Source organism: Trachurus trachurus, assembly GCF_905171665.1.
Source record: "Trachurus trachurus genome assembly, chromosome: 9".
Classification (NCBI taxonomy): domain Eukaryota; kingdom Metazoa; phylum Chordata; class Actinopteri; order Carangiformes; family Carangidae; genus Trachurus; species Trachurus trachurus.
Window position 1 is genome coordinate 1572169 of NC_139895.1, and position 140880 is coordinate 1713048.

General features: G+C 43.2%; 2 protein-coding genes across 2 annotated transcripts; both read right to left on the reverse strand.

Annotated features, from left to right (window-relative positions):
* Positions 1-6879: 6879 nt before the first annotated feature.
* grin1b (glutamate receptor, ionotropic, N-methyl D-aspartate 1b) lies at positions 6880-77685 on the reverse strand (the record flags this gene model as incomplete). The annotated part of the gene is made up of 22 exons (XM_083979799.1): positions 6880-7770; positions 11585-11683; positions 25035-25180; positions 26285-26394; positions 26478-26639; positions 28067-28224; positions 29557-29705; positions 30307-30419; positions 35716-35834; positions 38171-38335; positions 38982-39109; positions 39289-39424; positions 41298-41384; positions 45536-45686; positions 46323-46497; positions 54091-54212; positions 56634-56731; positions 57625-57687; positions 66836-67012; positions 68677-68811; positions 71279-71535; positions 77658-77685. The coding sequence occupies 22 exons, from the start codon at positions 77683-77685 to the stop codon at positions 7705-7707; spliced, it is 2844 nt and encodes a 947-aa protein (XP_083835925.1). The 3' UTR covers positions 6880-7704.
* A 9451-nt stretch (positions 77686-87136) lies between these two features.
* dok2 (docking protein 2) lies at positions 87137-117417 on the reverse strand (the record flags this gene model as incomplete). The annotated part of the gene is made up of 9 exons (XM_083979800.1): positions 117320-117417; positions 113970-114104; positions 104838-105005; positions 101976-102084; positions 94027-94196; positions 92387-92659; positions 91639-91779; positions 88085-88612; positions 87137-87517 (listed from the first exon to the last, which is right to left on the reverse strand). The coding sequence occupies exons 1-9, from the start codon at positions 117377-117379 to the stop codon at positions 87137-87139; spliced, it is 1965 nt and encodes a 654-aa protein (XP_083835926.1). The 5' UTR covers positions 117380-117417.
* Positions 117418-140880: the final 23463 nt, after the last annotated feature.

Consider the following 140880-nt stretch of genomic DNA (forward strand, 5'->3'; position numbering starts at 1 on the left):
ATCTACATCTAACAACAACGGAGCGGCTGACACTTTTAGTTTGTTTTTTACACTTTCAAGTTACGTCCTAGAAAAATAAATCCAACCTGAGGCGGGTTCACATGGAGCCAGAGACACTCAGACTCAGAGAGGTGGAATACACCTTTAATTCAACCAAAGGGAATGAAAACTGTGTCATGTAAAGGGTGAAACTGGATGTCATCTGGTTCTGGTTCTGGTTCTGGTTAACGAGGCTCTCTAGCTGCGTTTACATGCAGTGTTTTCCTCAGTCTGGTTGTAAACAGTCGTATTAAATGAATCTTATTGGACCTGTTTACATGAACACTAAATAAAGTTATCCACATTCAATTCATCCGCGTTTACATGGACCAGCTGAAGCCGATTGTAGATGAGTCGGCGAGCGAGGGAAACGTCACTTCCAGTTAGAGCCATGGAGGAAAAGGAGCCATTCGCCCATAGACAAACAGTATAACGTTACTGTGTGAAAGACACAGTGTTTTAAAATGCAGATACAAGTGATTCAAACTAAGAATTTACTGTGGACAAGCGTTAGACAGGTTTAAAGGTTTAAAATGCTGCGTTTTCACAAGTATGTCTATGGGGAAACGGTCGTTCCCTCACGGCTCTGACAGGAAGAGTGGCACTTCCGTGTTTACACTTATGAGACTTTCTCCCGTCGAGTCTCTCTATTATTTTTTGTTCTTTTAACGTTTCTATCATAGACTGTAAAAAGAATGGACGTAGCACCCGTGACGTCACCCATTGGTTTGGGGGAGTCTGTTTTGTGCCGCTACTACGGGGGTTTGAACCGCGCCATGTTGGATTCTACTTGCCATATTTGGAGCGGTGCGGCCGTTGGCCGGCCGAGAACCCGCCCACTGGCCTCGAAGCAGCGGTCTCCGGACCTGTCACTCAACGGTTCTGCGCCCTAATTGGCCAGAACTTTAAACCTAATAATAGTAAAACGGTAGAGTTTTAAAAAAATTCACCCCCCTCAGAGTGTGTGCGGGGGTAGAAACTATCGATTGAGACCAAAAAATTAAAATGTACCAGGCTGTAAATATGTTTTTTTAAGCTGTAAAATCGGCTATTTTAACATGGGACTCAATTGGAGTTGCTCCCTTCTGGAGCCAGCCCCCAGCGACAGCCCAGGGGATTGCAGTTTTTTGAACGCGGAAGTGAGCTTCACTTCTCAGACCGACAACTGCCCCCTTGGTTTCTATAAGATAAGATTTGTCTCGACGACGCTGGTCCAATTTTTCTGCTTATTCGCCATGTTTGTTTTAGTTTTGACCGGCTTTGTCTTCCCTATATCCCGCGAACATCAATACGTGACGCGTTACATAGCTACTATGACGCACATGAATCCCTGTTTACACGCGGCATGAAGCTGATTATCAATCGGCGTAGACTTCCTCTTTCAATCCGATCCGGAATTCAATCCGATCCGGGTGAATGGGATTGGGTACAGTGTTTACATGAGACATTCAGAATCTGATTGACTCTTAATCTGATTGTAAATAGGATTTTGGACCCATGTAAACACAGCTAATGAGAACACCAGACCAGACCAGTTCAGACCAGACCACATGTGAACAGTTAAAACCTGAACGACTCATTCAGGATGAACTCAGTCAGAAAGAGGAAACGGTCTCCATGGAAACCCACCTATGGCGTTTATAGTTTTTTCTACCTTCACGCGTTCAGACTGGGATGTTTGATGAGAAACAGCAGAAGCTCCGAGTCGAGCGGCTACATGTGTCCAATCAGCTCGGAGGCCAGAGGGGGGGGCGGGGCTTCAGCTCAATAACTAAACAACGCACGTCTACAGTGATTGGTTGAACGATGTGACCTCTGACCTCACATCAACACGTCTGTACAAGTCAAAAACACCTTTTTTTTTCTTCTTTTCTTTTTTACAAAATAAAAACAAAAACGTTTAATGTTAGAAAAACTGTGACATCATTATAGAAGCGAGCTGCACCACAGACTCACGTTGAACTACACCCATTATTGATTATTGGTCGTCTCCCAAACAGCAATCGATAAATACATGAAGGAGATTTAAAAAAAAAAAAAGAGCAATAACAATAAAAAACAATCGAATCAAAGCTGAACCAGGATCTGTTGGAGATGTGGACCTGGACCCGTATTCCTAAAGATTCTTAGTGCAAAGAGTTAAAGTTGCTCCTCGTGGCCAAATTCTAAGAAAATTCTTAGAATCATGATGTTTTCTTAGAATTTCCCCTAAAAAGTGAAGAGTAGATCCTAGTAAAGATAAAAGCTTTCCCTCATTAATACCAAATCGAGTTGAAATGTTGAAAGTTGAAAGTGCAAAAATGACCAGCATGGCAATTAATATAATATAAGCAAATAAATATAACTATCGCTATGTGAATACTGTGCAAGTGGGCCGAAGTTTTCACACATGTTGTAGGATAATTTTAAAGTATAGCTTAGCTTACTATTCATTTAACAGATATTTTCTTTTATGTGAAATATTACAGTCTTGATAAGATTAGATTCTATGGTTCAGTTTATCGATTTGAGGGTCCATCCTTTGCCCATTATCACCAAAAGTATATTTTTTATCTAGCTTTTAGGATCAACCAATCACAGCTTTTGAAATGATGACTCATCCCTAGCAACGGGGGTCAACCACACCTCCTCACTATACTAATGGTGCGTTCCATTTACCTCGGAAGTCGGAAGTCGGAGCTGGGAATGACGTCACACCCGAGTTATCAGCGTTTCAGTTACAAAGTCGGAAAAAAGCTGAAACTACCAGGCTAACGGTTAGCCGCTGTTAGCACGGTCTGCTTTGTAGTTCGCATATACACATGAAAAATGTAAATTACACTATGACAGCATTTCCATATAGCCTATACACATCCAACAACAGGTAGGCTACTATGTACATGGCTGACTTATTGTGACGACAGATAGTAAAAAGTGTTAATAAAAGGATTGTTACAGGAGCTTTACTACTGTTTACAACCGGGGCAGCCATCTTTAAATGGGGGGGGGGTTGTGTGGATCGTCCAACTTTCCGAGTCGGAAATCCAACCTCGGGGGTCGTTCCAGTTGAAAGTTCCGACTCGGAGCTCCGAAATCCCGACTTCTGAGTGCAACTGGAACGCACCATAAGACAGGAGTTTCTGTCCAATCCCTGCTCAGAGTTCTCTGGGAATGTTCTGGATGGAATCACCCCTAAGCTAATGGTGCGTTCCAGGCTTTTCAACCCGTAAGTCACGACTTCAAGTCACCGGTTACGAGTTTGTAGCGTTCCAGGCAAGTTACGAGTTACTAACTGGGAACTGGGAGTAGCTACATCGATCTAGTACGAGTTCACAGGTGGGAAGTTACAAGTTTGACTGTACGTTCTAACGGGTAACCATGGGAACAGGTCGGAAAAACACGAGTTACGGGTTGCCTGGAACGCACCATAAGACTCCTCGCTGGGAATGTTTAGGTTCAGTTAGGAGCTCTCTAAAGAATCTTTAGGAATATGGGACCTGACTCAAACCTCCTTCCACCAAGATCGGTGTCAACGGGCTCAGAGTTTCTTTCTACAACGCTGCTGACACTCAAACAAACAGATCAATAAATAAATAAATAAACAGTTAACAGGAGCAACAACACACACATAAACATGTTGTTGTTTGTTGTTGTTGTTGTTGTGTAAACACTGAGTCGTGCGGCGGCTCAGTGAGTCGACGTGAGAAACGAGACAAACGTCACTGAGAACAACCGAGAGTCCCAGTTCACCACAGAACCAATAATCAAACTGGAACAGCTGATCGATCAATAGTTAATCGATCAATCGATCAATCAAGAGCATTGATCAGATAAATTAAGTGAAATGCATCAGTGATGACACAGTGATGATGTCATCAGAGTGCGACCGCCTCGGGCCTCGTTGTTCTTCTTGTCACTGTAGGACTTTTATTTTGTACAGTGCACCTCTGGGACTTTTATTTTGTAGCCTACAGTGCACCTCTGGGACTTTTATTTTGTAGCCTACAGTGCACCGTTGGGGCTTTTATTTTGTACAGTGCACCGTCGGGGCTTTTATTTTTTACAGTTCACCGTTGGGAGTTTTATTTTGTAGCCTACAGTGCACCGTTAGGGCTTTTATTTTGTACAGTGCACCATTGGGGCTTTTATTTTGTATAGTGCACCATTGGGGCTTTTATTTTGTACAGTGCACCGTTGGGGCTTTTATTTTGTAGCCTACAGTGCACAGTTGGGACTTTTATTTTGTACAGTGCACCGTTGGGGCTTTTATTTAGTACAGTGCACAGTTGGGACTTTTATTTTGTATAGTGCACCGTTGGGGCTTTTATTTAGTACAGTGCACTGTTCAGACTTTTATTTTGCACAGTGCACTGTTGGGGCTTTTATTTTGGTGAACACGTGCCTCATTCCCCCTGACCGGGTCACGTCCGTCCACGGGCCGAGGGTGAACTAGGATCAATACCAGTAAACACTGGTCGGTCGATCAGACCTTCACCTGCTGAGTTCACCGCTCACTCATGTTCCTCTGTCACACACACGTGACACGTTCAGGGGTCGTCTGTGAAACTGAACTCCATTAAACCGACGAGGTTGTTTATGGGCGACTTGTATTCAAGTTACAGAAATAAACCAGATCCATTTTCTGACTAAAGATCAAATTAACTGATGAATTATTCTGAACTTCAGGTTTTATCTGAGCGGAAAACTGATTTGAGTTTGTGTCGATCAACTCGTCTGTGTGTGAGATAAACACAGAGCACACAACCTCTTAGGTTCAACTCATCAATCAATAATCAGTGGACTGATCAACGAGTTAGTGATCATCCCAACATTGAACATTAGCTTAGCACGAACCATTTCTTTGCTTTGTAGCTTTGGTTAGCCTAGGCTATACAGTAGCTTTAGCATTAGAAGTAACTCTGGTCATATTGATGTTCAGTGACAGTAACAGTTAGCTGAGCTCTATCTATAGCATTAGCATTAGCTTTAGCCACACTGGTCTAATAGCTACACGCTCAGAAACTTTAGCTTAGCAACAGGAAACAGACAGCGGTTTTCCCTCTGTTAGCATTAGCTGCGCCAGTTTTATTCATGTAGTCACAGTTAGCCTAAAGAAGCTTAATAAGCTACACAACAAACGTGGAAACTTCAGCAAGTTCTAGCTCCAATACTAGCTAAAGCTAAAGCTAACAGTTGTTAGCTTTAGCTTTAGCTAGCATTGGAGCTAGGCGTGTTGGTTTTATTACTTGTTTATCCAACTTATATGTTTCCAAACATTAGAAGTAGATTAAATGTTGACTGGGAGTCGTGTCGGAGCAAATATGACGATGATGATGATGATTTAATTGGAGAGATTGTTGTTGTTGTTACGTCCATAGATGTAACGTCTAGAGGTGGCTCAGGTTACAGGTCAGAGCGGTGGGGGGTATGACATCATCTCACTGCAGCGGCCTTTTTTTGATTTTCCCGCTGTTTTTAATACTGTTTTCCCCCCCCAAAAAACACAGTTTCCGTCCGGACGAAACGATAAAATAGCCTAGGCTACTTGTATTCGTCTGAACGGGCTCTCAGGTTGCTGAGGTTATGTAGCGCAGACTGACACTCTAAATACAGAGTGGTTGGACCGATGTGAAATGGTTGAAAAACAGTTTAATACTGAACCTTTAACAAAGGGGAGAAGGAGATGTACATTAGCATCGGTGTTAGCCTGTTCAGACGCTTTAGCTGCTATGTTAGCATTAGCTACCTCTGTTAGTAACAGTTTCTAACGGCTAATGATGCTTCTGTTTTGATTAATTATTAATGTTTGTTTGATTCTTATTTTACTGTTAATGCTACGAAGCTTCTTTCACCTCGTTGTGACAGCTGATGGAGTGAGGTTCTCTTGTTCTCAGTGACGTTGTCGTTCTCCTTCTAGTTGTGTTGTGTTGGCGGTGGCGGGAGGAGCCCGGAGCTTTTCACTGGACATCAGTTCCTGTTAGTGGCAGTGTAGCGGAGGTAGACAGAGACTGACATCATCAGCAGGGGACACAACGGAGCAGCGACTAGCCTACATTACCCAGCATGCACTGGGCCTGTCAGGGTGGAGGGGGCGGAGCCTCTGAGGCGGGAAGTCTTTAAGAACATGGAGGGAAACAATCTGATTCAAGATGTTTGTTCGCGTCTTGAAACTTCCTGTTGCACTTGAACGTCTCACACGGTGACGTGAGGGGAGTTTGATTTATACACCAGGGGAGAAGGAAAAATGACGATTAAATATCAACACCTGGATTTATAGAAGTGACAGAACTGTGTGTGTGTGTGTGTAAATCATCTAACCCAGTGTTTTTCAACCTTGGGGTCGGGACCCCACGTGAGGTCGCCTGAAATTCAAATGGGGTCGTCTGAAAGGTCTAGTAATTGTATGTGTATGTGTTCTACCCTGTGTGGTAGTAGGCTACAATATTTTATTCCATTGTTTCCTTTTCAAGGTCGCCTTGTAGCTACAATCTGGCAGAGGGACAGTCGATGAAAACTAGCTTTTTAAGCTAATTCTGGTGCATTTACATGCGTTTTTCTATACAATGTTTATTAATGTGCATTGTCCCTTTTCAAATAAACTAAACTGAAAAAAAAAAAAAATAATAATAATAATGGGGTCACGAGCCAAAAAAGGTCGGACCCACTGATCTAACCCTTTCCTGTTGTCAAAATAAAAGTCTCAGGATAGAAACGTTTGAATTAATACTATCTTTTTAAATGACATTTATTTGAAAAATGTTACTTTCGACCCTGCTCTCCCCTACTTGCTTTTGAGGGATGGACAATCCATTTTGAGCAAGTGACGCACTTTTGCTGGTCATCCACTAGGTTTTGCTGTTCTTCTTGTCTCTTTGAAACTTTCTACAATAATCTACGTGTGTGTGTGTGTGTGTGTGTGTGTGTGTGTGTGTGTGTGTGTGTGTGTGTGTGTGTGTGTTCATATAAGGAGACGTTAAGTAGATAAACCAAACTGTCGGTTCAGAACCCACAAGTCGGGACAGAACCTCAGTCCGGTTCGTCTGTGGCTCCACGTTACCAAACGACTTCCTGTCCCAGAGGCTCCGCCCACCGACCACTGATCAGGCTCCTGATTGGTCGATACGTTCTGTGGAGCTGTGGAGCTGTGGAGCGAGGCGTCGCCGCCCGGCCGGCAGCCGGACCGGGTCTGAGACCGGGTCAGGATCAGGATCAGGAGGACGATGGATGGATGAATGACATCGGTGCGACAGACAGGAAACAGGAAACCAACTGTGCAACATCACAGACATCTACCAAAATAAAAGCAGTCTGTATAGTAACAGTTCTTTCAAAGTAAAAGACCCTCTGATTGGAGGAGGCTGATGGCTACAAGTGGAGCAAGGCGAGTGTGTGTGTTTGTGTGTGTGTGTATGTGTGTGTTTGCAGTAGGTGGGTGGGGGTGTGTGTGTAGGGGGAGGGGGGGGGGGGTCGGAACAACAGATGGTGTGTGTGTGTGTGTGTGTGTGTGTGTGTTTGTGTCCAAAAGACCAGTGGTGCCATCATATCTCCTTCCTGTCTCAGGGGCTCAGTCCAACAGTGTGTTTACATAATGTGTGTGTGTGTCTATGTGTGTGTGTGTGTGTGTGTGTGTGTGTGTGTGTGTGGCTCAGCAGCAGCAGTGAAGCTCTCTCTCTCTCTCTCTCTCTCTCAGACCACGGTGCTGACGGAGGGATCTGATAGGTTGAGCTGGCCGGTGATGTCAGTCGGGTACGGCTACAGCAGAGGGACAAACAAGGGGGGAGAAAAAAAGAAGCAAACACACATTAATTAGTTCACTGAAGACACACACACACGCACGCACACGTCAGCTGTTCAGGCCGCGACGCACACACACCGTGGAAACCGTGGAAACCAACCTCCCAGTCACAGCCGATTGGTTGATTGATGAACCTGCAGCTGTATTGATCATCGATAATCGTTTAATAATCTGTAGTTGAACCCAAACTCTTTGTTACCATTTGGTTTCTCTGAGTCTTTTATTCTGAAATCTGCTCTGTTTTCTATTGGATCACTTTAGAAAACAGTCAGCCAATCAGAAGAGAGGTTCAGAACCTCCTCCTCCTCCTCTCTTCTGATTGGCTGACACCGGCCTGATGCAACTGGAGCTCCAGAGAGAAGCTGAGAGAGAGAGGGTTTGTTTTTTTAGATTTTCAAAATAAAACACAGGAGAAGAATAAAGTCGGAGCTTTATACTGAAGTCGCTCTAACAGGAAGTAGAAACGACTTGAGAATCCCAGAGACCGAAGCAGTTGTTTGTTTCTCTGCTTCCTGCAGCCAAACAACAACAACAACAGTAACAACCCTCAGACGACCCTTCAGTTTTTACAATCTGGACAAAAATGTTGTTTACCTCCAGTGAGACATTTAACTTTACTCACAAAATATTTGTGATACATATCGGGCTGGGTCTTGACTAAACATGAAAATCACTTTTGACATGAGTTTCAAATGTTTTAACCCCTTCCTGGCCAGTTGTTTTAGCTGCAAAAACACATGGTTTCTCATACTAAGTTTTAAAATTTTTTTTTTTTATTCCTGTCTATATTCTTAAGGGGATTGTTGATATATCATTCATACAACATTTTATTACTAAAAGAAAAAAACAAAAACAGCGAAATTTTATTTTCTTTAGGGCTGGTGACAGTATTTTGTGATAAAAAGAGATATCCAAAATCCTCCTCCTCCTCCAAAACTTCTGACTCTAATGTGTCAACAAAATAAAACAAGAATTTTGAAAGTAGCTTTATCCATTGTTCAGATTTCAGTTCTGGAAAAGTGTGAGAGATTGACAAAAACTCACAATCGCTGAACTCACTGAATTCACCATCACTGAACTCACTATCGGAGAACTCACTGAACTCACTGAATTCACCATCACTGAACTCACTATAACTGAATTCACTATCACAGAATTCACTATCACTGAATTCACCATCGCTGAATTCACAGAATTCACCATCGCTGAATTCACTGAATTCACCATCGCTGAATTCACTGAAATCACCATAGCTGAATTCACTGAATTCACTATCGCCGAATTTACTATCACTAAATTCACCATCGCCGAATTTACTATCACTAAATTCACCATCGCTGAACTCACTATCGCTGAATTCACAGAACTCATTGTAGCTGAATTCACAGAACTCACTATCGCTGAACTCACTATCGCTGAATTCACTGAACTCACTATCGCTGAACTCACTATCACTGAACTCACTATCGCTGAATTCACAGAATTTACTATCACTGAATTCACTATCGCTGAATTCATTGAACTCGCTATCGATTAATTCACTGAATTCACTATCGCTGAATTCACTGAACTCACTATCGCAGAATTCACTATCACTGAATTCACTATCACTGAACTCACTATCGCTGAATTCACTGAACTCAATATCGCTGAATTCACTGAACTCACTATCGCTGAACTCACTATCGCTGAATTCACTGAACTCACTATCGCTGAACTCACTATCACTGAACTCACTATCGCTGAATTCACAGAATTCACTATCACTGAATTCACTATCGCTGAATTCACTGAACTCAATATCGCTGAATTCACTATCGCTGAATTTACAGAACTCATTGTAGCTGAATTCACTGAACTCACTATCGCTGAACTCACTATTGCTGAATTCACTGAATTCACTATCGCTGAATTCATTGAACTCGCTATCGTTGAATTCACTGAATTCACTATCGCCGAATTCACTATAGCTGAATTCACTGAACTCACTATCGCTGAATTCACTATCGCCGAATTCACTATCACTGAATTCACTATCGCTGAATTCATTGAACTCGCTATCATTGAATTCACTGAATTCACTATCGCCGAATTCACTATCGCTGAATTCACTGAACTCACTATCGCTGAATTCACTATCGCCAAATTCACTATCACTAGTGATCACTATCACAAAAATGTCCAGGGGTAACATGAGGGGTCGTGTGTTGTGTTGTCGTTGTTGTTTGGCTCTACAGGTGAGTCGTGCTTGCAGAGGAGGACAGAGGCAGCGTGTGTGTGTGTGTGTGTGTGTGTGTTAGTGTGTGAGTGTGTGTGTGTAGAGTCTGGACACCATTGAAATCCACTGAGAGGAAAAACACTCATATAGAAAATAAAGAGAGATGAGAACAAAGAGAAATGAGTTAGAGCCCCGCCCCCCCCCCCCCCCCCCCACGTTATTATTGTTGGGGCTTTTTTTTTTTTTTTTTTTTTCTTCTTCTTGTTTTTAACATTTTTATTTCATTTGCTTGTCTACTTTATCATTTTCCTTATTCATGTATTTGTTGTAGCCTATGTATTCTGTACTGTTTCCATGTTGTTATTGGATTCATAGAACTGTAAACCTTTGAGTGGGTCGGGATTGTGGGAGGGATAAAAAAAAATGGGGGAAAATGATAGAATGGAAGTCTTCTCTGTCACTTTGTACTGATATGTTGCTACCTGTGGAATTGCTTCCAATAAAGAAAGTCATTAAAAAAAAAAAAGTGATGTCATCTGATCTGTGGAGGCTACAGAGTCAAACTGATGTGATCGTCCCGAGGCGGCAGTGGGCGGAGCCAATCAATCAACAACTGCAGAGTCCTGTATGGGGGGGGGGGGGGGGGGTTGAAGGGTTGAGGAGGGGGGAGGGGAAGGAGGAGTTAACAGGTGAACCTCAGCAGCTCCTGAAAACAAGAGGAGTTAGAGGAGGAGGAGAACTGGTCTCCAGCGGCCGAACGCCGACGTCTGACGGTCTGAAGTCCTGCAGAACTGGTGAAGCATGGACGGTGAGATGGAGGACAGAGACAGGACAGGACAGGGAGGAGAGGACAGACAGTGGACAGACAGGAGAGGACAGACAGGACAGGACAGGACGACAAAGACAAAGACAAAGACAAAGACAGGACATAAAGGAGAGGACAGACAGCGGACAGGAAGGAGACAAAGACAGGACGACGACGACAGCACAACAAGGTCCACGGGAGAAAAGAGACCACACAGTCTGACCCTCCTCACCTCTCCTTTGCAAGAGGACATTGTCATTTATACCAAACACCCCCACCGACCCCCCCACCCCCGCACCCCCCCCACCCCCCCGGTCCTCAACTGATGAACTGAACGTTTTGTGTCTTCAGTCCTTCGTCTGTCTGACTTCACCGGGACAGAGGAGCTGATGGAGAAGATGGCGGACAGACGACTGCTAGGATGAGTCAGCAAGGAGATGATGGAAGAAGAGGAGGAGAGAGGAGGAGGAGGAGGAGAAGAGGAGGTGGAGGAGAGGAGAAGAGGAGGTGGAGGAGAGGGGAAGCGGAGGAGGAGGAGAGGAGAAGAGGAGGAGGAGGAGAGGGGAAGAGGAAGAGGAGGAGGAGGAGGAGGAGAAATGACAAACAAAAACATTGGTAGTGACCAAATAAAAATATGTGACAGACGCAGAGAGGGAGGAGAGAAGAAAAGATAAAAGATGAGGAGGCAGACATGAGGAGGAGGAGGAGGAAGGGAAGGAGGAGGAGGAGGTGCTCTTCATCTCCTTACCGTGGCGTCCCCGGAGGCCCTGAGGCGTTTGAGGTCGGAGGTCGTGGACCTAAAAGAGGTTTTCAGTTTGGACTCGGTCTCTCTACCACTTTTCCTATCCTAAAATAAATCATACGATAGGTGCACACACACGTTAACACCAAGGTCACACTCACTGAACCCACTGAATTAACCATCACTGAACTCAATATCACTGAATTAACTATCACTGAACCCACTGAACTCACTATCACTGAATTAACTATCACTGAACTCACTGAATTAACCATCACTGAACTCACTGAATTAACCATCACTGAACTCACTATCACTGAATTAACTATCACTGAACTAACTGAACTCACTATCAATGAATTCAATATCACTGAACTCACTGAATTAACTATTACTGAACTCACTGAATTAACTATCACTGAATTCGCTATCACTGAATTCAATATCACTGAACTCACTGAATTAACTATTACTGAACTCACTGAATTCACTATCACTGAACTCACTGAATTAACTATCACTGAATTAACTATCACTGAACCCACTGAATTAACTATCACTGAATTCACTTAACTCACATCACTGAATTAACTATCACTGAACCCACTGAATTAACTATCACTGAATTCACTGAACTCACTATCACTGAATTAACCATCACTGAACCCACTGAATTCACTATCACTGAATTCACTATCACTGAATTCACTATCACTGAACTCACTGAATTAACTATCACTGAATTCACTGAACTCACTATCACTGAATTAACTATCACTGAACTCACTGAATTAACTATCACTGAATTAACCATCACTGAACTCACTCTCACTGAATTAACTATCACTGAACTCACTATCACTGAATTAACTATCACTGAACTCACTGAATGAACTATTACTGAACTCACTGAATTAACTATCACTGAATTCGCTATCACTGAACTCACTGAATGAACTATTACTGAACCCACTGAATTAACTATCACTGAATTCACTGAACTCACTATCACTGAATTAACCATCACTGAACCCACTGAATTAACTATCACTGAACTCACTGAATTAACTATCACTGAATTCACTGAACTCACTATCACTGAATTAACTATCACTGAACTCACTGAATTCAATATCACTGAACTCACTGAATTAACTATCACTGAACCCACTGAATTAACTATCACTGAATTCACTGAACTCACCATCACTGAATTAACTATCACTGAACCCACTGAATTAACTATCACTGAATTCATTGAACTCACTATCACTGAATTAACTATCACTGAACTCACTGAATTAACTATCACTGAACTCACTATCACTGAACTCAATATCACTGAACTCACTATCACTGAACTCAATATCACTGAACTCACTATTGCTGAATTCACTGAACTCAATATCACTGAACTCACTATCACTGAACTCAATATCACTGAACTCACTATCGCTGAATTAACTATCACTGAATTCACTGAACTCACTATCACTGAATTAACTATCACTGAACTCACTGAATTAACTATCACTGAATTAACTATCACTGAACTCACTGAATTAACCAGCACTGAACTCAATATCACTGAATTAACTATTACTGAACTCACTGAATTAACTATCACTGAACCCACTGAATTAACCATCACTGAACTCAATATCACTGAATTAACTATCACTGAACTCACTGAATTCACTATTATTGAACTCACTATCACTGAATTAACTATCACTGAACTCACTGAATTCACTATCACTGAACTCACTGAATTAACTATCACTGAACCCACTGAATTCACTATCACTGAATTAACTAGCACTGAACTCACTGAATTAACTATCACTGAACTCACTGAATTAACTATCACTGAACACACTGAACTCACTATCACTGAACACACTGAATTAACTATTACTGAACTCACTATCACTGAATTAACTATTACTGAACTCACTGAATTAACTATCACTGAATTCACTATCACTGAATTAAATATGACTGAACTCACTATCACTGAATTAACTATCAATGAACTCACTATCACTGAATTAACTATCACTTAACCCACTATCGCTGAACTCACTGAATTAACTATTACTGAACTCACTATCACTGAATTAACTATCACTGAACTCACTGAATTAACTATTACTGAACTCACTATTGCTGAATTCACAGAACTCACTATCGCTGAATTCACAGAACTCACTATCACTTAACTCACTATTGCTGAACTCGCTGAACTCACAATCGCTGAACTCACTATTGCTAAATTCACTGAACTCACTATTGCTGAATTCACTGAACTCACTATCGCTAAATTCACTGAACTCACACTCACTGAATTCACTATCGCTGAATTCACTGAACTCATTATCGCTGAATTCACTGAACTCACTATCACCAAATTCACTGAACTCACTATTGCTGAACTCACTATCACTGAACTCACTATCACCAAATTCACTGAACTCACTATTGCTGAACTCACTGAACTCACTATCACCAAATTCACTGAATTCATTATCGCTGAATTCACTGAACTCACAATCGCTGAATTCACTATTGCTGAACTCACTGAACTCACTATCACTGAACTCACTATTGCTGAATTCACTGAACTCACTATCACCAAATTCACTATCGCTGAATTCACTGAACTCACAATCGCTGAATTCACTATCACTGAATCCACTATCGCTGAATTCACTGAACTCACTATCGTTGAATTCGCTGAACTCACTATTGCTGAATTCACTGAACTCACTATCACCAAATTCACTATCGCTGAATTCACTGAATTCACAATCACTGAATTCACTATAGCTGAATTCACTGAACTCACTATCGCTGAATTCACTATCGCTGAACTCACTATCGCCGAATTCACTATCACTGAACTTACTATTGCTGAATTCGCTGAACTCACTATCACTGAATTCACTATCGCTGAATTCACTGAACTCACTATCACTGATGACTGAGTCAGTGTGTGTGTAACAGTGTGTATTTACAGTGAGTTGACCATAGTGCACTTTAACTACTTCATACAGTTTAATGTTGTGTAGCAGCATGGTGTAATACAGTAACAGTCCTATGAGACACCATACAGTACAGTAACATATAGTATATACAGTATATATATGTTATAATAAATGATACTGCTGTACAATATTACTGTGACAGTATGTTGGACTAGTACAGAATAACACTGAATGGACTGGTGCAGTACCACACACAGTAAAGTGTGTGTGTGTGTGTGTGTGTGTGTGTGTGTAGCTTGTGTTTGAGATGAGTTGATGTTTTTATGTTTCAGTAAAACAAAGAGCGTGACTCTGTTTTACCGCCGAACACACAGCAGCAGGTAAATCAATGACACGAGGCTCAAAGACACAAACGTCAAACACAACAGAGGGGACGACACCTGGAGGGGGGGGGGGGTGTTAAACCTGAACACATCAGATCATTATACCAACACTGTGCTGCTATAATGCCAGTGTGTGTGTGTGTATGTGTGAACACAAAACACAGAGGGGAGGGGCTGCAACACATGAATGATGGTGTCATGATGTTCAACTTCAAACATCATAAAAAGAAAACCTCAGTTTGAACCTTTGACCTTCAGTCTCGGGTCCATTCACAACTTTCTTGTTGTTATTAATATTAAACATCTAATACAAGAATCATCACATAATCACATACATGTAGATACTGAGCTTAACGTTGGATTACTCTACACATGATATTGTTCATGAAAAGTCAAAAAGATGTTTCAAATCAGCGAATCTGAAATTAGGTAGAATGTGAACATGTGAAACAGGCAGAGTTTGAGCTTCAGGACCACCGTAGCTCTGTTCTTGGAGGAAGGCCGATCCACTTCACATCAGGTGCATTAACGTTGGAGGATCGTACATGAGGTCAGTGAACACACCAGGGAACAGCAGTCAGAGCGATGGTGAGCTGTCTTCTACACAAATTAAAAACAGTTCCCCAGTGTCTTACAGACATGTCTGTGACCTGCATCGGTCAAAATACCTCAAGGATCAAACATCTCGGCTCTTTTCATCCACTCAAAGCAGCCCTGTTCAGAATTAGTTTAATCTGTTTAAATGCAAATGAGCCTCTACCTGGACCTTATGCAAATCCAGAAACAGCTGGTAAAACCACGTGGATTTTCACATTTTGGGGGCAGAAGGCAACCACCCAAATGTACTATATGTTAAAGAGCCTTCATGAAGTGCTATTTCCATAATATGTCCCCTTTAAATCTCCTTCTGTCTGTGTATTACTGTAAACATGAAACTGTCTGGTGGAAAAACCAGACAATGTGAACCTTTGTGTTGTTGTTACTGACCGTTGGTCTGAGTCTGAACATTTGATGACGAGAGGAAAAATCGAGAATGTGACCAGAGCAGAGTTTTAAAGGCTGAGTCTGGGTCGACACATTGAGTCAATAAAACACATTGATCATGGATTGACAGTGCATTTCCAGCCCTGAGACACAGACTGGGGAGTCAGACAGGAGGAGACCCAGAAACCTACTTCAGGGTCCAATCAGGGCCGAGCTCTTCTCCATCGGTCAAACATCAGAGTCGGTGAGCAGAGAGAATCCAGTGGGAAGAACAAAGCTAACACCGTCCACACTGATCCACTTCCAACCGGCTCTGAGACAACGTGAGCTCAACCTGGACAACTCAGTTACAGTCAATGATGCTCTGCATTAAATCTACTGCACTCTACTGTCTTCTACTCTGCTGCTGCCGCTCATATAGCATCGTAGCCAAGCCCTTATCTCAGCATCACATGATCAACACAATGTTTTCTGGTGGTATAAAGTTGTTAAAGAGATAGTTCAACATTGAAGTTCAAATTGGCCCATTGCCATAATCCCTATAGTCATAGCAGTAGGTTCGTTACCTTTAATTGTCGGTGCAAGCTGTTTTTAGAACGGCGGAGCAGAGCCGTGAGCTGCTCAGAGCTACGCTACGGAGGCTCATTATGGGATTTCTTGGTTTCCCTCATCAAACTCATCAAATACACAATCCAACAACTCCACAACGCTCTGGTGGACAAGTTGTGAGCTGCACATTAACCACGCTATGAGATAATAACACAACGTTACCACACAGAGTTGTTTTAGAGGGAAATACAGAGACTGTTGATGAAAAACTGTCCCTGAAGGCAACGCGCATCAGCGGTTTTGCATGAATTTACCTCTAAAACAACTCCGTCCTGTAGTGTTCCGTTACTCCTAAAACTATAGGGATTATGGCAATGGGCACAATTTGCCAAAATGTTGAACGATCCCTTTAAACCAGCAGCGACTGTCCAATCACAGCTTACGTCTCATCTGCATCACATGATCTAATTCTGACCGGTCCAATCAGAAGAACAATGAAAGAGCTAGCCGCTAACCGGTTAGCGCGTCATGTGTATTTAGCCACATTCAACAAGTTGTTCTTATTGTGGTGGAAGACGGCTTCGTTAGGGTTGACAACTTTTCCGATTTTGTCCGGAACATCCCATATTTTGATTTTGTCCCGTACGAGACAGCTTAGATGCCGTTTTCCCACATTTCTTGCGCCGTACGCGGAGTCCACGCAGTTGTAAATATTGAACTTTGCTTTAAACTGAACGTTTATTTCGAAGTTGAATGATGGTGTTTTTCTGTAAAAGCATAAATGAATATTATGCATTGAGGCTAAAGAGAAGAAAGAATCTTTGCATGAGCTGTTGCCTATTACACAAACATGCAATGTAGCCATGGACCCATGCTATGTGCTTAATGGTTATGTCCCCATTTAAAGGAACGGTGGTCCATTCATAACAAAATGTTGGTGAAATGAACAAGTTTCACAGCAGATAACGTGTTATTTAGAGACTGCATCTTGCTGCCCTGATCACTCCCACTGTATGGATCTACACGGCTCTGGAATGGATCTAAATATCGTCCGAAGGATCCTAATGTATCAGAGACAGGCGTCTACATGGGACAGGCTTTTATTTAATCTAGAACAAATCTTATGTTCTGTTTAACAGAGTCAGAACAGAAGAGTTGGATCCAGAGCAGCTTCATTTACTAGTTTAACCAGCTCACATTCAACTTCTAATCAATAAAAACATGTGTAGCTCCGCCCACAGACTGTATTTAGGCTCCGCCTCTTTCCTCGGCCCAGTCACAGTCCTCATCGGACCGAACAACATGATCGGATGCGGTTTTAATGTTCAGGCCCGTTGAGAACTGTAGCAGGAATGAAGCAGCTTAGAAAGGGAACAGGCGATCGTGGGCTTTGAGAGGTTTTGCACATTCACTTGTAGAAAATAGAAATAGACCCTGTTTCTAACGGAGACTCAGCTTTTATTTTCTCAAACCCGGACCAGCAATCTGCAAAAACTCTAAATCTTTCCAAGGATATTTGTCTTTATTTCTTGTAAAAATGTCTCCTTTCTAGTCAAAACTAAACTCTTTTCACTTAAAATAAGACTCGTCGCATTAAAAAGCAGCTTGTTTTACTTCTTTCAATCAGATTTTCACATGAAATAAGTAGAAAAATCTGATAGTGGAGCAAGTTTTTCTTCCTTATTACAAGCACAAAAACCTTGCTTTCACTGGCAGATTTTTCTACTTATTTCAAGTGAAAATTAGGTTGAAACAAGTGAAAATGATCTAAAAACAAGTTAATTTTTAGGTGATGAGTCTTATTTTAAGTGGAAAGAGATTAGTTTTGACTAGAAATGAGACATTTTGACAAGAAATAAGACAAATATTCTTGGAAAGATTTGGAGTTTTTGCAGTGTACAGGAGACCAGCTACTTCTTTGAGGATTGGAAACAGTTGGTGCTGCAGACTTTAACCACCAGAACACAATCTGTACGTTACCAAAATAAAAGATAAGATAAGAAGATAAGAACGAGGACTTGACACCTTCTGCTGTGTGGACGTTCACAGCTCTGATCTGTCCTCATGTTTCTGTTGATGTGTCTGGATTCATCTCATTTCTGGTTTGAATCATGGTTTCACCGTCGTTGTTTCATGTGCTAATCCGCCGCCGCCGCCGCTGCTAACTCCTCTCCTCAGGACGCAGCCGTTTGAAGTGCTAATCATCCTCCGCTAGCCGTTAGCCTTTAGCAGCTAGTGTTTGAAGTGCTAATCCAGGCAGAGCGGAGAGAGATGATTATTAATGTGAGTCCAGCTGCTGACGAGGAGGAAAAACATCTGGAACAAAGACTTCACACAAACATCTGATCTTCTATTGTAGGAAGCAGAGTGAACTCAGCTTCCTGTCACCGCTCGGCTGCTGCTTTCTTCTCTCTCTTAGTTCCTCTTCCAGGTTTGGATCAATGACATGATGAGATATTTTTAAGATCAGACACAGACGTCCGTCAAGTTCATTAAAGGAAAAAAAACACCAAATTTATACATGGTTTTAGTTTTTAAGAAAAGACGGAGCTCTGAATGAGTTCATTCATGATAATTGTCCTAATTATGGAAACGGTCATTTAGTAATAATGAGATATTCAGATTTATCACCATGAGAAAAGGTTACAGTAACGTGGCTGTTCGTTGTATAAATGTTGTTATCTTTAATATAAATAGAAAAAAAGAAAAAAGAAGAAGGAAGGAAAAGGGGATGAAATGGATGTGGGGAGGGAGGGAGGAGGGTGAAAGAAAGGGAAGGAGAGAAGTACTACAGTAACTGCACAGGTTTTTTGTTTTGCAACATGCCTTTAGCTACAGTGAACAATAAACATTTATTTCTACAGCTTCATGTGCTGAACATTGTGTTTTCTATTTGTCTATGTAGTGTTTAGTGGCTGCTCAGTAGTGGTTTTAGTTTTGATTTGACAACATAGTTCAGTTTTGAGCACCAGATTAAACTGTTTTGAGGTGAAAGTTTGGTTTTGCAAAAGGAGTCTGAGGTTTTGTGAATGGAGCTTGAAAACTGGGGTTTGTGTTCACAGTTTAGAGAAAATGAGAGAAGCTTTAGAGAAATGTGTCTTAGCAATGGAGAAAAACTGTGGTTGTGTCCGAAATCCCTCCCTCCTCCCTACTCACTATATAGTGAATTCAATATAGTGACTATATAGTGACTCACTGGTCAAATAAAAAAACACTTTCTGACACTACTCCGCCGCACAGTTAATGACGTATTACGTCGCGTAATTAAAACGTTCCGACCGCAATTGTAACGGCCGGTGCAGGTACCATGGATACAACCATGGTAACGGCCGGTGTAGAGGAGTAAAGCAATATATTAAGCGGTAATATATATATATATTTAAGCTTCAAAGATGTTCAATCAAACCCACATAGTTTGAAACAACATTCAAAACACACACAGCCAGTGTCACAACTAAGCATAACGTCCGCTAGCTTAATGCTAACGTTAATGTAAAACACCATAGACGGGCTAACAGAAATTAGCCTCGCTATCCAGGGTCTGTGGTCAGTTTATAACGCTTGTTAGGAAATTTGCTCCAACGTTTGTTGTGGGAGTCTGTGGAAGCTGCGACCGGACAACTCTGGCAGCCGGACACATTTATTGAGAGGCTGCTGCACTACTGCATTTATTTGGTAGCTACACCGGTCACTACTGCATTTATTTGGTAGCTACACCGGTCACTACTTCATTTATTTGGTAGCTACACCGGTCACTACTTCATTTATTTGGTAGCTACACCGGTCACTACTTCATTTATTTGGTAGCTACACCGGTCACTACTGCATTTATTTGGTAGCTACACCGGTCGTTCTGGGCCGGTGTGTTAACGGCGTCGATCCGTGACCGCAATGCATGATGGGATATCTTGCTCCGGTTAGTGACCATCGGATGTTCACTACATTTCGTGGTGAATTGTGGGATAGATTCAGTGCACTATATAGTGAACATTAATAATCACTAAACATTCGGACACCACTACAAAATGGCGTGGTCACTATATAGTGAGTAGGGGGGGATTTCGGACACAGCCTGTATGTCCCCAGACCGGTCCCTCACTTTATTGTGTCCCCAGAAACACTTCCTGTTGTGTTGTGAGGTGAAGTAGTTTTCTGACTTCGTAGCTCGTTTGTGTCTCTGTGTGTCTCGTTAAGCTGCAGTGAGCTGAGTCCTCGGGGCCACCGTAGTTTCGTCTTTAAAGGGATAGTATCACTTTTTTTAAAGTGGGGTTGTATGATCTCCAAATAGCCCCTAAGGACTTTAATTGCAGTAGAAGACTCTCTGCACTCCTCCCGTTAGCAACGCCAGCCCATAATAGCCCTGCCCAGAGATTTACAACATACAGTGTTGTGAACAGACCCAAAGAAACGGCCTATTTTCACGGCCTAAAAGAGGTTTTACCTGAAAAAAAAAAAACACAGTTCCATTGTTCGCTATAATATAATTTATGGGCTATGGGCTGGCGTTGCTAACGGGAGGAGTGCAGAGAGTCATCTGCTGCAATTAAAGTACTTAGGGGCTATTTGGAGATCATACAACCCCACTTAAAAAAAAAATGATACTATCCCTTTAACACGTGATGTCACAGCCTCAGTCCTTCAGTCTGTGGACGTTGTTGTTGTTGTGAGGTCAGTTCCTCTCAGACTAACAGACAGCTGACCTCAGACCTGCTCTCCCTCGTTGTCCAGAGGAATCAGGGCTGTTAATCTGCCGAGTCGCTCGTTGTGACAGCGACTCGGCAGATTCATCTAACGACTCGGCTCCTCGGCTCCTCGGCCTCGTTCCTGACACCAGCCGAGCCGCACGGCCGGGGAGAAGATCCTCTGACCCGCCGACACAAAGCAGCCATGTGGAAGGACACAACGCCTCGTCTTCATTTTCCCATCATGCCTCAGCGAGCAGCAGCAGCAGCAGCAGCAGCAGCAGCAGCCACAGAGATGAAGCGCAGCCTCGAGCGCCGTGAAGGCACCTCGTCGTCCAGAGGAGGAAACAACCCACTGAGCCACTGGTCCGCATCACTTCACAGCCCCTCGCCCCCCAGCGCTGAGGCCACACAGGACCAGGACGCAGTTCATATTCATACACTGCAAAAAACTCAAAATCTTTCCAAGAATATTTGTCTTATTTCTTGTCAAAATGTCTCATTTCTAGTCAAAACTAATCTCTTTCCACTTAAAATAAGACTCATCACCTAAAAATTAACTTGTTTTTAGATCATTTTCACTTGTTTCAAACAAATTTTTATTTGAAATAAGTAGAAAAATCTGCCAGTGAAAGCAGTTTTTTGGGAAAGAAAAACTTGCTCCACTATCAGATTTTTCTACTTATTTCAAGTGAAAATCTGCTTGAAAGAAGTAAAAAAGTGTCTCAAAACAAGCTACTTTTTATGTGATGAGTCTTATTTTGAGTATAATTTGATTTGTTTTGACTAGAAATAAGACAAATATTCTTGGTAAGATTTGGAGTTTTTGCAGTGTACGATCCAACTACATCGATCTTTGCTCGGCTAGATGGCCTTCCAGGGGACATAGATCAATCTAACGTTGTTTTAAATGGTAAATAATCAATTATATTGATACTAGTAATAATCAATTAACTTGATACACATTGGAATTAAACTCTGCAAACTTTATATGGATGTGTGTGTGTTTTGTTTTATAGCACTTTTAATGATAAAGACACGTTAAACCAGTCATCCCCATTAGAGCCAGATGTCTGACAGATGGGTTTAGAAATGGTGTTGATGATGCGTAGATATAAATAAGTAGAAAAGTGTCTCCTTTCCTGCTGTGTGCCTCTTGCTTTAGTGTTATCAGTAATAATTGTTTTTTGCTGTTCTGAATATCAGAATATATGGGACACACCTGGGAGCTGTTGAACTACTGCTCCTTCTCACTATCTCCAGGTATTTACTTATTTATTTCACAGTCACACTGGTTGAAATTTAGGCTAAAAAGTCACTGATTCGTATCGGATCGTATCGTTCTAAATCAGTGGTTCTCAACTGGTGGGTCGGGACCCAAAAGTGGGTCGCGGACCCGTTCTGGATGGGTCGCGGACAGCTGGTCAAAAAAGTAAATAGCCTAACATTTAATGCACATCTGATGTGTGTGATGTGTGATGTGTGTGTGACATGTGTGAATGCATGTCTTTTATTTTGAAAAATAACTTATTTTGAAAGGCACATGAGACACGTGAACACATGCAGTTGTAATGCTCCTCCTCACTTTCTTATTATTTGCTCCATTTGCTCTGAATGCAAAGATATCAGTTTCTTATTAATGTGGCCTGAATGCAGTGAATCTTGTTTTGTTTTGTGGGTCTTTATTTTGTGCAATTTGATATTTATTCACTTTTGTGAACATGCTCTGAATGCAGAGATGCATTAGAAGTCAAATATATCGTTTTGTTGGTCTCCATTTTGTGCAGTTTGATATTTTATTTTTTATTTTTTTTATTAAGATCGTCCTAGAATCGTACCGGCGACCGCGAATCGAAACGTTGTTAAAAGGAATCAGTCGTCTCGTTTCAGCCACGAGTTCATCCAGACACATCAACAGATCAGATTCACCCGTTCTCCGGTTCACCCGTTCACCAGTTCACCCGTTCACCTGTTCACCAGTTCACCCGTTCACCCGTTCACCCTGAAGCTAAACTACCGACGCGTGAGCTGCTCATGAGGTCAGACAGACGGCGTTCAGTCAGCCAAACAGCTACACAACCACATGTTCCTTCAAAATAAAACACCAAACAGCTACACAACCACATGTTCCTTCAAAATAAAACACCAAACAGCTACACAACCACATGTTCCTTCAAAATAAAACACCAAACAGCTACACAACCACATGTTCCTTCAAAATAAAATGCCAAACAGCTACACAACGACATGTCCCTTCAAAATAAAATGCCAAACAGCTACACAATGACATGTTCCTTCAAAATAAAATGCCAAACAGCTACACAACGGCATGTTCCTTCAAAATAAAATGCCAAACAGCTACACAACGGCATGTTCCTTCAAAATAAAACGCCAAACAGCTACACAACCGCATGTTCCTTCAAAATAAAACGCCGGGGAGCAGAAGACTCAGGTTAAAGCAGCTGACGGTAGAGTAGAGTAGAGTAGAATAGAGTAAAACACAGTAGAGTAGAGCAGAGCAGAGTAGAGTAGAATAGAGTAAAACACAGTAGAGCAGAGCAGAGCAGAGCAGAGTAGAGTAGAGTAAAACACAGTAGAGTAGAGTAAAACACAGTAGAGTAGAGCAGAGTAGAGTAGAGTAAAACACAGTAGAGTAGAGTAAAACACAGTAGAGTAGAGTAAAACACAGTAGAGCAGAGCAGAGTAGAGTAGAGTAAAACACAGTAGAGTAGAGTAAAACACAGTAGAGTAGAGTAAAACACAGTAGAGCAGAGCAGAGTAGAGTAGAGTAGAGTAAAACACAGTAGAGCAGAGCAGAGTAGAGTAAAACACAGTAGAAAACAGTAGAGTAGAGTAGAGCAGAGTAGAGCAGAGTAGAGTAAAACACAGTAGAGCAGAGCAGAGTAGAGCAGAGTAGAGCAGAGTAGAGTAGAGCAGAGTAAAACACAGTAGAGTAGAGTAAAACACAGTAGAGTAGAGTAAAACACAGTAGAGCAGAGCAGAGTAGAGTAAAACACAGTAGAAAACAGTAGAGTAGAGTAGAGCAGAGTAGAGCAGAGTAGAGTAAAACACAGTAGAGCAGAGCAGAGTAGAGCAGAGTAAAACACAGTAGAGTAGAGTAAAACACAGTAGAGTAGAGCAGAGCAGAGTAGAGTAAAACACAGTAGAAAACAGTAGAGTAGAGTAGAGCAGAGTAAAACACAGTAGAGTAGAGCAGAGCAGAGCAGAGGTAAACACAGTAGAGTAGAGTAAAACACAGTAGAGCAGAGCAGAGTAGAGTAGAGCAGAGTAGAGTAGAGCAGAGTAGAGTAGAGCAGAGTAGAGCAGAGTAGAGTAGAGCAGAACACAGTAGAAAACAGTAGAGTAGAGTAGAGCAGAGTAGAGCAGAGTAGAGTAAAACACAGTAGAGCAGAGTAGAGCAGAGCAGAGCAGAGTAGAGTAGAGCAGAGTAGAGTAGAGCAGAGTAGAGTAAAACACAGTAGAGCAGAGTAGAGTAGAGTAAAACACAGTAGAGTAGAGCAGAGCAGAGCAGAGCAGAGTAGAGTAGAGTAGAGTAAAACACAGTAGAGCAGAGCAGAGCAGAGCAGAACACAGTAGAGTAGAGTAGAGTAGAACACAGTAGAAGACAGTAGAAGACAGTAGAACACAGTAGAGTAGAGCAGAGTAGAGTAAAACACAGTAGAGCAGAGTAGAGCAGAGTAGAGCAGAGTAGAGTAAAACACAGTAGAGCAGAGCAGAGTAGAGCAGAGTAGAGTAAAACACAGTAGAGCAGAGCAGAGCAGAGTAGAGCAGAGTAGAGTAAAACACAGTAGAGTAGAGTAGAACACAGTAGAAGACAGTAGAAGACAGTAGAGCAGAGTCCGGTAGCTACCTGCAGGTTCTTCCTCCACACGTTGACAGCAGCGAAGGCCAGCTGCATCTGTTTCCTGCGAGCGTCTTTGTGCCGTTTGTAGGCGATCTCGATGAAGATGAGGAAGATCCCCGCCACGATGCCCCCGGCAACCAGCATGAACACACCTGAGGACGACACGTCATGATGTCACCACCATACAGACCATAATACAGCCACGATGGCTTGGACCAGAGATATCAGGATTTTAGATTTTCTTGGTACCATTATTGTCAGAGAAAAAAATCACGATTATTAAATTTATATAGGACGAATCTCCTTGTTGTTTACCACTACTTCCTGGTAGAAAACCAGCATGAGAACAATAGAGACGGACGATAGTTTCAATATATATCTAATTTTTCATGTTACTATATCACCGTTTAGACTAATCTGATGTTTGTAAAGTCTATAAAACCAATGATTGGACAAACATTACTATTTCTGTGTGCACATTTTTGTAATTAGTCATGGTTATCATAGATTAGCCGGGCTAACGGTTAGCTACCTGTTTAACTTTAATAACTCAGTGACTCAATAAACGCTCCATGAAAAAATATTTTCTCCAGCGGATATCTGAGTTCCAACATGACTGAGCTAACTGGAGTAGTTTCATGTCGTGTCCCACAACGGGAGGGTTTTAACAGCTGACGTCCTGCTGTTAGCTTAGCTACCGCCGTTAGCTTAGCTACCGTTAGCTTAGCTACTGCTGTTAGCTTAGCTACCGTTAGCTTAGCTACTGTTAGCTTAGCTACCGTTAGCTTAGCTACCGTTAGCTGTCCCTGTCAGCTGCAGCCACTGATGCTTTCTAGACACTGTGATTCCCCCAAACTGAATAAATACAACACATAGCAACACAAAACACACACACAGAAATAGTAATGTTTCTTCAATCATTTCAGATTTGTCTAAACGGTGATAGGGCGTGAAAAATATGATATATAGCTAAACTCTCGTTCGTTACTATTGATCTCATTCAAATTACGTGCTGGTTTTCTACCCGTAAGTAGGCCTGTGCATATTCTCATTTGTCCAGGTCATAGTATTTCAAAGGAGGTTAAATCGAACGCAACTGGACTTAGTTATTTGTCTAGGAAGACGTTTCACCTCTCATCCAAGAGGCTTCATCAGTTCATGTAGCATCTGACCAGGCTGGGACTGGTCCAGATTGGTCCATGGACCAGTCTGGACCAGTCTCGTCTCGTCTCCAGCAGCAGTGAGCGGTTTCCTACCTGCCATGTTCTCGAAGGTGAGCGTTGCCGGGGCGTTGCTCCGGGAGTCACACTCCTGGTATCGAACCCATGTCTTGTCTAAATCCTCCATGAAGCCGTTCTCATGAGAGCTGAGGAGACACAAGGAGAGGACGGGGGGTCATGTGACCGTGCTGGATCGTCCAGGTGAGTCATCATCCAGGTGAGTTTTTACCTGAGAATGGCCAGAGATACGTTCTGTTTCCACGGACTGTCTTTCCTCATCCCGATCCCGAAGCCGGAGCGGAAGAAGAGTTCTCCTGTCGTTACCAAGTCGCACTTCTGCGACGCCTCGAACTCCAGCACGGCGCTGTCCCAGATGAAGGCGTGGAGCTTACTGCAGCGGGAAAACATCCATAAATCAATAACTGGAGCGGTGGATAACGTTACATAACATATACGATGTTACGGCGCGTGTGTTTGTGTCGTCTTAAAGGACAATTCTGGCCAAATTCAACTGGGGGCTGTATGTTCCTAACATTTTAGGTCTAAAAGAAGGAATCTGAAGATGTTCAGTTTAATGTCTCCTGTTTTGCGGTAGTTGTGTCTGTCCCCGCATCGCCACGGCAACGATGAATGGGCGCGGATTGAAGTTCTGCTGCTTAGGCTGTTTCCATCCCTCAAAGCCACAGACAGCGTCAGATGGCGACTCAAACATGCACCCAGAAGTTTATTTACTATTCGACGCTGTGAGTCATAGTCGAGTATTCGTCTTTTTTCAAAAGCTGTAATAAAGCAGTGGAACGGCGTCTGCATTAATGCTCTACAGAATGCATTGTGGTGAAGCCAAAGCAGCTAAAAACTGTTTTGATTCCCGTGGTAGCACTGTTAATATGTCACTTTATTAAGTTTTAATATTTTTTCATGAGAGGAAGTAACCGTTTTGATGCTTAATGTGCGGTTAGTTTATCCAAATGACGCCTGTTTGGACATTTTCCGGATCAGTGAAGCTCCGCCTGTGTGAGCAGCGAGTCCCCTTTCCCAGACTGCAGAGCTGCTCGGCCGGCCAACCTCCGTCGTCATCCCGGGGGAGAAAACGATCGCTAATTAACTTACCCGCAGGATTTAGAGGGTTACCGCCGGCTCGTTAAATTATTTTTTAGGAGCAAATGTTGTTCTCATTGATGAAATCTAACAACTGTATCAGCAATATTAGTTTGAATGTAAAGTGAAGCTTCAGGTTTGTAACGTTATTGGACAGAACAGCTGCGCTACCCAGGGCTCTGTATGTACAAAAATCACCACATTTACATCAATAAATAAATGTTTTACAATGAACCGATCAGTCAACATGACATTTTATTTTATTTCTAAGTTCTATAGCATGTAACAACGACCGAAGGTGATAACTTAAGTCAGGCTAAAGGCTATATGGCTATTTAGAGCGGAGGAGTGTCTGACAGCTCTGCTTATGACTGACAGATTAAAAAAAATACTTATTTTAGAACGTATTGAAATGAATAGCAAATAATAGTGAGACTTCCTAATGTATGAAAGATTTAATACATGTAAATGCTTATCCACAATGGATGACAGCAAATACATTGTGTATTTATAACAAAAGCAAACTCAGTGTAGGTTTATGGCTGGCAGCTGAGGTGCTGCATGGATTTAGAAAAAAATAATCTGGCGAATATTCGACTATTCGTCGACTATTATTAAGTGTTCGGCGAATACTAAAAAAGTATACATCATCCACGAGTGTGTGTGGGCGGGGCCAGTGTATGAGTGGGCGGGGCCTGACTGAGAGTGGGCGGGGCCTACTTGTCTCTGACGGCCTGGATGGCCTCGGCAGCGCTCTCGTAGTTGTGCTTCTCCATGTGTCGGTACATGGTGCTCAGCTCCACCTGCCGTCTGAAGTAGATATCCACCGAGCTCTGCTTCACTGTGGCGTAGATGAACTTATCTGATGGGTTACGCAGCTGGAACACACACACACACACACACACACACACACTGGGTCACACACTGCACAACCACAGCCTCTGATTGACAGGTGACCTCATCACTGTGGGACACCACCATCATCACTACCATTTAGTGGTGTTGTTGTCGTCCTGTTTTAATTACAGTTTTTCTCCATTGCTAAGACACATTTCTCTAAAGCTTCTCTCCTTTTCTCTAAACTGTGAACACAAACCCCAGTTTTCAAGCTACATTCACAAAACCTCAGACTCTTCTTGCAAAACCAAACTTTCACCTCAAAACAGTTTAATCTGGTGCTCAAAACTGAACTATGTTTTCAAATCAAAATTAAAACCACTACTGAGCCAGTCACTAAACACTACATAGACAAATAGAAAACACAATGCTCCGGACATGAAGGTGTAGAAATAAATGTTTATTGTTCACTGTAGCTAAATGCATGTTGCAAAACAAAAAACCTGTGCATTTAAACGTAGCACTTGTACAGTACAAAAACAAACAGAAATCGTGTGCATTTAGCACTTGTATACAGTATAAGCCTATATAAAAATATGGAAATGAGAAGTGCATCACTCAGCCACAGCATCATTTCTCTGTACTGGGTCAGGCCACAGGACTTCATCCTGAACTGGTTTATATATGTGTTATATGTTTAAGCAATATATCACTCCAGTCCGTGGTCTATGCTCATTATATCACGGCTAAGGGGGGTTGTTCTCCCTTAGAGTGGTAGAATGAGCATAGACCACGGACTGGAGTGATATATTGCTTTTATAAAACGGTTACCAATAATGACAATATGAAAGAGGGATACGCATCAATTTCATGTAGTTTTCTTCAAGCAGAATAAAAAGCTGTTCCCAGCTGTCCAGACGTTAGCTCCAAGTAGCTCTGCATCTGGTCTCAGTCCCCTCTACCATTGTTAACCCTCTGGAGGTCAAAGTTCACCTTCAACATGTCCATTTTTTAACATCGTAAAAACATCAACTGTCTTTTGCTACGGATCGCAGATCAGATCAGATCGCTCACCTTTACGTTTTATAAATATATATACTGTATATATATATATATTTGTTCCCTCACATCATTAGCCACAAGTGTGATCAGTTTTGAGTTGTTGTGTTCAACTGGTGAAACCTGAGCTTTAGTTGTGTTTGACTTTTGCCACCTGTGCTCAGCATTATGCAACACAGGTGCATCACAATGAAAATGTGTTGGTAAGTTGTGTCTAAACAGGCTCTTTAAACCATCAGCACGGTTTAAAGAGCGACTGGTTCAATCAGTGGATTCAGTGTTTTATGAGCTGAGAGGAACTGTAAGGGCCTCACCCTGGGGTCATTGATGCCAGTGATGCGCTCCTCAGGCCGGTCCAGCACCAGGAAGGCTGCCAGGTTGGCTGTGTACGATGCTACGATGATCATAGCAAATCCTGCCCACACCATTCCCAGAATCCTGGCCGAGAAACTCCGGGGAGCTCCTGGAGAGGAGGCACAGAGGAGGAGAAGCACAATCAGAATCAGAAAACCTTTATTGACCCCGGCAGAAAGCAGTGGACAATTTTATTAGACGTGTGTATAAAAGAAACATAAGTTAGGAAAACACAATATAACACAACATAGAGAAGGAAAAGGAGGAAGAAGAGAGGAGAAGGGGAGGAAGAGGAGGAGGTGGAGGAGGAGGAGGAGGAAGAGGAGGAGGTGGAGGAGGAGGAAGAGAAGAGGAGGAGGAGGAGGAAGAGAAGAGGAGGAGGAGGAAGAGGAGGAGGAGGAGGAAGAGAAGAGGAGGAAGAGAAGAGGAGGAGGAGGAGGAAGAGGAGGGAGAGGAGGAGGAGGAAGACTAGGAGGAAGACTAGGAGGAAGAGGAGGAGGAGAGGAGGAGGAGGAAGAGGTTAGAGGAGGAGGAGGAAGAGGAAGAGGAGGAGGAGGAGGAAGAGGAAGAGGAAGAGGAAGAGGAAGAGGAAGAGGAGAGGAGGAGGAGGATGAGGAAGAAGAGGAGGAAGAGGAGGAGAAGAGGAGGAGGAGGAGGAGGAGGAGGAAGAGGAGGAGGAGGAAGAGGAGGAGTAGAGAGGAGGTGCTGACCTTCTCCTATCCCAGAGTTGAGCAGAACTCCCCAGGAGAACCACATGGCCGAGGACAGGGTGAGGGCGTCTTCTTCTTCTTCTTCACTGTTCACTTTAAACCTTCCAAACGGGCTGCACACACAATAAAGTTTTTAAGTTTCAAAATGTTTCACACCCCTATCACCGTTTAGACAGAGATCTGAAATGATTGAAGAAACATTAAGCTACTATTTCTGTGTGCACAAGCAAAGCAGTTTTGTGTTGCTATGTGTTGTATTTATTCAGTTTCGGGGCATCAGGGTGTAGAAAGCATCAGTGGCTCAGTGACAGGGACAGCTAACAGCAGTAGCTAAGCTAACAGCAGTAGCTAAGCTAACAGCAGTAGCAAAGCTAACGGCAGCAGCAAAGCTAACGGTGGCAGCAAAGCTAACGGCGGCAGCTAAGCTAACGGCAGTAGCAAAGCTAACGGCAGTAGCAAAGCTAACGGCAGCAGCTAAGCTAACGGCAGTCGCTAAGCTAACGGCAGCAGCAAAGCTAACGGCAGTCGCTAAGCTAACGGCAGTAGCAAAGCTAACGGCAGTCGCTAAGCTAACGGCAGCAGCAAAGCTAATGGCAGTTGCTAAGCTAACGGCAGCAGCAAAGCTAATGGCAGTTGCTAAGCTAACGGCAGTAGCAAAGCTAACGGCGGCAGCTAAGCTAACTGCAGTAGCAAAGCTAACGGCGGCAGCTAAGCTAACGGCAGCAGCAAAGCTAACGGCGGCAGCTAAGCTAACGGCAGCAGCAAAGCTAACGGCAGTAGCTAAGCTAACGGCGGCAGCTAAGCTAACGGCGGTAGCAAAGCTGAGTTATACATTGTGTAGTTGTAGTTGTTGTAGTTGTGTAGTAGTTGTGTAGTAGTTGTGTAGTTTACCTGAACCGGTCTAATAGGTAAAGTTGTTGTAGTTGTGTAGTTGTAGTTGTGTAGTAGTTGTGTAGTTGTGTAGTTTACCTGAACCGGTCTAATAAGTAAAGTTGTGTAGTAGTTGTGTAGTTGTGTAGTTTACCTGAACCGGTCTAATAGGTAAAGTTGTGTAGTTGTAGTTGTGTAGTTGTGTAGTTTACCTGAACCGTTCTAATAGGTAAAGTTGTTGTAGTTGTGTAGTTGTAGTTGTGTAGTTGTGTAGTTTACCTGAACCGGTCTAATAGGTAAAGTTGTGTAGTAGTTGTGTAGTTGTGTAGTTTACCTGAACCGGTCTAATAGGTAAAGTTGTGTAGTAGTTGTGTAGTTGTGTAGTTTACCTGAACCGGTCTAATAGGTAAAGTTGTTGTGTAGTTGTGTAGTTGTGTAGTTTACCTGAACCGGTCTAATAGGTAAAGTAGTTATAGTTGTGTAGTAGTTGTGTAGTTGTGTAGTTTACCTGAACCGGTCTAATAGGTAAAGTTGTGTAGTTGTAGTTGTGTAGTTTACCTGAACCGGTCTAATAGGTAAAGTAGTTATAGTTGTGTAGTAGTTGTGTAGTTGTGTAGTTTACCTGAACCGGTCTAATAAGTAAAGTTGTGTAGTAGTTGTGTAGTTGTGTAGTTTACCTGAACCGGTCTAATAGGTAAAGTTGTGTAGTTGTAGTTGTGTAGTTGTGTAGTTTACCTGAACCGTTCTAATAGGTAAAGTTGTTGTAGTTGTGTAGTTGTAGTTGTGTAGTTGTGTAGTTTACCTGAACCGGTCTAATAGGTAAAGTAGTTATAGTTGTGTAGTAGTTGTGTAGTTGTGTAGTTTACCTGAACCGGTCTAATAGGTAAAGTAGTTATAGTTGTGTAGTAGTTGTGTAGTTGTGTAGTTTACCTGAACCGGTCTAATAGGTAAAGTAGTTATAGTTGTGTAGTAGTTGTGTAGTTGTGTAGTTTACCTGAACCGGTCTAATAGGTAAAGTTGTGTAGTAGTTGTGTAGTTGTAGTTTACCTGAACCGGTCTAATAGGTAAAGTTGTGTAGTAGTTGTTGTGTAGTTGTAGTTTACCTGAACCGGTCAAATAGGTAAAGTTGTGTAGTTGTTGTGTAGTAGTTGTGTAGTTTACCTGAACCGGTCTAATAGGTAAAGTTGTGTAGTTGTAGTTGTGTAGTTGTAGTTTACCTAAACCGGTCTAATAGGTAAAGTTGTAGTAGTTGTGTAGTAGTTGTGTAGTTGTGTAGTAGTTGTGTAGTTGTGTAGTTGTGTAGTTTACCTGAACCGGTCTGATAGGTAAAGTTGTGTAGTAGTTGTGTAGTAGTTGTGTAGTTTACCTGAACCGGTCTAATAGGTAAAGTTGTTGTAGTTGTGTAGTAGTTGTGTAGTTGTAGTTTACCTGAACCGGTCTAATAGGTAAAGTTGTTGTAGTTGTGTAGTAGTTGTGTAGTTGTAGTTTACCTGAACCGGTCTAATAGGTAAAGTTGTGTAGTAGTAGTTGTAGTTTACCTGAACCGGTCAAATAGGTAAAGTTGTGTAGTAGTTGTGTAGTAGTTGTGTAGTTTACCTGAACCGGTCTAATAGGTAAAGTTGTTGTAGTAGTTGTTGTGTAGTTGTGTAGTTTACCTGAACCGGTCTAATAGGTAAAGTTGTGTAGTAGTTGTGTAGTAGTTGTGTAGTTTACCTGAACCGGTCTAATAGGTAAAGTTGTGTAGTAGTTGTTGTGTAGTTGTAGTTGTGTAGTAGTTGTGTAGTAGTTGTGTAGTTTACCTGAACCGGTCTAATAGGTAAAGTTGTGTAGTTGTTGTGTAGTAGTTGTGTAGTTTACCTGAACCGGTCTAATAGGTAAAGTTGTGTAGTTGTTGTGTAGTAGTTGTGTAGTTTACCTGAACCGGTCTAATAGGTAAAGTTGTGTAGTTGTTGTGTAGTAGTTGTGTAGTTTACCTGAACCGGTCTAATAGGTAAAGTTGTGTAGTAGTTGTGTAGTAGTTGTAGTTTACCTGAACTGGTCTAATAGGTAAAGTTGTGTAGTAGTTGTGTAGTAGTTGTAGTTTACCTGAACCGGTCTAATAGGTAAAGTTGTGTAGTTGTAGTTGTGTAGTTGTGTAGTTTACCTGAACCGGTCTAATAGGTAAAGTTGTGTAGTTGTAGTTGTGTAGTTTACCTGAACCGGTCTAATAGGTAAAGTTGTTGTGTAGTTGTGTAGTTGTGTAGTTTACCTGAACCGGTCTAATAGGTAAAGTTGTTGTAGTTGTGTAGTTGTAGTAGTTGTGTAGTTGTAGTTGTTTACCTGAACCGGTCTAATAGGTAAAGTTGTTGTGTAGTTGTGTAGTTGTAGTTGTTTACCTGAACCGGTCTAATAGGTAAAGTTGTTGTGTAGTTGTGTAGTTGTAGTTGTTTACCTGAACCGGTCTAATAGGTAAAGTTGTGTAGTTGTAGTTGTGTAGTAGTTGTAGTTTACCTGAACCGGTCTAATAGGTAAAGTTGTTGTGTAGTTGTGTAGTTGTGTAGTTTACCTGAACCGGTCTAATAGGTAAAGTTGTTGTAGTTGTGTAGTTGTAGTAGTTGTGTAGTTGTGTAGTTTACCTGAACCGGTCTAATAGGTAAAGTTGTTGTGTAGTTGTGTAGTTGTAGTTGTTTACCTGAACCGGTCTAAAAGGTAAAGTTGTAGTAGTTGTGTAGTACTTGTGTAGTTGTGTAGTTTACCTGAACCGGTTTAATAGGTAAAGTTGTGTAGTTGTGTAGTTTACCTGAACCGGTCTAATAGGTAAAGTTGTGTAGTTGTAGTTGTGTAGTTTACCTGAACCGGTCTAATAGGTAAAGTTGTGTAGTTGTAGTTGTGTAGTTTACCTGAACCGGTCTAATAGGTAAAGTTGTGTAGTTGTAGTTGTGTAGTAGTTGTAGTTTACCTGAACCGGTCTAATAGGTAAAGTTGTGTAGTAGTTGTGTAGTTGTGTAGTTTACCTGAACCGGTCTAATAGGTAAAGTTGTTGTAGTTGTGTAGTTGTAGTAGTTGTGTAGTTGTAGTTGTTTACCTGAACCGGTCTAATAGGTAAAGTTGTTGTGTAGTTGTGTAGTTGTGTAGTTTACCTGAACCGGTCTAATAGGTAAAGTTGTTGTAGTTGTGTAGTTGTAGTAGTTGTGTAGTTGTAGTTGTTTACCTGAACCGGTCTAATAGGTAAAGTTGTTGTGTAGTTGTGTAGTTGTGTAGTTGTAGTAGTTGTGTAGTTGTAGTTGTTTACCTGAACCGGTCTAATAGGTAAAGTTGTGTAGTTGTTGTGTAGTAGTTGTGTAGTTTACCTGAACCGGTCTAATAGGTAAAGTTGTGTAGTAGTTGTGTAGTTGTGTAGTTTACCTGAACCGGTCAAATAGGTAAAGTTGTGTAGTTGTTGTGTAGTAGTTGTGTAGTTTACCTGAACCGGTCTAATAGGTAAAGTTGTGTAGTTGTTGTGTAGTAGTTGTGTAGTTTACCTGAACCGGTCTAATAGGTAAAGTTGTGTAGTAGTTGTGTAGTTGTAGTTGTGTAGTTTACCTGAACCGGTCTAATAGGTAAAGTTGTGTAGTTGTTGTGTAGTAGTTGTGTAGTTTACCTGAACCGGTCTAATAGGTAAAGTTGTTGTGTAGTTGTGTAGTTGTAGTTGTTTACCTGAACCGGTCTAATAGGTAAAGTTGTGTAGTTGTGTAGTACTTGTGTAGTTGTGTAGTTTACCTGAACCGGTTTAATAGGTAAAGTTGTGTAGTTGTGTAGTTTACCTGAACCGGTCTAATAGGTAAAGTTGTGTAGTTGTAGTTGTGTAGTTTACCTGAACCGGTCTAATAGGTAAAGTTGTGTAGTTGTAGTTGTGTAGTTTACCTGAACCGGTCTAATAGGTAAAGTTGTGTAGTTGTAGTTGTGTAGTAGTTGTAGTTTACCTGAACCGGTCTAATAGGTAAAGTTGTGTAGTAGTTGTGTAGTTGTGTAGTTTACCTGAACCGGTCTAATAGGTAAAGTTGTTGTAGTTGTGTAGTTGTAGTAGTTGTGTAGTTGTAGTTGTTTACCTGAACCGGTCTAATAGGTAAAGTTGTTGTGTAGTTGTGTAGTTGTAGTTGTTTACCTGAACCGGTCTAATAGGTAAAGTTGTTGTAGTTGTGTAGTTGTAGTAGTTGTGTAGTTGTAGTTGTTTACCTGAACCGGTCTAATAGGTAAAGTTGTGTAGTAGTTGTGTAGTTGTGTAGTTTACCTGAACCGGTCAAATAGGTAAAGTTGTGTAGTTGTTGTGTAGTAGTTGTGTAGTTTACCTGAACCGGTCTAATAGGTAAAGTTGTGTAGTTGTTGTGTAGTAGTTGTGTAGTTTACCTGAACCGGTCTAATAGGTAAAGTTGTGTAGTAGTTGTGTAGTAGTTGTGTAGTTTACCTGAACCGGTCTAATAGGTAAAGTTGTGTAGTAGTTGTGTAGTAGTTGTGTAGTTTACCTGAACCGGTCTAATAGGTAAAGTTGTGTAGTTGTAGTTGTGTAGTTGTGTAGTTTACCTGAACCGGTCTAATAGGTAAAGCATCACTGCCACCACATGGACCGACAGACCGACTAACAGCCACAGTGTGCTCTGGAACGGCTGCATGAACGAGTCCAGAGTGCTGCGAGGGATTTCCTGCACACACACACACACACACACACACACACACACACACACACACACACACACACACACACACACACACACACACACACACACACACACACACATACAAAAAATAAACTCAGTGAGTGAAAAGCACACAGCAAACATTACACAGAAGAGGTTACAAACATTATAAATATATAGATTATGACAAAGTATTAGGGCCACAATGACAAATAAAAAAATTACAAATTTGAGGATAAAGTCGTATTCTCGTAATGTTATGACTTTTTTTCTCGTAGTAAATGTACGACTTGTTCTCGTAAATTTACAACTTTATTTACGACTACTTCATTTATTTGGTAGTTACACCGGTCACTACTGCATTTATTTGGTAGCTACACCGGTCACTACTTGCATTTATTTGGTAGCTACACCGGTCACTACTTGCATTTATTTGGTAGCTACACCGGTCACTACTCGCATTTATTTGGTAGCTACACCGGTCGCTACTCGCATTTATTTGGTAGCTACACCGGTCACTACTGCATTTATTTGGTAGCCGGTCACTACTTGCATTTATTTGGTAGCTACACCGGTCACTACTGCATTTATTTGGTAGCTACACCGGTCACTACTTGCATTTATTTGGTAGCTACACCGGTCACTACTTCATTTATTTGGTAGCTACACCGGTCACTACTTGCATTTATTTGGTAGCTACACCGGTCACTACTTGCATTTATTTGGTAGCTACACCGGTCACTACTCGCATTTATTTGGTAGCTACACCGGTCGCTATTCGCATTTATTTGGTAGCTACACCGGTCACTACTGCATTTATTTGGTAGCTACACCGGTCACAACTGCATTTATTTGGTAGCTACACCGGTCACTACTGCATTTATTTGGTAGCTACACCGTCACTACTGCATTTATTTGGTAGCTACACCGGTCACTACTGCATTTATTTGGTAGCTACACCGGTCACTACTTGCATTTATTTGGTAGCTACACCGGTCACTACTTGCATTTATTTGGTAGCTACACCGGTCACTACTTGCATTTATTTGGTAGCTACACCGGTCACTACTTGCATTTATTTGGTAGCTACACCGGTCACTACTTGCATTTATTTGGTAGCTACACCGGTCACTACTTGCATTTATTTGGTAGCTACACCGGTCACTACTTGCATTTATTTGGTAGCTACACCGGTCACTACTTCATTTATTTGGTAGCTACACCGGTCACTACTTCATTTATTTGGTAGCTACACCGGTCACTACTGCATTTATTTGGTAGCTACACCGGTCACTACTGCATTTATTTGGTAGCTACACCGGTCACTACTGCATTTATTTGGTAGCTACACCGGTCACTACTTCATTTATTTGGTAGCTACACCGGTCACTACTGCATTTATTTGGTAGCTATACCGGTCACTACTTCATTTATTTGGTAGCTACACCGGTCACTACTTCATTTATTTGGTAGCTACACCGGTCACTACTTGCATTTATTTGGTAGCTACACCGGTCACTACTGCATTTATTTGGTAGCTATACCGGTCACTACTTCATTTATTTGGTAGCTACACCGTCACTACTTCATTTATTTGGTAGCTACACCGGTCACTACTGCATTTATTTGGTAGCTACACCGGTCACTACTTCATTTATTTGGTAGCTACACCGGTCGCTACTTCATTTATTTGGTAGCTACACCGGTCACTACTGCATTTATTTGGTAGCTACACCGGTCACTACTGCATTTATTTGGTAGCTACACCGGTCACTACTGCATTTATTTGGTAGCTACACCGGTCACTACTTGCATTTATTTGGTAGCTACACCGGTCACTACTTCATTTATTTGGTAGCTACACCGGTCACTACTTCATTTATTTGGTAGCTACACCGTCACTACTGCATTTATTTGGTAGCTACACCGGTCACTACTTCATTTATTTGGTAGCTACACCGGTCACTACTTCATTTATTTGGTAGCTACACCGGTCACTACTGCATTTATTTGGTAGCTACACCGGTCACTACTGCATTTATTTGGTAGCTACACCGGTCACTACTGCATTTATTTGGTAGCTACACCGGCGATCCGTGACCGCAATGCATGATGGGATATCTTGCTTCGGTTAGTGACCATCGGATGTTCACTACATTTGGCGGTGAATTGTGGGATAGATTCAGTCACTAGATAGTGAACATTAATAATCACTAAACATTCAGACACCACTACAAAATGGCCTGGTCACTAGATAGAGAGGAGGGGGTTAGGAGGACACAGCCTAAAACTAAAACTAAAACTAAACCAGGCCTCCAACACTAGTCTGACGGCGTCCTGACCTTCTTGACGAGGATGGTGAGGCCCTGGTACTTGAAGGGTTTGGAGAACTCGATGTACTGAGCGCGCTCGTTGTTGATGGTGAGGGGGGCCACGATCATGTCGGCCAGCCCCCCCAGCAGCTCGCCCATCATCCCGTTCCACTCCTTCTTGTTGCTGTTGTTCACCTGGAGGACAGACACACACACAGAGTAGTAACGACTCAACCTCTCTCTGCCACAACAGGGTCAGAGTCGGAGCGCTGGTCTCCATAGCAACAGGCCTCAGTGATGTGATGTGATGTGCTGGCGATGAATCAGTTGAAACCAGGTCAGGAGAGACTCGGTGACATCATCATCACAACATCAAACACTACTACTCATCTACTACGCTCATTAATAATATCGGTGCTCCACACGGTTGTTGTGTAGTTCCTTTACTTCACAGCCTCTACACATACGACTGTGGCCAAACATACAAACACAAGATGACACAACACTAATTGGGCTCATCACAACGTACATACAACGACGAGGGCGTAAGATTTATAAAATTTTCTTTTTTCTTTTTAAGTAAAAAAAATTCTAGAAAGAAGTGTTTTTCTTTAAAATCTAGAAAAAGTGGAGAAAAAAAATAAAAAATAAAAATAATACTAATCATTTCTCAAAAAAGAAGAAATTCTAGAAAAAAGGTTGGTAACATTTCACAAAAACAATTCTAGAAAAGTGGTAAAAATTAAAAAAAAAAAAATTCTCAAAAAAAGTTTAAAATTTTAGAAAAAAGTGATACAATTTCACAATAACAATTCTAGAAAAAAGTGGAAAAATGACTCACTCTCTCTTGTGTGCCAAATTTCCCATCAGCCACCAGGTGAACCTCGTAGGTGAAGTTCATGCTGTAGGCCAGCTTGATGAGCAGGTCGATGCAGAAACCATAGCAACACTGAGGGACGATGGGCTGACCTGCACACACACATTGAGGCACATTGAGTTTTTTTTGAAGCACATTGAGTTTACGCTTGTCGTATGAAATGTGCTATATAAATACATTTGACTTGACTTGACATAGGTAAAACATTTTATTTGTTGAAATAAAAGCTGTGGGCGTGTGTGTGTGTGTGTGTGTGTGTGTGTGTGTGTACCTGGGATGGTCCCGTTGGGGCCGGTACAGATCACCTTCTTGATCCTGACTCCGTTCACCGTGTGCTCCTCCTTACACGTCCCGTCGCTCTTCGTCGGCTTCACGTAAACAAACGGCTCCTGATGGATGGTCACGATCTGCACGCACACGCACACGCACACACACACACACACACACACACACACACACACACACACACACACACACACACACACACACACACACACACACACACACACACAGAGTGCAGGGTGGAGGCGTCACTGGGACCATCTGTCCTGTACAAGCTGCTCCACATGATGACATCCTCTATAAACCTACACACACCATCACACTGAGTTATCATCTATATTATTAGTCTGTTGTTTTACTCTTCACTTCATTTACTGACACTTTTACTATCGAACCGTCTTTCATCCTGAGTTCAGCTGCTTCTATTTTCACTTCTACTAACAGTAGTAGTAACAGTAGTAGTAACAGTAGCTACTATGGTGCAGCGTTTCCGCTAGAAAACAATGTCACCGGACAACGTGACCGGCAGGTTTTCAATTTACCGGATAAATGTTTGAAATTCCAGTCAAATAGGCTATTATCTGAATTTATTGAGCTTAAAATGATAAATGATACGCAGCCAGGTCAGTGTTTCTTACAGGTTTATTGCAAAGACACTGTGGCGGGGGTCGCGATGGGGGGGGGGTTATGTCATGCATGCACGCTGCTCTGTGTGTGTCGACAACAGAGAAAGAGCGCTATGCGGAGATGACTGAACAGAACGATGTTGCGCTGGTTGAAAAATCTATTCATGGGGAACATTTACTGTTAATGCCGTCAATTGACCACGTAAATTCTAAAATAGATATTGCACAAGCCTGCGCTCATAGGACATAAAGCAGCTGAAGGCCTTTTCTCAGATACAATAATTTGCAAACATAAAACACATCTTGGACCGGCTCATTTCATAATAACGCGGCGTGCTGGCAACTTGACATAAAGTCAGTTGCTTTGCAATAAAAACTAACAAACTGAAAAGAAATCCCTTGACAAGTTCTCTTTTTTTCTTTTACTTTTTACGCATTTTCGCGTGTGTGAAATGTGCTGCAGCTGTTTTAAAATCTAATGTGTGCAGTGTCTCGGCGCAGCTTGAAATGCGCATCAGTGGTGTGACTTTGCTCTCTCACTTCATGCTGTTTTGATGTTGTTTTTTAATAAAATTCAAATTGTGCTCGGACTCGGAGGGAATATTTTCCACAGACATTTTGACTGGCAGGGTTAGAAAATTCCGGACTTGGGCAGATTTTACTCCGGACAACGGAAACCCTGCTATAGTAGTAGTAGTAACAGTAGTAACAGTAGTAACTAGGGGTGTAATGGTACATGTATTTGTATTGAACCGGTTCGGTACGGGGCGTTTGGTTCAGTTCGGTACGGCGCTGAGCACGGGTGAGTTTCCAGAACAGAAGTTGTGTGTGTTTACAGTTCGCCTGCAGCTACACGTGCAGCCCGTTTACGTCGTGGCTATCGCTAATGCTAATGCTACCGCTAATGCTAATGCTAATGCTACCGCTAGAAAACAGAGGCTTCATTTATTTATTTATTAGCGGTTGAACGGTTGCATCGTCAGGCAGCCGTTGTGGCATTTGCCCACATTGCCCTATGTTCAGTCCGTCACTGGCTTGAACTGTTAGTGCTGCACTTTACATGTGAAAAAAAAAGTTGTGTGAGAATTTTTTTTTTTTAATCATATTTTATATATTTTGTTTATTTGAGAATAGTTTATTGAACTTATTAGGCAGCACTTTACAACAGTATTCTATCTTTTATTTTATTTTCATATTTTGTGTAATGGTGAAATAATTACATTTGACTAAAAATTCCTAATAAACAACAAGCAAATTTATGTTTTGCATTTGGTTCTCTTACTGAACCGAAAATGAACCTTAATTACACCCCTAGTACTACCAGTAGCCCAGTAGCAGTAACAGTAGTAGTAGCACAGTAGTATAATTGTACCTTCAGTTTGGTGGACATCTGGTATCCAACTGGTTTCTCTGTCTCTCCTCCAGGCCAGATGATCTTCTTCTGAGGATTCATCACAACCTGTAACACACACACACACACACACACACACACACACACACACACACACACACACACACACACACACACACACACACACACACACACACACACACACACAGGTTGTCAGGTTGTCGTGTTGTTGCAGGCAGGTCTCACTGTGACACGATGACTAAATGACAACATCAATACTGCATCTGTACACATACATATTTAAAGAGACAGGAGACTCACACACACTCTCACTGTGTAGCTGTGTGTGTGTAGCTGTGTGTAGCTGTGTGTAGCTGTCTGTGTGTAGTTGTGTGTGTAGCTGTGTGTGTGTGTGTGTGTAGCTGCTGGTTTCATGTGTGTTTCTCTCTATGAAGACACAGCTTCTACATCTCTGTGTGACTGATCCTGTCACTGGATCTAGAGATGACAACAGGTGTGTAGTCAGGTGTCTGTACACACAATGTTATTTCAGTGGTTCTAGTAGTAGCCTATTTACATAATCACAGTTATCCATCACATCTCTTGCAATATCTACACACTCCTGCTTGTGCAACTGTGTGTACGGGCATCGTGCAATACAATCTGGCACTTTAAACCGATGTGCACTTTAGGGCACTGTGCAACACAACTTGGTACCCATGATGCACTGCTGCACTCTAGCACTTGTCACTTTGGCCCAGCACTTTTGCACTTTTGCACTTTATCTCTCAGAAACTCTTTTGGTCCCCCTACCAATGGAAGTGTTGTCAAAATGTCAATGTTTTATTTCGTTAAAGTTGTGTGTTGTCTGCATTACGTTTGTTATAATACTATGTTGTTGTTGTTCTGACACTGTACTGTTTTTATGTTTTGGGACTCTGGATGGAAACTAGCAGTAGCTGCTACAATCTGGCACATTTACATGTTTTTATATGTTCATTAATGTGCATTGTCCCACACAAATAAACCAATACAAATAAATAAATGAAACTCCTGTCTGTCCAATCAGGACACAGACAGGTGAGACAGGTGAGACACTAGGGCTGTCAAAATTGCTCCAAAATGACGTTTGAATATTTGTTCTAAAAATAACACATAATTCGAACATATTCAAACATCTATTTGCACATTCTGCCAACAGGAGGACAAACTAATGCAATACTAACTACTAACTACTTGTATAGGTATTTTTTTTTAAATTTTATTTCAATTTTAACATCTTTAACAATGCTCAGGACATTACAAAATGAACTCGCTCGCGGCTCTCCCGCCTGCCCGCCCCCTCTAACTAACTTGTGTGAGCAATTAAAGGTCCCGACTCTTGTCCGTTTAGACAGGCTTCATTCAGTGATTGAAGCAATTTAAAGCAAATATTATACAGTATACAGAACGAACATTAAACGCTCTGAGCAAGCTGTAATAAACATGGAACAACTTTTCTTTTTTAGCTTACACAGCTTTGCATTTAACTTTATCTCGCTCAGCATTTTTTTCCGTCTACCGTGTCGGCCCAAAATCCGAAGAATTTCCTAACGGAGCTTCTAAAGTTTGATGGAGACCAGACCACTTTCTCCGAACATCCCGCCATCTCTCTCTGCATGTGCCACGGCCCACGGCATAATCAAACTAAGCGCCTGCTTAGGGCCCCGCGGCCACTAGGGGGCCCCAAGAGCAATTACAGTAACAACAAAAACATAATAATACATATTTTTTGCATGTATGAGAATGATTTCTATATGATAAAAGATATATAATTGTACAAAAAAACACAATTGTATGTCAATAGAGTGCTGCTGCTGATGTAGCCTAGGAACTAGGCCTATGTACTGTAAGTCTGCTCGCTGTTCCACTGTTTTGCTAGCAGTCCCTGGCCATGTGCATCTGTTTACAATAAAGCCGCAAAAAATCAATACATGGAGCATGAAATAAGTTTTTTGAAGTGCATCCACCTTATTGTTCCACATCGTTAGCCAAGATAACATTTCTGAAATTCAGTTCACCAACTTTTCAGTCCCCAGCACTAGCGTTAGTGCCCAGAATGAGTGATTTGAGGGCATCCCCCCCAAAATTTTGCGTGCGCTATGCGTGTGATAGGACATTCACATTCACTCGATCCCCTCCAATGTTTGGGTTGCATGTGAATACAGCTATCAAGATAGAGATGAGTATAGTGGTGGAAGAAGAAAGTGTGGCCTGAAAGAGGCGCATGGTGAAGCAGAGGAAGCAACCAACCCTTTGAAAGGCTGGTCCAAGCACAAAACATTAGTTTTGATTTTGCTCAGTAGCACACACAGCCATTCTTGCCACTACAATGATTGGAACGTCAATAGGATAATGCAGCCTAAACGACACTACCAGAGCTGCAATGAGTTTATAATAGGTGTGTGAATGATCAACAACCGATATTATTTGCAAAAATATAGAGGGCCCCAAAATCACATTTAGCTTAGGGCCCCATGGAGGCTCTAGGTGCAGCTCATGTTTTTTTCCCCACTCAGTTTTTTTTGTTAACAGTCCTAGTAGACAATGGGTACGTTTACATGGACAGTTTCAATCGGTTTCAGAAAGGTTTGGGAGACCAAACCGATTGAAAATACTTCATGTAAACACCTCAAACCGTTTCAATTACCCCAAACCGGTTGAAATTCCAACCAGATTGAAGGGGGTGGTTTAAACCTTTTCTAAAGAGATCTGTCTGTCATGTATACACTTGAAACGGGTTGATCCCTGGCTGCGTTCGTTCAGGACTTGACGTACGTACGCACGCACGCACGCACGCACGCTTGAGCATGTACGAGCCGTGCCTGCCTGGCTGTCACTCAAGTGAAAATGTCCGTGTAATATGGGAAAATGTTGAGCAAGAAATTTCATAACGGACTGGCGGGTCATACGGATGTTCTGTTTCCACTTGGTGTCCGAAAATTCATGCAGAGAGAGGAGGAGGAGGAGGAGGAGGAGGAGGAGGAAGCGGTGCGCCGCCGGTGTTGTGCCGAAAAGAGACCGCCTGCCCGGGCAGTCGTTTTTCTGCAGGTAGTCTCTTTTCGGCACAACACCGGCGGCGCACCGCTTCCTCCTCCTCCTCCTCCTCTCTCTGCATGAATTTTCGGACATCAAGTGGAAAGACGCTCTCTCTTCTTTTCCTGCTAAAATTAGGAACATGCCACGCTGCTGTTTAATACAGAGAAATATTATAGCAAAGACTGCGCTCAACAAACGATGTATTTCGGCACAGCTGTAGCACTTCCATAATCAATACTGTTGTAACCATAGTAACGCAATCACTCACGGCTGCGGGCACATTCGAAGCGTTTGTTTCATCGGTGCATGTAAACACCCAACCAGTTTACTTTGTAACCCATGTATACGCTCAAGCTGAAATCTTCAAACAGATTGATTTAAACCAAACCTTTCTGAAACCGTTTGAAACTGTCCATGTAAACGTACCCAATGAGACAATAAGGCCCCATTCACATGGAGCGCCTGAAAACGCGTTTTTCAAAGCGCTTCTGAGCTCCGGTCTATGGTCGCGTCTGCCGTTACTAGGCAACCAAAAGAACCTGTCACATTTTTACATTTAGTGGTGTGCTTCTGTCATTTAACCAGGAATTGAGTAAACACAGAGCTGATCAGATTTCAGGGAGGCAGGCGAGACGTGAACTCCCTACCTTGTGTGTAATAAAAGTTAAAAATGCGGTTAAATGTGCTGGTATCACACTGCTGCTACGGCAGCTACGGAGTAGAGATCCGGGCTGGACCGGGGGAGAACTGAGCTGCCGCTCGCCGAGAGGGAGCTGCTGAAAGCAGCAAGCACTGAGAGCCGAGCTGCTTGTTGCTGCTGGTGAAGCAGGTCCGTGCAGCTGATTCTGATCACATGACACGCGGTGCGCGTGCGGCATTCGAAAAAGTTGAGATATTTTCATCTCGGTGCGCCTCGGACGCGCATGGAAAAAAGGCGCGTCGCACCGCGTGCGCGGCGCGGCGGCGTCGCTTCGGATTTTGCGTGCGCAAGGCGCGCAGTTACATTGAAAACAATGGAAACGCTCGCGCAAAAGACGCTCCATGTGAATGGGCCCTAAGACAGGTGAGACAGACAGACAGACAGACAGACAGACAGGCAGACAGACAGGTAGACAGACAGGTAGACAGACAGGTAGACAGGTAGAGAAAGGTGAGACAGGTAGACAGACAGCTGTCCTTACCTGTGATCCGTTGAAGACCCCGACCTGGACGAGTCGACCTGGTTTCTGCTGGTAGTTCAGGATGCTGTAGGTGGCGAAGCGCCGGTCGCCGTCGTCGTTGAACTCGATCCGTCCAGTCAGACCGTCGGGGTACTTTGATGACATCAGCACCCTGAGGAGCCAATCAGAGGGCAGGGAAGTCAGGGTTGGTTTCTGGTAGCAACAGGTCACATGATGCTGATGAGAGTCAGTGAGGAGGAGGAGGAGGAAGAGGAGGAGGAAGAGGAGGAAGAAGAAGAGGAGGAGGAAAAGGAGATAGAGGAGGAGGAGGAGTGGCAGAGGAAGAGGAGAAGGAAGAAGAGGAGGAGGAAGAAGAGTGGCAGTGGAGGAGGAGGAAGAGGAGGATGAGGAGAGGGAGGAGAAGAAGAAGAGGAGGAGAGGAGAGGGAGATAGAGTAGGAGGAAGAGGAGGAGGAAGAGGAGAAGAAGGACAGGAGGAGGAGGAAGAAGAAGAGGAAGAAGAGAAGGAGGAAGAGGAAGAAGAGGAGGAGGACTGGTAGAAGAGGAGGAGGAGGAGGAGGAAGAGGAAGAAGAGAAGGAGGAAGAGGAGGAGGAGGAGGAAGAGAAGGAGGAGGAGGAGAAGGAAAAGGAAAAGGAGGAGAAGGAGGAGAGGGAGGAGAAGAAGAAGAGGAGAAGAGGAGGAAGAGGAGGAGGAGGAGGAAGAGGAGAAGGAGGAGGAAGAGGAGGAGGAGGAAAAGGAGAAGGAGGAAGAAGAGGAGGAGGAGTGGTCGTCATGGTGATGGTCTGACCGTTTGAAGAGCGGGCCGGTCCTCCAGATGTTGGTGTTGCCGACGCAGCCTCGCGGCGGCTCGGTGATGTTCTCCTTCTCAAACAGCTCCTGCAGCGACTGGGCTACCACGGCAACCGCATCCGTGATGTGAGCCGACTCGTTCTTACCGTTGATCAGCTGGAGGCCCAGCAGGCCTGCAACACACACACACACACACACACACACACACACACACACACACACACACACACACACACACACACACACACACACACACACACACACACACACACACACACACACACACACACACACACACACACACACACCAGAGGGAGTTACCGCGGCTGCAGACTTAACGCTGTCCTCATTCACACACACTCATTAATTAAGAATCTCTCTCACACACTTTAATTTGACTGATGTAATTAAGTGCTTCAGTGTAATTCAAACACACACACACACTCACACGCACACACACACACACACACACTCTCTCGGGCTTCAAGCGTCAGGGCAGTGTTCACTTCTAACCAAAGTGCATGCTGGGAGTTGACTCTGAGAATGGCAGCCGTTTGCCTGCGGGCAGAGGAAGCCGGTCTGAGACACTCTGAGCTGTGTCTGGTGTTTTCCTTCAGCAGAAACTCGTCACACTGCGATGACACGTGTCCACATCTGTCCTCCAGCTGCTGACACAGCTGGCTAACACTGCTAGCCTAGCACTAGCACTAGCACTAGCCTAGCACGACGCCAACCAGGGGCATAACGTTGGGTTAAACATGGCGGGTTATAAGAACTCTGTCCATGTAGGGATTTTTTCTTAAAGGTATAATACGTAGGAATTCCCCCCATCTAGCGGTGCGGTTGCATATCTGAACGTATTCTTGATGTTGCATTCACGTGAAATCGGGCAGATGTCAGACAGACAACAGACGCTGCATGTAACAGGATAAACAATCTACGTCTATGGGTTTTTGTTTTGAATGCAGTGATTATTTTATAGTTTTGCAGCTTTATCTGTCTAATTTGTTTTGTAGACAATTTTAAACTTTAAAGTGAAAACAAACCTGTTTTTTTCTTTTTCGTTTTTTTAATGTATCGGCTATAAAATCTTGTTTAATTATAATGTATTAAGTCAATCCAAAGTTAAGGCTTATTTACATTCATCAAAACAGATTTCTGTCATTTAAACAACTCAGACTTGAAGTTTAAAGGTATAATACGTAGGAATTCCCCCATCTCGCGGTACGGTTGCATATCTGAACGTATTCTTGATGTTGCATTCAGGTGAAATGGGGCAGACGTCAGACAGACAACAGACGCTGCATGTAAAGGGTAAACAAGCGTCTATGTAAACAAGTGGTAATACAGGCCTGACAACATGTTGTCATGGTGATGTGGTATTGTTTTACTTCTCTGGTGGAGTAAAATGACATCCGGTTGGTTTGCCGACGGCCGTCTGCCTGACTGCACCTGAATGCAACACCAGTGCCTTTGTAACGACTTGTAACAACTCATTCTAAGGTACGAGAAAGCTTTCATTTGTATGCGGCTGTGATTCCACTTCAGTGAAGACCACCACTATATTAATGCTCACCCCCTAGCTTTAGCTCTAGCCACTAGCAACTGAGCTAACTTGAGAAAACAATTTGTTGGCCTTGTGGCTCTTTTATTATTAGCAGAATATGGGTTTAACCAAGACTTGACGTTTCCCTCCAAAAGTTTTGGGAGCATTTAGCTTGGACATACGGGGGGAGCTAGTTAACAGTGCTAGCTAACGTTTTCTACCAGAAATACTGTAAACAAACCTGGAACTACTGGAAACAGCTAATTTACAGTCCACAGACTTAACTGGACGTCTCCCTAAAACTAAAGGTAACAACAAGCTAGTTGTCCTTTCTTTACTGCTACACTGAATTCTGACTAATGCAACCATTGAGTGATGTATTGTATTTGTATTCATCATTTGTTTGGTCTTTGTTTAACAGATGGACATTAGCTCTTGAGCTAAATCTGGCATAGGCTATTTACAACAAATTATTATTATTTTGTATGTTCATGAGTCTCATTACAAATAAACTAATAAACGAAATGAAAAAATGAAGTGAGCAAACTGAGCCTACTGGAGCATTCGTGACCAAAATAAAGTGAGAGCTAATAGCTAAGCTATGCTAATGGTTATCGGGCTACTCTCATCTCCAGTGAGGAATGCTAACAATGCTAGCAGGCTGTTGTTCAGTTAGCCAAGGCCCCAAATGCAGAAACATTTTCCTCATAATGTGACAAGTGTCTGGTTGAAGAGAAACAACATCAAAATCCATAATGTCACAGTGCAGCTTCACAGGTTTCTTTTTAGGGACTCGTTTCAGCAACAACCTTTAACTCAGTGGGAGACAGGAACAGGAACACCTGTACGATCTAACACTGTGAAATGATCTTTACGGGAAACAGAAGTGAAACTGAACCTCTGTGTGTTTAGATAAGGACTCTGATGTTTACTGAAGCTGGTGATCGGAGGACAGCCGCCGTGATGTCATGACCTCAGCTCTCTGTTGACCACATGTCCCAGACTGAGTAGGTACAACACCTGTTTAATTAGAAAACAAGTGTAACGGCCGTAAAGTCCACTTCTACGTTGTGTTTAATTTTCTTTTTTGCAGCTGATGAACTGATAACGTTTTGCACATTATGTCATGTTGCTGCTGAATAGTTACAGTGATAAAAATACACTGTCCGTCCTTATTGTCACCTTCATCTGAGGACGTTTGTTCCTCCACCGGCGTCTTGAACAGATCAGACTTGCAGGACCTATGAAGTCTGGACTAACTGGACCATCAACATCTGTGTTGAACCGTTTTCAAGAAGCAAAACACAAACATGAGGATTTAACTTCCTGTTTGGTTTCCTGCGATGTCTGGTTCTCTAATATAATCTAGAGACTCAGGGCAGAAGTGAAGAGTCGGCGCCCTCTAGAGGCTGCAGAGGTCACTACAGCCACGATAAACAAGGACTCAAGGTCAATCTGCCAGGCCTTTCAGGCACATCTCATGGCCTTTATCATAGTTTTTGTTCGGTTAAACCCAGCGAGGGTTTTGATCCTGTGTGTGGCGCTAGAGGAAAGATCATGTAGTCGTTCAGCTCTGTGGGGTTCATCCTCTGCAGCGCGGGGAGAGCAGCGGAGATCAGACTGTCATCTTTCAGCCAGAGGATGAAGCCTGATCCTCTGTGGTGGCTGTTCTCTCTGCACCACAGAGGAGGAGACAGAGATGTGAACGCTAAGACTCATTCATGTCAAAATAAAAAAAAGGCTTTTATCTGAAACAGTTCCCCTAAAAAGAAACCTCAAACGTCCCCCCGACAGAGACAAAACAGCTGAGGGTTATTTTCAGAGTGCACAGTCCTGCTGCGCTTTCAGGACAACGATGGGTCATTTTTGACACATCTGGAGTCTGGGAGACGAGACGTGATGGATGTGTAGAAAAATAACACATCGTTTGTCAGAGTGCAGCAGCTGGTGAGGATGTTTTCTCAAAGAAAAAGCCACAGAGCAGGGAGTCGATTACCCAGCAGCCAGAGGAGCGCTCAGGACGTTCAGGACGTTAAAGGGAAAGTTCAATATTTTGGCAAATTGGCCCATTGCCATAATCCCTATAGTCATAGCAGTAGGTTTGTTACCTTTAATTGTCGGTGCAAGCTGTTTTTAGAACGGCGGAGCAGAGCCGTGAGCTGCTCAGAGCTACGCTACGGAGGCTCATGGGATTTTTTTTGTTTTGTTTATTGTTTGCACTTTAAAATATTACAAACAAGGAGCATATCACATGGAAGAAAGAAAATATACAATAGATAACATATGATAAACTACAGTGAAACAGTGCTGGAGAGGTTAGAAACCCTAGGAGGGCTTCGGGAACCTCACCATAAAATAAATAAGTAAAATTAAATGTATCTTATCAAAATAAAATAACAAGTTAATTAATTAATTCATTAATTAATTTCTTGGTTTCCCTCATCAAACTCATCAAATACACAATCCAACAACTCCACAACGCTCTGGTGGACAAGTTGTTTGATGAGTTTGATGAGGGAAACCAAGAAATCCCATAATGAGCCTCCGTAGCGTAGCTCTGAGCAGCTCACGGCTCTGCTCCGCCGTTCTAAAAATAGCTTGCACCGACAAATAAAGGTAAAGAACCCACTGCTACGACTATAGGGATTATGGCAATGGGCCAATGTGACAAAATGTTGAACTATCCCTTTAAGGACGTCCACCTACTGTCCCCAACATTCATGTGAATGAAGAGGCTCAGCAGTGACGTCATCTCCTGGGCTTTATCACATCTGACTCTACGTACATGAGCTCGTTGAGAACTAACTTCTGGCTGACTGAGTAATCAGTGGCCGACTCCATAAGCTCCGCCCCCACACTCCGAGGTGCAGTGGGCGGGGCCTCTTTGGACCAATGGAAAGGACAGAGCATCAAGCAGGAAACAGGAAAGCAGCGGCGGCGGCATCTTACCAGTGTTTGTTCAGACATACGTCACGGAAACTGCAGCGACACAAGCTGTTTATCAAGCCCCGCCCCCTGACCCCTGACCCCTGGCCCCTCCCCCGCCCGGCGACCCCCACACAAAGCCCCTCCCCCTCCCCCACACAGCAGCACATGTTATTGGCTTGTCTACTGTGAGAACGGGCAGACGGGCAGGCGGACACACACTATAGAAAATGAAACAAACAAAAAAGATGTTAGACACATTTAAGGTCAGACAGAAAACAAAGCGGCGGTTGGAACCTTTAAACACGTCTGTGTGTGTGTGTGTGTTTGTGTGTGTGTGTCTGTGTGTGTGTGTGTGTCTGTGTGTTTGTCGTTTGTGTTTAAACGTTCAACCAGCGTCAGAAGAAACCAGAGAGAGAAACACACCAGGATGCTGAGAAGCTAACTGAACGTAGCACCATTAGCTTCCTGCATCACAGACCTACGGCTCTACCAGAGACAGAGAGAGAGAGAGCAGCCATGTTTCCATCCAATCATTTCATCAGACTGTTGCTACGCCCCAATCACAAGTACTGGTCAATTAGTCCACAGATAGTTTCTTCTTTATTTGAAGTTGTTGTGTTCTTTGTATGTCTATGTTCTGCGGTTACACCTTCGGCCATGATTATCCATAATAATCAGATGTATATACGTCTATCACATGGTATCCTGAGTAGGGATGTCACAATTACTTGTTATCACAATTTATCGCGGTATTAAATGCCACAATTAATTGATCGTAAAGATTCTTAAATACTGTCACTTTACGAAAAAGATTATTTAGTTTAGTTTAGTTTAGTTTAGTTTATTATCACAGGACAGTGTACAATATCATTAATCAATTTTAGAACAATTAAGAGATGGTTGTACCAGATTTAGCCACTAGGGCTAATTTCCATCTGTAGTCCCAACATAAAACTCACAATACAAATCACAAAAAAATACAGATCGCATTATGTCGGAACCATATCGGCAGATGTGCACCAAGGTAAAGGAAGATGCACAGATATAGGTCCATTTATCTTCTAACGTAACACTGAATTGGTGGGAATTTAAAGCCCCGGTACGGAGCTTTTAACTGGATACGCAGAAGTCTCTGGTTTCTGCTGATGTGTCTCAACAGCAAATGAGCCCATCAGTGTGAAGATACGCTATTTCTAAGTAATCTAATTCTAGACCTCTGGAAGGCATGGTCGGGTCGGACCACTGACCAAACCAGACCAATAGATACATTACTACGCACGCTGCAGATAGCTGCTAAAAAAAAATAAAAAAAAGTTTTCAAAGTAAGTCCCGTCTTCTTTCCGACGTTTCCAAACCAAATCTACACGCGCCGGCCAGACAAACGTCTTCATGACGGTGGGAAATGCAGTCTTCATTCCGGCAAAACACCACCGCTTTTGTCCACAGGGGGCCGCCAAAACCAACACTAAATGAAAAGTCTGTACAGGGGCTTTAAATGTTAGCGTGTTATTTGTAATTTTAAAAAATAAATTTTAACAATTGGTATAGATGGCAGTTAATGACTTCAAACACTTCCCACGGGGGATTAATAACTGGTCCTATATTTAGAGATCAGTAATGTAAATATATTTTGATTATATTTGATTTTACACATTCATAGTCTTGTGAAATTTTTTGATGCATAATAATCGTGATAATCGTAATACCGTGATAATTTCTCTGACAATAATCGTATCAAGAAAATCTATAATCGTGACATCCCTAATCCTGAGTTATGACGATCAAACTTTAAAGCACTGTGAGTTGTGTATGTTAGCACTCGCCAAGCTGCAGAAACAAACTCACAGCACGGTCACACCCAGTCACAACCTACTGACACTGAAACCTCTTCAACACTTCACAGCTAACACATCATTTCAACAACACACTGTTTGCTTTTCTTTGGTCTATTTACAGCTGAGCTCAACTGTCAGTCTCAGTGTCGACTCGGCACCAAGCTGGTTTTACACTCGAGTCGTGTGTGAAGTTTGTGTCAGTTTCACAACTTCAAACCTGCTGCTGGTGCTAAAATAGAAACAAAGAAGTGAAATCGACTCCTGAAGACGTTGATCTATTTCTGTCTGCAGGTTTGTTTCCAGATGCAGCAGCTTGTAGTTCGATGCATCCACTGAGACATCACTACGACAAAAACGAAAAACTACGAACTACGAAAAAAAAACACCTAACCCTAAAAAAATTCCCAGAGAGCTCTCTCTCTCCTGAACAATTATGTTGGCTGCAAAATTCCTCCGTATCCACAACCAATCATAAAAGTAGGATTTACATTAACAATCTCTGTAATTTTACAGTCCAAGTCTTTAAAGGGCGTTTTCTCAGAAAGAGTTTTTCCTCAGACTCTGAGCTAGAAATCTCCACTTCAGCAGCACTTACAGACACCAAACCTTCCACTTTGATCCCTTTCTATATTCTGAGAGGGGTTTGTTGATATATCATTCACAGCCTCATTTATACAATGTTTTAGTCCTAAAAACATGGCGATATTTGAATTTTTAGGGCTGGTGACAGTATTTTCTCATTTACAGAGTGATAAAAAGAGATATCCAAAATCCTCCTCTGGAATAACTTCTGACTCTAATATGTCAACAAAATAAAACAAGAATTTTGAAAGTAGCTTTATCCATTGTTAAGTTTTCGGTTCTGGAAATGTATGCAAATGAGTACATATTTAATTAGATATTGCCTCATTTACATATTTAAACATCAAATTTGACAAAACTTATAATACAAAAAATATTTGTCTTAATGTAAGTGATAAACTTAGGAAGTTTCATGGTGATATCGGTTAGTTAAAAATGTTTCCCTATTCACCTGGGGTGTCTCTCCGGGCTTCCAACCCATCTTGGATGCCATCTTGAAAATGACACCTTTCTAGTGGTCAAACTTTGGTCAACTTTTAGTATGTTATTAAGGATATCTAATACTATAAAAAAAAACAGCTGAGAAACCTTTTGTTAGAATTTTTTGGGGGGTCAAGTCATATTTGCACCTGACTATACGACATCACTATGACCTCACTACTACATCTCTACAGCATCGCGGCTCTGCCTGCTGCAGCTACATGTTTTTCTCAGCCTGTTTTCTTCTCTCCAGTGTCACTAATGGAAAAGTAGAGATTTGGATGGAAGCAGAGCTGAGAGACAGAGACAGAGACAGAGACAGGAGCTCCAGAGGGAGCGAGGCAGAAGTGTGAAGAGCGTTAGTGAGGAAGAGGAGGAGGCCGAGGTGGACCTACCGTCTGGAGCTTCGTTCTGGGCTTTGCCCGACAACTCCCTCTCACCGACCAGCCACACGTAGCCCGAGCCCGTCATGTTGAGCTGCCGGGCGGCTTTATACACAGCTGCAGCTTCGTCCTCACTGCACACACACACACACACACAGCCGTGAAGCAACCGTGTCATATCAAAACGTCTATTTTAAAGGGATAGTTCACCCAAAATTCTAATTTCATTTCGACTAAGGGCTGGGAGAAGTTTCAGAGTCCTCCATGCCTTCTCAGAGTTACAGCGGGGCTCCGTTCGCAACCGCACTTTTCTTCGTCCAAAAAGACACACCAAAAAACATCCAAATACCTCCATAGTGCTCGTCTGTAATGTCCCTCTTGTATTGAAGCCCCAACATGAGAAATAGTCCCGAAAAAAATTAAATAAGTCTATGTTTTAAGCTTGTTTGTAGCGGAAGCTCCCAGTGTTGCTCTGCTGGAATCTCGAGCGATTTGTGGAGCCGTGAACTGGGTGTCGTTCCAGGAAGAGCAGTGCTGGGAGCTTCCGCTACAAACAAGCTTAAAACATAGACTTTTTAAATTTTTTTCAGAACAATTTCTCATGTCGGGGCTTCAATACAAGATGGACATTACAGACGAGCACTATGGAGGTATTTGGATGTTTTTTGGTGTGTCTTTTTGGACAAGGAAAAGTGGTATCCATTCACAACCGTCATATGGACATGCAGTGCTGCACGGAGCCCCGCTGTAACTCAGAGAAGCCACGGAGGACTCTGAAACTTCTCCCAGCCCTTAGTCCACATGAGGGGGAGTAGATAATGAGTGAAATTTGAATTTTGGGTGAACTATCCCTTTAAAGTCCATGTTAAGACATTACGTTTGTTGATCTTAGACCAGTGAAAATCACAAGTTTACATGTTAAATTGTTCAAATGTTAAATAAAAGAGGCGATGTTTGGTGATATACGGTTGAGTATCATCAGCATAGTGACGAAGACACAAACACAACTCATTTTACAGAGTTTACAACGTTTAGCAGGTCGTCCTTTGTCCATGTAAGTTTGTCATCTGACCGTCTTTCACGGGGACAACTCTTTTACAAAGTTTGCAAATGGGCTGTGTGGTTGTATCGTGCCTTGCATTTGTGTCACTGTCGGTTTGAAACTAGAGGAGTCTTATTGAAAAGTTGCACTCGCACTTTTGAACAATTTCTTTGTCATCTGCGGGATGAAAAAATCAATTTAAACTGTGAATCTGATTTTTTGTGAAAAATCTGAGATTTTTTTTTTTTTTTAGGCCTTTTCGCCCTAAAAGCCCTAACTCACTCTAAAGCCACATTTCCAGAAACTAGTTCCTGGAATTATGTGCGTTTCGACCGCAGGAACCAGGAACCAGGAACCAAAATGTAGTTCTGGGCTAGAAAAACCCTGGCCCCCAAAAACGGGTAGGTACTCTCTCGTTGTCTGCAGCATTTGTCATTTGGATAATCTCCCCGGGACTTTGGGCCTCGGTGGAAACGCAGACAACAGCAGAAACACCAGAACCATTTAGTTCTGGGTACTAAAAGGTTCAGAAACTAAAGGTTCCTGGAACTTTTGGTGGAAACATGGCTAGTCAACTCGGTGAGCTGTTCAACACCGCAGTTGTCAGGAAGGCCAGACAGATATCTGAGGATGTCACACATCCCTTAAACTCAGAGTTCGAACTGCTTCCATCCGGCCGAAGATTCAGAGTTCCCAGGATGAGCGAGGAAATGTTTAAGAAATCCTTTGATTGAAGTGACTTGACTTGACTTTATTCCACCGGCCATACAAGCTCTGAATATGTTACGATTGTTGACTGCACCTGGCAACCCCCTTAGAGGGCTGTTGTTGTTGTCTATGCCTGTTTTGCACAACATTTCAGTCAGTTTGTTTCTTGTTTCTATGTCTTTTGTGTGTAGCTGTGGAGTGCTCTAATTGTTTTATGCTTTATGCTAGAAGCCGAAGACAAATTTCCAGTACGGTGGACAATAAAGTCTTTCTATCTATCTATCTATCTATCTATCTATCTATCTATCTATCTATCTATCTATCTATCTATCTATCTATCTATCTATCTATTAGGGCTGGGACGATATGCTTTTCTCCCGATTCGATTCTTCTACGATTTTTTGGATGGCGATTCGATTTAAATTGCGATTCTACGATATTGCCGATTCTCTCTATGATTTTTAGTCTTTAGCATTTTTAACATTTATCTGCACACAAATACTGTAGGAGCCTATAAATTAACATACTCCATTATAAAGTGAACTTAAACCCTTTTCAAAACCTGGACTCTCTGGATGTAAAAAAGGCGAACAAATGCACATTGCACAAAATTTTTAAACCCCCCCCCCCCCCCCCCAAAAAAAAAAATTTCTCCCACCCCTACTACTGTATCTATCTAGAGATTACAAGTTTTCCCTAAAAATGGCGGACCGGTGTGGAGTTAAGAGTGGCGGCATCGAAGCTGTTTCTCCGTAGAGGAGGTGTGATGTGGTGGAGGGGGGGAGGGGGGGGGGGGGTCTTTAACCTGGCAGAGAGGATGATGACTCGAGCCTCCAGGTCTTTGGCCTCCAGCAGCAGCGCCGTCAGGTTGGTTTCGGGGCTGAACAGCAGCACCTTCTCCGCCTGAAGGACCGCGACCAGGACGGGACAGCAGAACAAAAACACCACACAACACATGATAGGACAAGCAACATTAGCAACATTAGCTCTTTTTTTTTTTCTTTTTCAACCCCCGACCTCGACCATGCTCCCTCTCACCCACACTACCACGGGAGGAGGAGGAGGAGGAGGAGGAGGGGGGCGGGGCCGCAAGATGGAGGAGACAAAAAGTGTTGAAGATCTGCTGAACTGAAATAAAACTGAAAGTCGAAGCTTGGAGGAGGTGGTGGTGGTGGTGGGGCAGGGGGGCGGGGGGGCAGAAAGTTGTGCGTGGTGGTGTGGCTCATGCAAACTGAGGCGCTTTCAAGACTCCAACCAACCAACCAACCAACCAATCAGGGACGTGCATGTTAGAGAGCGCTGATGCAACCGCAACTTAAAAAATAAGAGAGAGATTCGAGTGAAGAGGAGGAGGAGGAGGAGAGGAGAGGAGAGGAGAGGAGGAGGAGGAGGAGGAGGAGGAGGAGGAGGAGGAGGAGGAGGAGGAGAGCGGCGTTCCTCAGATTCTGCAGACAGAGCCAAGCCTCAGCCTGGCTGCATGCAACCCTTCACATGGAGAAGACTCAGGGTGGGGGAGGTGGGGGGAGGGAGGTGGGGGAGGAGGAAGAGGAAGAGGAAGGGCGTCTCTCCTGCAAAGTGTGAACCCATTCCCGTGTGCAGCAGGACTCATGAAAAATCAAAAGAAAGATGGTGGAGAAAAGACGTGCCACCAGGATAAGAGTCTATCTCTGGAGTTGGGTTGGATTCTGGGTGGGCGGGGCTAATAACCGGTTGCTTGGCTACTACCAGGGGGGGCGAGCGAGCTCAGAGATTGGTTGGGGGGCGGCGTGCATCATTTGACCATGCAAAGTTTCTACCTTGGGCGTTCTCCTGAAGTCATAGTTCTGTTGGTCGAGGTTTTCATAGTTCCTGTTTTTATTCTGATGGTTATGATGTCACAGAGAAAATATGACACAGACACAGAAGAAGATTATAGACAGTCAAGAGGAAGTGATGTCACAACATCCAACACATGATTCAGTCAGGAGGGGGGGGGGGGGGGGGGGGCAAACAACATGGCTGCTGTCTGTCCACCTGTCTGTCTGTCTGTCCACCCGTCTGTCTGTCCACCCGTCTGTCTGTCCACCTGTCTGTCCACCCGTCTGTCCACCTCAACAAATAAATAAATTACAGAGTCATCTTAGTATGTATGTAGTATGGAAGATTTTAAAACTAGGATCAAGGACTATTTGACTACTGAATGCACAAGTTCTCTCACCGAACGCAGCTGGTGATTATAATGTATTGATGTGATTAGGGCCACGGGCCATCGCACCGGGCACTGATCCCTACAGCTATGAAATAGCTGCACCGAAGCCTAAATTCCTACTTTTCTTTCTTCATCTTCCGGCCAGATTTCGGTTCGCTACTAGATCCCGATCAAAACTTGCGGTTTGATCGGGATCGGTGTGCTATTACTTTTCTCAACAGTGTACAACAGAATTTTTCGCGACGCAAAATTTTGCATTGAAGTCAATGGGACGGGCGGAAAAAAAAGAGCGAAAAAGACCAATCATTGGAGTTTAACAAACGTCTACTGCTCAGGCATACTTTCACCTAGAGACTTCATTTAAACTTTAAACAGTAGACACAAGTCTTGTGTATTGTCGTATTACTCCACGTTTTGATAGGTCATATAGTTTTTGATCAATCCCTGTTCAATGACCATGATCATTTTTGGAGAAATTATGAGATTATAATGGGTGTGTATTGGACGGAATGTTCGTGTCAGAGTGGGTGACATCATCGGTTAGAGTGAGAGAGATGCCAGAAAAACTCCAGATTTTTTCTCTTTCCACACTCGGCCCGGCCACAATTTACACTCTACACACATAATTTTTTCAGAATTTGTAATGCCCTGTACACACTGTGCGATTTTGGCCGTCGCAGACGAAAGACGGCGGATCGTAGGAGAATCGTGGCGAAATCTTTGGTCGTAGCTCTAAATCGGCCGTCTTACGTCGCACAGTGAGACAGGCTCTACGACGGCCGTTGTCAGCGTCTTGCGACCAAAGACGACCTGCGATTAAATTCTGACAGTGTCAGAAAACTGCTACGACCTACGTCTACTAATCAGCTGATGGACGTCTATCAGTAGCGCAGGTGACAGGGACGAGCACTGATTTTCGAGTAAATAGTCATTAAATTAAAAAACGAATCCTGTCATGTCTGGAGAGGTGTATATTCCTTTTTACTGTCGCAGAAAGAGGAGGAACATGGACAGACTCATACAGCCATCAGAAAAGTTGTGTGTGAAACTCATGGTGAAACTCTGTCAAAAAAAAAAAAAAAAAAAAACCCATGTGCGGACTATGATGAGAAGCGGTCGCCTACCGGAGAATAGAGGTGACTTCGTCCTCGTTTAGATGTGCTCTCATTACGTGACGGTACTGCTGTGATGTTCTCTACCAATACAGGCCGTGATTTCATTTTTAAATAACGGACAACTGGCGGTACTGCTCCACTGATGCCAGTGACTTGTGTCTGTGTGTGAAGAGGGAGAGAGGGGGGGAGGAGGGGAGGAGGGGGAGCGGGCGACCTGCGATTCAGTAGAACGATCATCGTACAGTCTGCACACGTCAAACTTGACGTCGTAGCAAAGATTGTAAATTCCACGTCGCATAGTGTGTCATGCAACAGTCTTATAAGACTGCTAAAATCGCACAGTGTGTAGAGGGCATAAGACAAACTTGTTATCTCTCTCATCATGTGCTCAAAATATCAGAGAGACAAGCCTCAAGCCTCTGAGTGTGGCCACGTCTGTCTCTGCTCCTCATTGACTCCAATACAAATATTTTCTGAGAGAAGCAGAACGGCCTGATGTTTTAAAACTGCCAGCGTCGCCAAAATATTTACTGTAGAAACACCAAATCGTACCAAATTTTTCAGGAAGTCCTTAGAGCAACGTTGATCTGTGTTTTGTTCTGATAGGAGTTACTGTTTTGTCACAGTAAGCCTAAATGTGAGACCGGTGCAGAGGCAGAAAATGGCTCTTTTTCTCCACGTTTCTGTCTGTCTCAGCCTGCGGGGGGCCCCTATCGCCGTGGTAACCTCTTTGATCCTCAGGCCAGAGCTCGTTAACTTCATAAACAATCCACCTGGCGCTCGTTTAAATGTTTATAAACACAGACACAGCTAAATCAGACTGACACAGGAAGCAGCTCATAGTCACACACACACACACACACACACACACACACACACACACACACACACACACACACACACACACACACACACACACACACACACACAGAGACTCTAGAACCAGCTTCATGTGATTACAGTTACCAGTGTTGGGTAGTAACGCGTTATTAGTAACGCCGTTACTTTTTTCAGTAACTAATAACGTAACGCGTTGTTTTCTTAAAATCAGTTACTCCGTTACGAAACGCTGCGTTACTCCGTTCCTTTTGGTGAGGTTTTACAGCGGCACACACTTCCCATAACATCTTAGCGATCAATAAAGTTTCATTGAATTGAAAGAAAGACAGAGCACTGACACAGAAAAACAAAGCGCTTGGTGGCCGCCCTCTAGCGTCCCACTGCAATCAAACACGCTCCATAAAGAGGACTGGACAGGTCAGAGAAGGGCATGACGGTGAGCTAAGGTAACTTTGCTAACGCAGCATCCGAGACCGAAGCTGTGTGTCAGTTCAGGCTGCAGGCACTGGGACACAGCTCGAGAGTCACAGCGAGACACACAAGCAGCCACTCCAGCGAGCAGCAGCGGTTGGAGCTGCCGTTCGAGTCCGACAGACGGACTCCTGAAACGGTAAACACAGCTGATCGCTCTGGGTAAACACAGCTGATCGATCGAAAAAAATTACCGCTGGAGTGAATTTAGTTCCGTCATGAAAACAGCTTCTTGAATGTAACTCGGTCAAGATTATCCTCAAGATTTTTTTTGCAGTTCTGTTAGGTCAAGCTGCTGCTGACATAATGCAGCATAAAAACACGTGTTTTTTAATCAGCATCAGCACAGAACTGAAATGACGGTTAGAGGGGAATTCAATCAACCTTTATTTAATGGGAGCATTGGGGGGAAAAAACGTTTTAAAGTAACGAAAAAGTTACTTTATCAGTAATTACTTAGATAAATTACTTAAATAGTACGCATTACTTTTTGGTTTAAGTAACTGAGTTACTAACTGAGTTACTTTTTTAATGAAGTAACTAGTAACTGTAACTAGTTACTATTTTTAAGTAACTAGCACAACACTGACAGTTACAGACACACACACACATCAAAACACACAGGTAACATACAAATGTTTGTTTTGTTAAAGTTGTCCAAATGTGTATTTGATGTGGATGTACTGTGCTGCTTTCTTGGCCAGGACCCCCTTGCAAAAGAGATTCTGAATCTCAATGGGATTATTCCTGGTTAAATAAAGGTTAAATAAAAATAAATAAAAAAATAAAAAAACACAGGAACACAAACTCTGTCCGCCAGTTTCGATTTTTGGCTCCCAAACGATTGTGAAAACAAGACTATCCAGATCGAACGATCACCGAGCGGCAACACGTCTCATCAACAGCATCAACGTTTCTACAACAGCAGTGTATAGGCTATAATATATATTTTGGCAGCTTTATCTGTGTTTAATTCTTCAGTGTTATTTATTGATGTTTTCTTTATCTTTTTTCCCTTGACTTCAATCAATCAATCAATCAATCAATAGAAACTTTATTGTCCCCGGAGGGAAATTTGCCTTGGACAATCAATGCCTCAAGCAGCTGCATATAAAAACACAAGACAACATAAGCGTACATTTAAATAACATCAACATTTTCCATTCACTCCTGGTAAATCTACAATAAATTAAAAAATAAATAAATATAAGAGTCTATAAGTGCAGAGTGTCTTGGAGACTTCTAAAAGATCCTAAAAAGCAATAGATAGATGGTCTCCAAAAGGAATAAGTCTATTTAAGATTAAAATTCAGATTTAGGTGGTGGTTTGTTTAAGAGATGGATGGATGTTGGGAGGAATGAGAGCTTATAGCGGTTGTTTTTTGTATCGGCTTGCTCTATATCGTCTCCCCGAGGGCAATAATTCATATTCTCGATGCAGAATATGTGAAGGATCATTTAAAATGTTATATGTACCAGTAACTCTTTTTAACTCAGTCTCACTCCTCTGCACAATAATCCCGATTGTACCCAGCTTGTCTGTGCACAAAATGGCGAAATAAACTTCTTGAATGTTGAATCTTGAATCATCCAGCAGCTACACACAGGTTCTGAGCTCCAGCTGCGTTTTATCTGCTTAGAAACATCAAAACAGTCGTCTATTTTTATCGTCCGTGTTAAAACGTTAAAGATCTTTAAAGCTCCACTTCCTGTGATGATGTTAAAGGGATAGTTCACCCAAAATTGAAATTTCTCGGGGGTCTCGGCGTAGCAGTGCATGTCCATATAACGGTTGCAAATGGATACTAACTGTCTTCGTAACAAAAAGACACACCAAAAAACATCCAAATACCTCCATGCTGCTCGTATGTAATGTCCCTCTTGTATTGAAGCCCCGACATGAGAAATTGTCCCGAAAAAAATTAAATAAGTCTATATTTCAAGCTTGTTTGTAGCGGAAGCTAGAAGCTTGGAGGTATTTGGATGTTTTTTGGTGTGTCTTTTTGTTAGGAAGACAGTTGGTATCCATTTGCAACCGTTATATGGACATGCACTGCTACGCCGAGACCCCCTGTAACTCAGAGAAGCCACGGAGGACTCTGAAACTTCTCCCAGCCCTTAGTCCACATGAGGGGGAGGAGATAATGAGTGAAATTTCAATTTTGGGTGAACTATCCCTTCCTCTGCTGTACTCAAACAGCCCCACCTGTCTTCCTGTCTGTCCTCCTCCTTGTCTTTCCACCTGTCTGTCTGTGATTGTCTATTATTTACAGCGAGCCATACATGGAGATGTCTGACTACACACCAGGTGTCCACTGCGTCTGCTGAGACAGACACACCTGTAGCCAGAGGTCCAGGACAGACAGGTGGACCAGGTGAGACTCAGAGTGAAGTTGAGAGTGAAGCTCCGCCTCCCTCATAAACCAGGTCAGGAAGCTTCCTGTGATGTTGAGGCGATGTGGCGCTGGAGCGTCCCATTAGTCCTCCACTCAATCCGCTCCAAATGTTAATCTCATTAAATTTACATCCAGAGTCTCTGAACACACACACACACACACACACACACACACACACACACACACACACACACACACACACACACACACACACACACACACACACACACACACACACACACGCTTCTTTTATAAAGCTTCTCATGGCTTTGTGCTGTGCCTCAGGATGAAGTCTGGGTTGTCTCGGTGTTAACACTGAGTCTCTGAGCTGAACCTGTGACTGTGAGTTCCTCTCCATGCTGCTCCTTCATCACTTCATCTCTTCATCTCTTCAACACTTCATCTCTTCATCACTTAATCTCTTCTTCAATTCATCTCTTCATCACTTCATCTCTTCTTCAATTCATCTCTTCATCACTTCATCACAGAGTGAAACAACCTCCAGCTTTTTCTCACTGCCTGTTGAATGGACATCATATGGTGCTAAAATACGACAGGGAGATACAAGCTACAAAGCAGCTACAAAGGAGCTACAAAGCTACAATGAAGCTACAAAGATGCTACAAAGAAACTAGAAAGAAGCTACAAAGGAGCTACACAGCTAGAATGAAGCTACAAAGCAGCTACATAGCTACAAAGAAACTACAAAGCTGCTACATAGCTACAAAGAAGCTACAATGCTACAAAGATGCTACAAAGAAACTACAAAGAAGCTACAAAGCTACAAAGATGCTACAAAGAAGCTACAAAGATGCTACAAAGAAGCTACAAAGATGTCACAAAGAAACTACAAAGAAGCTACAAAGATGCTACAAAGAAACTACAAAGATGCTACAAAGAAGCTAAATAGATGTCACAAAGAAACTACAAAGAAGCTACAAAGACGCTACAAAGAAACTACAAAGATGCTACAAAGAAGCTACAAAGATGCTACAAAGAAACTACAAAGAAGCTACAAAGAAACTACAAAGAAGCTACAAAGATGCTACAAAGAAACTACAAAGATGCTACAAAGAAGCTACAAAGATGCTACAAAGAAATTACAAAGATGCTACAAAGAAACTACACAGAAGCTACAAAGCTACAAAGAAACTACAAAGAAGCTACAAAGATGCCACAAAGAAACTACAAAGAAACTACAAAGAAGCTAGAAAGCTGTGCAGCTGGACTCTGGTAACTGAGCTAAACGACGCCCCGGATAACGTTACATTTTAACCTCCAAAGCCTCTGTTACACCACTAGTTCACTGTTAGCAACTGGGCACCTCCGTCACCATGGCAACATGTCAGCGTGTGAGGGTACGAGCTCCGACCTCCGTCACCATGGCAACGTGTTAGCATGAATCCAGGGCATCATAGCGTTTCCAATCACTACGACAGGAAGCAGAAGTAGCTGTTTAAAGGCTTTTATTGTGAAATGAGTCGAGTGTTGCATCTTCACAGAGCGACGAACACGATGCTGCTCTGATATTTATCACACACACACACACACACACACACACACACACACACACACACACACACACACACACACACACACACACACACACACACACTCAGCTCTGTTCACCTACTTTAACTAATGTGCTGTAATATTCATGAGCTGCTTCAAGCTTTAACTTGATCAGAGTCGCTTTTCTTCTTCTTCTTCTTCTTCTGTTTCTATTGCTGTGTCTCAAATCGCACACTTCTCTCAGTACACTGCTTTACAGTACACTGTAAAGCAGTGTACTGCACTCAAATTTCGACAGGTTAGTACCGTCTCAAATCAAACACTGCTGCTGCGCACTGACCGGAAATGACTCGACAGCTGCTTCTTCTATTTTTTAAATTCTGATTGCAACCATAGCAACCGGCCGTTGTAACCCTATCGCCGGCACTTGACAGAGCTTTCTGCCGATCAAAACGAGCTATTAAGTTGTGTTTTATTGTGTTAGTGTTGTTGTTGTGCTGTTATGAGTGTTTTTTAAAGACATTTACGCCGGTGTCAGCTCCGTCGCTGCTCAAAGCAACCGCTGCCGTTTGAAAAAGTAGTGACGTGTTTCCGCTACGTCACCAAGATGGCGGCCGTTAAGTGTGGAAAGTATGCATCGATCCACACTCAATTTTCTGGCCGTTTGAGTGCGCCAATGTAGGGCGCATAGCGCACTACATTTTCGCGCACTGCTCAGTGTGAACGCACTTATGCACTCAAAATATTAAGTGTAAGTGCACAAGTGCGCGATTTGGGACACACCATATGTTTGCACACTGGCAGCCATCTTGTTTTTCAGGTCACATGACGTCTCAGTGACACACATGAGCGTTCACCAGGACCGATGCTCAAAGGTCATCATGACCTTCACACACACACACACACACACACACACACACACACACACACACACACACACACACACACACACACACACACACACACGGTTGATGTTTTCTACAGGAAGTGACTGAGAGTCACCAAAATAAAAGTTTTTACTGAGCTGCCACTTCCTGTTGGAGACGGAGAGACAACACAGACCTGTCTGTCTGTCTGTCTGTCTGTCTACCTGTCTGTCTGTTAGAGGACAAGTGGACAGAGAGAGACAGGGGGAGAGAGAGAGAGACAGAGAGAGGTGGTTTGACAGCTGACATGTGTTTGCACGAGTCCGACTCTCCATCAGTGTCGAGGAGACAGGAAACTAGACGACAGAGGTGAAGAACTGAAGGATGGCATGGATGGAGAGACGAAGACAGAGAAAGACAGACGGACAGAGAGACGGAGAGAGAGAAAGACGGAGAACTCAAAGAATCTCAGCTTTAAACTAAAGGAGGAAGAACAAAAAGAGCAAATCAATAAAAAAAAAATCTGAAAAGCAAAATGAGAAGCTCCACACACACAGGAGAGATGATGGAGAGACGATGGAGAGATGATGGAGAGATGATGGAGAGATGATGGAGAGATGATGGAGAGATGATGCAGAGATGATGGAGAGATGATGGAGAGACGATGGAGAGATGATGGAGAGATGATGGAGAGACGATGGAGAGATGATAGAGAGACGATGGAGAGATGATGGAGAGATGATAGAGAGACGATGGAGAGATGATGGAGAGATGATGGAGAGATGATGGAGAGATGATAGAGAGACGATGGAGAGATGATGGAGAAATGATAGAGAGATTATGGAGCGATGATGGAGAGATGATAGAGAGATGATGGAGAGATGATGGAGAAATGATGGAGAGATGATAGAGAGACGATGGAGAGATGATGGAGAGATGATAGAGAGATTATGGAGAGATGATGGAGAGATGATGGAGAGATGATGGAGAGATGATAGAGAGATGATGGAGAGATGATGGAGAGATGATAGAGAGATGATGGAGAGATGATAGAGAGATGATGGAGAGATGATAGAGAGACGATGGAGAGATGATGGAGAGATGATAGAGAGATGATGGAGAGATGATGGAGAAATGATGGTGAGATGATGGAGAGATGATGGAGAGATGATAGAGAGATTATGGAGAGATGATGGAGAGATGATGGAGAGATGATGGAGAGATGATGGAGAGATGATAGAGAGACGATGGAGAGATGATGGAGAGATGATAGAGAGATGATGGAGAGATGATAGAGAGATGATGGAGAGATGAAGGAGAAATGATGGAGAGACGATGGAGAGATGATTCAGGTCTCTAACGTCCTTTGTTCAGCTCAGACTGTTTAAATAAAGTTGATTCAAACGTCAAAGACGAGCTGATGATGTCAGAGAAGAGGAACTGAGGTGGATGTGATGATGTCACACACACACTTCTGTATTAGAGCAACACACACAATGTTACATGAACACGCACACATGACATGCAGCACACTGTACGGACCGTGTGTGTGTGTGTGTGTGTGTGTGTGTGTATGTAAGTGTGTGTGTGTGTGTGTGTGTGTGTGTGTGCGTGCTGACCTTGGTCTCCCTCTCCTCCAGCAGCGTCTCCAGTCTCTTCTGCGCGGCGCGGCCCTCGTGGTCGTCGCTGACGATCAGGATGATGTGGTTCCACCTGAACTCCCTCATCAGGTCGAACCACACATGAGCCTGGTGCGAGTAGGGAGGCACGGTCCTCAGGAAGGACAGGTGGATGCTCTGTGGTGGTGGTGGTGGTGGGGGGGGGGGGGTAGAGGAGAGAGTTTACTGGTGATACAGATACAGCTGATAAACATGTTAAAGGAAGGACAGGTGGATGCTCTGTAGAGGAGAGAGTGTTTACTGGGACAGATAGGCTACAGCTGATAAACACGGTCCTCAGGAAGGACAGGTGGATGCTCTGTGGGGGGGGGGGGGGGGGGGGGGGGTAGAGGAGAGTGTTTACTGGTGATACAGCTGATAAACACGTTAAAGGAAGGACAGGTGGATGCTCTGTGGTGGTGGTGGTGGGGGGGGGGGGGGGGGGGGGGTAGAGGAGAGAGTTTACTGCCCAAAATATAGATCAACGATGTTCACCGCATTGTGGATGCCCACTCCCCTGCTCCCAAAAGCAAACGAGAGAATGGCTTTCGTCTTTATATATCGAGTTACGTGCACTAGTTAGTAGAAGTTGTTGTTGTTAGCCGACCAGCTAACATTAGCGATGTGCTATTAAATTAATATTAAGATTTGCGTTTGTTTTGTATTAAAGTTTGTTGTTGTACTGACTGTGTTCACTATGAGGGGTGTACTGCGAAGCCAGTTTGGTGAGTTAGCGAGGTGTTGAGTCTAAAGCTTTCAGGCTCTCCTGTACTACGAAGGTGGCTCTCTTTTAACCCAGCTAGATCACCATGGTAACTTATGCTTAGCTCATATCCTGTGGTCAGAGGGCGGGGCTAGTGTTGTCTCAGCAGGGGGCGGGGCTTGTGATGTCTCAGCAGGGGGCGGGGCTAGTGCTGTCTCAGAAGGGGGCGGGGCTAGTGCTGTCTCAGCAGGGGGCGGGGCTAGTGTTGTCTCAGCAGGGGGTGGGGCTAGTGTTGTCTCAGCAGGGGGTGGGGCTAGTGTTAGCTCAGCAGGGGGCGGGGCTAGTGATGTCTCAGCAGGGGGCGGGGCTAGTGTTGTCTCTGCAGGGGGTGGGGCTAGTGTTGTCTCAACAGGGGGCGGGGCTAGTGATGTCTCAGATGGGGTGGGGCTAGTGTTGGCTCAGGGGGCGGGGCTAGTGATGTCTCAACAGGGGGCGTGGCTAGTGATGTCTCAGAAGGGGCGGGGCTATTGCTGTCTCAACAGGGGGCGGGGCTAGTGCTGTCTCAACAGGGGGCGGGGCGAGTGCTGTCTCAGATGGGGTGGGGCTAGTGTTAGCTCAGCAGGGGGCGGGGCTAGTGTTAGCTCAGCAGGGGGCGGGGCTAGTGTTAGCTCAGCAGGGGGCGGGGCTAGTAATGTCTCAGCAGGGGGTGGGGCTAGTGTTAGCTCAGCAGGGGGCGGGGCTTGTGCTGTCTCAACAGGGGGCGGGGCTAGTGCTGTCTCAGAAGGGGGCGGGGCTTGTGTTGTCTCAGCAGGGGGCGGGGCTTGTGCTGTCTCAGCAGGGGGCGGGGCTTGTGCTGTCTCAGCAGGGGGCGGGGCTAGTGCTGTCTCAGAAGGGGTGGGGCTTGTGGAGCGGGGCTAGTGATGTCTCAGAAGGGGGCGGGGCTAGTGTTAGCTCAGAAGGGGGCGGGGCTAGTGATGTCTCCGAAGGGGCGGGGCTAGTGCTGTCTAAAGGGGGCGGGGCTAGTGCTGTATCAGAAGGGGGCGGGGCTAGTGCTGTCTAAAGGGGGCGGGGCTTGTGTTGGTTCAGCTGCAGCACTGACCTTGTCGGAGTAGATGGACATGCGCGTCGTCAGGCCGACCACGGGGATCCTGTAGAAGCCGGCGGTGTAGGAGACCGGCGTCGGGGTCAGGTGGTCGTTGGACTGAGGAGGGTGACTGACCAGGATGGCGTACACCTGGGGAGGGGGGAGAAAGAGTTCAAACAGGAAACCAGCCTGTGTGTGTGTGTGTTGTTGTCTCTATAATCCCTCCATCTCTCCTCTGGGACGACGGAGAGATTAAATAGAGAGAGAGAAACATTAAATTAACCCTCGGATGATCCTTCAATTTACACCACTTCCATGACCCCTGGACAAAATGTAGACATTAGTTACTCCCAAAATATCTGTGATACATAAACAGTAAGGCTGGTCTTGACTAAACATGAAAACCACTTTTGACATGGGTTTCAAACATTTTTAACCCCTTCCTGGCCAGTTGTTTTAGCTGCAAAAACACATGATTTCTATGGGGCTCTATGGGGCTTTATGGCTGGTGACAGTATTTTACTGATAAAAAAGAGATATCCAAAATCCTCCTCTGTAAAAACTTCTGACTATAATATGTCAACAAAATAAAACAAGAAATTTGAAAGGGGCTTCATCCATTGTTCAGATTTCGGTTCTGGAAATTAGCGCATATTTAATTAGATATTGCCTCATTTACATATTTAAACATAAAATTTGACAAAACCTGTAATACAAAAAATATTGGTCTTAATGTGAGTGATAAACTTGGGAAGTTTCATGGTGATGTCTGTTAGTTAACATTTTTACTTTAGAATACATTAAAAACCCATAGGCGGAAGTGGAGATTTTTGTCCACTTGAAGGGTCATGGATGTTGTTAAAATGCATTACGGGTCCAAAAAATAGACTTTCATTCTGAAATTTGGTACATCCAGAGTTTACCCAGAGATACACCTCCTCGCCAAACACCAGCCCCCAGTGACCTTTCATTTGACCGTTAGTCCAGTAATTTTAAGCCAAAGGGGTCAACGTTGAACAAATTGCAACAGAATCAAACTCAACTGGTTTTGTATCCTCAACATGTCCTGAATGAGGGAAAAAAAAGCCCAGAAGAATCCCATTAGGGGAAAGTTTCGAAAAAAGACCCAAATATAGCCTATTCATATGCCTATTACTTATTTTTCTCATGTAAATAGGGTAAAAAATGTTAACCTTTAGATATCTCCATGAAAATTAGCCTACTAAGTTAATTACTTACATTAAAGCAGAAGTGAGTGATCCGGTCGTTTTCGCTAATGCTGCGTTCCAGGCAGGCTTTTGAAATCGTAAATTACAGCTTCAAGTCACAACTTACGACTTTGTAGCGTTCCAGGCAACCCACTCGTGTTTTTCCGACCTGTTTTACCGGTGAAAGTCACTATAACGGCCACTCGTAACTTCCGACCGGTGAACTCGTACCAGATCGAACTGGTACCACTTCACGGTCGGAAAAATACGAGTTTCCTTGAACGCACCATAACAGTCCTCGTCGCTACGTCACCACATTCACGGCGTTCCTTGGCTGCACACACAGCCCTGCATGCCGTTCTCTCTCCTCATTGGATAAAAACTGTAGGATACGATAAATGTTTTCTCTTCGGCTCAGAGCAGAGCAGAGGGACTGACAGACCCGTGTTTCAGTCCAAACACTCTATGTAAGTGATTGCTGTCGGAAGATATAACTATTTAAGACTTATATTAACACAAATATATCACTCACTTCTGCTTTAAGACAAACAAAAAAATGTATTACAAGTTCTTTTGAAATTCTTTGTTAACATGAGAAAATTTGCATAACTTTGCATAAATCCCACCGTTTTGACGGCACATATAAAGGTGCTGTGGTGGTACCAGCATGAAAATTGGAATGAGTTGACTCCATCGGTCAACCGACAAGTTGACCACTTTAAATTTCAAGATGACTGCTATTTTTCAAGAATCTGTCGCTGTGGGAAGCACTCGTTTTACATGGTAGCCTAGCGCCCTCGCTCATTAAAGCTACAGTTGGTAAGCTGACGAAAGTGAAAGTAAACTCCGTGACTTGGTCTGAAATTTCAAGACAATACACAGGTCCCTCTGGAGTCAACTCATTACGATTTTCAAGCTGGTACCACCACAGCACCTTTATATATACATGTGCCATTAAAATGGTGGAATTTATGCAAATTTATGCAAATTTGCTCATGTTAACAAAGAATTAAAAAAAACTTGTAATACATTTTTTGTTTGTCTTAATGTAAGTAATCAACTCAGTAATTTTCATGGAGAAATCTAAAGGTTAAAATTTTTACCCTATTCATGTGAGAAAAATAATGAATAGGCGTAAGAATGGGCTATATTTGGGTATTTTTCTAAACTTTCCCCTAATGGAATTCCTTGGGGCTTTTTTTCCCTCATTCAGGACATGTTGAGGATATAATACAATACCAGTGGAGTTTGCTTCTGTTGCAATTGGTTCAACCTTTTTTCATAAAATGACTGGACTACGTGGGGAGTTGGGGAAGTGTGAGAGGTGGACAAAAATGTCTCATGTTGACCTAATTGATTTTCATTTCTTCACCTTCCTGGTTGGAGATGAGACACACACAGTCCCTCACCTGGTTGGAGATGAGGTCCTCGCACACGGACAGGGCCATCTGGATGGCGTTGGGCTTGTGAGTGACAGAGATGGCGTTCATCTTGAACTTGTCCCTCCCGTACAGAGCGTTGGCCTGGCTCACCGCCTCCTTGAACACCTGCTCGTAGCGCTTGTGGCTCAGCACGGCGCCGATGTTGACCAGCCGAGGCTCGCAGCCGCCGCGCGCCACGGAGCAGCACTGCAGCACGGCCAGCAGCAGCACGCCGCTGGGACGCACTGACGGGACGGGAGGGACGGGAGGGACCGTTAGAGACCACTGCTACCAGGGAGGAGGATGATGATGATGATGATGATGATGATGATGATGATGATGATGATGATGAAGTCTGGACTGGACCAGACTGAGGACCGGTTCACTCCTAAAGCATAGCTGCAGTTTGGTCTGGTTTTCGTTCACAAAGGCCGAATTCAAACGGTCCAAAAACTGTAAACAAAAGCCACGTGGCCACAAACGCCGACAACGACCTCACAATGACATCATCAAGCATCTTCGTCTTCTTTTCATTAGGGCTGGGACGATATGCTTTTCTCCTGATTCGATTCTTCTACGATTTTTTGGATGGCGATTCGATTTAAATTGCGATTCTACGATATTGCCGATTCTCTCGATTTTTAGTCGCATTTTTAACATTTATCTGCACACAAACACTGTAGGAGCCTATAAATTAACATACTCCATTATAAAGTGAACTTAAACCCTTTTCAAAGCCTGTACTCTCTGTATGTAAAAGAGGCTAACAAATGCACATTGCACAATATTTAAAAAAAAAAAAAAAAAAAAAAATATCGATTTTTGACAAAAAAAATAGATTTAAAAATCGTCAAAAAAGATATTGCGATATCTATGTGAATCGATTTTTTCTCCCACCCCTACTTTTCATGTTGTTGCCGATCTAGACTAGTACCATAAAATTCAGTGTATAAGTCGCACTTTTTTTCCTTTTCTTTTCATCTAAAGAGTTGTGTGCGGCTTATACACCGGTGCACCTATAGACCGAGGTAAATGTCAACCCCGTTTAAAACTGGTATAACAGCGTTCTCAGTGATCAGACTGCAGTCACATAGAGCTGGAACACCTGAAAGTAGCTATGGCAACCAGGACGGAGTGTGATCCGATGGGTCAAACCACCTCCCGGAGCAGTCGGGGTCGATGACGCATTGTGACCTCATTGAACACAGGTGTAACACACAGGTGTAAGTGGTAATGCGTCCTGTATCCGCATACGACCACGCGGGCAGAACGGCGTTTCCTGTTACGGTAATTAACGAGACTCATTTGGGCCATAGTCTCCGACAGAAAATAATATTATTGTTATGGGTTTTTTAAACAGTGTTTCACCGTCTCTCATCTCTGTCAGTCAGCCCCTCCTCCTCCTGCTGGACTCGGTCTCTCTCTCGCACACGCGCTCGCAGGCACACACACACACACACACATGCGTATGGAACAATAACAAACGCTATAGAGGGATTATCTGTTTACCAACAAATCAGGATGCGTGCGCAACCTGACTGCAGAAAGAACCGGTTGTCATGGTTACCTCTATGGATCTAGTGTAGTCAAAGCGGTGTTAGCTAGCGATGTTGTCAGCCTACTACAACAGTTTATCACCTACTGATGTAGTGTGTGTTTTATACATAGACGGTTTTATAGTTTTATAACGGCAGGGGGGAAAAAAAACGTCAGGACGGAGGATCGAGTTTGTACCGCGGCAACGGCAACTCAGCCACGGGACAAACCACGGACACTTACAGCACGGCGTCGGTCATCGGTAAAAACAACACTGTCACTGTGCATCCCTGACGTTACCTACAGTTATTTAACAAACAATCATGTTCAGGAAAATACTCACGATTACAGAACTCAGTGTCTGTGAGGACTGAGCTGCTGCCTGGTCAGAGAGGGAAGAGGACGGACCTGTCTAAAGTCTGGAACAACTGCATAACGTAACTGTAACGTTACGTGCATGACTGAGTATGTACCGGTAATTTAAAACAATGTAGTTTAACGTTAATTAATGTCAGCTTGCTTTCCAGTATGTGACCTCGTCTTCAGTCACTGTCGTAGTAAACATTTCACAACTCATTCGCTGCAGTTCTCCAGCTGTGCCTGTGAGCATTTAGCTTTATCACCATTCAAACCAACGTATCTAACACGTTATATTGCTCGAAATTAATCGCCAATGTACTATTTTCTCTCTCGTTTGCCTTGAAAGGGGTGCGAGTTGACGCTATTCTGTAAATTATGCGCGTTTTGTTATTTTTATCAAAACAATTAGTGCAACTTCCAGCACAAAAAGACCTGATCACGGCTCTTGCTGCTCTCTTTCTGCAGGCGACATGCGCAGTAGAACGTCAGTGACGTAGGCTGGTAATCCCTCTATATCGCGCTAAATGTACAGTGTTCAAATTACCCCGCGCTCTCTTTTCTTTTTAGATTTAAAATAACAAGAAACAGCTACACCGCAGCACAGAAACTTGTATAATGTTTTTATTACCAAATAGCAATAGAAAACCTTGTTTTCCCAGTTCGAGGCCCTCAAAAATAGACTGCGGCTTATATACCAGTGCGACTTATATTCCTAATTTTACGGTATATCAGCAGACTTTACTGCACTTTATTACAGGCATCTTGCAATAGAATCCAGCAGTACAGTGCACAATTGAGCATCTGTACAGACTAGGCACGGGCATCTCCAGTAATTTTCTAACTTAACCTGGTCTTACTCGAGTAACCGATTAATAGAAATAGAATGACTCATAAATGCTCTCTGTCCGTCAGACAAAACATCAGGTGGTTAATAAGAGCAGAGATTGAATTCTTCAGTCATTAGCAGTGCTTAGTTATTAGTCCACACTAGATTTCGTCTCAGGAAATAACTGGGAAGGTTTCAGGTTGTTTGTATTTCCTAACAGACTTGATGAGACATGAAATGTTAATGTTTATCTGTATTTGTTTTATCTCTGCTATTTAAAAATGTCTTTACTACTATATATTTAAATACTGTTAACATTACTGGCTCTGGTTATTTTCTGGTTTAGTTTTGCTTCTGTGTTTGTTTTTTCTCTGCTATTTAAAAATGTATTTACTACAACACTGTATATTTAAACACTGGTAACCTTATTGGTTCTGTTTTTTTCTTCTTTTTTTTTTTTATCTGGTTCAGTTTAGTTTAGTTTGTTCGTTTGCTTGTCTGTTTGTTAGTTTTTCATGTTGTAAGAATGCTGGGTAGCTTCATTTGGTATGTAGGACAGGCATTACTGTAATATAAGCATTATGCTTCTGCCTGTGGCCTTTTCACTCACTATTTTGTCGATAATGTTTGTGTCGATAATGTTTGTGTCTATTGTGTGATGTGACTGAATAAAGAATTTCATCATCAAAATCAAGACCTGTCGTCTCCGTCCTGACGGCGTACGGAGAGGGAACCACCACAGATTCTGGTCAAAGGTTTAAAGTTCGAGGCTCGATCCAAAAATGCTTTTACACAGCAGAATCCATGTTTAACCACAATTTTAACACTCTGAAAAACCTGAAACCACGGTGTGATGATGTAGTTTGATCCGACGCTGGACTGTAACTCTAACTGGACATTGTTTTGATCCTCGGTTAACTGGGTAATAATTCATAACCGATTATCAGATTACCTCACCGTGCACATACCTAATATGGGCATTTTGCAATAGAATTTCTACATCTTGCTAATTGATCCTATGTGGTCCATAACTCATAGTTTGTGTTGTTGTGCTTGTTCTCTCCTTCTCTTATTGGTAAAGCTTTGTAATTATTTGCCATATGACTATATAGTTTCATTCATATTTACGTTATAAATGTACGTTAATATGTAGTATACTGTCCCATTTCTTATATAAATAAATTAATTCTAATTCAAAATTCAATGTGCCGTGCATATGAACAGCTGGTGAGACTCCGACCATTTACGAAGTAGTAGGCTACTGCCCGTCCAAAACAGAAGTCACACACTCTTATATTTGGTTATAGACCGTCTGTAGCTTTGATTACAACATTCACTTTGGCATCGTTTCAACAAGCTTCTGCAATGTCACAACAATGATGGTTCTCCACTCTCCTTCCTGCCTTTAATAACGTTTTACGCTTCATTTCATTCATTCACTCAAGGAGATGCATGAACTCTGTGAAGAAGAGCTGCTGTTATGATGAACCAACTATTTTATTTTTGCATGTTTGTTATTATGAACTTATCATTGTCCATTGGTCTCGCTGTACGGCAAAATACTGTAAAACAACTTGTGGTGTTGTCATTACTGCCTGTCGTCTTATCAAACTAAATGCATGTGTTACTGTAATACATTATATATTTATTTTGTTCACATGCTCGGTGTGTTACAGTCTGCTGATATACGGTCTAGATCGCCACCAACATGAAAATAAGACAACGATGCTCCATGAAGCCAGGAAGTCGCTTTACTGGTCTAAACTGTCTGACCAATCACTGGACGGTGTTAGGCCACATGACTTCTGTTTACAGTGTTGGATGGATGGATGGATGGATGGATGGATGGATGGATGGATGGATGGATGGATGGATGGATGGATGGATGGATGGATGGATAGATAGATAGATAGATAGATAGATAGATAGATAGATAGATAGATAGATAGATTTTGTTTGTGAACACAACCAGAAATGAGCCACTTAGCTATAATTCCACATATTTACATGTCAATGTCCATCAACATGTAGCTGCTGTTCACATTAAAAAAATAAAAATGAAATAAATGTGAATGTGAACTGATCCTGGTTCAGATCAGAGGACGGAGCTCTAGATGTGAACTGGTCCAGAGGTCAGAGAGAGAGAAGAGGAGGAGGAGGAAGATGAAGACGAAGATGATGAAGGTGAAGATGAAGATGAAGATGAAAACCTTGATCTTGTACAGAAAATCATTGAGACTCACTGGTTCTGGTCCTGGTCGTTGTTGTTGTTGTTGTTGTGGTCGCAGCAGGTTTTCAAATTAAAAGCCTCTCTCTCTCTCTCTCTCTCTCTCTCTCTCTCTCTCTCTCTCTCTCTCTCTCTCTCTCTCTCTCTCTCTCTCTCTCCGGTAGATTCCTGCAGGTCGCGCGCCGCCTCGGTCTCCTGTTGATTTCAGTCTGTGATTTATTGATTTATTCTGCTCACGCGCCGCCGCCGCCGCCAGTCCGACACCTCCGGTCTGGTCCCGGTTCGATCCCGGTTCGACGTGGACCAGGGTCACACACACACACACACACACACACACACACTGGTGTCTGTTTGTTTGTTGTGTTGTGTTGTTGTGTGTCCCCGGGGGTCGCGCGGCAGCAGCTGGTCCCGGTCCCGGTCCCGGTGACTCTGGTCCGGTCCTGTTGCTCCGCGTCACGCGCCTCAACCAGCTGTTGGACCAGGTCACGCGCCACTGTATTTCCCGCTCGTGGTCCGGTTCGGTCCGGTTGTGTCCTCGAGGCTCCGGCTCCTCGCGGCTCCAGATGACCTGATGCTCGCGAGCCCCGCGGTCTGTCCTTGGATGCTGACGCGCGCTCCCGCTGGCTCCCCGCGCGTTCACGCACTAAGAGGGGAGGAGGAGGAGGAAGAGGAGGGGGCGCGCGGCGACAAGAGCGCGGGCACGAGCGTCATCATCACCCCCCCCCCCCCCCCCCGATGCTGCGCGCGGTCACAGATCACAGGCTGCTGGTGCGCGAGCTCCTCCTTCAGTCCGCCGTGCACGAGACCAGACCGTTTGATTCCTCGTGACACCTGTTAATTATTAATTAATTCATCACGTTTAATTATCACCCTGATGACGTCACACTCATCACGTTAACCCGGTGAAGAGCAGCACGTGCACACGCGCCACACGCACGTCCATATATATGATCACGTGACCTTGAGCTCGTGGAGGATTATTATTCATTAAGGACATGTTGTTACCATGTCAACAGATGGGACAGAGTGTGTGTCCATCTGTGATGCCACCGTGTGTGTGTGTGAGTGTGTGTGAGTGTGTGAGTGTGTGTGTGTGTGTGTGTGTGAGTGTGTGTGTGTGTGTGTGTGTTCGTGTGTGTGTGTGTGTGTGTGTTATTCTTCACATTCTTCTGTGATTCTTTCTGTTTTTCACGTCACATCCATCAGTCTTCTTCTGCTGCTGCTGCTGCTGCTGCTTCTAGCGTGTAAAGTTACCACGGCAACGGAGGAGGAGGATAAAGCTCTGGGTCCTTATTAATGGTTGCCACGGAAACAAGCATCTCCTCCCAGTCCTCAGCAGCAGATATGTAATTATCACACACACACAGTTGAATTCATGTGTGTGACATCATCACGTCTGTGTCTTACAGGTGACCGACCTGGTGCCGTCCGCACGCCGGTCGTCATGGTAACTAACCAGCAGCAGGTAGCCTATAGAAGCTGGCTGACAACAGAAACAAACTAACACTGTTTCCTTGTTGTGATGATTCCTTTACTATAATAAGCGGTGGAGCAGAGCAGTCCGTTTATTAAAACACAGTCATTAGATTTTCTTTTGATGAGTGGGAATTAAAAAGCAAAAAAAACATTGGTTTATTCTATTTTAAAGGGATAGTATCATTATTTTAAAGTGGGGTTGTATGATCTACAAATAGCCCCTAAGTACTTTAATTGCAGTAGAAGACTCTCTGCACTCCTCCCGTTAGCAACGCCAGCCCATAATAGCCTTGCCCAGAGATTCCCCCCCCTGTCCCAAAAATCCTCTGTGCCGACGGCTCTGAACTAGAGTTTGTCTCCAGTTACAAATACCTTGGCCTCTGGTTGGATTCATCACTCTCCTTCACCACCCACATCAAACACCTTCAGTCTAAAGTCAAAGCTCGTCTGAGCTTCCTTTATCGTAATAAGACCTCCTTCACCCGTGCAGCCAAACATACACTCGTCAAAATGACCATCCTGCCCATCTTCGATTACGGTGACTCCATATACAGAATTGCACCTCACTCCACTCTCAGCAAACTGGACCCACTCCACCACTCCGCCATCCGTTTTGCCACTGGGGCTCCATTCACCACTCACCACTGCGACCTCTATAACCTGGTAGACTGGACTTCCCCTCACACCAGACGGCTGCATCACTGGTTTCTGCTCATCTACAAAACCATTCTTGGCATCACACCTCTCTACCTCTCTTCCCTTCTGCACCTCTCTCACCCTGCCCGCAATCTAAGGTCCAGTGCATTCATCAACCTCTCCTCCCCAAAGTCCGCACCGTCTTTGGACGCAGTGCCTTCCGGTTCGCTGCAGCCTTTGACTGGAACACCCTACAAAACACCCTTAAACTCTCTGTCCTCACGTCTCTCTCTGTTTTCAAACAAAATTTACTACAAATCACAGTTGACTCCTGCACTTGCTAACAGGCTTCTTGTCATGCCCCATTGATTAATTGCACTGTATTGTATTGTATTTTATTGATTATATCGTATGTACTGTATTATATAGAATTTTTCTGTGTAATTTATTAACCTTGTTTCACTTTTAGCACTCCCCTCCCCCTTCCCCTTCAGGCTGCACTTGAAAATAAGAATTTTGTTCTTAATTTGCTTGCCTGGTTAAATAAAGGTTAAATAAATAAATAAAATTGTGAACAGACCCAAAGAAACGGCCTATTTTCGCGGCCTAAAAGAGGTTTTACCTGAAAAAAATACACAGTTCCATTGTTCACTATAATATAATTTTTTCCAGCCCTTCAAAGTGCAGGAAAAACACTGTTTTTATTTGGACCTAACCAACTCACGTATCCCTCCGCCCAGGGTTAGCGCCGCCGATCAGCAGTTGGTTAGGTCCAAATAAAAACTGTGTTTTTCCTGCACTTTGAGGGGCTGGAAAAAATTATATTATAGCGAACAATGGAACTGTGTATTTTTTTTCAGGTAAAACCTCTTTTAGGCCGTGAAAATAGGCCGTTTCTTTGGGTCTGTTCACAACACTGTATGTTGTAAATCTCTGGGCAGGGCTATTATGGGCTGGCGTTGCTAACGGGAGGAGTGCAGAGAGTCTTCTACTGCAATTAAAGTACTTAGGGGCTATTTGGAGATCATACAACCCCACTTTAAAAATGCTACTATCCCTTTAATTTAATTTAATTTTGAAATACAAAAAATACAATTGAAACACAAAGCGTTCTTGTTTTTGAGTGTCAAAAAACAATTAACTAAATTTGAAAAAGTTTGAAAGGGGAGTTTAACCCTTTCATGTTCTATTTCACATAACAAAAAATAAAATCAGTTTTTTCCTCCATATTTTGAGGGGGGGGGTGTTGTCGCTATCCCGAGCGCCGGGTAGCCATGGTAACTCCGGTTTGCCCCCCCCAACACTGGTGGGTGACCATCAGGACAACGACTAAAGCTGCGTTCACACCGGACCTTTTGTTTTTAGAACAAGCAACGAGTTTACATGTTACACCCCGTCCTGACAGACAGCGACGCGAGCGAGCGAGGAAAAGTGATTAGAATACGTAGCTACTTTTCAATCAGCCTGTCCTGACGCCGCGAGCGCCGTCGCTCCGTCCAGCGATGTCGCTCAACCCTGAAATTATTGCTCGCTCTGTCTCTATGTGGACGACATTTCACGGCGGCGGTGTCCCGCCCCTCAACACTTCTTATTGGTTGATAAGTCCACGCTACTTTCTGTTGACGAGCTAGTTATCAGAGAGAGGAGAATATGAGAGGAATAAAATTTAAAAAACACTCAAAGATGTGAAAAACGGCAACCAGGAAATGCCAGGAATCTCAAAATAGCGCCGCAAGTTTGTTTACGTCCCTCGATAATTTGATTGGTTTGGATTCTAAACCAATAGAATATACTTGCGACAAAATCGTCACGCTGCAGTATATATATGGCTGCATATCAGGACACCCTCGCGCGAGTTTTCGTTGCCGTTTCGCTTGCTCGCTGCATGTCAGGACGAGGTGTTAAGTGAATGCAAACGAGCGATTGAGCGTTTAATCGCCCAGGTGAAAAATCGCTGGGGCTCGGAGCGACAGTGACGGAGCGTTTTTTCGCTCAAGTCGCTCGAGATGAGAAATCCCAACTCTCCGGCCGTCAGTCGCTCGTCGCTCAGCGCTGATTGGCTGCCGTAATGCCGGTGGTGCCGGTGTAAACACAGACACATGGCAGTGGGCATGATGTCATCAAGTCTGTGGCTCTGTGCCAAAGTGACGAGCGACTGCAGCTGAGCGACGACGGAGCGTTTTTTTTCCGGAGCGACACGAGCGACAGCGACAAAAACAAAAGGTCCGGTGTGAACGCAGCTTTAGGGGTCAAAAATGTCCGGAATTGTCCTTTTCTCTCTGGATGATGTCATGGTCTCCTGGCTGCACGGCGCTGAGCTCAGCTGTGAACAGGAAGTAGGACACGTATGACATCACCGCCACATCTCTCTGGTGTCGGTGGGGGGGGCTTCCTTCAGCTTCCAGGCCACTGGGTACACACACACACACACACACACACACACACACACACACACTGATGCTCTTTCTGTTTCCAGCTGAGTGTGTTGTCAGACGGACAGAGAGGTGCATGCTGGGACGTTGTAGCCTGTTGTGTCCCGGGGGGGTCGGTGGATTTATTAATGTGTGTCATGTCATGTGTGTGTGTCTGTGTGTGTGTGTGTGTGTGTGTGTGTGTGTGTGTGTGTGTGTGTGTGTGTGTGTGTGTGTGTGTGTGTGTGTGTGTGTGTGTGTGTGTGTGTGTGTGTGTGTGTGTGTGTGTGTTAGTGAACAGGCATTATTCAGAGTGTGTTATGTAACAGGTGTGTTCAGGTGCCTCCCAGACTGTGGTAAATTAATCCGTCCCTGGTGGTTTCTACTGGTTTTTAAAGGGATAGTTCAACATTTTGTCAAATTGTTCCCATTGCTATAATCCCTATAGTCATAGCAGTAGGTTCATTACCTTTAATTGTCGGTGCAAGCTGTTTTTAGAACGGCGGAGCAGAGCCGTGAGCTGCTCAGAGCTACGCTACGGAGGCTCATTATGGGATTTCTTGGTTTCCCTCCATCAAACTCATCAAATACACAATCCAACAACTCCACAACGCTCTGGTGGACAAGTTGTGAGCTGCACATTCACCACGCTATGAGATAATAACACAACGTTACCACACAGAGTTGTTTTAGAGGAAATTCATGCAAAACCTCTGATGTACGTTGCCTTCAGGGACAGTTTTTCATCAACAGTCTCCGTATTTCCCTCTACAACAACTCTGTGTGGTAACGTTGTGTTATTATCTCATAGCGTGGTGAATGTGCAGCTCACAACTTGTCCACCAGAGCGTTGTGGAGTTGTTGGATTGTGTATTTGATGAGTTTGATGAGGGAAACCAACAAAGAAATCCCATAATGAGCCTCCGTAGTGTAGCTCTGAGCAGCTCACGGCTCTGCTCCGCCGTTCTAAAAACAGCTTGCACCGACAATTAAAGGTAACGAACCTACTGCTATGACTATAGGGATTATGGCAATGGGAACAATTTGACAAAATGTTGAACTATCCCTTTCATGTATATGAGTTGATTTGTTTCCAGTTGTCGTCCTGGTTAATTATTGATTATAAAACAATATTCCTCCTCATCAATGTTTCATAAAGATGAAGATGCTGCATTTAAAACTGATCATCATCATCATCATCATTTATTGATACCTGGACTAAAACTGACACCATCGCTGACTGAAGACACGTTCACTGACTCGTACACAGAGTGGGAAATCCGGCCGTCGGTGGGTCATCAGGTTAATATATGACCTCTGAACCCAGACTCTGCTGCTAACGCCTGATTGGTTGGCTGCTGGTGGCTGCATGCCGGCCTCTGATTGGTCGATTCCTCGTGTTCTCTCTGTATCCATAATAAATAAAGACGATGGAGTCTGATGAAATAAACATGTGACCGACCTCGTCCTGTCAACAACAAACACCGCTGAACACACCACACACACACACACATAAACACACACATGATATACAGTTTGTCTCAGTGGCTCAAACACTGAAGCCCGTTCTCTCTGAACCAAACTCTCACTTTCTAATTTTGGCCAAAACCTTAAACTCTGTTCAGGTTGAGACACAGTTTACAAAACTCATCAGCTCTTTTTTTTTTTTTTTGCAAAACCTGAAACACGTTCTCGCCAGGGTTATTGTAGTTTACTAAAACTAATAGTGGAAAAATAATCTCACCCTGAGCTTTCTCCTGGTTTTCCCTGTTTAAAGGGTTTTCCATGGAGTTTTTCCCAGGGCCGTTGTATAGGGGAGAAAGGTGACGATAACTCTAGGGGCCCAGCGCCCAGTGGGGCCCATAAAAAACCCCAGTAGTCTAATCTTTGTATGACTGATTTATTCTGTGTAAGACCCTGACTAATACTCATAGTACACTGTAAAAACTCAACATCTTTCCAAGAATATTTGTCTTATTTCTTGTCCAAATGTCTCATTTCTAGTCAAAACTAATCTCTTTCCACTTAAAATAAGACTCATTACCTAAAAAGTAACTTGTTTTTAGATAATTTTCACTTGTTTCAAACAAATTTTCACTTGAAATAAGTACAGAAATCTGCCAGTGAAAGTAAGTTTTTTGTGTTTGTAATAAGAAAGAAAAACTTGTTCCACTATCAGATTTTTTCTACTTATTTCAAGTGAAAATCTGCTTGAAAGGAGTAAAAAGTGTCTAAAAACAAGCTACTTTTAATGTGATGTGTCTTATTAGTGTGACTGCTGAGCAGTCACACTATTGTTCTTCTGTTTGGCCATTTTCTTCCGCCTTTTTACGGTCTTCTTCTAGTCCTTCATACTTTGTGCTATTTCAACAATTCATATATCAAAACGTGCAGCTTTTTCTGGACTTTATTGGCATTACTTTTCTCTTTTTAACTCTTTATACTTTTTAAAATATTTAACTTTTTCTGATTTTTTTCAGCTTTATAATGGGTGTGTATTGCGTCTAACGAGCAGAGCCAGAGTGGTGTCAGAGTGGATAGAGGCAAAAAAACATTCTAGAGTTTTTCTGGCTAAACTGTCAGCACGGCCACAAATTAAACTCTAGACAAATTATTTTCTCCAGTTTTGTAGCCACACTTGTCTTCTGGCTAAAATTCTGGTCAAAAATGCAAAGAGACTTAGATAATAATTTTAAATATTTTTTAAATGCAGCCAGGGAGCTCTCTGCTCTCATTCAGCTCAATGTATTTTTTTCACATCAGCAGGAGAAGGAGCTCAACTTTGTAACTTGCTGTTAAGTGCTTTTTAATTCATTTTAATTCACCAAAAAATAGTCACAGGTCACAAAAAAGTCCTCTTCTTGCTTGGTGTGGCTAATTTATACTAATTTCTCTTTATTTTAAGAATCATTGAAAAATCTCACATTCATCAAAGTCTCAACCTCTCTTCAACAAAACTCCACTGTAGTGTAGGGGATAGGGTGGCTGCTTCCCAACCCCAAGGTCACTGGTTCGAATCCAAGGGAAGAACTCTTTTTATGTTATGTTGAATTCTGCTCTCCTCCACCGCCTTCAATTGGTTACAGGTGTTTGTTATCTCCTTGATTACTCATACCAGTTTGCAGCACATCATCACATTACAATGAATGACAACAGTCTTGAAAGCAGTGTGCTCTCTGTAGCTGAGTGGCAGAGTAAAGGTTTAGTGATCATATGGTCATGGGTTTGATTCCTGCCTCAGTCATTTCACATCATTGCTTGACTTTTGATTCCAATTATTCAGCTGTCATTGGACAGTCTTTGATTCCTCATAGTATAAAGCTCATTGTAACTCAGGTTCTCTGTGGCCATATGGTTAGTGTGTTAGGTGTTGTGCTATTTCAACAATTCATATATCAAAACGTGCAGCTTTTTTTTTTAACTTTATCGGCATTACTTTTCTCTTTTTAACTATTTATACTTTTTAAAATATTTAACTTTTTCTGCCACGATTCCTTACTTTTTTTTTTAAGCAGAAGCCAGTGATCCTCTTATCAAAGGTTTTCTTTACCCCTCACATACTGTCTCTGTCTGTAGCCTAGTGGTTAGCTTGCTGGTCTGGAGACCTGAAGGTTGCTGGTTCAAATCTTGCCTCAACAACAATTATAGTGAATTATTTTCCCAGTTGTCCTCTGTTGACTTCTGATAACTTGCTTCATGTTGAAACTGCTGCTCTCAGCCTGAAATTCACAGAAATTTTCATTCTAAGTCATTCAAGCTTGACTCTCAAGCTTTCTTGGTGTGAACTGTGTGTGCACCGTGGCCTAGAGGCAGAGTGGAAGTCTAATGACAATGAGGTTGTGGGTTCGGTTCCGACCTTGGTCAAACATTTGTATGGTGATCACTGCTTGCACTATTTGCTAATTCTGCAACAGCGTTCAGTTGCTATCAGCAGTCACACCATTTCCATACTTGGAAATGCTTTTTCTAGTTTTAATTATAATGAGATTTGTTTTGACTAGAAATTAGATTTTGACTAGAAATAAGACAAATATTCTTGGTAAGATACTTGAGTTTTAGCTAGCATCAAAACAAAGAAGGCTAAATAAAAAACGATAATACATACGTAATCTAAGAAAGAAAAAACTGGAAAAGTTGGGGGGGGGGGGGGGGGGGGGGACTTTAGTATTCTTTAAGGGGGCCCAGAATTCCTAGCAACGGCCCTGGTTTTTCCTCAGTGGATGTGAGGGTCTATATGGGCAGAAGATGTTGTTATTATGGGATGTGAAGCCCTTTGAGACAAACTGGTGGTAAAAACGGGCTATACAAATAAAATTGCCTTGCCTTGCACACGTTCTCAGTCACTAACCTCACTTCACATTGTGATAAACTCCTCTAAAAAGAGGAGAGGAGAGGAGAGGAGAGGAGAGGAGGGGAAGAGAGGAGAGGGGATGAGAAGGGGGAGGGGAGAGGAGAGGAGGGGAAGAGAGGAGAGGGGAGGAGAAGGGGGAGGGGGAGGGGAGAGGAGAGGAGGGGAAGAGAGGAGAGGGGAGGAGAAGGGGGAGGGGAGAGGAAGAGAGGAGAGGGGAGGAGAGGAGAGGAGAGGAGAGGAGGGGAGAGGGGAAAGGAGAGAGGAGAGGAGAGGAAAGGGGAGAGGAGAAGAGAGGAGAGGAGGGGAGAGGAAAGAAGAGAGGAGAGGAGGAAGAGAGGAGAGGGGAGGAGAGAAGAGAGGAGAGGAGGAAGAGAAGAGAGGAGAGGAGGAAGAGAGGAGAGGAGAGGAGAGAAGGAGAGGGGAGAGGAGAGGAGAGGAGAGGAGGGGAGGAGAAGAGAGGAGAGGAGAGGGTAGAGGAGAAGAGAGGAGAGGAAAGGAGGGGAGAGGAGAGGAGAGGAGAGGAGAGGAGAGGAGAGGAGAGGAGAGGGCTCCATGTAACCAGATGTGTCCCCCAGCAGTCTAAGCCTATCCACCACTTTCAGGAGAACAACGCTGGGTTTCGCCATGACACTCCATTCATTACATTTTAGATTAGCTGGGCTAACCGTTAGCTGTTAGCCGTTAGCAGTGTCTTAAATAACTCAATAAACGGCCCATGAACATTTTTTTTTTTCCAGCGGATATCTGAGTTCCAACATGACTGAGCTAACTGGAGTAGTTTCATGTCGTGTCCCACAACAGGAGGGTTTTAACAGCTGACGTCCTGCTGTTAGCTTAGCTGCTGCTGTTAGCTGTCAGCGGCAGCAAAGCTAACAACTACGACAACCATGACTAATTACAGTAACGTGCACACAGAAATAGTAATGTTTGTTCAATAATTCGTTTTATGGACTCAACAAACATCAGATTTAGTCAAAACGGTTTTGGCAGCCCAGAGCCCCCACATTTGGTGCCTACACCGGTGGCTAACGCTACCAGTTAGCCGCTCGCTAGAATGCTACTAATGCTGCCTTCATGTGCTATGGTACAGATGGTATTTTCCACTTGTGACCTGGTATTTACCAGTGCGTTGTGTTCATGTGCTTTTGTTGTTGTACAGAGAAAATAAAGATGGTGGACACACAGATTCAGACTTGTTGGGTAAAACCATAGATATATGACACGTGTGGCATCTACATGTATATATCTATGGGGTAAAACAATTTTGGATTGCCTAGTTCATCTCTTACAGCAAGAAGATGAATTATCAAAACTCAAACGGTAAATATTAATATTCATGGAGATTTAGCACTGGCTATTTGGCTAGCTTTTTAAAAGCGTTTTTTTTTTTACTGTACATGCACGCATAGCCTACATAAAGTGAATAGCTGCTAAATGTTTTCTAAAGGCTTGCCTTGCTTACCATTAACAAATCTTGCGTTGCTCGCCGCCATGTTGAAAAGGTCAAAGGTTATTCTCATCTCGGCAGCTCGGGCATCAAAAAATTCTACGAGTTGCCCAGTGGAAAATACCACATGAGAGGGTGTTCATGTGCACTTATATACAGTCTATGGTTCATGTGCACTTTTCACGTATTTACCATAATTACCATAGCACATGAAGGCAGCATAAAACCCACTTCCGTTGTGGTGTGACGCAATGGATCATGGGAAAATAAAGTGGTGGATAGCAGCGTAGCTATAAAACACTGTTACCTCTTTATCTTCAACATCATCACCTCACCTCTGTCTTTTTCCCATCAGCCACTTGGTCTGTGAGGCGTCGCCGTCGGTGTTGAAGGTCGAAGACACAACCACCACGCTTTTGTTCACATCTTTATTGTTTACATGTTTAAGTTCTTGTTTACATAGTTATTTTCCTGTTTACATGTTTATTGATTTGTTGAACTCTGAACAGGAATAAAAACCATAAAGAGACGGATTCAGCACTGATTATAGATTATTGATGACAGTCGCCGTGGTCTCTAGGCGATCTTCACCATGACGTTGTTGTAGCCTGAGTCTTCCTCCTCCTCCTGCTCCTCCTCCTCTTCCTCCTCCTCCCCGTCTTCCTCTCCTCCTCCTCCTCCTCCTCCTCCTGCTCCTCCTCCTCCCTCCTCGTGGCTGCCGCCGGCGGGGAACGCCCTCTGAGGCCGTTTGGGGACGGCGTAGTCGTCCACGCGGGGGTTGTACGGGTACTCGTGGCCTTTGGGGTCGGCCGCCGTTCCCCTGACCCTCCAGGCGTCGCCCCTCATCTCCTCGGGGTCATCGTACAGCGAGGGGGGGAGGGCGGATCGCTTCCCTCTGCCGGTGGCGGCGGCGGCGGCGGCGGCGCAGCCCTCGGGCTCGTCGTAGATGTGCTCCACCTTATTACCACAGAGATAAATATATTAAAGTGAAACCTATAGACCGAATCTCCTTGTTGTTTACATTCTACTTCCGGGTAGAAAACCAGCACGTAATGTGAATGAGAACAGTAGTAACGAACGAGAGTTTAGCTATCATATTTTTAACACTACCTATACACTTCCAGCGTTTGAGCTAAGCTAATTAGCGACTTTAGGTGGAGGCAGGCTAACACTACCTATACACTTCCAGCGTTTGAGCTAAGCTAATTAGTGACTTTAGGTGGAGGCAGGCTAACACTACCTATACACTTCCAGCGTTTGAGCTAAGCTAATTAGTGACTTTAGGTGGAGGCAGGCTAACACTACCTATACACTTCCAGCGTTTGAGCTAAGCTAATTACGGGCGATACGGCTCTATCTCCCTTGTTACTGCACGAACAGTGGAAAGGATGGTGTCTATCTGCTGGTCATGGACTCGGGAGTGAGGCAAGACACGAAAAAAAAAAAATGTTTATGCGTATCCCTTTAAATAAAGTTGAAAGAAAACAAACAAACAAACAAACAAACAAAGAAGACATGCTCCACCTTGCTGTAGCCGGGGCCGGGGGCGTCGTCGTCGGCGTCGTTGCTAGGGAACACGTTCCTGATCTTCATCTCGTCGATGCTGTCGTAGAGCGGGTCGGCGCCGGACTCGGAGCCCCGGGGCTGATGGGAGCTCAGCAGGTCGGCCATCACGCTCTTGTTGAGGGTGTCGAAGGGCAGCGAGTACTCGGGGTCCGGGGGCGTGGCGGCAGCGGCGGCGAGCTGAGGGGGCGGAGCCAAGCCGCTGCCTCCTCGCTCCTTCCTCTCCCTCGCCGCGCCTCGCTCGCCAATCGCCATGGTGATCTGCGAGTACATCTGGTCCTGCGGCGTCGGGTTGGAGCTCGGCTTGGGGCTGAGGCGGGCGCCGTGGGCGGGGCCGGCGGCGGCAGCGGGGCCCGGCTCGGCGTGGGGCAGCGGGCAGCTGGAGATCATCTTCACCTGGTTCTTCCGGGGGGCGGGGCCACCGCGGGCGTCCAGGTTCAGACTCTTCACCCCGGTCAGGACTTTATCGCTCGGAGGCTCCAGACGAGTCTGAGGACGGAACAGAGACCGATCAGTGATCAATAACCCTGAACTCCCGTTCGCGATATTTTTTTTCGTAGGATAGGTCCAGGAAAGTCCCTCCTTTCCCACCTCTGATTGGCTAGATGGGCTCCATTTTCGACTCTGATTGGCTAGAAGGGCTCTCGCCTGATTGGTTGTTTGTTTTGGCTGTGAAACGGCTGTGAAACGCAGGCTGTCGGCAAAGTGTGATAAGTGCCTAGATCTACCTGGACTCTCTCTACTTATCTGGCCTGTCTATCCTCTACCTGCTCTTTTTACTAAACTTAACCAACTCTTTTCTTCATTGCCTAAACCCAACCAACGGCACAATTACACTTCTCTCAAACTCAAAATGTAAACTTGGAATATAAATTTAAAAACTAAATTTTTTGGAATGTGAAACCAGCGGGGATCGAACTCGGGTTCACCACATCGCAGGCGAAAACGCAAACCGCTACGCCATGGCGTCAGAATTCACCAGAAATTTCAGTTTGTGTATATTTTAGTTTACTGCAGTACTGTTGTGAGATGACGTTACACGGCCAAATCAAATAACCAATTGTGTGTAATTGGAGAGCTCATCCAGCCAATCAGAGGCGGGGAAGGCGGGACTTTCCCGGACCTATCCTACGAAAAAAAATATTGCCTCCCGTTCCCTCGTCTCAGGCTGCGTTTCCACGGAGACGATCTGGACAGAAAGCGCTAAAGTGGCGTTGCGTTCTCACTTTTTATTAGTTGTTATTGTCCTGTACTGGTGCCTGTGACGTAAACACGTACGTGACGTGAGCAGATCGGAGCAGAGTTTAGACGGGAACGCCACGGTGGAGCGTTTTTAAGATTTCCACTCTGGAGGCTGGTTTCACGTTTTTAAAAGAACAGTTCACCAAATAATGAAATTCAGTCATTATTGCCTCCCCCTAATGCTGATGAATACTCTGGAGTAGTTTTTTATTCCTCAAAGTGCATCTGGAGACCAGGGAGGCCGGTTCCTAGTCCAACCAAAACTTTATATGAAAGTCATAGGGCCCGACACAAAAACGTCCATAAAACTACACAACAACCATTTAATATTCCTCCACACTGCTCGTCCACTGCAACCAAGTGTCCTGAAGGGAGATAGTCCAGAGTTACAGGACTGTTGAGGCTGTAAAAATGTCCTAAATGAGGTAGTTTCCAGTAAACTCTGGACTGTGTTGTGTTGGGCCCTATTACTCTCATATAAAGTTTTGGTTGGACTAGGAACCAGCCTCCCGGGTCTCCAGATGCACTTTGAGGAATAAAAAACTACTCTGGAGAATTCATCAGCATGAGGGGGAGGCAATAATGACTGGATTTCATTTTTTGGTGAACTATTCCCTTAAAAAGGTGAAACCAGCCTCTAGAGTGGAAATCTCAGGCCAGAGTGTCTTATGGAGGTTATCTGATGTTATTTATGGCTCTTCAACAAGTAGAAACAGTTCCATTTCCCCATTAGACAACAATGTTTTTAGCTGAAACCAGTGGAAAGCTTAGTGGTGGTGGTGTAGTCGTCTGTTAAAGCCTAACGTTAGCTTTTTACTTCTGGACGTCGCATTAAGCTTCAGATACGGTAGGAAAAAAAGATACTAAACTCTGAAGGATCAGAAACCTAGTAGGACTAGTGTGTTTTAGTCACAGAGCTGATTTTCTAACTTCATCTACAACACAATCTGTTTGTTTGTTGTGTTTTTTCCTTCTCTTTCCCTTTTCTGCTTCTTCCTCTTTTCTTTTTCTAGTGGTTGTTTCTGTTTCAGTGATTTTGTATTTTATATTCTTCTCCTGCACAGTTATTTGCCTTTGTATCATTAAATATAATTTAAGTTTTTATCGTTGTGCATATGTTTTAATAAAATAAAAATGAATAACGAACATCAGTCCTGTCACCAACAGTACGACTCAGCGTCCAGCAGAGGGAGCTATGACATCACCTCTGACATCATCACGCCTTAACGCTGCAGTGTGTGTTGGGTGGAGGAGAAAGGGGCGGAGCTAAGACACACACACATCATAACGGAGGTGCACACAAACACTGGCTACCAAATAAATGCAAGTAGTGACCGGTGTGGCTACCAAATAAATGCAAGTAGTGACCGGTGTAGCTACCAAATAAATGCAGTAGTGACCGGTGTAGCTACCAAATAAATGCAGTAGTGACCGGTGTAGCTGCCAAATAAATGCAAGTAGTGACCAGTGTAGCTACCAAATAAATGCAAGTAGCGACCGGTGTAGCTACCAAATAAATGCAGTAGTGACCAGTGTAGCTACCAAATAAATGCAAGTAGTGACCGGTGTAGCTGCCAAATAAATGCAGTAGTGACTGACCGGTATAGCTACCAAATAAATGCAGTAGTGATCGGTGTAGCTACCAAATAAATTAAGTAGTGACCGGTGTAGCTGCCAAATAAATGCAGTAGTGACCGGTGTAGCTACCAAATAAATGCAGTAGTGACCGTTGTAGCTACCAAATAAATGCAAGTAGTGACCGGTGTAGCTACCAAATAAATGAAGTAGTGACCGGTGTAGCTACCAAATAAATGCAAGTAGTGACCGGTGTAGCTACCAAATAAATGCCGTAGTGCAGCAGCCTCAATAAATGTGTCCAGCTGCCAGAGTTGTCCGGTCGCGGCTTCCACAGATTCCCACAACAAATGTCAGAGCAAATTTCCTAACAAGCGTTATAAACTGACCACAGACTCTGGATAGCGAGGCTAATTTATGTTAGCCCGTCGATGGTGTTTTACATTAACGTTAGCATTAAGCTAGCAGACTTTATTCTTAGTTGTGACACATTGTTGTGAACGTTGTTTCAAACTATGTGGGTTTGATTGAACATCTTTGATGCTTAAATATATATATTTATAGTATATATACTGACCAGTGAGTCACTATATTGAATTCACTATATAGGGAGGAGGGAGGAGGGAGGGGTTTAGGACACAACCAGTGTTTGACAGATTCGATGGGCAGAGCTAAGACACATCAACACACACACACACCAGAGGGGGGCGCTGCTGCTGCTGCTGCTGTTGTTGTTGCTGTTGTTGCTGCTGTGAGGGGGCGGAGCTCTCTCTGTCTCTGTCTCTGTCTCTCTGCGGCGCCGGGTGGTCCGTCACCATGCTGTACACGCCGTCCGCCGCCTGCAACCAGACAACAGCTGCTCAGTGATGTCAGCAGGAAACCGACCAATCAGAGACCAGGAAACAGCTGCTCAGCTACAGCAGCAGGAAACTGACCAATCAGAGACCAGGAAACCTTCAATGGTTTTTAAACTCGATATACGATTCAATATTGATTCATGTGGAGATATTTCAGTTTTAACACCAGTTTACTTGGTTATGAAAGAGACGTTCACAAAACTAATGTTGTAAATTGTACAAAGATATAACTGTCTAACCTGGTGTTTTATTAAAATACTCATGTTAATTCATGTTAACATTAACCGGAAAGCAGTTACATTAATGTAATTTATCTATCTATCTATCTATCTATCTATCTATCTATCTATCTATCTATCTATCTATCTATCTATCTATCTATCTATCTATCTATCTATCTATCTATCTATCTATCTATCTATCTACACACATTAAAAAATCGATCTAAAGATTTTATGAATCGATGTTTTGGATCTTTTAAATGAAGATCGATATGAATCAGAAAATCTATTTTTTAAACCCAGCCCTATTTTTAAACATTTATTTTGAAAACCCTGACTTGACTGTGCAGTGCTGCCTTTATTCTGACCTCGGCGGCGGCAGCAGGGGGTTGTGGGTAATGTCCGCGGGGCTGTGGCGTGCGGCCCTGGCCGAGCGGCGGCGGCGGCGGCAGGCTCAGGCTGTGATTGGTCTCTGGACTGGCCCCGCCCCCGCCGGACGTCTGGCGCAGCGGCTGCGCGACGCGCTGGCGGTTGATGGCCGCCTCCACCGCCTGGAACAGGAAGTTCCCCTGTTTGGTATCGAACTCAAAACCGCCTTCGCCTGAATCACAGCGGCGGCCCGCCTCGAAGGAGAAGGTGGACTGGAGAGGAGAGAGGAGATAAGGGGACAAGGAGGTAGGAGACAGGAGATAGGAGACAAGGAGACAGGAGGTAGGAGACAAGAGACAGGAGATAAGGAGATAGGAGATAGGAGACAGGGTAAACATTCATACAGCTGTGCCTGTAATTTGTAGTTCAAATAAAGTTATTACAAATAAAGTTATTTGAACTACCATATTCATACTTAACTGACAAGAATACACAAATGTTGGTTTATATATTAATTAAACATAAACCTGAACACTCCCCCCCCCGTATAGTGGTTTATCAAGGAAATGGGGGCAGCTACAAACTTTGGGTGAATTCCAGTCCCCCCTTAGCCCTAGCCCTTGGCCCTAACCCTTCGTTTTGCGCGTTCACGTGAAGTGGTAGGGGTGTCCTGATTCTGGTCCAGACGAGGGTTAGGGGGAAGTGGTAGGGCTATCTCGCCCTCGAAACGGAGATTTTTCAGGGGCACACTACGGACCGAGGGCTATGGCAAGTTTCCCAGAATGCATCTTGCAGCAACCGGCAGCTGTTTTATTTCTCTGTAGCGCTGTTATTACGTCATTTTGTTAAGTTTTAATATTTTTTCACGTGAGAAAGTAGCTGTTTAGATCCCCAATGTGCGGTCGGTTTATCCACATGAGGCTGTTTAGACGTTTGCTCCGATGTTTTTGGGAGAAGTGAAGCTCCACGGTGGAGCCTCCACCTGTGGAGCAGATCAGCGGCTCGTCACGGAGACACCACCCGTCCAGAGAGCTGCTCGGCTGCTCGGCCGGCCAACCTCCATCCATCGATCGAAAAGACGATCGCTAATTAACTTACCCGCAGGGTTTTAAAGGTTTACCGCCGCGTAGTTACATTCTTTTTAGTAGATAAATGTTGGTCTCATTGATGAAATGTAACAATTGTGGCAGTCGCATTCATTTGTTTGAATTAAAAGTGAAGTTTCCTGTGTGTATTGGACAGAGGAGCAGCGCAGCCTGGGGGCTCTGCCTACATAAAGAAATCACCACATTTACATCAATAAATAAATGTTTTACAATGAACCGATCAGTCTTCATTAAATTTTATTTTATTTTATTAAGTTAACGTGGTTTTGAATAGAGGATTTGTGGCTAAAGCTCGTCACGTCTGCTTATGTGAAAGCCAGCAGAGACGACTGATGACGTATGTGATTGTTGAAGTGGTGTCCCAATTCGTAGGGGTTGACTTTCAACCTCTACTCCTTGTAGCTCCGTTTCAAGGGCAAGGGTTAAGGGGTAGGGATGAAAAATAGAATTGGAATTGGGCATTTGTATTTGCTGTTGGCATTCAGAACTCAGACCACTGTGTGTGTGTGTGCGTGTGTGTGTGTGTGTGTCACCTTGTCCCGTCCGAAGCGGCGTAGGAAGCGGTACGGCCAGGTGAACACCACGTCGCCCGTCTTGTCCAGCAGGTGGAGAGCGTCCTCGTCGGCTCGGAGGACCACGTCCCCCTTCAGCCTGCAGCGGTCCGACGCCTCGGTCCTCCTAACACACACCCTGAAGTCACGCACTCACACACACACACACACACACACACACACACACACACACACACACACACACACAATGAAAAAACAGTTAGTTTTTTTCCTGAATAAAGTAGGAATTCCTCCCATCTAGCGTTGTGGTTGTATATCTCAAGCAACTCAGTCGTATTTTTCATGCTGCATTCAGGTGAAATTGGGCAGACGGACGACGGACGACAGCCGCTGCACGTAACGGCATAAGCAAGTAGGGCTGGGGGACGATATGCTTTTCTCCCGATTCGATTCTTCTACGTTTTTTTTGGATGGCGATTCGATTGAAATTGCGATTCTACGATATTGCCGATTCTCTCTATGATTTTTAGTCTTTAGCATTTTTAACATTTATCTGCACACAAACACTGTAGGAGCCTATAAATTAACATAATCCATTATAAAGTGAACTTAAACCCTTTTCAAAACCTGGACTCACTGTATGTAAAAAAGGCGAACAAATGCACATTGCACAATATTAAAAAAAAAATTCAAAAAAAGTAGGGGACTGGAGATAGGAGACAGGAGATAGGAGATAAGGAGATAGGAGGTAGGAGAAAGGAGATATTACTGATGAATGAAAAACAGACTTTTGAACTTTGAAGTCAAAGAATTCAAATTGTTTCCGAGATCACTGAGTCTGTTACTGCAGCAGGAAACCACACACACACACACACACACACGCACACACACACACACACACCGTGTAACATTTCTTTGTATAATTGAGGTCGTGATGTTCGTCTCTAGGAGCTGCTACTGTTTCCCCACATCCTCACACACCTGCTGAGCGTGTGTGTGTGTGTCTATATGTGTGTGTGTGTGTGTGTGTGTGTGTGTGTGTGTGTGTGTGTGTGTGTGTGTGTGTGTGTGGATCAGAACAGTGAATGAGATGTTCATGAATCGTCAACATCTGTGTGTTCTCCAGCAGCTGGATGGGAACGAGGCACACTGACACCGCCCATTTGTAGGAACTGTCTCTTTAAGACGAGCAGATAGCACTTCCTCCTTTCTGTGATGTCACACACAAGGTAACTCCGCCCACCGCGACCAGTTGTGTTTTTTTTTTTTTTTTTCAATTTTTATGAATGCAGCTTAGGTTTCAGTTACTTGCCTGTGATTGGCCCGACCACTTGCCACTCAAAAACAGTGAGCCAATCAGAGGAGAGGTTCTCATTCTCTCTTCTGATTGGCCAAATGACCTGAGCCTGCTAGAGCTCCAGAAAGAGGCAACAGAAAGGGGCAGTAGAAACCATATTAAGCAGATCACAGGTACTCAAAACCAATGATACATCTTGTTAGGGAAATAAACCCAGAGAAAAGAGCACAGCATGGGGCCTTTAAGGTTATAATTAGGTTTAAGTTAGGTTAAGAGTGATAGTTAAGGTTAGGCATTTGTTTTGGATGGTTAAGGTTAGGGTATAAGGGGCTATAGGAAATACATTATGTTAACGAGTGTCCTCACAAAGATAGCATTACAAGAATGTGTGTGTGCGTAGGTGTGTGTGTGTGTGTGTGTGCGTGCGTAGGTGTGTGTGTGTCTGTGTGTGTGTGTTCTTTTTAAAGAGCAGCTCACAGCTCAGACTCTGGTTCACCTCATTACCCAACGGCCACCACAGCTCAGTTTACACTCAATCAGAGCAGCAGCAAACAGCTGCTGTATCTGCTGCTCTTTGAACACACACTCCGTCCTCACACTAGTTGCGTTTCCATCCACCTTTTTTTATTCGCATTTTCAAAAATTGCGAATAAATACTTGGATGGAAACGCCGGAAATTCGAAAAAAGGCAGTAAATGTGCATAAAAGTTTTTACGCTTTGGGGGGGTGGATTTGTCAGCGTATCGATTAAATGAAAATGTGACTTTTTGTTATAGAAACAGATGATGTGAATTGAGGCAGAGTTTGTGGGTGAAGCTGCTGGACTTCACCCAGCGACGCCGCGGTGTCCCAGCTCTCCTCTCTGCACCGCAACACAAACGCTCCGTAACCCGTAATGTTTTGTTTATGACGGTTAAGACGACACAATCACACGCCGTAACATCGTATATGTTATGTAACGTTTTCCACCGCTCATTTATTGATTTTTCGCCGGCTTTGTTGTCAACAGATGCACATGGGCGAGAGGAGCGTCACCAGAACAGACTGTCACAGTTCCCACTGTCTTTATGTGTAAATATCTCATGTTACAACATGAAAACCTGCAGCTTATATTCAAGTGCGGCCTAGATATGTACAGTATTTTCTTTTAAAATGTAGCTGGTGCAGTTTATACAGGTGCGTCTATAGTCCGGAAAGTCCGTAAATTGTCCATGATGTTGAGTGTCAGCTGAGTGTCAACTGTTGGATACATTCACGCTCTCTTATGACGTAATCTCACGGCGCACTCCTCCTAATCGCAAAACAATAATGAATCGAAACGGTCATAAATTCGCATTTGCTTTTTGCGCATTTTCACAAAATCCGCTCTTAAATTCGATCCATTTGGATGGAAACCCAACTACTGAGTCTGATGAGTTTTATCACCGTGAGATTTTATCTTCTGTCCAGGGAGACAAGAGTCGTCTCAGTGAGGACGACTCTGAAGAAACTACTATGTCCATCTGATCCTGAGAGGACGTCAGGAACAAAGAGCTGCATCAGTGAACAGTCTGATGGATTATCAACTCTACTGAAGCCACATTAAAGAGAAGACGACCAATTTCCTTGAAAACATTCTCACGGATGCGAAAAACGCAGAAAATTGAACCTGTTCCTAAAACTTTAAAGGGATAGTTCAACATTTTGTCAAATCGGCCCATTACCATAACCCCTATAGTCATAGCAGTAGGTTCGTTACCTTTAATTGTCGGTGCAAGCTATTTTTAGAACGGCGGAGCAGAGCCGTGAGCTGCTCAGAGCTACGCTACGGAGGCTCATTATGGGATTTCTTGGTTTCCCGACCCTCATCAAACTCATCAAATACACAATCCAACAACTCCACAACGCTCTGGTGGACAAGTTGTGAGCTGCACATTCACCACGCTATGAGATAATAACACAACGTTACCACACAGAGTTGTTTTAGAGGGAAATACAGAGACTGTTGATGAAAAACTGTCCCTGAACGCAACGTGCATCAGAGGTTTTGCATAAATTTCCCTCTAAAACAACTCTATCTACAACAATTTTCTTTCCTGCTTTTGTTTTGTGTTTCTTAAAACCAGAAGGACCAGAACTAAACAACTAAAAATAAACACCCTCCAAGAGCGGTGATTCCATCATTTTTACCAGAGGTTGTAGATTAGCTACACTCAAATGTGAATTAATGCTGTAATCCTTAAGAGAATTATCATCATCAACCTATTAGCTACTTTTTTTTCTCTAACTTTTATTTTTGGGGCTTCCTTTTTTGGGTGTGTGTGAGACTGTGAGTGTGAGACTGTTGATCAATGTGCCTATCTGGTCAACCCTGACTGTGTGAGAGTGTGAGTGGTATTTTTGGGTTTGCCTCACTGTAAAATGTGTTGCTTTATTTTCTCACATTACATTTCCTTTGTGCCTAGCTGGGCCTCTCTCAAAAAGCTCTTTAGCTTCCTACAGCGTCCCATTTCACATCATGTAAATGCAAAATGTAGCCTAATGTTTTTACACTTGGTTCTTTTACAGTAGCCTATGTGAATAGAAATAAATGCCCCTGGCCAAGATGGCCGCCATGTTGACATATCGTTCCAATCTACTTGTATAGGCCTATATCTATGGCTGCTGGTTAGCTACTGGTTAGCTTCTTGTTAGCTGCTGCTAGCTACTGGTCTCTTCTTGTTAGCTGTTGGCTAGCTACTGGTTAGCTGCTTGTTAGCTACTGTTTAGCTTCTTGTTTGCTGAGAATAGAATACAAATGAAGGTCCATGGGCTTCCTTTTTCTCTCTCTTCTCTTTTTTTTTTTTAGAAAACACATCCTCTTGCTGGTCACATTGTGTGAAATGCACTGAATCGGCGCTAACGTCTGCTTTTCTTTTTTTCCTTTACTTGGCCGGTTTCGGGCGGCTTCTCTGCTCCACTTTGTGCCGTCTCTACTGCTGTGGAGCATTAACACATGAGTTGTCCAGTTTCAGTCTGATTAAGGTGAATACATGCTGAAGAAAAACGATTTCCAATCACGTCATCTGGGTGTCTTAATCAGACTAATCTTTTATATCTGACCTGGGGGGACCTCTGCACAAGAATTCCTATTGTAGCCTACCCAGCTTGCTGTGCACAAAATGGCAAAATAAATTTCTTGAATCTAGAATCTTGAATCTAAAGGGATAGTTCACCCAAAATTGATTTTTTTTAAAAATCTACTCCCCCTCATGTGGACTAAGGGCTGGGAGAAGTTTCAGAGTCCTCCGTGGCTTCTCTGAGTTACAGGGGGTCTCGGCGTAGCAGTGCATGTCCATATAACGGTTGCAAATGGATACCAACTGTCTTCATAACAAAAAGACACACCAAAAAACATCCAAATACCTCCATGCTGCTCGTATGTAATGTCCGTCTTGTAGTTCCTCTTCCCTGTTCGTCCAAATTTGACGAACCAGGAAGAGGAGCTTCCGCTACAATAAAGCTTGAAAAATAGACTTATTTAATTTTTTTCGGGACAATTTCGCATTTCGGGGCTTCAATACAAGAGGGACATTACATACGAGCAGCATGGAGGTATCTGGATGTTTTTTGGTGTGTCTTTTTGTTACAAAGACAGTTGGTATCCATTTGCAACCGTCATATGGACATGCACTGCTACGCCGAGACCCCCTGTAACTCAGAGAAGCCACGGAGGACTCTGAAACTCTGTAAACGTAGCTGGTCAGTCAGCTGCTGTAGCCCCGCCCCCTCTGTCAGGCGTCTTCCAGTAACCGTGGCGATGCTAAGAGAACAGACGGTTCTCTGTGGTTAATGAAGTTTAAAGCTTTTCTTCCTCTTCGTCTTCTTCTCCTTCTTCTTCTTCTTGTTGTGCTGCTGCCGCGAGGCGCAGCTTCCTGTTGAGAAGAGGAAGTTTGTCCTGTGCAGATAAAAGCCGAGGTCACTGCAGCGCTGCAACACCCTGCACCGCACACACTCACACACACTCACACACACACTCACACACCGCAGCAGGAACTCACACACTCAAGTTTCCACTACACACACACACACACACACACAACTGGCCCTCGGCATGTGTTAAAATACACAACGTCAAAACCACAATGGAAACTAGTGACGGCTTCGGCCTCGGCTCAGATACCGGATCACTCACATCCAGTAGTGGACAGTAACAGAGTACATTTACTTGAGTAGTAGATTTCTTTGGTACTTATTACTCTTACTTGAATACATTTACTTTTACTGGAGTTAATTAGTAGGAAGGCTGAAAAGTACTGGTTACTTTCAGGTCTTTTTCTTTCTAAAATCCTATTGGACACAAGCTGTGTTTGTCAGAGAAGGAAACCCTAACCCCTAAAAGCAGCACATCAGTGCAGCTGCTTTCAAAGAGTTCATTCTCACTAACAAGAGTTAAAAGCTCCTTACATTCATTTACAAACTATTAGAGTCATTCATTGATGTGGAGAATAAGACATTTACTCTGACTCTGACTTTTACTTAAAGTACATTTAAAAGCATGTACTTTTTTACTCTTACTGGAGTAACATGTGGACTGAGCTACTTTTACTTGTCTAGAACTAGTCTGGTTCTGGTCCCGGTTACTGTGGAGGTCAGAGGTCAGAGGTCAGAGGTCAGAGGTCAGACCTTCACCTGGGTCAGCTAGGATGTGGCTCCAACTTCTTGTTCTCCTTTTTTGTTTAGAAATGTCTAAACGTCCAAACTTCCACTCTGGCTCTTATTTTGAAGCAGCTTCGACTGAGTTTTACTTTTATTTTGAAAACGATTCAGAGCTTAAACCAACAACACTGCAAAAACTCAAACTCTTACCAAGAATATTTGTCTTATTTCCAGTCAAAACTAATCTCATTACACTCAAAATAAGACTCATCACATTAAAAAGTAGCTTGTTTTTAGACACTTTTTACTTCTTTCAAGCTGATTTTCACTTGAAATAAGTAGAAAAATCTTTGAATTCTTTCACTGGCAGATTTTTCTACTTATTACAAGTGAAAATTAGTTTGAAACAAGTGAAAATGATCTAAAAACAAGTTAATTTTTAGGTGATGATCTTGTTTAAAGTGGAAAGATTTTAGTTTTGACTAGAAATGAGACATTTTGACAAGAAATAAGACAAATATTCTTGTAAAGATTTGGGGTTTTTGCAGTGAAGAAGCAGCTCCTGCTCCTGTCTGAACCCGGCAGCGTTTTACTAACACATTAAATAAAGACAGTGAGCTCAGTGTGTGTGTGTGTGTGTGTGTGTGTGTGTGTGTGTGTGTGTGTGTGTGTGTGTGTGTGTGTGTGGCCACAGGCTGCTATATTTAGCAGCAAAAGGAAAAGAGTGAGAAAGAGGAAGTGAAGTCTGGTTGAAGGTGCAACAGAGGAACGTCTGAGTTCACAGTCAAGACTGAGAGAAGAGTTCTATCTGTGATCAGCTGGTAACTAACGGTAACGGTCTCTGTGTTCTGCCGCTGTGTTTGGATGTTTGGACGTCTGAGCTGAAGGAAATACAAACAGATCCTCCGTCAGTTTACAGTAACAGAGTACAATACTTTGTTACTCCACTGTTGTACTGTTCCTCCTCCATGTGAACACTCTCTGTTGTTTCTTCTCTTCACATCGTCACAACAACAACAACTTCGTCACTGTTTCAACCTGCAGTGACGACCAGAGGTCAGAGGTCAGAGGTCAGAGGTCAGACCCAGGCTGGGCTCTGACCCAGTCTTCAGCTCGTACACTTCCTGTTGTTTCAGAGAGCGTCGTGTTTCCATGACGACTGACTGGACAAAGACGCGTCATGTTTCCATGTTTACTCTGGATTGTAAACGTGTAACGTTAAAGGAGAATTCTGGTCATTTTTGACCCCTAAATCGTTGTCCTGATGGTCACCCAGTGTTGGTTAGAGCAAAAAAAAAATGCGACTAAAATTGATGCAGGCAAACCGGAGTTACCATGGCTACCCGGCGCTAACCCATGGGGGCAATTCTTTCAACCACAACAAAGAGTCAGAAAACAATCAGATATCTCTGGTACATGACTGGAATCCTTAGAGACACCACTGAACTCAGATAGTGTAGAGCAGAAACAGTAGAAACTTTGTGTTTCTGCATGTAGCCACTCACCTCAGATAGCCCAACTCTGAAACATCCCAGAAAGACATTACTATCCCATCACAGAGAGAAACTAACACTTTGTCCTTGTTGTGATGATTTCTTTACTAAAATAAACGGTGGAGCAGTGCAGTGGTAATGTCCAAAATATCTCCGACTCTTTATTTTTGTAAAGAAATCATAGTAATGTCTTTCTGGGATGTTTCAGAGTTAAAAACACAAAGTTTATACTCACGTTTTTTGCTCCAGCCAACACTGGGTGACCATCAGGACAACGATTTAGGGGTCAAAAATAACCGGAATTCTCCTTTAATTGGGTGTTTAATGCCACGATTAATTGTGGAAACAAGTCATGGTGACATCCCTTGTTGAAGTCCATTTCAGAGCCTGTACTTTACTACTTTCACCTGAATCAGTACTTCAACCCCAGCAGCACGGTGTTGTTGTGTGTATGTATGTATGTGACCTGTGGTGCGTTCACTGACTCTGAGCACTGAGCAGCACCACCTGCAGCTGAGGCTCAGCTGCAGGCGGACAGAACCAGGTGAGACATGTGGACGTACCTGTCTCTCTGCCGCTGTACAGGGAGTTGTCCTCCATCCCCTCGTCCTCCTCCACTCTGCTGCTTCTGTGCAGGCTGCCGCGCTTCACCGCCACCTCCGTCCAGCTCATCTGCAGCCATGACAACATCTTCATCATCATTTTCACATTTCACACAAGTATAAACTCAGCATCTACAAAAACATCTGAACGCTCCTTCATCTGGTTTCATAAACCTCAGATCTTCTGTCAACAGGGAGACTAGATGATGACAGGTGTGTTGCACTTGTATGAACAATACAAGTGCAACACAGACAGATGGACAAGTGCATTTGTTATTGTGCAACATACTGTGGATTATTTATTTATTATTTTTTAAACCGTATTTAAGCCTTTTTATGCTGCATTTTGATTTGATGTGGTGCTACAAACAACATTTTGTTCTGTTTTTATATGTAATGACGATAAATCTATCTATCTATCTATCTATCTATCTATCTATCTATCTATCTATCTATCTATCTATCTATCTATCTATCTATCTATCTATCTATCTATCTATCTATCTATCTATCTATCTATCTATCTATCTATTTAGAGGTGCAGCAAGGGGACACTGCATCACACCAGTGGAATTCAGTTCCACTCAGTCTCCATCATACGACTCATTTAAAGCACGACGCCAACAAACGGTTTGTTTATGAACAAAAACGCCAACATTGATGCAGATTTTAGTAGTATTTTAGTAGTAAAAGAATGTGGAGCTACTGGGTTGGGACTAACTGAGACTCAGTTCAGTTCAGTAATAATAATGTATGTTATTTATGTTATTTACTGTAAGTGAGCTTTAAGAAATGCTGCTGCACTTTCTGTTTTAAAATAAAACGTATTGCTTCAAGGCATTTCAACTCAGATTTGTGTTTGACTTTGTTTTATTCTAGAAAAAGTTACGGCCTTTTTTTATACACTGTATAAAAAACAAAGGAACAGTTGACTCTTCTCAGTCTGATCCCAGGTCTATTGTTCCAAACGTAACACCAAAATTATAATTTTTTACACCAAATAATTATCGGTTCTAAATATTAGTTCTTGATTACTAATAATTGATATCGGCCCTGAGGAAACCATATTGGTCGATCCCTAAGTCAAAGGAATCCTGTCAGTCAGGTGTGTCTGAGGGGGCGGAGCTAATATTCACATGAAGAGTTGTAATTGTTGACCTCAGCATTAATCAATCACCACCTCCACCTGGAGCAGCTGGGCCTTCAAAATAAAAGCCTGTACGTTGCCGTGGTGTTTTTATTACAGTAAGACACCTTCAGACAGACGCTGCCGTGTGATTGGCTGCTGTGTACTTCCTGTCACACTCAGACAGAAAGAGGAAGTGGAGCTGTGACTCAGGACCGTCGGCTCGGCCGTCTGTCTGTCATCACATGCACCGCTATTTAAAAACTACAGGAACCTGGGTTTTCTGACAGGCACTGAACGCAGCGCCGTTTCTGTTTGTTTCTTACAGTAAACGCACATCACGTTCTTAAAGGTGCATCGCAACACAAAAATACCACAACAAAGAAGAAGGAGAGGGTTCACCTGCACACCTGCTGCTAGCCACAAAAGACTTCTTTATTATTATTACACACAACGTTTCGACCAACTGCTCTCCTTCAGCTGCTACTGTCAAGAACAATAGTAACACATCTATATAAACGTGTGTATCAGAATGTATTTGTCATTGCACAACAGCACAACAAGATTAAAAGCTAAACCTTAAAGTGCAACCGCACATGGAAACAAGACAGACAATAATAACAGTAACGCATCAGTGCAGACATTCAGTTGTTCAACAATCAACAATATGAGCAGCCTATGCATATGGATAAAGTCATAAGTGCAAGTGCATTGTGCTAGCAGGGTAAAATATGAGAGTATATGTATAGAGTATGTATATAAAAGTAAATAAATAAGAGATATTATATAGCCATAGGCACAAGTGCGTGAAGAGAAACACAAATATTTAACGAAAAATATTAATATTCCATTCTATTTTCATTAGATATTTCTATTTCTCCTCAGGCACAAGGAGGCAATCGGACCACACGTCAATACACATGTTTATATAGAAGTATATAGAAAATAAAATTCAACAAAAGCTTCATCCCATCTGCCATAACAGAACTAAATAAGAAAATGAAAAGAACATAATCATGGGGAATGTACATGTAGATGTAGGAAACTAGGTAGTTCTAGTTTCTATGTATTTGTGGGTGTCTGAAATGTGGGAATGTATGTAAATGAATGTAATGTGGTTAAGGACACACTCCTGTGGTCCTTTTCCCTGACTTGTCTGCACTTCTCGAGGCTGTTTGTACGGAATGGTGAAAACAATTTTCCTAGGACAAATAAATGAATCTATCTATATATAGATGTGTTACCATTGTTCCTAATAACAGCACCTGAAGTAAAGGAGACCAGCTGGTTGAACGTTGTGCGTAATAATAAAGAAATCTTGTTCCCACAGCAGGGGAACCTTCCCCGTCCTCACTCCTGACCATGTGACCTCAATGCATTGTGTGTGCGTGTGTGTGTGTGTGTGTTCTTGTACATGCTACGTTGTGAGGACTGGAACAAGTTTTTAACCAACAGACTGAGGACATTTTTGGGAAGTGAGGACATTTTGGCCGGTCCTCACTTTTTCCAAGCGCTGTTTGAGAGTTAAGACTTTGGTTTAGGTTATAATTAGGTTTAGATTAGGTTTAGAGTAATGGTTTAGGCATTTGTTTTGGATGTTTAAGGTTAGGGTAAGGGGCTATAGGAAATACATAATGTCAATGACATGTCCCCACAAAGATAGATTTACAAGGATGTGTGTGTGTGTGTGTGCCTACCGGGAAGGCGATCTCACACAGCTTGTGCGTCCAGTCGTCCACCTGCTGTCTGTCAGCGGCGAACACGTAGATCTTCTCCGTGGTCTCCACCAGGAAGGGGCCGGTGTCCCGGGGACATCCCTCCATCTCCACCTCCGACACCCGGATGCAGTCGGCCAGACGGATCACCTGGGAGACGCACACAAGACCCCGTCACCACGGTAACAGGGCGCGCTCGCCGTCAACTATGGCGACAGAGCCAAGCCAAGACCTGCACACAAAAACCTAAACCTGCAGTTCTCCAGAGGGACAGAGACGGAGCAGGTCAGTAGAGACCCAGTAGAGTCCAATAGAGTCCAGCTGGTTCAGAGGGGACAGTAGAAGACCAAGACTGTAGAAGACCGAGACAGTAGAAGACCGAGACAGTAGAAGACTGAGACAGTAGAAGACCGAGACAGTAGAAGACTGAGACAGCAGAAGACCAAGACTGGAGAGGACCAAGACAGGAGAAGACCGAGACAGTAGAAGATCAAGCCAGTAGAAGACCAAGACTGGAGAAGACCAAGACAGTAGAAGACTGAGACAGCAGAAGACCAAGACTGGAGAGGACCAAGACAGGAGAAGACCGAGACAGTAGAAGACCAAGACAGTAGAAGACCAAGACTGGAGAGGACCAAGACAGTAGAAGACCAAGACAGTAGAAGACCAAGACAGTAGAAGACAGTAGAAGACCGAGACAGTAGAAGACCGAGACAGTAGAAGACCGAGACAGTAGAAGACCAAGACAGTAGAAGACCGAGACAGTAGAAGACCAAGACAGGAGAAGACCGAGACAGTAGAAGACCAAGACTGGAGAGGACCAAGACAGTAGAAGACCAAGACAGTAGAAGACCAAGACTGGAGAGGACCAAGACAGTAGAAGACCAAGACAGGAGAGGACCAAGACAGTAGAAGACCAAGACAGTAGAGGACTGAGACAGTAGAAGACCAAGACAGTAGAAGACCGAGACAGTAGAAGACCAAGACTGGAGAAGACCGAGACAGTAGAAGACTGAGACTGGAGAAGACCAAGACAGTAGAAGACCAAGACAGTAGAAGACCAAGACAGCAGAAGACCAAGACTGGAGAAGACCGAGACAGTAGAAGACTGAGACTGGAGAAGACCAAGACAGTAGAAGACCAAGACAGTAGAAGACCAAGACAGCAGAAGACCAAGACTGGAGAAGACCGAGACAGTAGAAGACTGAGACTGGAGAAGACCAAGACAGTAGAAGATCAAGACAGTAGAAGACTGAGACAGTAGAAGACCAAGACTGGAGAAGACCGAGACAGTAGAAGACTGAGACTGGAGAAGACCAAGACAGTAGAAGACCAAGACAGCAGAAGACCAAGACTGGAGAAGACCGAGACAGTAGAAGACTGAGACTGGAGAAGACCAAGACAGTAGAAGATCAAGACAGTAGAAGACTGAGACAGTAGAAGACCAAGACAGTAGAAGACCAAGACTGGAGAAGACCAAGACAGTAGAAGACCGAGACAGTAGAAGACTGAGACAGTAGAAGACTGAGACAGCAGAAGACCAAGACAGTAGAAGACCAAGGCAGTAGAAGACCAAGACAGTAGAAGACCAAGACAGTAGAAGACCAAGACAGTAGAAGATCAAGCCAGTAGAAGACCAAGACTGGAGAAGACCAAGACAGTAGAAGACCAAGACTGGAGAAGACCAAGACAGTAGAAGACCAAGAAAGTAGAAGACCGAGACAGTAGAAGACCAAGACAGTAGAAGACCGAGACAGTAGAAGACCAAGACTGGAGAAGACCAAGACAGTAGAAGACCAAGACTGGAGAAGACCAAGACAGTAGAAGACCGAGACAGTAGAAGACCAAGACTGGAGAAGACCAAGAATGGAGAAGACCAAGACTGGAGAAGACCAAGACAGTAGAAGACCGAGACAGTAGAAGACCAAGACTGGAGAAGACCAAGACAGTAGAAGACCGAGACAGTAGAAGACCAAGACTGGAGAAGACCAAGACAGTAGAAGACCAAGACAGTAGAAGACCAAGACTGGAGAAGACCAAGACAGTAGAAGACCGAGACAGTAGAAGACCAAGACTGGAGAAGACCAAGAATGGAGAAGACCAAGACAGTAGAAGACCGAGACAGTAGAAGACCAAGACAGTAGAAGACCAAGACTGTAGAAGACCAAGACTGTATAAGACCGAGACAGTAGAAGACCAAGACTGTAGAAGACCGAGACAGTAGAAGACCGAGACAGTAGAAGACCAAGACAGTAGAAGACCGAGACAGTAGAAGACCAAGACTGGAGAAGACCGAGACAGTAGAAGACCGAGACTGGAGAAGACCAAGACAGTAGAAGATCAAGCCAGTAGAAGACCAAGACTGGAGAAGACCAAGACAGTAGAAGACCAAGACTGGAGAAGACCAAGACAGTAGAAGACCGAGACAGTAGAAGACCAAGACAGTAGAAGACCAAGACAGTAGAAGATCAAGCCAGTAGAAGACCAAGACTGGAGAAGACCAAGACAGTAGAAGACCAAGACTTGAGAAGACCAAGACAGTAGAAGACCAAGACTGGAGAAGACCAAGACAGTAGAAGACCAAGACAGTAGAAGACCGAGACAGTAGAAGACCGAGACAGTAGAAGACCGAGACAGTAGAAGACCAAGACAGTAGAAGACCAAGACTGGAGAAGACCAAGACAGTAGAAGATCAAGCCAGTAGAAGACCAAGACTGGAGAAGACCAAGACAGTAGAAGACCAAGACTGGAGAAGACCAAGACAGTAGAAGACCGAGACAGTAGAAGACCAAGACAGTAGAAGACCAAGACTGGAGAAGACCAAGACAGTAGAAGACCAAGACAGTAGAAGACCAAGACTGGAGAAGACCAAGACAGTAGAAGACCAAGACAGTAGAAGATCAAGACAGTAGAAGACCAAGACTGGAGAAGACCAAGACAGTAGAAGACCAAGACTGGAGAAGACCAAGACAGTAGAAGACCGAGACAGTAGAAGACCTAGACAGTAGAAGACCGAGACAGTAGAAGACCGAGACAGTAGAAGACCGAGACTGGAGAGGACCAAGACAGTAGAAGACCAAGACTGGAGAGGACCAAGACAGTAGAAGACCAAGACAGTAGAAGATCAAGCCAGTAGAAGACCAAGACTGGAGAAGACCAAGACAGTAGAAGACCAAGACTGGAGAAGACCAAGACAGTAGAAGACCAAGACAGTAGAAGACCGAGACAGTAGAAGACCAAGACAGTAGAAGACCGAGACAGTAGAAGACCGAGACAGTAGAAGACCGAGACAGTAGAAGACCAAGACAGTAGAAGACCAAGACTGGAGAAGACCAAGACAGTAGAAGATCAAGCCAGTAGAAGACCAAGACTGGAGAAGACCAAGACAGTAGAAGACCAAGACAGTAGAAGACCAAGACTGGAGAAGACCAAGACAGTAGAAGACCGAGACAGTAGAAGACCAAGACAGTAGAAGACCGAGACAGTAGAAGACCGAGACAGTAGAAGACCGAGACTGGAGAGGACCAAGACAGTAGAAGACCAAGACTGGAGAGGACCAAGACAGTAGAAGACCAAGACAGTAGAAGACCAAGACTGGAGAGGACCAAGACAGTAGAAGACCAAGACAGTAGAAGACCAAGACAGTAGAAGATCAAGCCAGTAGAAGACCAAGACTGGAGAAGACCAAGACAGTAGAAGACCAAAGCAGGACTCAGTAGAATACAGTAGAACACAGTAGAGCAATGGTTCTCAAAGTGTGGTCCAGGGTCCCACAGGGGTCCTTGAGAGGGTTAAAGGGGGTCCCTAACATTTTCTTGAAATCGTACCTCTTTTTTGAGACCCCTTTTTTTTTTTTACCACTCTTTCCGAAAAAAGATTTAACTTTTCTTTTTTTTTTCTTTTTTTTCTAGAAATCTCACCACTTCTTTCTATAATTTTTTAAAAACTTTTTTGGGGAGAATTTTTACCACCTTTCTCAAGAAATGTTTGAACTCTTTTGGGAGAAATTTTACCACTTTTTTCTACATTTTATTTGAGAGATTTTACAAGTTTATTCTATAATTTTTTTTTAAACTTTTTTTTTAAACTTTTTTTTTTTTTTTAGGAATTTTACCCCCTTTTTTTCTCGAAAAATCTTTTAACTTTTCTTTTCTTTTTTTTTTTTTTTTTAAATCGTACCACTTTTTTCTATATATATATATTTTTTTTTACTTTTTTCTAGAAATGTTTCAACTTTTTTGGAGAAATTGTACCACTTCTTTCTAGGAATTCCTCTATAATCTTTCCAAAAATTCATGCCTAATAGTAAAGTAAGTAAGTAGCCAACCTAATTTGAATGTACATTGACTAAGTAAATATTTGTGTATTTTCTGGTGTCTGTGGTCTGATTTGTGTCAGGGACACACCCTGAGACGTATTAGACCACAGACCACCGGATCCTTGATGCAGAAAAAAGTTTGAGAACCACTGCAGAAAAGAACAGCAGAACACAGTAGAGAACAATAGAGTGCAGAAGAGAACAATAGAGTACAGTAGAGTAGAGTACAGCAGATTTAATAAAGTGCAGTTAAGTGCAACACAGCTCAGCTCAGTGAGTAAAGCACAGTAAAGAGTAACTAGAAAATTTCCTTGCAGAAATTTTGAGAGGGCCACGGGGGCTGCTGCCGAAGGTGTGACCTCTGTCAACATGGGAATCAAACCCACGACCTTAAGATGATCAGACATATAGCACATATAAAGACTGGCGCGACAGAAACATGGAGAAAAACAGTGATTATCTGCATCTGTGCTGGTCTCACAATTGGGCTGATTCTGACAGAACGGTAGTTCCTCTCAGACCGAGGTCGTCTTAAGGACTTCCTGAACACTTTCATATGATTTTGGTGTTTCTACAGTAAATATTTTAGAAACACTTGCAAGTTAACTTCTCTCAGAAAATCTTTGTATTAGATTCAATGAGAAACAGTGAGAGACATCGCTGCACTGAGAGGCTGACAGTTTAAATTCTGTAAGTCTCTCTGCTTTGATGAACACATTGTTAGAGAGAGGACAAGTTTGTCTACAACTGTGTAAGAAATCATGTGTGTAGAGTGTAAATTGTGGCCGTGAGCAGCGTGGAAAGAGAAAAGTTTCAGACAATTTCAAACAACTTCTCCCACTCTAGCTGATGATGTCACCCAGTCTGACACGAACATTCCGTGCCATACACACCCATTACAGGGTGTTTTCACACCTGTTGAGTGCAGCACCAAAGGTTAAAATGATTCATTGTTTCATTTTTCAGTTAGTGCGGTTGCTTTCACACCTGCTTTTTGTCACTCGGGACCAAACTTGGAGAGTGTCATGTCTCCATGACTACCGGTTGGAATCTGGAAGCGCTGATTGATAAAACTTTCCTGATGGAGACTCCAGTAGGGCCGGTTGTTAGTAGCTCTGCTCATTTATTTCTATATTGTATAACTCTGTTTGGTACTTCCGGCTGGTTTCCGGTTGCGTTCACCCAGCTCGGTCCCGTTAGTTACCGGTTAAACGTTAAACACGGGCGGACCTCTGCTGCTCGGTAACCACGGTAACCAGCTGCTTCGCGGACACAAGGGACGGACCCGCCGACCTGTCGGTGTCTGAGCGACTCAGAGGACACGAACCGACCGACTGCCCCGCTGCTGCTGCTGCTGCTGCTGCCGCTGCTGCTGCCGCTGCTGCTGCTGCTGCTGCTGCTGCTTCGTTTGTGGGGACAGAGCTGCGTCTCCCCGCTGCGTTAACCCGTTGTCAACGACTACGGGAGCCCTTTTAGCTCAAACTTGTTGAGTTCACCTGGCAGTTGGCTCGCACCAGAGTGTGGCTGCTTTCACACATCAACTAGTGCACCAGAGTTCAGCTGGAGCCGAACCGAGACCAGACCACCTCCTCAGGCCGCACTAGTTTTGGTGCATTAGAGTGCGATGTGCTTTCACACCGACCCAAACTGGACCAAATTTAGTGCGATCTAAATTTAGTGCGATCTAACACTGCAGGTATGAAAACACCCTGAATCTCAACAATTCTCCAAATATGGTCATGGTCATTGAGCAGGGATTGAACATGGCCGTTAGAGCAGACGCAGTATTAACTAATATACTATACTATATATACATATATATACTGTATATACTATATATAGTATAACATGGCCGCTGTCTGAGAGACGACTCAGAGCAAAGTACAACACACAAATAGAACAGAAAGTAGTAACAGCAGAGTAGCTACCACACAACACACAACAGACCACACACTAGAGTACAGTAGAGACCAGTAGAGACCAGTAGAGACCAGTAGAGTCCAGTACAGACCAGTAGAGACCAGTAGAGACCAGTAGAGACCAGTAGAGTCCAGTAGAGACCAGTAGAGACCAGTAGAGACCAGTAGAGTCCAGTACAGACCAGTAGAGACTAGTAGAGTCCAGTAGAGACACAGTAGAGACCAGTAGAGACCAGTAGAGACCAGTAGAGTCCAGTACAGACCAGTAGAGACCAGTAGAGACCAGTAGAGACCAGTAGAGTCCAGTACAGACCAGTAGAGACTAGTAGAGTCCAGTAGAGACCAGTAGAGACCAGTAGAGACCAATAGAGACCAGTAGAGACCAGTAGAGTCCAGTAGGGTACAGTAGAGTCCAGTAGAGTCCGGTAGAGACCAGTAGAGTCCAGTAGAGTCCAGTAGAGACCAGTAGAGACCAGTAGAGACCAGTAGAGACCAGTAGAGTCCAGTACAGACCAGTAGAGACCAGTAGAGTCCAGTAGAGACTAGTAGAGTCCAGTAGAGACCAGTAGAGACCAGTAGAGACCAATAGAGACCAGTAGAGACCAGTAGAGTCCAGTAGGGTACAGTAGAGTCCAGTAGAGTCCGGTAGAGACCAGTAGAGTCCAGTAGAGTCCAGTAGAGACCAGTACAGACCAGTAGAGTCCAGTAGAGACCAATAGAGACCGGTAGAGACCAGTAGAGACCAATAGAGACCAATAGAGACCAGTAGAGACCAGTAGAGTACAGTAGAGTCCAGTAGAGACCAGTAGAGTCCAGTAGAGTACAGTAGAGACCAGTAGAGACCAGTAGAGTCCAATAGAGACCAGTAGAGTCCAGTACAGTCCAGTAGGGTACAGTAGAGTCCAGTAGAGTCCGGTAGAGACCAGTAGAGTCCAGTAGAGTCCAGTAGAGACCAGTACAGACCAGTAGAGTCCAGTAGAGACCAATAGAGACCGGTAGAGACCAGTAGAGACCAATAGAGACCAATAGAGACCAGTAGAGACCAATAGAGACCAATAGAGACACAGTAGAGTCCAGTAGAGTCCAGTAGAGACCAGTAGAGTCCAGTAGAGTCCAATAGAGTCCAGTGGAGACCAGTAGAGTCCGGTAGAGACCAGTAGAGTCCAGTAGAGACACAGTAGAGTCCGGTAGAGACCAGTAGAGTCCAGTAGAGACACAGTAGAGTCCGGTAGAGTCCAGTAGAGTCAAGTAGAGACCAGTAGAGTCCGGTAGAGACCAGTAGAGTCCGGTAGAGACCAGTAGAGACCAGTAGAGTCCAGTAGAGACACAGTAGAGTCCAGTAGAGTCTAATAGAGACACAATAGAGTCCAGTAGAGTCACATTAGAGTCCAGTAGAGACCAGTAGAGACCAGTAGAGACACAGTAGAGTCCAGTAGAGTCCAGTAGAGACCAGTAGAGTCCAGTAGAGACCAGTAGAGTCCGGAAGAGACCAGTAGAGACCAGTAGAGTCCAGTTGAGACACAGTAGAGTCCGGTAGAGACCAGTAGAGTCCAGTAGAGACACAGTAGAGTCCAGTAGAGTCCAGTAGAGACCAGTAGAGTCCAGTAGAGACCAGTAGAGACCAGTAGAGACCAGTAGAGACCAGTAGAGACACAGTAGAGTCCAGTAGAGTCCAGTAGAGACCAGTAGAGTCCAGTAGAGACCAGTAGAGTCCGGTAGAGACCAGTAGAGACCAGTAGAGTCCAGTAGAGACACAGTAGAGTCCGGTAGAGTCCAGTAGAGTCCAGTAGAGACAAGTAGAGACCAGTAGAGTCCAGTAGAGTCCAGTAGAGACCAGTAGAGACAAAGTAGAGTCCAGTAGAGACAAAGTAGAGTCCAGTAGAGTCCAGTAGAGTCCAGTAGAGACAAAGTAGAGTCCAGTAGAGTCCAGTAGAGTCCAGTAGAGACAAAGTAGAGTCCAGTAGAGTCCAGTAGAGTCCAGTAGAGTCCAGTAGAGTCCAGTAGAGACCAGTAGAGTCCAGTAGAGACAAGTAGAGTCCGGTAGAGTCCAGTAGAGTCCAGTAGAGACCAGTAGAGTCCAGTAGAGTCCAGTAGAGACAAAGTAGAGTCCAGTAGAGTCCAGTAGAGACCAGTAGAGACCAGTAGAGACAAAGTAGAGTCCAGTAGAGACAAAGTAGAGTCCAGTAGAGTCCAGTAGAGACCAGTAGAGTCCAGTAGAGACCAGTAGAGTCCAGTAAAGTCCAGTAGAGACAAGTAGAGTCCAGTAGAGTCCAGTAGAGACCAGTAGAGTCCAGTAGAGTCCAGTAAAGTCCAGTAGAGACAAGTAGAGTCCAGTAGAGTCCAGTAGAGACCAGTAGAGTCCAGTAGAGTCCAGTAGAGACCAGTAGAGACCAGTAGAGTCCAGTAGAGTCCAGTAGAGTCCAGTAGAGACCAGTAGAGTCCAGTAGAGTCCAGTAGAGACCAGTAGAGTCCAGTAGAGACCAGTAGAGTCCAGTAGAGTCCAGTAGAGTCCAGTAGAGACAAGTAGAGACCAGTAGAGTCCAGTAGAGTCCAATAGAGTCCAGTAGAGTCCAGTAGAGTCCAGTAGAGACCAGTAGAGTCCAGTAGAGACCAGTAGAAACCAGTAGAAACCAGTAGAGACCAGTAGAGACCAGTAGAGTCCAGTAGAGACCAGTAGAGACCAGTAGAAACCAGTAGAGACCAGTAGAGACCAGTAGAGTCCAGTAGAGACCAGTAGAGTCCAGTAGAGACCAGTAGAAACCAGTAGAAACCAGTAGAGACCAGTAGAGACCAGTAGAGTCCAGTAGAGACCAGTAGAGACCAGTAGAAACCAGTAGAAACCAGTAGAAACCAGTAGAAACCAGTAGAGACCAGTACCTTCTTGTGCTCTTGCTGCTTGCGGAGACTCTTGTCGTTCCGCTCCGCTGCTCCGTCTTTACACTCGAAGAACTCCAGTCTGGAGATGGAGCAGGAACTCTCTCTGTACAACACACACCACACACGCTTCCACTTCTACACACACACACACACACACACACACACACACACACACACACACACACACACACACACACACACACACACACACGCACACACACACAGGTCGGCGTTGCTATGGTTACAGCTGGTCGAGGTCATCTGATTGGATCTGAGCCCTGACCCATAGATATAGCCCATATACTGACTAGATGGCGCCTTCTGCTTCTCAGCGTACGTCAACATGGCGGCCATCTTGGTGAGGGGGTTCTGACCATAGACATAAACGTCTGACCAGCAGTCAGACCAGTCAGACCCTTGTAGAACACATTTCAGTGTATTTATGCATGTGGGTGTGTGTCTGAGTATCTAAGTGTATGTTTAATACATAAAAAAAAATGATTGTTGTATCATAAATATGTGTCTGACATTTATAATAAACCAAACGGCTTGAAAATCGGTTGAACATTCGGTGAGTTGTGGTGATGTTAATGGTTGATAGACGCGGTTGCATATCTGAACGTATTCTTGATGTTGCATTCAGGTGAAATGGGGCAGACGTCAGACAGACAACAGACGCTGCATGTAACAGGATAAACAAGCCTCTATGTAAACAAGTGGTGTGACAACATGTTGTCATGGTGATGTGGTATTGTTTTAGTAAAATGACATCCGGTCGGTTTGCCGACGGCCGTCTGCCTGACTGCACCTGAATGCAACACCGGTGCCTCCGTCCTTCCTCACACTACACAGTGGTGACAGTTTTAACAGGCCGTTTCCGTGGTTACCTACGGTCACGATGCAACATGGCCGCCTCGGTTCGGTGCGTCGCCCACTTATGTATTTGTAACAACTTGTAACAACTCATTCTAAGGAACCAGAAAGCTTTACTTTGTAGCAGCTGTGATTCACCTTCAGTGGAATACGGATTTATGAAAGACATGTTTGATTTTTGATAATAAAAAGACAAATAAGTTACAGACTGGGGATTTAAAGAAGGGAACTTCATATTAAACTGTTTTGTTACAGTTGGAGTCGTTAACAGAAGCTGACGACCTCATGAGTTACAGATTACTGATAAAACTTATGTCTCAGATTGTTTAAATAAATAAAGCTTGTTTTTGCACAGACGTCTATTAACATGCGTTTTAACACAATAATGTGTCTTTATATGGACAATGCATTTTGTGTTATATGTGACACAATCACTGTTTGAAACTCTAACACTGCAAAAACTCAAAATCTTACCAAGAATATTTGTCTTATTTCTAGGCAAAACGAATCTCATTCTACTTAAACCAACACTAAGGAACTTTTCAACCTTCATAAAATATTTTCATAACTTTTGTGATGATACATCGACTTACAACAAGTTGAATGACACCTCTGTCATGGCCTGAGGGGGTCTGTATCTCTTTCTCTGGCACTAAGCAGCTTTGAGGAGCATGGTAGGAACCCTGCTCTCACGCTAGTGTTCATGGGAAATGGAGTCTTCCTTCACTTTCACTTTTGCGAGTCACAACAAGGAGGGAACAGGCAAAACAGCACTTTAGCAATGGATTATGTTCGTGTTTTCACTTTGAAATGATCCACTGGAAACAGAAACTTAGTTTTGATGTCTTTTGTTAATTTTAATGCAGGATATTTACAGGGCTTCACGCTAGTGTTCATGGGAAATGGAGTCTTCCTTCAGGCAAAACACTACCGCTTTGGTCCACAGGCGCCGCCAAACTCAACCAAAACTGAAAGTTCTTTAGTACTGCTTTAAAATAAGACTCATCATATTAAATAGCAGCTTGTTTTTAGACACTTTTGACTAATTTCAAGCAGATTTTCACTTGAAATTATTATTATTATTATTATTATTATTATTATTATTATTATTATTATTATTATTATTATTATTATCAACTTTATTTAAAGGAAAAGCCCTTTGAGGTGGATCACCTCGTTTTCAAGGGGGATCCTTCGCATCTCAACAATCAACACTGATACAGACAGAAGCAAAACCGAGGCAAGACAAAAACGAAAAGACAGAATCAGAGGAAAGGAGACAGAGACAAAAAACATAAGGCAATGCACATACAAAACAACAACAAAGCACATGGGGAAAGAAGACGCATACATTGTACATGTACATCAGACACCTCCAAGACCAGGCAGATATCACGCACTAGAAGCAAGAGCATTGTGTTTTTAGGTGGTTAAGTAGCTCAATCTTGAAGGTATGTAAAGAGGATATGGAGCAGGTTGTTCCAGTTAAAAGGTGCTTTGAATTTAAAGGCTCTTCTCCCAATGACTCTGGATGTTCTGGGAACAGTAAAGGAGGGATGTTGTAATTGTCTGAGTTAAGTATGATGATGAGTGTGGAACAAAGTATTGTTTAAGATAGGGTGGACAGGTCAGAAAAATGCATTTAAAGATGAACTGTAACCAGTGAGAGTGCATTCTCACGTTAGGGGGAAGCCAGTCAAGTGTTTGGTATAAGCTACAGTGGTGTGTGCGATATGGACATTGCAGGTTAAAAGTGACATACAGAGGACTTAGGTTTGTATCAGAGGTATTTTGATAAACAATATCAGCATAGTCTATGATTGGAGGTACTAGTTGCAAGATGATTATTTTCCTGACTGGGAGGGTGAAGCAGTTTGCTGACCTGTACAGTGTAGCTACACCTAGAATGCAGTTCACTTTTTTAATAACTAAATAAGTAGAAAAATCTGACAGTGGAGCAAGTTTTTCTTTCTTATTACAAACACCCATAAAACTTCAGAAAAGCAAATCTCCCTGCACAGCCACAGTTCCTCAGGTGCAGGTGGGTAGCAGGAGTGCGTAAAATCAATAGAAAAAGACGGCCACCGCACACTGATAAGACTCTGCTGATATACTTTATTAAAAAAGTATATCAGCAGAGTCTTATCAGTGTGCGGTGGCCGTCTTTTTCTATTGATTTTACCCATAAAACTTCCTTTCACTGGCAGATTTTTCTACTTATTTCAAGTGAAAATTAGTTTGAAACAAGTGAAAATGATCTAAAAACAAGTTCATTTTTAGGTGATGAGTCTTATTTTAAGTGGAAAGAGATTAGTTTTGACTAGAAATAAGACAAATATTCTTGGAAAGATTTTGAGTTTTTGCAGTGCAGGACATTCACTGTGTTGGAAGTAACACAAAACGTGTTCGTCTCTATAAAAGTGTGTGTGTGTGTGTGTGTGTGTGTGTGTGTGTGTGTGTGTGTGTGTGTGTGTTACCTTCCCAAACCTCTGCTGCTGGAGGTAGAGCATCCCCTGCTTCCTGATGTCTCCCTCCATGACACCTGTGCAGCTCCTCCTCCTCCTCCTCTCTTCTCCTCCTCCTCTCTTCCTGCTCCTCTCCTCTACACCTCCTCCTCTCTGCTCCTCTCTGCTCCTCTCCTCTACACCTCCTCCTCTCTGCTCCTCTCCTCTCACCTCCTTTTGTTTCGTCTCTTCTCTACACCTTCCTCGTCCTCCTCTCTGACTTTCTTTCTGCTTCCTCTTCGGTTCGCACTCACACTCTTTCTGCTCTCCTCCTCTTTCCTTCCTGTGCGTCGAGTTTGAATCTTTTTGGGTTTTTTAGTTATAAAGAGCCTCAAACTGCAGCGACTCCTTTACCTCCTCCTCCTCTACTCCTCCTCTCCTCCTGTTGTTTCTCTGTCTCTTTCTCTTCAGTTCCTCTACTCTGCTTCACCTCCTCTCTGTCCCTGTCTTTCTCTCTCTCTCTGTCTGTCTGTGGTATCAGTGTGATGCAGACGAGTGTTGAGTGCGTCATCTGTTTCCTGCCTTCGCGCTCTGTTGCAACGTGTGATGCAGAACTAACCAACCGGCCGTGAGAAACTCCTCTCTCCTCCTCCTCCTCCTCTTCTGGTTCCTCCTCTTCTCTCTTCACCCTCTCTTCTTCTTTTTCACCTGTTCCTCTTCTCTTTAGTAACACAACAGCAGCAGCAGCAGCAGGTGTCTGTCCAGCGACGCCCCCTGCTGGTCAAGGCCGACACTCAGCTGGTTACTACTGCAAAAACTCAAAATCTTTACAAGAATATTTAGTTTTTTTTTTATTTGCACATTATATATATAACCTGCATAAACAATGAAAATAATAAAATTAAACATTGTGCAGTAGAAGCCAAAAAAAGGCTTATACAACAACAACAGCGGTGGTCTTCAAATTAAGAAGATAATATAGAAATTCATAACATAAAACATAGAAAAGAAAGAAAGAGAAATTAACATAGAAAAATGAAAGATACTGAATTAATAAAAAAAACAAAAACTATTTGTCTTATTTCTTGTCAAAATGTCTCATTTCTAGTCAAAACTAATCTCTTTCCATTTAAAATAAGACTCATCACCTAAAAATTAACTTGTTTTTAGATCATTTTTACTTGTTTCAAACACATTTTTTCTTAAAATAAGTAGAAAAATCTGCCAGTGAAAGCAAGTTTTTTGAGCTTGTAATAAGGAAGAAAAACTTGCTCAACTGTCAGATTTTTCTACTTATTTCAAGTGAAAATTTGCTTGAAAGAAGTAAAAAGTGTCTAAAAACAAGCTGCTTTTAATGTGATGAGTCTTATTTTAAGTGAAAAGAGTTTAGTTTTGACTAGAAATAAGACAAATATTCTTGGTAAGAGTTTGAGTTTTTGCAGTGAGCGCTCAGTTTAACCTCAGTCTGAGGTGAGTCTGACAGAAACATCTGGGCAGATTCACACTGAAGTCTGGTCCAGATGTGGAAGCAGCAGCCGACACACCTGCTGCATCAGGACAGAACAACACCTGGATGTGATACAGGTGTTTGTGATGCTGCAGCTACCTGGTTGTGTTGTTGCTGCATGCTGCTGCTGCCCTCTGCTGGTGGCACCACGCCGCTGCAATAACAAAATAACCATAGAGACAAAACCATAGATTTATCTAAAATGGACCATTAACAAGTGGTAACGTAGATTCATCCACATTAATACCAGACTTTTTTATAACCAGATAGAAACTCCTCGTTGTCCCTTTAAAGTATGAATAGAGACTAAACACAGTAGAGATCTGAGATCTGAGATCTACTGCCTCAGGTCAGATAGTGGAGCTCAGAGTTCAGACCAGACATGGTGAAGCAGCTTTTAGCTGTGATGCTGCAACAACTGGAACAAACTACCAGCAGAACTGAGATCAGCCCCAACTAAATCCAGGTTAAAAACATTTCTCTCTTTTTTTTTAACAACTTTAAACTTTATCTGTTTTCTTTATTTTCCAGAATGACGACCAGTCACTGTGTGTGTGTGTGTGTGTGTGTGTGTGTGTGTGTTGCTGTGTTAGGTTGTAATGAGTGTGTGTGTCCAGCAGGTGGAGCTGTTCACCTGCTTTCTTTCTTAATTTCTTTCTTTCTTTCTTTTCTCTCTCTCCCCCTTTCTTTCTTTCCTTCTTCCTTTTCTCTCTCTCCCCCTTTCTTTCTTTTCTCTTTCTTTCTTTCTTTTTTCTCTCTCCCCTTTCTTTCTTTCTTTCTTTCTTTCTTTCTTTCTTTCTTTCTTTCTTTCTTTCTTTCTTTCTTTCTTTCTTTCTTTCTTTCTTCCTTTTCTCTCTCTCCCCCTTCCTTTCTTTCTTTTCTCTCTCTCCCCCTTTCTTTCTTTCTTTCTTTCTTTCTTTCTTTCCTTTCTCTCTCTCCCCCTTTCTTTCTTTCTTTTCTCTCTCTCCCCCTTCTTTCTTTCTTTCTTTCTTTCTTTCTTTCTTTCTTTCTTTCTTTCTTTTCTCTCTCTCCCCCTTCTTTCTTTCTTTCTTTCTTTCTTTCTTTCTTTCTTTCTTTCTTTCTTTCTTTCTTTCCTTTCTCTCCCCCTTTCTTTCTTTCTTTTCTCTCTCTCCCCCTTCTTTCTTTCTTTCTTTCTTTCTTTCTTTCTTTCTTTCTTTTCTCTCTCTCCCCCTTTCTTTCTTCTTTCTTTCTTTCTTTCTTTCCTTTCTCTCTCTCCCCCTTCTTTCTTTCTTTCTTTCTTTCTTTCTTTCTTTCCTTTCTCTCTCTCCCCCTTCTTTCTTTCTTTCTTTCTTTCTTTCTTTCTTTCTTTCTTTCTTTCTTTCTTTCTTTCTTTCCTTTCTCTCTCTCCCCCTTTCTTTCTTTCTTTCTTTCTTTCTTTCTTTCTTTCTTTCTTTCTTTCTTTCTTTTCTCTCTCCCCCTTTCTTTCTTTCTTTCTTTCTTTCTTTTCTCTCTCTCCCCCTTCTTTCTTCTCTCTCTCTTTCTTTTCTCTCTCTCCCCCTTTCTTTCTTTCTTTCTTTCTATGTGTGGCTCATATGCACTTAACAATATAAACAAACAAAACATGTACATATGTACATGTATTTAAAGTATGAATAGAAAATTCAGTGATATAACACAATAATAACTCTGTATAACCAGATTCAGATTCAGATTCAGATTCAGATTCAGATTCAGATTCAGAGCTTCATCAACACGTTTCAGGTACAAAAACAACCTGACAGACACAAACCAGCTTCTAACAGAATAAAAACTACTGCACAAATAAATGAACAAAAAAATACATCAAACATATGAAATGATGTTTTAAAGCCGTTTGTCCCGACCAGGTTCATCTGTAAAGCTGCTGCACACACACACACACACACACACACACACACACACACACACACACACACACACACACACACACACACACACACACACACGTTCAGCAGCTGCTTTTTGAAAAAATCAATAACTCATAATTGCTGTGTGTATGTTTTTATATTTTGTGCATTTGCCCTGTGTGTGTGTGTGTGTGCGTGTGGTGTTCAGGTGCTGCCCTTGGCTGCAGGTTATTACAGCCCTGGACAAAATGCACCGGTCACTAAGTGTTGTGGTTGTTCAGTGTGTGTGTGTGTGTGTGTGTGTGCGTGTGTGTGTGTGTGTGTGTGTGTGTGTGTTGAAGGTCTACCTGCTGCTCTAAGTGAATATTGAACTCTTCTTCTTCATCGTCTTCTCTGGTTTTTACAGCTGCGTGTTTCTGTCTCTGCAGCCGGAGACTAAGACCAGAGACCAGAGACCAGGTCCAGGTCCAGGTCCAGGTCCAGGTCCAGGTCCAGGTCCAGGTCCAGGTCCAGGTCCAGGTCCAGGTCCAGGTCCAGGTCCAGGTCCAGACTAAATAAATAAAAACTACAACTAATCAAATCCAACTTCATTTGTTGAGCACTTTAAAACCTCCACAGAGACCAAAGTGCTGTACAGGGCAGTAAATAAAAGAAATAAAGACATAACATCTTACATAAGACATCAAATTACATATAACTAAGACTGAGACTCAATAAAAACTAAACTAAGACTCAATAAAAACTAAACTAAGACTAAATAAAAACTAAACTAAGACTAGTATATAAAAACTAAATAAAAACTAGTCAATTCCTCTAAAATAAAAACTAAACTAAGACTAATGAATGAATGAAATTGGTTTACAGTTTACACACACACACACACACACACACACACACACACACACACACACACACACACACACACACACACACACACACACACACACACACACACACAAGGCTTATATCTGCCGGTCCTTTACACTCTATGAAATTAAATTACCTAGAATGTCAACAGTCTAAAATAACTACACTAAGACTAAATAAAATCTAGTCAACTCCTCTAGAATAAAAACTAAGACTAAGACTTCATAAATAAAAGTTCTACCTGCTGCTCTAAGTGAATATTGAGACTCAGGATGCTGTGACGAGGATGTGACATCTCCACGACTCGATAGAAGATGAAATCAGCCGCAAAATGACTTGCTGCTATTGTGCTTTTTATTTTTTTGTAAATGTTTTTATTCCCTTACTGTGTTTTATTTATTTATCTATCTATCTATCTATCTATCTATCTATCTATCTATCTATCTATCTATCTATCTATCTATCTATCTATCTATCTATCTATCTATCTATCTATCTATCTGTCTAAACCCAAGAGGAGAGGGTATGAATGAATAAAAAAAAGAAGAAAAAGAAAAAAGGCAAGAACGAGCTCCACACTATCTCAACCAATCAATCTAATCACTGCAGTCGATCTATATGCTGTTGGACGACAGGAATACAGGACTGAGACCTGCCAGACAACAAGACACTTCAAAATGATCAGTTCCTCTAGTTTTACTATTCATAGCTCTGTGTTTGAGTAAAATGAACACTTTGGTTTCATTCTATAACCTACTGACAACATTTCTCCCAAATTGGAAATAAAAATATTGTTATTTAGAGCATTTATTTATTTGCAGAAAATGGCAACTGGTCAAAATAACAAAAAAAAATCTGGTGTTTTCAGACCTTACTGTATAATGCAAAGAAAACAAGCTCATATTCATTTTAAAACAACAAAACACTACTTAGGAAGAGTTTAGACATCAACATTGGTGGAATAATCCCAATTCTTAATCACAGCAGTGTTTGTTTTATTTATTTATAATCTTTCTTCCTCATTAAATATGATGTGGTTCAGGTATCAGCTCAGTAGAGTGAGGTTGTGTTGTGTTGGAGTTCAACAGACACTGGAATCGATGGCTGCCATAGAGAAGCTGCTTTATTACTGTAACAACATTTTGGAGTGGTCTCTCAGAGCTGTAGATGTTGTTACACTTTACAACAGAGAATGTGAGAAACATGGAAATGTTAACGACAGCTGAAGGAGGAAGGAGAAAGCTTCTGGTAGGTAAGGGAGGCTGCAGCTCTGTACTACGACCTGCTGTTGTATCATGTTGTGTCCGACTGTCAAAAGAGAAAAAACATCTTGATGAAGAGAATGTATTATAGCTACCGGGGGCTTCTGCTGCTCCTGCTTTCCCTTTCGGCCATGTTGCTGTAGAAACTGAGATGTGATGAAGTCTCATTTACTGTAACTAACATGTCCGAAATGAACAAATAAATAACTAATAGGGGTGGGAGAAAAAATCGATTCACATACTGTAAATATCGCAATATCTTTTTGGGATTTTTCTTTTCAAAAATCAATTATTTTTGTTGGATTTTTTTAAAAATATAGTTTATTTATAGGATCCCCATTGGCCGATGTCATGACATTATCTTTTCTTCCTGGGGTCCCCAATGCAATTTTTTAAAAAGAACATATTAGTACATAGCCTACTCACATTCATCACTGTAACACCTCATCATATCCAGTCTAAACTACATTATTAGCTACAAAGAATACATCATACATCACATTACATTACATCACATTACATTACCACAACAGTTCAACCCACAAATAAATTCCTGTAATAAATTATTATACATTATATTACAAATATACAAAGAGTCAGTGAATATAAATATCTAGGCATCTGGTTGGATCAAAAACTTACAGACAAAAACCATATTGACAACCTTGCAGTTAGATTAAAACAACAAAACTGGATTTTTCTATAGGAACAAATTTAACTTTCCACTGATTTACAGAAAACACAGAATAGAGGCCGTTTTGATGCCTGTTCTGGATAACGGTGACATTATCTACAAGCAGACATCTGCTTCTATTCTCACCCCACCTTAGTAATTTACTGAACTGTCCATCTCAAAATTACCAGTTTAAAAACATGGTCATAAACGTGCACGCTTCTGAACGTAACTGCTTCCAAAATAATCCTAAAATCATTGATAATGTGTGATTGTGTTTTATATGTGACTCTGCTGTTTGATTTGTATTATTATGATGAATGCAGCTGTGATGTGACTGTTGTTCTGACTTGATGTCTCGACGTCATGGGAAACGGTTTTGGAAAAGTTTTATCCTCAATGGCCCTGGAGACCTAAATAGTGGTTGAAGGGGGAAAAAAAGAAAGAAAGAAAGAAAGAAAGAAAGAAAGAAAGAAAGAGAAGATATATTTCTTACTCATTGAATTAACAATTTATGTTTTCCACCTGGGTCAAGGAAGGAAGGAGGGAAGGAAGGAAGGACAAAGTGAAAGATGGGAGGAAAGAAGGAAGGGAAAAAGGAAGGAAGGATAGATGGAGGGAGTGAACAGATTGGGTCAAAAAGGAAGGAAGAAGGAAGGGAGGGAAGGAAAAAGGATTGTGGAAAGAAGGAAGGGAAAAAGGAAGGAAAGAAAGATGGAGGGAGGGAACAGATTCGTTCTAGGACGGAAGAAGGGAAAGAAGGAAGGGAAAAAGGAAGGAAAGATAGAAGGAGGGAGGGAACAGATTGGGTCAAAAAGGAAGGAAGAAGGAAGGGAGGGAGGGAAAAAGGATTGTGGAAAGAAAAAAGGAAGGAAAGAAAGATGGAGGGAGGGAACAGATTCGTTCTAGGAAGGAAGAAGGGAAAGAAGGGAGGAAAGAAAGATGGAGGGTCAATTGGATCAAAAGAGGAAGGAAGAAGGAGTAAGGACGAAGGGAAGGAAGAGAGAAAGGAAAGAAGGAAGGATGGAGGAAGGGAACAGAAGGACGACAGGAGGGTTAAATAATCTATTACTACCTTTTTAAAAATAATATCTTATTAATATCTTTGATGTTATTAGGTCACGTGTTCCATCCCATAATGAGTCTGTATATTATGGGATGTTTTTAAAGTTTGTTCTGGGTTCAGGTCAGTGAATCATTTTATTATCGATCGTCTGGTTGAATATTTGTTGTGAACACGATCTGATCGGAGAAATACTGTGTGTGTGTGTGTGTGTGTGTGTGTGTGTCTGTGTGTGTGTGTGTGTGTGTGTGTGTGTGTGTGGCTCCATTAGACAGTGAACAGTGTGCGACAGTGTGTATTGATCGTGGGTTGTGTCGCTCTCTAACAGACCTGATGATGAAATCACACAATCGATGCTGCACAGTGTGTGTCAGTGTGTGTGTGGGGAGGAGGAGGAGGGTGAAGTGAAGCATGCTGGGAACAGAGCACACACACACACACACACACACACACACACACTGTGCAGCGTTCAGGGTTTAAAAATTAACTAACGATTATTTTTCTTAACTTTTTTATATTTTCACTTTGACTCGTCCTCATCGTCTTCGTCGTCACGGTTGCCACGGTAACAGCCGTTGGTCCGGGGGGGTCTGGGCTGAAATGACTCCTCCAACCATCTCTGAGACCACTGTCTCTTCTGTCGTCATGGTTACAGTCACAACAAACAAACAAACAAACAGTGTCACAGAGAAAACAGAAAGAAAACCTCCATAAGATGACATTAAAGGGATAATTCAACATTTTGGCAAATTGGCCCATTGCCATAATCCCTATAGTCATAGCAGTAGGTTTGTTACCTTTAATTGTCGGTGCAAGCTGTTTTTAGAACGGCGGAGCAGAGCCGTGAGCTGCTCAGAGCTACGCTACGGAGGCTCATTATGGGATTTATTTGTTGGTTTCCCTCATCAAACTCATCAAATACACAATCCAACAACTCCACAACGCTCTGGTGGACAAGTTGTGAGCTGCACATTCACCACGCTATGAGATAATAACACAACGTTACCACACAGAGTTGTTTTAGAGGGAAATTCATGCAAAACCACTGATGCGTGTTGCCTTCAGGGACAGTTTTTCATCAACAGTCTCTGTATTTCCCTCTAAAACAACTCTGTGTGGTAACGTTGTGTTATTATCTCATAGCGTGGTGAATGTGCAGCTCACAACTTGTCCACCAGAGCGTTGTGGAGTTGTTGGATTGTGTATTTGATGAGTTTGATGAGGGAAACCAAGAAATCCCATAATGAGCCTCCGTAGCGTAGCTCTGAGCAGCTCACGGCTCTGCTCCGCCGTTCTAAAAATAGCTTGCACCGACAATTAAAGGTAACGAACCTACTGCTATGACTATAGGGATTATGGCAATGGGCCAGTTTGATAAAATGTTGAACTATCCCTTTAAACCCCATGTGTGTATGCATATGTTGTATGAAATTCCAAGATTTGCTTTTTGATTTGATTTATTGATGGATGGTTGGAGCAGCAGGAGGAGATGAGGTCAGATGAGTTCAGGGGTCGTGGGAAAGCAGAGTTTTGACCTTTGACCCCGGCTGGTGTTCAGGTGAGTTACCTGATAGAGGAACAGGTGGGAGGAGATAACATCACACACACACACATCTGATCTGAACATGACTCAGCAGTTTTTTGACTGACTGGTCTGTCAACACGAGTCAGCTCTGTTGGATGCTGCTCTCTGATTGGTCCAGAGCAGCAGCAGAACTCTGTTTCATCTCCACCGTCATTCAACAGCTTCACACCAACTGTGATGTGATGTCAGATAACTTGAGACTTGTAGCCTGTTACAGGGAGAGTGTAGGCTGGAAATCAAACCTGCGATCAGTCCACGACACAAACTACTAAGTACTAGGGACGTGAACCGGCACCAAACCGCTGCTTCTGAAACACTTCTGCTGCTTAAAGACGGAAAACAAACAAACTTTGTCCAGAAAACGCTGCCTTTTTATTTTAAAGGCACTTCTTTAAATTTATTTTTTATTTTAATGTTTATTTAACAGGGACGATACATACAACATGGCAACAAAAAAATGGAAAATGTGATGCATATAAGACGTCTAGCTTGTTGTGCTGTCTTTGTCCCTGGTCAGGCTTTAGAATAGGATCAAATATACTGAATACAATAAATGCAATGATACAAATACAGAGGATAATACAGTGAATAGGTACTTTACTTTACTTTATTTGAATGGGACAGTCACATTAATGGACAAAAAAAACATGTAAATGTGCCGGATTATGTGATATCTTTAATTCACCTCAATTATAGATTCTACATGTCCCTTTTCAGATATCTGTAATTAAGTTTTGACTAGGAGAAATGAAGTTGTAGATATCTGTAACTTCACATAGTGGATATCTGCAACTGAATTATAGATATCTGTAATGACAAACCCCATACACATGAATGTTACAGTGACGTCATCTGTCCTAGGAAGAACGTAGTTGCGGATATCGGAAATATTCTTTTTTACTAGGCAGAACTGAATTACAGAGATCTGGAATAAAAAATCCAACTATTCAAAATGTAGTAACGACCAGTCAGAAAGACGTTGTTGATATCTATGATGTTAATTCCGGAGAGTCAAACTTAGCTTTTAAATGTTAAATCCGCTTGTCATACATGTAACATGTAGATGATGATCCATCAATCAACTGATTGTATCAAAGGTTTCACTGAAAACAGATGCACACGACCAGAGGAGGGTTAGAGACCGGAGCTGCAGAGTCACTGGTGATCAGGGCCGGTCCTAGGATTTTGGTGGCCCCCTAAACAAGGTTTTTGTTTGTGGCCCTGCACTCTAAGCACAAACACCAAATCACTGGTTAAAACTGAATACAGACGTGTTTATCCCTCTGAGGTTTGAGGACATTTTCTCAACTTTTACATATTTTCTTAAATGTATCTTTTTAAGATACTTGCAGATGTAACAATACTCAAGTGTTTTATGTCTAAATATTAGAACCTCCGCTGTAAGCACACTGAGGCCAGTTTGTCCTACAACACTGTAGAAAGAAATAATTTAGGACAAATGCTGGAAATTTGAGGTCTGCTTTTTGAAAAATGTCCAATCCCTTGTGAAAACACTCCTTCAGTCATGAGAATGAACTGTTTTGGTGCTTGAAATAGGATATGAATACAGTAATAGATACGTGTAGAAAACAAGTCTAAAATGACATTTTGTCAGATTGCTTTTTGAGCACAAATGTTGTCATTCTGCCGTTCTGTTTTCACCAAATGTCTCAAATGTGAGATAAAAGAAGCTGAATATTGACTTCACATGACATATAAAGCTCATAGCTGCACGTGCAGACCTCAGGATGTTTAAATGACTTGATGAACCCCGGTACCTTTCTGATCATGTGGCCCCCCACCTAACGGCTGTGGCCCTGAACAACCACATAGAGGGTTTATGCCAGCGGCCACCGGCCCTGCTGATGGTGCAACTTATCAATCAATTAAAGTCGTGTTCTGGTCCTGTAATAAGCGTGTGTGTGTGTGTGTGTGTGTGTGTGTGTGTGTGTGTGTGCAGGTCTCCTCCGGGTGAATGGACCCGCCATCGTCCCAACGAGCCCATCGTCACGGCGACGAAGATAAAAGCATCAGCTTCATTTATCCACCTGCTGCTCTCGTCTCCTCAGGCGCACGAAGGCCGCATCTGCATCTGAATGTATCCGTGTGTGTGTGTGTGTGTGTGTGTGTGTGTGTGTGTGTGTGTGTGTGTGTGTGTGTGTCTAAATGAAGAGCTCAATCAGGAGAAAGTCATTATTAGCGATGAACAATTATGCACAAGGCCACAGGAGAAGCTGCACGGCTGCACGGCCTTGTGACGCACACTGGGCCTTTTAGCACACACACACACACACACACACACACACACACACACACACACACACACACACACACACACACACACACACACGCGGGTGGTCCTGTCCTTCAGAGTCACTTTGCTTCATAAAGGAGAAGGAACCGTCAGCAGCTCCTGATGCTAATAGACCTCGTCTGTTCAACTCTACCTCCTCTACACTGCAAAAACTCTACATCTTTCCAAGAATATTTGTCTTATTTCTTGTAAAAATGTCTCATTTCTAGTCAAAACTAAACTCTTTCCACTTAAAATAAGACTCATCACCTAAAAATTAACTTGTTTTTAGATAATTTTCACTTGTTTCAAACAAATTTTCACTTGAAATAAGTAGAAAAATCTGCCAGTGAAAGCAAGTTTTTGTGTTTGTAATAAGAAAGAAAAACTTGCTCCACTATCAGATTTTTCTACTTATTTCAAGTGAAAATCTGCTTGAAAGAAGTAAAAAGTGTCTAAAAACAAGCTGCTTTTATGTGATGAGTCTTATTTTAAGTAGAATGAGATTTGTTTTGACTAGAAATAAGACAAATATTCTTGGAAAGATTTTGAGTTTTTGCAGTGTACCACTCTCTCTCTCTCTCTCTCTGGTCGAGTCCGAACAGGAAACGTTCACTCACTGATGATCAATAATCAATAATCAATCATCGCTGTGGGATGCTCAGCGTCAGTCTGTCAGCAGCAGGTGTCGATGGTCACATGACACTGAGCTGCTTCTCTCTCCTTCTGCTCCGTTCTGCAGAAACATTTTTATTTATTTTATTTAACCTTTATTTAACCAGGCAGAGTAAATTAAGAACAAGTTCTTATTTACAATGATGGCCTGAGGGGGGGGGGGGGGGCTGTGAGGGAGAAAAGATAGGTTAAAAGACAATAGCAAATATGCACAACTATACAAACATTCAGCAGAAACAAGGCATAAAAGTTTAAGCAGAAGTGAGTGATATATTTGTGTTAATATAATAATAAATTTAATAATAAATTTTATTTATAAGCGCTTTTCCAAAAGCTCAAAGACACTTTACATACAATAAATGCAGTTAAGAACACAAGACATTCAATTAAAAGCAGCAGAGACAGTATAAAACATAGAGAACAATATAAAACACACACAGAAATTATGTATTAAAAGCTGATTTAAAAAGGTGTGTTTTTAACATTGTCTTGAAAGTTGGGAGGTGAGTGCAGGTGCGGATGGGTTTGGGGAGTGAGTTCCAGAGGGAGGGGGCAGTGATGGAGAAGGCTCTGTCCCCCCAGGTTCGGTGCTTGGTCCGTGTGGGTAGTGACAGGATGTTTCCTTCGGATGAGCGGAGGTCGCGGGAGGGGGTGTGGTGATGGAGCAGGTCTGTGAGGTAGGGGGGGGCCAGGTTATTAAGTGCTTTGTGTGTGAGGAGGATGATTTTGAACTGTATGCGGTGAGTGATGGGCAGCCAGTGCAGGTCACGGAGGACGGGGGTGATGTGATCTCTGGAGCGGGTGTGGGTGAGCAGGCGTGCGGCTGAGTTCTGGATGTATTGTAGTTTATTGAGGAGTTTGGATGGTGAACCATAGAGGATGCTGTTGCAATAGTCCAGTCTGGATGTGATGAATGCATGGATGAGGGTTTCTGCAGCAGAGAAGGTGAGTGAGGGGCGGAGACGGGCGATGTTCTTGAGGTGGAAGAAGGCGGTCCTGGTGATGTGATTGATGTGGAGGTCAAACCTTAGCTTACTGTCGAAGATGATTCCTAGGTTGCGGGTGTGGGATGAGGGAGACAAAGTGCAGTTATCAAAGGTGAGGGAGAAGTTGTGGCTGGCTTTAGAGCGGGATGTGGGGTCAATGATGATTATGTCCGATTTGTCACTGTTCAGTTGAAGATAGTTTGTTTGCATCCAAGATTTAATTTCTGTGAGACAGTTGCTGAGGGTGGAGTGGGTGTTGTTGGTGATGGCTTTGGTGGAGATGTACAGTTGGATATCGTCGGCGTAACAGTGAAAATGGAGTCCATGTTGACGGATGATCTGGCCAAGGGGGAGGATGTAGAGGATGAAGAGGAGGGGACCAAGCACCGACCCCTGGGGGACACCTTGTGACAGAGGAGCGGTGGTGGAGGTGCAGTTGTTGATGCTGATGAACTGTTGTCGGTTGGTGAGGTAGGAGTGAAACCAGGAGAGTGCTGTGCCAGTGATGTGGAGAGAGGATTAGTCTTAAATAGTTATATCTTCCGACAGCAATCACTTACATAGAGTGTTTGGACTGAAACACGGGTCTGTCAGTCCCTCTGCTCTGCTCTGAGCCGAAGAGAAAACATTTATCGTATCCTACAGTTTTTATCCAATGAGGAGAGAGAACGGCATGCAGGGCTGTGTGTGCAGCCAAGGAACGCCGTGAATGTGGTGACGTAGGGACGAGGACTGTTATGGTGCGTTCAAGGAAACTCGTATTTTTCCGACCGTGAAGTGGTACCAGTTCGATCTGGTACGAGTTCACCGGTCAGAAGTTACGAGTGGCCGTTATAGTGACTTTCACCGGTAAAACAGGTCGGAAAAACACGAGTGGGTTGCCTGGAACGCTACAAAGTCGTAAGTTGTGACTTGAAGCTGTAATTTACGATTTCAAAAGCCTGCCTGGAACGCAGCATTAGTGAAAACGACCGGATCACTTACTTCTGCTTTAATAACAAGGATATTCAAGCATAGAAGACAAGATTATTACAAGCATAAAAGAGAGTGAATGTCTGTTACAGATATTACAGGATTCTTTAGAGAACAGTGTGGCACAGAAAGTGGCCTAGGCCGACGGCGGCAGGTATGGGCGTTCAACAAGCAGAAACTGAAGAAAAGGGTTAGATAGTTAAATAGTTAGATAGTAGGGAAGCAGCTGCAAGAATCTGTAAAAAGGTGTGAGATGGCGTCTTTGAAGGCCGGGATGGAGATGAAGTTATCCAGTTGAAGGTGTTTTTGTAAAGCATTCCAGTCAGAGACAGCAGCAGCTGACTGGAAAGATGCGAGGCCGGATGTAGATCTGGTTTTAGGAGTTGTTAACAGAATGAGATGAGAGGACCGAGTGTTGTATGTGACAGGAAGTCGGTGCAGCAAGCAAGACAGGTAGGGGGGTGTACTGTACGTTGAAGGAGGGTCTTGTAAATGAGAGTGAGCCAGTGGATCTGACGGCGGGTGTGAAGTGATGGCCAGTTTACCAGGGAGTAAAGACTACAGTGGTGGGTATTGTAACGGATAGCAGAATGATAGAGTGTGTCCAGTTTAGCAAGAGTGCCTTTACAAGCAGTGCGATAGATGGTGTCACCGAAATCGAGTGTAGGGAGAATTGTCAGTTTAATGAGAGTCTGTTTAGCAGAGGAAGTGAAGGCGAGACGATGTCTATAGACCGTTTCAGAGAGTATAAACAAATACAGGTGTTACCAAGGATACTAATTAAGGCTCCATTCAATTTAGTGTACCAGAGTGTTTTCTAATGAGCCACACCTGTCTTTGTTTATACTCTCTGAAAGGGTCTATAAAGGAAACCGAGTTTAGCCCGGACCTTAGCCTGTAGACCGTAACATTCAACACGTTTCCATTTCATTTGATTTGATTTGATTTTTACCAACTTTATTAATCCCAAAGGGCAATTCTGTTCGGCAGTCCACCAAGAACAATAAAAAACTCATCCACATTTGTACATACATACATACGCACAGGTGCCAGTTTGTGTTTACAATGTCAGTGGAAGCAGAAGATGTCCACCTTTGTCTCCCGTTTGGACTTCCAGCGTGTAAAGAAAGAAAAAAAAATGTCCACAAGCTTGTGTCTAGGTTTAAGAGTCTGATAGCAGACTGGATGAATGATCTGGAGTAACGGTTGGTTTTCTGTAGTGGAGCTTTGAGAGGCATCAGCAAAAATTCAGACGACAGAATATCATGCTGATTAATAATTGCTTTTGCTTTTTTAGCCGCACGTTTATCCCAAAGGGAACTCAAGTCATCCAAGCTATTGTGCCAGCAGATAAAATAAAAAGTCAAGATACTTTCAATAAAAGACTTGTAGAACAAGGACTGAATCCTCTTATGACATTGAATGAATGTAACTTCCTGAGTAGGTCAGTCCTCTGTTGGCCTTTCTTAACGATGGCATCTGTGTTGACATCAAATCTCAGCTGTGAGTCAAAACAGTTCCTAAGTATTTGTATGAAGCCACTTCTACCTCCTCACTGTGATAAACTTGTGTTGTAAAACACCAGTGGTTCCCGTAACACTTTACAATAAGGGCCCCTTAATTAACGTTACTTAGTAATTTATTAAGCATTAATCAACTGTTTACAGATATATTAACAATCATTATTATGTATTACTTAATTGTTTCTTGTTTCCTCCTCTTAACACGTTAATTAATGTAGCCTATTAGTAAGCAGTTAATTAATGTTTACTACTCAAAGTTAGTTAATACATTTAAAAGTTGAATAATGTAATTAGTTATCATTATGTATGTTGCATTGCATTACTCAGCATTAATTAACACATTAGTTTATATATTAATGCTTAATAATGTACTAACTAATGTTAATTAAGGGACCCTTATTGTAAAGTGTTACCGAAAACTTGTATTTACAAAGATAAACAGTTGATAAAAGGTGGAGCTCTGCTATTACAACGAGGAACCCTGTATATGTTTTATTTTATTTTATTTTAATTTATTTTATCTTACTGTCCATTTTCCTTTGTTGTGTCATAATTGCTATCATGTCCCTATTGTCTTTATTTATACATGATTTTGATCATCTAATTGGGTGTGTTACTGTGATTTTAAAATTTCAATATGCACAATATTATATAATTTTGATAATTTTCATCCATCTCCACTGGACACAAACAGAAACACAGTGTGGGCTCATGATTTTTTGTTTTATTTTGTTTTTTTTTAATGTATTTTTTATTTTAATAAAAGTGTTCAATGTAGATATCACTTGGATTATTATTATGTTTTTTGCTAAGTGCATTTAGAAAAAACATTTTCTGTAACATAACGGTGCCTTTTTTACTTCACATGAGAGAAACTGTGTTCAGAGTTTAAATATACTTTCTTTGTGTTTATTCTACATTCATTTTTTTTGATTTGACATAAATAAATATTCATTATAAGCTTCAGTCTTAAGTGGGCAAATGGAATTAATTCATCGATTACTAATTAAAAGAAAAGCTGGGCGAGCCACGCAGCATTTCTTTTAATTTATTGTATTTATTCACTATTAAGCATTAATAAATACTGAATTCTTCATTTATAATACATGAATACTCATTAGTATGTAGTTTATAAATACAGTTAGTGCTTATCAATGATGAGGAAAACATCTTAACTGTGTTTATAAACTACCTAGTAATGAGTATTCATGTGTTATAAAAGATGAATTCAGTATTTAAAGTGTACTAAGTGTATTTATTATAAAGTGTTACCGCCAGAATGTTTCTCCACCAAGTCTTCTTGCACTCGACCGATATTTCTAGGTTATTTAATCGATCATTATTTCTTATATATTTCTCCACATTACTATGAAACTGACCGTTATTTCTAATCTAGGCTATTTAAAATTAAATGGGATTTCTTGGTTTCCCTCATCAAACTCATCAAATACACAATCCAACAACTCCACAACGCTCTGGTGGACAAGTTGTGAGCTGCACATTCACCACGCTATGAGATAATAACACAACGTTACCACACAGAGTTGTTTTAGAGGGAAATTCATGTAAAACCACTGATGCACGTTGCCTTCAGGGACAGTTTTTCATCATCAGTCTCTGTATTTCCCTCTAAAACAACTCTGTGTGGTAACGTTGTGTTATTATCTCATAGCGTGGTGAATGTGCAGCTCACAACTTGTCCACCAGAGCGTTGTGGAGTTGTTGCATTGTGTATTTGATGAGTTTGATGAGGGAAACCAACAAAGAAATCCCATAATGAGCCTCCGTAGCGTAGCTCTGAGCAGCTCACGGCTCTGCTCCGCCGTTCTAAAAACAGCTTGCACCGACAATTAAAGGTAAAGAACCTACTGCTATGACTATAGGGGTTATGGTGATGGGCCAATTTGACTAAATGTTGAACTATCCCTTTAAGCAGTTGGTTGTAACACTAGTTAGTGAGCCGACCTAATACTTTCACTTCTGAAACGCTGCTAATGCCAACGTCAGCTTCCCTTTTTCCTTCCTCTCCTCCACCTTACTCCATTTTCCTTCATCTGTTCTTCTTCTTCACCCTCCATCGCCACTTCTTCACCTCCTCCTCATCCTCTTCCTCCTCCTCCTCTCTCCCTCGTTCCCACTTTATTCTTAGTTCAAAAGCTTTTATACCTGATAAGTGTGTGTGTGTGTAATTAGCCTGTAGTTTCTACCCACTGAGTGTCTAAATGCTTTATAATGTCAGTCTGTCAGTCAGAGAGGAGGAGGAGGAGAGGAGGAGAGGAGGAGGAGGAGGAGAGGAGGAGGAGGAGGAGGAGGAGGAGGAGAGGAGGAGGAGGAGAGGAGGAGGAGGAGAGGAGGAGAGAAGGAGGAGGAGAAGAGATAACGATGTTGATGGTCGACAAACAGCAGAGACAATCTCTCTCTGAGTGTATAATGGCGGCAGGTTGACAGCTCTGTGTCACCGACGATCTCCTCATTATCCTGTCACACACACACACACACACTTTTTTCTTTTTTTCTTTTTTTACAGTCTGCGCTGTCTTTTTTTTTCAAACTTTATTGTGTTCAAAATGTACATACATTCTCAAACAGGAAACTGTTGCATTCTTTTTTTTCCAAAGACATTACTTTTCTTACAATAAAAATAGAAAATTACTGTAAATCTACAAGGCTTAGTACTGAATAAGTAAATAGCTATTTTAAATGTGTACAGACACACACACACACAGAGGCAGCAGCTTCTGGTGCATCAAACAGAATCAGGAGGATTAATATCAAACCAATGGATCAATCACTTGTTTGTGATGTCACTGAGAGAAAGGAGGAGAGAGGAGGAGAGGAGAGGAGAGGGGAGGAGGAAGAGGGGGGAAGGAGAGAGGAGAGGAGGGCTGCTTCCCCTCTCTCATCTCACCTCCTCTCTCGTTTTCTCTCCTCTCCTTTTTTCTTCCTCTCCTCTCCTCTTTTATTCTCTCTCCTCCTTTCTTCTTCTCCTCTCTCCTCCCTTCTTCCTCTCCTCTCCTCTCCTCTCCTCGCTGAGGGTGGAGTTCAGCTTCTACAAGCTGACTGACCAGATAGAGGGTTTTGTGAAGACCTGGGGTCTCATTTATAAAACTGTGCGTGGGATTGTTACTAAAAGGGTACGTACGCCCAAAAGCCAGGTTTTGCGTGCGCCAGTAAATATTCAGACTTATAAAACCCTGCGTACGCACACTTGCAAGCAAACTTCCCTTTATAGATCACAGAGTTCCTACAAGTGTGCGCAGCTGAATCCGCTTCACGTTCCGCCCTGTACACGCCCTGTTTTAACCCTAGATGGTCAATGCAAACCACCACATGAATGCGATCTGCATGTCAATGAGCCTGACGTGCTCTCGTTCTGTCGGTGTTGTGAATTAGCTGCAGGTGTGAAAGTGACAACGTGACGTGTTGCTGCAGCTGTTAACGGCGTCAGCGGCTCAGAGCGCACGCGGTGTTGTTTTGGTGCGCTGCCTCTCACATGGACCCGGTTCGACACATAGTTACAACAATGACAACAGTTCTAATCTGAAACGAGTTATTAACCTTCATCATGGTCTCCCTCTCCCTCCTTTCTCCTCCAGCGGTGCCGTGGAGCAGAATTACGCACGGGGCTCACCGCTGTATTATTTACAGTAATTAGACTGATCGATACAACTTTGAATAATTAGCAGAATCAGTAACATTCTGAGGAATGATCAAACATGACACTTCTCTTGATAACAAGAAAACAGAATGTAACAATTGTGCGAACGATTACTGGATTTTTTTTTCCAGGGTTTGAGATTTAATTGACTCTCGATCATATGTTCACACACAGAACATATAGTTATTTACACCATGTATTTATCCCATGCAGCCGCGCCTCCTCTCCTCCTCCTGCGCTCTGGGAGTGGACAATATGACGGAGAGACGGTGGTGATTAAATATAGAGAAGGAATTTTGATTTTGAATTTTAAGTTCAATTCTAAGAAGATGTTTCTGAAACACCAGTCCGATGCAAGATAAGGGCGCTGTTGAATTAAATCACCGTGGCAACATGGATATAACCATACGGGTTGAAATTAAATGTGTGACGGCCGATAATAAAACATAATCGTTCTTCTCAATCATCATTTCCTGAGTCTGACTTCAGTTCACCACCACACCGTCTGTGTCGCCAATTCCCCTTTTCCTCCAAACCATGCGTACGCATGGGTCAGAGTTTGCTTAGAGCTGCGCACATTCTCCCGTCAAGTTTGTTTTTTATAGATCACAACCTTGGCGTAAAAAGTCACGTACGCCACTTTCAGCCCCGTTTTGTGCGTACGCAACGGTTATAAATGAGACCCCTGGGCTGTAAATGGTGTTTTGTGTTCGGTCCAGGAGGACTCACTGGTCCTGAAGTTCTGAGGCTTTTTTCTGTTGTCGTCATTTGCTCAGTTGATTATGTCCTGGTTTGCTCTGTCGCAATTGTGTGATTGAATTTGATAGAGTTGTGTGACATAGTATGGACTGATAATTAAAGTTTGGTTTTAAAAATCAAAAAAAAATCTCCTCTCCTTCCCCTCTCTTCCTCTCTCCTCCCCTCTCCTCTCCTCCCCTCTCTTCCTCTATCCTCTCCTCTCCTCCTCTTCCCCTCTCCTCTCCTCTCTTCCTCTCTCTTCCCCTCCCCCTCTCTCCTTCCCCTCCCTTCCTCTTCCCCTCCCCTCCTCTCCTCCTCTCTCCTATCCTCCCCTCTCTTCCTCCTCTCCTCTCTTCCCCTCTCTTCCTCCTTTCCTCTCCTCTCCTCTCTCCTCTCATCCCTTCTCCTCTCCTCTCCTCCTCTCTCCTTCCCCTCTCTTCCTCTTCCCCTCTCCTCTCCTCCCCTCCCCTCTCTTCCTCTCTCCTCTCCTCTCCTCTCATCCCTTCTCCTCCCATCTCTTCCTCCTCTCCTCTCCTCTCCTCTCCTCTCCTCTCCTCTCCTCTCCTCTCCTCTCCTCCTCTTCCATCTCCTCTCCTCTCCTTTCCTCTCTTCTACCTATCCTATTTCCTCTCCTCTCTTCCCCTCTCCTTACCCCCCCCCCCCTCCCCCCCCCCCCCCCTCCTCCTCTCAGCAGAGCGTTAATTGCAGGGTAGCAGTGGAGGGAGCGTTGGATTCGCGGCGCGGGGCGTCCGGGAGGAGTCAACCCTGTCATTTAGCTCTCTGGCTCTGGGCTGAGACCGGCGGGGAAGCTGAAGATTTTCCCAGCATGCCGTGGGCCAGAGTGGACCGAGCCTCGCCACGGTGGGCGCCTAATGGCAGCGCACACACACACAGTGACACACACACACACACACTGACACACACACACACACAATGACACACACTTACACACTGTTAGACATCGCAGTCGGCCTTAATGACAGCTGCCTTTTAATGCTGCACCAGAGGGGAGGGTTACCTTTCAGTGTGTGTGTGTGTGTGTGTGTGTGTGTGTGTGTGTGTGTGTGTGTGTGTGTGTGTGTGTGTGTGTGTGTGTGTGTGTGTGTGTGAACCACAGGGGCACTTGTCAGCCTGAAGGGGGATCATTTAGTGGCTGAATGTGAATGAACTCTTTGTGCAGGTTGAAGCAGCAGCTCGTCACCTGACAGGAAACACTCAGAGAGGAGGGGAGGGGGAGGAGGAGAGGAGAGGAGAGGAGAGGAGAGGAGAGGAGAGGAGAGGAGAGGAGAGGAGAGGAGAGGAGAGGAGAGGAGAGGAGGGGGGAGGAGAGGAGGAGAGAGGAGGAGAGAGGAGAGGAGAGGAGGGGAGGGGAGAGGAGAGGAGAGGAGAGGAGAGGAGAGGAGAGGAGAGGAGAGGAGAGGAGAGGAGAGGAGAGGAAGAAAGGAGGAGAGGAGAGAGGAAGAGAGGAGAGAATAGGAGAGAATAGGAGAGGAGAGGAGACAAGGGGAGAGGAGAGGAGAGGAGAGGAGAGGAGAGGAGAGGAGAGGAGAGGAGAGGAGAGGAGAGGAGAGGAGAGGAGGAGAGAGGAGAGGAGAGGAGAGGAGAGGAGGAGAGAGGAGAGGAGAGGAGAGGAGAGGAGAGGAGAGGAGAGGAGAGGAGAGGAGGAGAGGAGAGAGGAGAGGAGAGGAGAGGAGGGGGGGGGAGGAGAGGAGAGGAGAGGAGAGAATAGGAGAGGAGAGGAGAGGAGGGGAGAGGAGAGGAGAGGAGAGGAGAGGAGAGGAGGAAACAAGAGGAGAGGAGAGGAGAGGAGAGAGGAAAGGAGAGGAAAGGAGAGGAGGAGAGGAGAGGAGAGGTGTGTGTGTGTAGGTCAGTGTTCTCTCAGCTCTGACTCATAATTTGATAATTATCCAATCAAACATGAGCGCTTGTCTTGTTCACCAATTAGCAGCTAATTGACCTGAGAGTCCACTGGTCCCTCAACACACATACACACACACACACACACACACACACACACACACACACACACACACACACACACACACACACACACACACACACACACCGTGTCAGTACTAATGGAGCAGGTTGTCTGTGAATTCATTACTGTGTCATTTATCAGGAGGTCGTTAAAACACACAGCACAATGTGTGTGTGTGTGTGTGTGTGTGTGTGTGTGTGTGTGTGTGTGTGTGTGTGTGTGTGTGTGTGTGTGTGTGTGTGTGTGTGTGTGTGTGTGTACTTGTATTGCTATACATGTGAGGACCCGTTTGAGTTTTAAACCATCAAAGTGAGGACATTTTGATTAGTGAGGACATTTTGGGAAAGTGAGGACATTTTCGCCGGTTGTCAGTTTCTCAGACCCCTTCCAAGGGCTGTTTGAGGGTTAAGACTTTATACTAATATAATTACCGTAAAACTTCAAATAATGGCCGAGTCCCAGTTTGCCGCCGGTCCCAATTTACCGCCGGGTGTAGCAAAATATTTTTTGTATTCAACGCCCATCCCAAATAAGCGCCAAAAATGATTCTTTGCAAATATAGCCTCCCTAAGCACTAACAAATCACCTTAAACGAATTGAAAGAGGGTGTCTCGAGACATTAAAGATGGCCGCCGAGGACCAACGAGACGCCTCTGCTCCTCCCGGTCTGTCCACTCCTCTTATCTGCACTTCAGCACCTGTCCTGGGCTGCACCGTGTTGGCTCAGCTCGCTTCTTTTTTTAATTGACTCATCACTCCTTTTAAAAGTACCGTAAACTATTTACTGTTCTGATTACTAGACTTGTAGTTCTCGAGACCGGTCTTGGTCTCGAGACCACTTTTTTGTGGTCTTGGTCACGGCGACAAATCTAGCTACGTTTTGCTGGTGTTGTTACAAACGTTTGTGGTTTGGAGACGTGAAAGCACGTTATCACCGCTGTCTTCAACGGGCAATGGGAAATAATGCCATTGCTGGTTGATAATATGATTTCATGTTTCATCTACAAATTAAGTAGGTCTACAATTTAAATCAGAAACATTTTCCATTCATTAGAATTTTGTTAGATGACTTTGGGACTAGTTAATAGTCATGTCAGTCCTTTACAGCACTCAAGAGTCAATCCTCTAATAGTGTAGAAATAGTGGTCATGCAATTGCCACACAGATTTGATCACAGCCAATTGATGAAAACATTAGTGAGTTCACACACAAGTCTCGGATTAGGCGGTCTTGACTACAAGTCTACTGATTACTCATAGGCGTATTTATTTAGGCTATATGTTGCATTATTATTAGTTATACCGGTACTTCATTCCCTCAAAAAAATTAAAATTAATGAATAAAGGACGGTGGAGCGAGCCAACACTGTGTAGCCTGAGAGACCGAGAACGAGTCTGCCCCCGGCTGTAGGCCTATTTAATGTCTCGAGAAACACGTATCGTTCCACCGCCGCCTGCCGCCACGGAGCGAAGCCTCTCTTTCCCCAGAAGGAGATCCAGTAGGCTAGTTATTATATCTGGTGAGGTTTAGTTTGAATGGAGAAACACAATTAATAAATGCAGGTCCCTAATAAACGCCTGCTGATTTGAGCGATTTAAGCAAATAAACGCCCGGGCCTTTATTTGGTGGCTTAGGGTAGGTTTATATTAGGTTAAGAGTGATGGTTAAGGTTAGGGTAAGGGTAAGGTACTATAGGGAATACGTTATGTTAATGAGTGTCCTCACAAAGATAGCATTACAAACATGTGTGTGTGTTTCTGTGCCAGACTGAGTGTTTCACTACCTTATTCCTTTACCTGGTCCACCTGTCGCTCTCTCTTCTTGTCTCTTTCTATTTCTACCTGTCTCTCTCTGACTCCATTAATCTGCTGTTTTACACTCAGCTCGGCGGCTTTGTGTTCATGGTAATTCACCTTTTCTGTTTTTTTATGCGCACATGTGTGTGTGTCTGCCTGCCTCCCCCC